Below are 144179 nucleotides of genomic sequence, written 5' to 3' on the forward strand. Positions count from 1 at the left end.
TTCTAACTAATAATTATCACAAATAATTAAATGCCAAATTAAAAGAAAATCACACAATTTGACTAAAATTACAAAAATATGTTATTATTATTTTTTTTGAATTTTTATTTTTGTAAAACACCTAATTATTAATTAATTCCAAAAAATGTAAAATCAAATCTTAAATGCCAATGCTATATTTTTGTATTTTTAATGGATTAATAAAATTAAACATGCCCATAAATATATGCAAACAATTAGAAAAATCACGCAATAATTTTTAAAAATAACAAATAATTAAAGAAAAGACATAATTTTGGGAATTCTTTTGGAGTAATTTGTGTGAGGAAAAAATCACGTGCTCACAGGTGCATTTTATGAGCTAGACATGTTTCAGCCTGAGAATCAAAAAATCTTGACAAGAAAAAGTGTAAAAACAACGTGTGTAATGAGAACAATAGTGAAATAATCACTATTATCTTTAGCTCCACGGTGGGTGCCAAACTGTTTACCTCGAAAATACGAGCTACAATTAAATTTAATTTGTGGTTTTAAAGATATGTGATTTAGTTCAATACCAATTAATAATCAAGAAGACTGAAGTAGAAATGAAAGAGACAAGTGAATCAAACCAATGTTACTCAGCAGCAGTGACCTCGAGGTAGACTTAGGATAATAAGAACAATTAAGTAATAAAAGTAAAGTAAGAACAATAGAGCTAAAGGATAATGCTGATGAACAATAGGCGAAAAGGTAGAGAGTATATTCTTTGCTCAAATGATTAGATGATCTTACAAATGATTGGGGTCCTCTTTATATAATAGGGGAACCAACAAATAAGGTATATTTCTATTTACAGTAAGGAATATTCTTGGTACATTTGTCTAACCGCCTAGTACGGAATCGTACAATCTTATTCCGAGATTTGCGCCATGACTTTGGGGACGCGGCATCTAGCTCATTCTGGTACAAATCTATAACTGCACTATTTCGGGGTCGAGCACACTTGGCCTCGGTATTCCTCGTACACCTATCTCCGAGCATTACACTCTGTCTTCGAGCTCACGTCTGGTCAGCCGATCTCGAACTCGACCTAGGACGGACCCTCGAGCCTATAAATCAGAGGCATACAATTTTGACCGTATACATCTACAATTCTATATTTCCTCCATCGATCTCCACATATAAAATGAACTATCAATATCCCTATTTATAATAGTATGAAACCTATTTCAACTAGAAACCGGAAAACCTATTTCTATATTTTTTCTAACTGCAAATCATAGGCATGAGTTAAATAAACAAAATCTCCAATAAATAAGGTTTTCCACTACAACTTTGAATTAGTTTTCTAACATTCTCCAGTAATTCAAAATACGTCTGACTTAGCTTGTTCGTTGTGCAGTTATGTTGGAGCATTTCTCTCCAACTTTCACTTTGATGAAGCACATGTCTTTATACCCCGTTGATGCACTTTGTCACCGACACCCAATTTTGTTGAAGCACTTGTCTCCAACCATTGATGCATTTTGTCACCAACATCCGATTTTGTTGAAGCGCTTGTCTCCAACTCCTGCTGATGCACTTTGTCACCAACCCAATTTTGTTGAAGCACCTGTCTCCAACTCACGTTGATGCACTTTGTCACCAACAACTAATTTTTGTTGAAGTACCTGTCTCCAACTCACGTTTATGCACTTTGTCACAAACCGTTGATGCACTTTGTCACCAACACCCAATTTTTGTTGAAGCACCTGTCTCCAACTCACGTTGATGCACTTTGTCACCAACCATTGATGCACTTTGTCACCAACAATCAATTTTGTTGAAACACGTAATCAACTTCCAACTTTTTTAAACCTCTCTTCAACTTTTAAGGAAGAGTTTCTTTATCTTGCGCCATATTGTTTGCACCTCTTTAAACTTATTTTTTTTTCTTGAATCTATCATGAAACTTTTCATCGAATAACCTAATTTTGTCAATAACTATCTATGATTTTGCCAACACATTTTTCAGACGGGCGACACGCATTTTCTAGTGCCACCCGCCGGCAGCGAAGCTACTTGATTTCCTCCCAAGATCGTAGAAGCTCTGATACCAATATAAAGAAAAATATTTTATTTATAAATTTCTAATTGATCTCTGCAATTTATTATTTCCTCCACACATTAAATAAGCTATCAATATCCCTATTTATAATAGTACGAAACATATTTCAACTAGAAATAAAAAAAGTCTATTTCTATATTTATTCTAACCGCAAATCATATTCAGGCATGAGTTAAATAAACCAAATTCCCAATAAGTAAGGTTTCCTATTACACCTTTAAATTAGTTTTCTAACATGTTAATTAGCCTAGATAACAAGTACTATGCTTTGGTGTGTGCTCCTATATATTTGTTGTACTCTCTATTTAAGAATTTAATTTATTAAGACATCAAAGCTATGTTTAGATTAAGGTTGTTATCAAGAGGATGTAAGAAATTTTTCAGCATACATGCTGTTATATTTGCTCAGTTAATACATCAAATTGGGACTAGGTGCATCAACCATCTTATTAGACCTAGCATATGTTATATGTACATGGATTTTTCTTTAATCAACTATTTACATTAGACCCTTATAGTTCATCCCTTCCCCTAATCCCGCACATAACTGGAGCTTAATGTGGACCGAACTGCCCCTACGTACATGTGGGGCTTTGGCGATATGTATCATAAGTTCATAACAACAATATGGGTTCATCAATAAAATTAAGGACTAGATTTCCATCCCATTTTCCAAATAAGAAAATAGCATCCAATTGTTCAATCATTTGATAATTAAAGTCATCTTTGATATTATATGACGATGAATTGAATTTGAAATTTATTAACATTCCCTAAAAATGTATTGTTAATCTCATAAAAGTAATGAGTTGGATAAATGTCAATTACACCTATAAATACATAACAGAATCTGAAATTCTAAGGTTATGAGCTAGCTGACCTATAAATGCTAATGTTGCACGCTTCGATGGCAACCAATAATATGAAAGACGTCATCTAAAATTAAATTGACTCATCAAACAAACGGCCCATTAGCTCAGTTGGTTAGAGCGTCGTGCTAATAACGCGAAGGTCGCAGGTTCGAGACCTGCATGGGCCAATTAAGTGTATATTTTTATTCGTTTTGGCCGAAGAGTACACAGTTCAATGGAACTTTCACAAGGAGCGGTTTTACTATGCCTGAATAAGAGTTGTACACAAGAAGCAGCCTCTTTAATTTGCTGGTTTCCTTTTGTCCTCCAATATGATAAAAATAGTGTTTAGGGCTTCTCCTCTTAAATTCCAACTTCATTCCTAGGGTTTCAGTCCTCCAGTGTTTTCTTTTCTTTGCAAACACACGACACGAGGGGCGGATACGAAGCATGAATGAAAACCTAAGCAGTTCATTTTTGACATAGAGATGGAACATATGGTTCGTAATGCTAATGGTTCGTCCATACGGCCCAAAGACAGAGATTGATACGCTGTTTCTTTAATCAGTATAATCATCTCCAAATGATTGAAATCAGAAAAGATGTGAACACGTGATTTGTTGATTAAATGGAATTGAATATATACTTCCATTCTTTTCCTGCTCTATGGCATATTTTTAAAAAAATTCAGTTGTAACCAATGGCCTCGCGAGAAATAGCATCACCATACTCCCTCAGTTTCAATTTATGCGTCTTGCTTTTTTGTCTTTGTTACATAACATAAAAGAATGGCATATTTTTATCCTTAGCTACTACCACTTTCTTATAAGAATTAATGACATGGCATGTTTTACATGATTCAAAGGGTATTTTTGATGTGTTATACACACCTTTAGTTTAAGGTCACAAAATTTAATTTTATATATATATATATAGAGAGAGAGAGTGTATTAATGTTGGTTAGCTAAGATTTGACATGTTAAAGCTAAGATTCTTCGCCGTGGATATTTTTAAAAATAAAAAAAATGCCATCATATTCAATACCCTTTGTTCAAAGAAATTCTTTGTTTCTGGCATATGTTATTCATTAAGTTTGAGTCCATATAAGAGGCAATGTACTATAAGAAAGATTCCTACTGACAATACTTGTAATCTTGGAATTACAACTTCAGAAGTGAAGTACCATGTGGTTGAATATTTTGTCCTTTTCTATACAAACATCCTGTTCTGACACAAGAAACGCTCTTCCAATTACCCAAGGCTCGAGCAACAAAATGTCTCTTTGAAAGATTTGTTTTTTCCTTCAAGTTTCAGCTTGGAAAGATGAATTTTGTAGCTTACTTATATTTTAGAATTATTATCAGTAGAAGGGAATAGTTTCAGACACTATGAAAGCACAAATATCCATAACTTTCCTCATGATCTCTTACTCATTTTTGTCACTTTCTTCGTAAAGATAATCTTTGTAATTTTGAGAAGCACACAAAAAGATGAACATCCACTTTTTTGTGTTCTCTTAAACTCCAAACACATTTGCGTCTATCTCTTTCACTCTCTCCATGAAATGAATACACATAATGTTAAGAGATTTAACTCCCGTTTGGTCATAAAATTTGGATGTTTTCTTTGTCCAAATTTTGTTTCAAATATTTGTTTGTTTATAGATTTTTATTATTTTTTGACAAATTTTGAAAACAAATTCTTCAAATCTGAAAAACAGCTTTAGAGTAGTTTTTGTACTTTTTGAAATTTTTTACAAACAAAACTTCAATTTTTTTTCAAGTAAAACGCATGTGCAAACACTACTCTCAAAAATCATTTTCATCTTATCTTCAAAATCTTATTTTTCAATTTTCAACCAAATCTATGTCCAAACGCTAGCTTGGGGCTAAAGTTCACATGGAGATATCATGAAGTAGGTGATTCTTGTTAACAAATACTATGATAACAGAAAAATACCCGAACAAATAGTACTTACTACTATATAGTAATATTACCTTGGTAAATGGTAGTAGTAGTACAAATTAAAAGACTCTCAACAAAATGCATTCTAATTAGAAACAAGTACCTCAAGATCTCACTTAGAATATAATCATGTCCCATTCATAGAGTCAGATCCAGAGTACTTGCCCCTCTTCTTGCATTTTCCTTTGTAGCATAATTAGCCTCTTCTTTCAATCTTGAACTAGCCATTGACAATGATAAAGTACTCCCATCATCATCGTCGTTGTCGTCGTGGCTGTTATTTTTTTGCTTTACTCCTAGAGATAAATTCAGGTCAATTAGGTCACAATCTATAGCCTTTCTTTTCAAAAGACTCAGTCTTGCTTTAGCTTTTGCAGCTCTCTGGAATAATGGAATCAGCTTATCAATAGGACTTTTTCTAAATAGACCTTGACCATATTTTTGTTCACGAAATAATCCCATTTCGTCTTTCATTTCATTTGTTCTCCAAGTAGATCTTTCACTAATGAAAGAAGGAATCCCAGTAATGGAATCTTGATGAATTGCCCTACTATTATTGCTGCCAAAAATCCTCTCACTGAGTTTAGTGTAAAATTCTGGTCTGACATTCATGTCAATTGTGCTTTGTGGACAATTCCTAGAAGCATCTCCATATCTGGGGAAAAGAGTAAAAATCTCTCCTATAAGTTTGGAATGAGACAAACTTAAATAGAGCGACATAGACACTGAAAATTCATATAGCCAATCGGCTACTGCTTGCTTGAAATTTAGGCGTAGTTGTTGTTATTGTGCCCATTAGAAAGCAAAAGGAAAGATAAGGAAACTTATTTACAAAAAAAAAAAAGGAAGATAAGAAGACTATAATGAGCACAATAAATTTGCATACCTAAAAGTGGAATTGAACCTTTGGATGAAGGTTGGGAGCACAGGGAGTTCACTCATGTTGTAAATGTTTGGATCTCCACCTTCCATAAAAGGCCTATAATTTGCTATACCTGTGAGGTAAGGAAATGAAATTAGTGAATTTATTAACCCTAAATTTATAAATTAAAGAGAGAAAATATAAAAGCATACCTTGAGTTAGGTCATCAATCTTCTTGCTTCTATACATCTAAAGAAACATACCAAGATAAGAAAACATACAACAAGTAATTAATCCGGAAAAAAAGGATAAGCAGTCATATAAAACTTTTTAGATTCATTGAGAATAACCTTATATTTTTTCTTGAATTTATATGAATCACGAAATTTATTAGATACTTGGTTTTGTTCTAGCTAGGCACTTAAATTTACCTGCAAATGGCTCTTGACATGAGCAATGTTGAGTCCTTTTATGTTCATCGATTGAAGAACTAATTTGGGTGTTGCTCCTGCACCAAAGAAGAAAGAAAAAAAGAAACATAAACATTTAAACAAAGGTGAATTACCCTAATAACAAACTCAAAAAGTGATCATTTTGCCGTTTTAGTGGGTGCGAATCCAAATTAGTTGGATCAGTAACAACTTAGAAGACACTGAATGAAATTCTAGGAACTTACTTTCTTGTCCACCAAGTTTTTCCACAGCCTGAACAAAACGGAGATGGAGATCAGTTGTCCATCGAAGTCTAACCATCTTGGATCGAACATAAGGCCTCACATGGAGCTTCTTCTCGCCCTCTTCAACAGTACTGTTGCTTGAACTTCCTCCATCCTTAGGTAATTTGATCGAAATGTTATCGCCCTCGTCTTCATTTTTTTCTGAATAATTAGGGCTTGTCTTGGAACATACAGTGTCATCACTATCCTCCATTAATATTCCTGGTAATAGCTCTAGCTTCTCTTTTTAGCCTTTTCCTAGAATTACAAATAGAGAAGAAAGAAAGGAAGAAGTAAATGATGCTTTTAGCATAGCCTATATATGATCAATTTTTTATGACTTAGATCCTCTTGTAAACTACAGAACTCTACTTGTTCTTCTTTCTATTTTTGAGGTGAACTGTACTATACAAGAAAAATATTCTACGTAGAAATAATTGAAAATCAAACCCTGGACTTCACCTAGAAGATGGAAGACTTCTCTCTTTCTCTCTCTCTCTCCAATTATTTATCTAACTCTTCATGCATAAAAATATATAGTAAACACAACCATTCTTGGATGATGTAATAAAGACGTTATTAGAGGTGCTTTCAGAATTTGAAGTTTATGGGTTCTGCTACGATCTCAAGTAAATATACAATAATAATTAGATCAACGGTCAAATATTTATAGATACTTAGTAAGTAATTTTTAATATATATAAATATATATTTGGAGAAAAGCTATTGAGTTCACGTAAATTCATATATATGTTGTCGCAAAATAAAAAGGGAGAGAAGGATATGAAACTGATCATGTGAGACCAGCTCTTCTTTGTACAGCTTCTGTAGAAAAGCAGATCGGCGTCTGTTTGATATGGTCCAAATGTCTTCCCTAAATCAATTTTCTATTCTGTGGTTGTTGAAAATATTTCCAACCAATGAACAAAATTAATTTACGTGAATAATTCATTTTTCAATATGACTATCTTGACTCTTACTCCACAAAACTTTTTTAAACAGACGTAAATATTATTAATGTTTAATACTAATAAATTATCACCGAAACACTATCTCCACACCACATGCCAACATATTCTACGATTAGTATAAGTAACTTACCTTAATAACTCCAGAAGCACTTTTTCGAAGAACAATCATGTTCGTACGAAAATATTTTCGGATATCATTCCATAAATTAACCTATTTATAAATATAGCAATAGTAGATACTCCTACTAGAATATAGTAGCCGGTGCATAAATTATCTCACGTTCATATAGGATTTGGGGAAGAGTCGCACCCCAAAAAAGTTTAATATAGGCAGTTACCCTAATGCAAGTATCAATGACTGATTTATACATTATGTATTTCATAAAAATTCTGAAACTAGTACTTAGTCAATTTTGTGGACTGCTTCAACACCATTGAAAACATAACTCTCCACCAATTTCTGAAGCAATACAAAGGCCAATAAAACTTTAAAATGCTCTTGTTTATTGATTAAGTCCAATCAAGTTTAGAGCGAAAATTTTATTACTCTTGTCGCTTTAGTTATAGAACAAGTCTTGGGACCACCCTAAATAATGAAGATTAGCAATTTTCGATTTTAATAACATCATTATCAAAAGATTCCAACATAAACATTGCAGCTTTTATTTATTTTCCAAAATCTCCATCTTTCACACAATCACATTGTTAGGAAGGAAATTTTCTCGTGTAAATTGTCCCATTTGGCCCATCCAATTTAGTTTAATTCTTGAGCAATCTAGCATGACAAATATATCTAATTACATATAACTACCAATATTTCCGACTTTTCCAAGTTAAAGAAAATGATTAATCGTTCAAACTGATTAAGTCAAAATATACATTTTCAGTGTAAAACGGGGATAAAAAAACAACAGATAAGTTAGCATGGGGAGTCAACTGTATCTTTTTCTGCAATGGCGAGAAATATAGTAATAGTTTTTAAAAAAGACGTTCAAATATTAGTCAAACGCTAGCATGAGAAAGAGCTGAATAAATGAGACATATTAATAAGACGTAATCCCAAAATCAATTGGTTTCAACCCTTTGGATCGGAGGATGAGGGATAAATGGAAGTAGGATTTTAATTTCTTACAATTATATAAGTAAATCTTTATAACAATTATCAACTGTAATATAACTAGTAAAAGTAGTACCCAGAGGCAGGCAGAGTCAGGATTTCAACTTTATGAGTTTTGGATTTTAGAATGGTGATTTCAAGTGTTAGTAACTAAGTTCTAAATCTAATATTTGTACATATTTAATAAATTCGAAACACCAAATACAAAGCTATAGGGTTCGGCCGAACCCGTATTTCGACTTGTGCCTCCGTCCCTGGTAGTACCAAACTAGTTATAACATGCTAAATTATACTACTAGCTTAGTAAAAAGTCGCTTAAATTCCACTAATGAGTCAACTAAGCAGAGCGCTAACAGTTGATTGTACATACTACAACTGTATGTGTGATGCCTTTGCTAGCTGTATCTGATGTTGATCTCTATAATTTTGTAAAGAAAGGAGAAAACTAATTTGTTTTTTTAGTTTTTGCATATGTTTGCAGCTTCCTTTGCGACGGGAATCACGGGCTGTTCCCAACCTATATTTGCTTAACTGCTTTTACTACCACATGATAAATACTCTTTCTCATAGGTTGTTTACATTCAGACAATTATTATTTTTTATATTATTAGGCTACATAAAAATGACTATAAGTAATTGTCATAATATAAAGCAATTAAAAATTATTTTTTTTATAAAAAAAACAACACTCTACAACATGTTAAATCATATGATAGAGTAAATATTCTTTACGCTGACTGTCAGCGTGAGCTGAATCCATTATCAAAAGCGTTCGAGAATTTAAGTGGGTATATAGGAAGGTTGAATAGGTGGTATGAGTCGGTTTGACCTAAATAATCATGATGCAGGCTAAGTTTATCTAAATTGATTAAGCTAATAGGATTTATCCAAGTAGAAGAAGAACTAATTAGTCAAGTATCAAAACAAACTATATGTAAACCAATTCAAAAACAAATTGTTCAGATTACAGAGGTCAACATTTTAAGGTTCGTCTGCGGAGAAATCGTCCACCTCCACCTGTAGGATTCCTTAACCTAGTGGTGTGTCCAGGATATTTTATAAGTGGTGTCACAATTTTTAAAAATAGACTAATGAACAAATCGCTATAACGATAAGTAGTGTCATTTTTTATATTATCCTCAATATTTTTATTTTTATTATACATATCTAGTAAAAAATTTCGACGAAGTAACACCGCATACAACCTAACCAATGAACTTTAAGAAGGGAAAAAAAGATGGAACTTGTTTAATTTCAGTCTTACACTTCTTGATTGTATAATATCGAGTACTTCTTCTTAAATTATGTTCGACTGTGTGTCTTCACATTTTTATCTGCTTAATTAAGTAAAGATTATTTCGGAAACAAACTCTCTACCTCCTCAGTGTAGGGGTAAGGTCTGGGTATACATTCCCTTGTTGTTGTTGTTTAATTAAGTAAAGATTATTGAAGCTCAGTGCACATTCAACATTGTCAAATGTGAATCTTTGAAATTTCTTTATTATTTAATGTTTGCATCACAAAACGAAAGTGATCCATTTAGTATTAGGACAAAATATAATTTTTGGAAAATGTTTTTCAAAAACGAAGTCTGAAAAAGATTCGCAGTAGCACAGCATCCAGAGAAGTCAACCCCGACACAAGTTTTGTTTTCAGTTCCATTTCGATTCTTCAATATATGGACTAATCACCACTACTATATAATAAGGCCCCATAGCTAGGAATATGAGTGCCTATTAATGCGGATCTAGCATTCTTTGAGAATGGGTATGTCTGTCGTCTTTCATCCTTTAAATATTACTAATTGATCGTCCCAATCAAGTTTTATATAATTATGATCATCATCAGCGCTGCTATCTTTTAACATGTTGCATGGATATACATTTACATGTCATGTTCCGTATACATATGCACGCACATATTGAGGGAGAACAACGTCTTTGGTGTTTACACCCAAAAAAAAATGACAATTGATGCACAAAGTATCCCACGTTTACATACGGTCTAAAGAAGAACTGCACCTCAAAGGGTGGCTTTTTTGTATTGACATCAAACCAAATAATTTAATTTTAGTCCTTATAAATTAATGTGAGAATATATATTATTTTACTATAATTAAAGGATAAATACATATGTGTGATAGACACATGTCTTGTGTTCGCTAATATGATATAAATATGGGGCCAGTGGCGCCGCATAATTGTTTATAAGCGGTATCCCATTTTAAAAAATGAACAAACAGATAAACCATTATAATTATATTTTACTAAAATAAATTCAAGTACATTAGCTACTACAACTCTCCTTGACGAGTTTTCATTTTTTGAAATGTATCCATAATAGTCTCATTAGAAACATTAGTAAATACATTTTTTTCTATATAAGGCACCAAACAACCACTCAAAGCTCATCATCCATTCGATTTCGTAAATCGGTCTTAATCAACTTCAACGCCGAGAAAGCTTTTTCAACTGTAGCAATAGCAACTAGCAAAGTAAAGCAAATTTCACTAGTTGAAATACAAGAGAATAAGTTCCATATTTCTTTGTTTCTACTAGCTTCTTGGAAAGATCACCAAGTCCATTAAGATCGAAAAACCTGTTATCATGATCCTGAATATCAACAATGTAATTTTCAAGCTGAACGAAGGTCAGCCATAGAATATCTATCAAAATCATCAGGATAAAGATTAGCCAATGTCAATATTTTTTAATGTTAAAGCTTGAAAAGGAGTCAATTAGGTTCAAACAAGCTACTCCCAGAAGCAACTCAATTGTCATCTCATCAAAGCGACTATTGAGTTCTTGAAGTTGCCCATCAATAATTTTACGAAACACTCCAACATTGTAGAGAAAGATATAACATAATCAAAGAAGAAAGGGCAGTTTTGTAATTTTTTAGTGTTAGTTAATTAGTTACTAACTACTAATCCTAGCTGTTAGAGTTAGTTAGAAAAGGAGTATAATTATACTTATATATACTCCCTCACGATGTGCAGATTAGACTAAGTGAAATAAACTCATTTCATTCTCTTCTAAACGCTTCTCTTCATCTATTTGTTCTTCCACTTCTTTCTCTTCTTCTATTCTCTTCAAACTGGGCAAGAAACCAGTAATTACTTCATGATGTCAGAGCAATTCAAGCTAATTCACAAGCTTGAAACTCGATTCTGCATTTGTTTTCGCAAAATTATTCAAATCCTTAAGTCAATTGTTGATTGTTTCAATTTCTTGAAGAAATCTTGTTTGCTATAGAACTGAATGAACAACCAACTGTTCCGCCTGGAAATCAGACTTCAAATTCCAATCTAGGAGGTTTGCATGCAACAGCTCCAGCAATTGATTACAACCATCCACAGTTTTTGAGCCAATCAGATGTAAGTGGCATACAAATTATATCATTTCAACTAACTGGCATTGAAAACTATTCTCTTTGGTTTCGATATATGAGAATGGCATTGTTAGGAAAGAATAAGTTGGGGTTAGTTGATGGAACTTATTCTAAAGAAAGTTTTCCATAAAGTTTGTGGAATCATTGGGAAAGAGTGAATGCAATTGTGCTTTCTTGGTTAATAAACTCTGTGTAACGACCCGAGCGGTCGTTTTGAGCTTTTGCACTTTGCTAGCTAGTTCTCGGGCATGACTTGCCCCGTGTGATGGTGTTATGACTTATGTAAATCGTTGGTTTTGGTTTTCAGAGTAATCGAAACGAATTTGGATGAAAACAGTTCTCAGTTGAAGCTAGAAATTTGAAAGATTTGACCAAGATTTGACTTGTTTATATTTGATCTCGGATCGGAATTTTTATGATTTGGTTAGCTCCGTTAGGTGATTTGTGACTTAGGAGCGCGATCGGAATGAGTTTTGGAATTGTAGAGAAAATTTAGGCTTGAATTGGCGAAAATGAGATCTCGGTGTTTTCCCGGTTGATAGGTGAGATTTTGATATAGAGGTCGGAATGGAATTTCGAGAGTTGCAGTAGCTTTGTTGTATCATTTGGGATGTGTGTGCAAAAGTTCAGGTCATTCGGATGAGATTTGATAGACTTTTTGATCGAAAGCATAATTTAAGAGTTCTTGGAGTTCTTAGGCTTGAATCCTATGTTAAATTGGTGATATGATGTTGTTGTGAGCGTTCCGAAGTTTGAACAAGTTTGAATGATGTCATGGGATATGTTGGTACAATTGGTTTGAAGTTCCAGGAGTTCCAGGTAGGTTCCGGGATGTTTTAGGCCGAAAATCATAGTTGTAGCAGGTCCAGAAGGGTTGCAGGCCTTAGAACTCACGCGCGCGGTCCACACAAAAAGAAGTGCATCCACGGTATGTGCTGTGCGGATCGCAGAAAATGAACTGCGGCCACGGTAGGTGTTGTGCGGACCGTACAAAATGAAGTGCGGCCGTGGTGAGGAAAAATTTCACTGGTCCTATTTCGGAAGCTCATATTTTTTGATCTACAAGGAATTTTAAGATGATTCAAAAACTAAAGTTGTAGCCCTTTGTGTTTAGTTTCCATAAAGGTAAAGATATATCAATTTAAACATCTGTAGTGAAAGTTATAGCCAAAATACTAAAGCCTACCACTGCACAGGAAAACATGTGCGGCCGCGGTCATTTTTGTGCGGACCGCACTGGTTTTGCGCGGACCACGGTCGTTTTTGTGCGGTCCGTGGAGGTGGAAATTAGTGGGGTACTCTATAAATATGAGGTTTTGGATTTTATTTGATATTTTGACCTATAGAGCTCGGATTTTGGCGATTTTTCGAAGGTTTTTCAAGAAATTCATCGGGGTAAGTGATTCTAACTCAGATTTGGCTAGAGTACATGAATCTATCATTGAATTCATCATTTAATTCGTGATTTGGGATGGAATTTGGGAAGAGAATTGTGAAATCTTTCAAAAATATAAAATGGTGATTTGAATGACCAAATGGTATCGAAATTGAATAATTTTCGTATGGTTAGACTCATGAGAGTATAAAGATTCTAGTTTTGTGAATTTTTGTCAAACTCCGAGATGTGGGTCCGGGGGTCGGGTTTGACCAATTTCGGGAATTTTACGGTAATTTGATTATTTTCGGGTGGTCTTTGTTCCCTTAGCACATTTTGATGGTTTGGTACTGATTTCAGCTAGATTTGGAGCATCCGGAGTCCGATTCGTGAGGCAAAGGCATCGCGGGCTAGAGTTCAGACCGGATAGAGGTAAGTAATGATTGTAAACACTGTCCTGAGGGTTTGAAACCCCGGATTACACATCGTTGTGCTATGTTGAGGTGACTTACACGCTAGATGACGAGCGTGGGGTAGAGCACCGCTGGGGATTGTGACTTAGTCCATTCCGAACGATTATTTTAATGCGTAATTGATAGTTAATTATTTGATATTTTTATATTTTGGGTTGTATGCTATGTTTGGGGCCTTGTGCCGACCTGCTGAGACCCTTAGGGACATTTTTACTATATTTCCTTACTCTATTTGTTTGAAAGCATATCCTCAGTCATGTTTTATCTGTTTGTTACTCAAATCTGGCTTTACCACTATATTCTTAAAAATGAGGAAACTGATTTGGGCCGAGTTCCCTGTTTTACTGATAGTCCGAGTGATCGTGAGATTTATGACTGAGGTAGACTGAGAGTCTGATGGTGAGGTTAATGACTGAGAGAGGCTGAGGGCCTAGTTGTGAGGATTATATATCTATGGATCGGGCTGCACGCCGCAGCAATGTATATATATATGTATATGGATCGGGTTGCGCACCGCAACAATATAGTGCTTGGGCTGTAGGAGCAGCGATATGTTGGATCGGGTTGCATGCCGCAGCGATATATTGCTTGGGCTATAGGAGCCCCTTCGGAGTCTGCACACCCCCAGTGAGCACTGTCGATGAGATATATGGATCGGGCTGCACGCCGCAACGATATATGGATCGGGCTGCACGCCGCAGCGGTTACTATATGGTACCTATTGAGCGTGAGTGTTGAGTGTAAGTATTGATTGGTTAGAGTTGAGCCATGAGTGATTGAGAGGCTTGCCCGAGGGGAGATAGATATAAACATGTACATGAGTGATGCTTTGCCGAGGGGCCTGTTTATGAACTTATTGATTTTCACTCCTCTTTAAAGTGAGTTTCTATCGAATATGTTGATTTATTTACTGCTTTCACTCACCTTTATACTAAGCCTCCGTCGAAAATGTTGAACAAATATTTTTAAACGACTTTCATTTAAGCTGGGGTTTATGAGATGTTCAGAATTTAATCACTGATTTGGCTTTGTTATTTCCACTGAGATTTTCATGTTATGAGGTGTTTATAATTCTTGTTTTGCCCCAAGGGCTGCTTACGAACTATGTTTTGCCCGATTGGCCGATTATGATTTTCATATCTTTTATTATAAATGGTATTGAACCCCTACTGAAACTGTCGGAAAGCATTTTTAAATGATTTTTACCAAAAGGATGGATTTTAAATGAGACGATCGACTCGTATTCTGATTTGAAAGCCCGTTGTGCTTATTGAGTTTATCAAAAATGTGGATTCATTGTTTCATACTGCTCAGTCTTTATTTACTCTTATTACTTACTAAGGTTGGAGTACTCGCATTACTCCATGCACCTCGTGTGCAGATTTAGGTATTTCGAAACCCGGTAGCGGGTGTTGATTGCTCAGACGCGGAGTCATCGGAGTTAGCAAGGTGGTTGCACGATGTTCGTAGCACTGCTTCCTTCCTCTCATTTTCATTACTGTACTTAGTACACTTTTGACTATTTTTGTTGTATTCAGACCTTGGTAGATGCTCATGACTAGTGACACCCCGATGTCGGGCTTGTATGTTATTTTCGCACTATTCATTCAGACTGATGTTATGAGATATTATTTAATTAAAGGCTTAAAAATGACTCTTAATAATTAAAGGGTTAATATGGGTGTTGTTTGGCTAGCCTTGTCTTCACAAGAGGCGTCATCACGACCGGGCCGATTGGGGTTGTGACAAGTTGGTATCAGATCCTAGGTTACATAGGTCTCACGAGTCATGAGCAGGTTTAGTAGAGTCTCACGGATCGGTACAGAGACGTCTGTATTTATCCTCGAGAGGCTGCAGAACCTTTAGGAAAACTTCACATTCTTGGAATTCTTACCGTGCGTCCTTAATTCAGCTTGAAAAGTAACTCTTTAAATTCCCTCCACGTGTTCGTGTGCACGCATGAGCGCTCAGTATCAGATGTGCATCGATGGTTTGTTATTTCCCAATCGAGGGGCGGGACGTGATCTCTGTGAGTTGATGTTGGGCCAGTATGGAGGACTTGAGGCCAGATCTTTGCCTATGGCTTGAGCACCAAGGTGCTGATCGTGTGTGCACGTGTTTTTGGAACTTATATATTCGATAGTGCCCCTATTAGTAGAAGTGATGGTTGGATGGCTCCGTGATGAGTATGTTATGACTGTGAGATGTATCCGTACGAATTGGAAGTGACGAGAGGGGTCTGCTAGAGGATAGAAGAACTATTAGGTGCTTGGATTCCATCTTGATTCGAGGTATAGCCCCGAGTTATGGGCGTGTGAAGAATCTTTTCGTGTTTTCCAGTTGTGAGTGAAGTAAATTTCATGTTTCGGTACGAGTTCAAACTCAAGAAGACTAAGTGACTGCGTAATGTTTGTGATGGTGAAAGGTATACAGAAATGATAATTAAAGGCAAAGCAGGTGGGCTATCTCCTGTGAAGTGTTCTGAGGTTGTGTGATCCTTATGTGTCTGTTAGAAGATCTTATGTACAAGTGAAATATAAGTGTGGAAATTTGAATTTTGGGTCGCTTAATAGAGTGGGCTTAGCTGTTGCGAGAGTGAATGCGAGATTTGCAGAAGATTTAAAGTACTAGATGATCTGTGTTTTTACAAGCTTATAAAAGATTTGAGTTTAATCTCACTATGGTATCATAGCATCAATAGAGTATAATCGATATGAGTTATTGAGTGTGTGTTGACCTATGGCTTCGAGCCAAGTAGGGGAGTCTGCTATTGATTAGGCGATTGCACGGTTAGGTGCTAGGTTGGTTCCAGTTTGAGGCGTGCTGGTGAATCAGTTATGGCTTGCAGAAATTGAGACCGAGGATGACTCGAGTAAAGGAAAATTTTGACAGAGGTTATATTATGCTTCATAGGGTATGAGAATCACGGAATGTCTTGAGTTGTTGTTGGTAAAGGATGCTCGGTGCATAGAGCAGGAAGTTGCTTGGTTGTAATGGAATGATGTCATTCTGCGGTGTCTGAGTGCTAATGAGGCACAAGTTGATCGGTTCGTTTGATCAGACTTATTGCAATTTGAGTAGAGTGAATAACTCGTGGGAGCGGTTCTAATGTGTTCAAGATTCTACATGTAACAATAGGGTAAGTTAAAGTTGTATATGTGGTTAGGGACTGAATTTTCATTGGAAGATGTCAAGACTTGTGGTGTTTTCTATATTAATTATGGGATTCTATGTATCAGTATTAGGAGGTAACGGATTTAGATTGGCAGGAAGTTCTTCAGAGTAAAGTATTTCGAATGTGGTGCTTTTGGGAATATTTAAGAGAGTATTCAGCGGCTTATGAGTCTTAGACAGGGTGGTTTTATGCTTAGGTCTCGTGTGGTAATCCTGGGTTGAGGAATTTTGGTGCTACAACAAGAGGGAATATCAAGTTGAAGATAAATCAAAAGGAAACTTAGATAGATGGGATAGCTTGATAGTAGACCGGACCTGTATGGTAAGGATATGATTAGTTCCTTGTGTGTGTTTGAGGTAATGAGTTCCTACAGGTATTTCGCGGCAATGCACTTAGGTTTTGATGGATTGCATAGCTTGGTCGAGTTAGAAGGATTCAGTCCTGGCAGGTCTGGTTTGTGCAAGGGGAACTCGGATAATTCTTGATGGTTTCTACTTCGGTTGGAGATGTATATTTTCTATAGGCATGAGGAGCATAGAATGCATAGTGATTTTCTTTTAGATGGGATCAATGGAAAGTTCTTGACTAGTGGAGTACGTAGATGTTTGTGGCTCGGAAGGGAGATAAAGTTTCTCATGTTATCCTAGGATGGTATGGTATATGCAGTATGTTGTGGAGGATTGAGATTTGCGTGTGTAAGGTTACGGTTCAGTTCTGAATGGAAGGCCATAAAATTCTTAGGCAGCACGGGCAGTTTCAGATGATTAGAGAAATGAGCTTCAGATGATTAGGGGGATGATCTCCAGATGATTAAGGAAATGGTATTGCTAAATAAGAGTGATTTGACGAGGGTATATGTTTCAGAAAAGGCAATGTGATTAAGTTGATGGTACTTCGATAGAATTGCGATGCCTTCTTGTTAGATCGACTGCTGATATGCGAGTTTGCTTGGTGACACGGGGTAATTTTAGAGTATCTTTCGTGGAACGATTGGGTATTCGAGGTGCGGTATGCATTCGGACGGTGGAATTGGGATCAAGTGTGTTGAGTCATTTGCCATATGGATTTGGAGGCAGGTAAGTTCTCATATTTAAGGCTATGCTGAAATTGTGTGTCTTATATATCGACACTGTTTAGTGACTATCGGGGTTTGGAGACCCAAGCAAATCTTTCGTTGCTGGGTATGTTAGATCTTGGATGTGATATTGGGTTCAGACTGGTTGTCTCTGTGTTGTGTCATTTTGGACTATTGCGCTAAGGCAGCGCTGTTGGCTATGCCGGAAATGCCACAGATTGAGTGGCGAGGTTCGACGGATTATGTCCTAGTGGAGTGGTTTTATATTTCGAGGACCCAACAGACGACTGGGAAGAATTGTCTTTCTTATGTGGGCTTTCGTGATAAATGTCAGTGCAGAGGCTTCTACCATTGATTCGGTTCCGGTGGTGAGGGACTTTTTGGATGTGTTTCTTGTGGTGGGGGATGCCGCCGGGCAAGGTTATTGATTTCGGTATTGATTTGATGCCGGACACCATATCGTATGGCACTGGCAGAGTTAGAGGAGATGAAGGAACAACCTCAGGATTTCCTTAATAAGGAGTTTGTTGGCAGGCCAATGTGGAGGCGTGTTCTAACTGGGGTCGGCTTGGTGGGCTCCGAATTGTATTGTTGAGGGATGTGTTGATTCGATTGTTATGAGCTTATTAGTAATCTGGGGAGATCTATGAGTTACCTTTCTGTGTTGCGAGGTATTGTGATTCGTTGGTTATAGGCACCTATGGTGTGGTTCGATTGGGGTTTCATAGTGGAAGTCGAGCGGGAAGAGAACTTAGGTGTTGCTCATTGGTGCACGTATTGTGCAAGTTGTGGCTTAGGTCTGTATTGATGTGTCATGTCACCAGAGTAGTATGTTGGATTAGATGAGATCGTTGGGATCATTAATGAATACAAACGGATTTGATTTCAGCATGTTGGAAGGATAATATCGAGCTTCGTCTCAGGAAAATTGCTTTGGTCTTTTCCAAAGGAGAAGTGGCTTCATGAATGGTTGATCTGAGGAATAGTTATGGTTTATTTATCATTGGCAGTATATGAAAGTGTGGGAATGAGACTTTAGTTGATAAGAGTTTTTCTATTGGTATTCGGGCATTGTGTGCAGCTGCTGTAATTAGAAGTTATCACTACGAGTGTTTGAGTCATGTGGTATATCAAGTGATTGCACCTGAGATTTGAAAGTATGGGTGATTACAGCTTGTTCAGGCTTATTCTGAATATAGATGTGAGATTCTGATTTTGTGAATGATTTCAGAAGTAGAAATGTGGTTCTAAGGCTTATGGGTTAGAATGTGTTGTAAAATTTCAGTTACTGTGTGTTATCGGACCTATGTGAGATAGGGTGATGTGGGATCACCCCCGAGTATATGCATGGTAAAGTTATTCAGCAATTGGTTGGCTTCTGGAACAACTCTAGGCATGTTCGAGGAAGAACGTGTGTTTAAGTGGGAGAGGATGTAACGACCCGACCAGTTGTTTTGAGCTTTTGCACTTTGCTAGCTAGTTCTCGGGCATGACTTGCCCCGTGTGATGTGTTATGACTTATGTAAATCATTGGTTTTGGTTTTCAGAGTAATCGGAACGAATTTGGAAGAAAACAGTTCTCAGTTGAAGCTTGAAATTTGAAAGGTTTGACCAAGATTTGACTTGTTTATATATGATCTCGGATCGGAATTTTTATGATTTGGTTAGCTCCGTTAGGTGATTTGTGACTTAGGAGCGCGATCGTAATGGGTTTTGGAGTTGTAGAGAAGATTTAGGCTTGAATTGGCGAAAATGAGATTTCGGCGTTTTCCCGGTTGATAGGTGAGATTTTGATATAGAGGTCGGAATGGAATTCCGAGAGTTGCAATAGCTTCGTTGAATCATTTGGGATCTGTGTGCAAAAGTTCAGGTCATTCGGACGAGATTTGATAGACTTTTTGATCGAAAGCATAATTTAAGAGTTCTTGGAGTTCTTAGGCTTGAATCCTATGTTAAATTGGTGATTTAAGGTTGTTGTGAGCATTCCAAAGTTTTGAACAAGTTTAAATGATGTCATGAGATGTGTTGGTACAATTGGTTTGAAGTTTCGGGAGTTCCAGGTAGGTTCCGGGATGTTTTAGGCCAAAAATGATAGTTGTAGCAGGTCCAGAAGGGTTGCAGGCCTCAGAACTCACCCGCGCAGTCCGAACAAAAAGAAGTGCGTCCGCTGTATGTGCTTTGCGAACCGCACAAAATGAAGTGCGACTGCGGTAGGTGTTGTACGGACCGCACAAAATGAAGTGCGGCCGCAGTGAGGAAACATTTCACTAGTCCTATTTCGGAAGCTCATATCTTTTGATCTACAAGGAATTTTGAGATGATTCAAAAACGAAAATTATATCCCTTTGTGTCTAGTTTCCATAAAGGTAAAGATATCGAAATTTAGACATCTATAGAGAAAGTTATGGCCAAAATACTAAAGTATGTCACTACACAGGAAAACCTGTGCGGCCGCAGTCATTTTTGTGCGGACCACACTGGTTTTGTGCGGACCGCGGTTGTTTTTGTGCGGTCCACGGAGGTGAAAATCAGTGGGGTACTCTATAAATACAAGGTTTTAGGTTTTATTTAATATTTTGACCTAGAGAGCTCGGATTTTTGCGATTTTTCGAAGGTTTTTCAAGAAATTCATTGGGGTAAGTGATTCTAACTCAGATTTGGCTAGAGTACATGAATCTATCATTGAATTCATTATTTAATTCGTGATTTGGGATGAAATTTGGGAAGAGAATTGTGAAATCTTTCAAAAATATAAAATGGTGATTTGAAGGACCAAATGGTATCGAAATTGGATAATTTTCGTATGGTTAGACTCGTGAGAGTATAAGGATTCTAGTTTTGTGAATTTTTGCCAAACTACGAGATGTGGGTCCGGGGGTCAGGTTTGACCAATTTCGGGAATTTTATGGTAATTTGATTATTTTCGAGTGGGCTTTGTTCCCTTAGCACATTTTGATGGTTTGGTACTGATTTCAGCTAGATTTGGAGCATCCGGAGTCCGATTCGAGAGGCAAAGGCATCGCGGGCTAGAGTTCGGACCGGATAGAGGTAAGTAATGATTGTAAATACTGTCCTGAGGGTTTGAAACCCCGGATTATACATCGTTGTGCTATGTTGAGGTGACTTACACGCTAGATGATGAGCGTGGGGTAGAGCACCGCTGGGGATTGTGACTTAGTCCATCCCGAATGATTATTTTAATGTGTAATTGATTGTTAATTGTTTGATGTTATTATGTTTTGGGTTGTATGCCATGTTTAGGGCCTTGTGCCGACTTGCTAAGACCCTCAGGTGCATTTTTACTATCTTTCCTCACTCTATTTGTTTGAAAGCATATCCTCAGTCATGTTTTACCTGTTTGTTACTCAAATTTGGCTTTACCACTATATTCTTAAAAATGTGGAAACTGTTTTGGGATGAGTTCCCTGTTTTACTGATAGTCCGAGTGATCGTGAGATTGATAACTGAGGTACACTGAGAGTCTGATGGTGAGGTTAATGGCTGAGAGAGGCCGAGGGCCTAGTTGTGAGGATTATATATCTATGGATCGGGTTGCACGTCGCAGCGATATAGCGCTTGGGCTGTAGGAGCCCCTCCAGAGTCTGCACACCACCTAGTGAGCGCTGCAGCGGTTACTATATGGTACCTATTGAGCGTGAGTACTAAGTGTAGGTACTGATTGGTAAGAGTTGAGTCACGAGTGATTGAGAGGCTTGCCCGATGGGCGATAGATATAAACATGTACATGAGTGATGCTTTGCCTGAGGGGTCTGTTTATGAACTTATTGATTTTCACTCCTCTTTAAAGTGAGTTTCTATCGAATATATTTATTTATTTACTGCTTTCACTCACCTTTATACTGAGCCTCCGTCGAAAATGTTGAACAAATGTTTTTAAACTACTTTCATTTAAGCTTGGGTTTATGAGATGTTCAGAATTTAATCACTGATTTGGCTTTGTTATTTTCACTGAGATTTTCATGTTATGAGGTGTTTATAATTCATGTTTTGCTAGAGGGGCTGCTTACGAACTATGTTTTGCCTGAGGGGCCGATTATGATTTTCATATCTTCTATTATAAATGGTATTGAACCCCTACTGAAACTATCGGAAAGCATTTTCAAATGATTTTTACTAAAAGGCTGGATTTTAAATGAGACGATCGACTCGTATTCTGATTTGAAAGCCCGTTGTGCTTATTGGGTTTATCAAAAATGTGGATTCATTGTTTCATACTACTCAGTCTTTATTTACTCTTATTACTTACTAGGTTGGAGTACACATATTACTCCCTGCACCTCGTGTGCAGATTCAGGTATTTCGAAACCCGGTAGCGGGTGTTGATTGCTCAGATGCGGAGTCATCGGAGTTAGCAAGGTGGCTGCACGACGTTCGTAGCACTGCTTCCTTCCTCTCATATTCATTACTGTACTTAGTACACTTTTGACTATTTGTATTCAGACCTTGGTAGATGCTCATGACTAGTGACACCCCGATGTCGCACTTGTATGTTATTTCTGCACTGTTCATTCAGACTGATGTTATGAGATATTGTTTAATTAAAGGCTTAAAAATGACTCTTAATGATTAAAGGGTTAATATGTGTGTTGTGTCGGCTGGCCTTGTCTTCACAGAGGCGCCATCACGACCGGGCCGGTTGGGGTCGTGACACTCTGTTAGTAGTGGCTTACTTTGGGGAATAATGTATGCCTCAAGTACTCAAGCCGTGTGGAGTGATTTGCATGAAAGGTTTGCTAAAGTAGATGGCTCAAGATCATACAATTTACATAAAGAAATCGTCACACTTAGCCAAGGAACGACATCTGTGTCTGCATATTTTTCAAAGCTTAAAGACTTGTGGGAGGAGTTTGAAGCACTGGTTCCTGCACCTAGGTGTGATTGTGGAAAGTCAAGAGACTTTGTATTTCATCTGCAAAAATTGAAATTGTTTCAGTTCTTGATGGGGTTGAATGATTCCTATATCAAGCTAGGAGTTAATGAGTCCAATGCCAACAGTTAACCAGGCATATGCGATGGTGATCAGTGATGAGAGTCAAAAATCAGTTGCAGCCAATGCTGGTTTACTACGATCAAATCCTACATCTGGGACTGGAGAATATGATGTGGCAACGTACACCAAGACTGGAGAAATTTTCAGAAAACCAGAAAGAATTTCAATCTATTCTATGAAGTTTGCAAAATGAAAGGTCATTCTAAAGAAAATTGCTACAAGATTATAGGCTACCCTCCAAAATGCAGACCAAGAAGGAAGAGTACAAATACTTATAGTGCATATAATGTATTGTCTGATATGTGTATCCAAAACAATCAGCTGCAAAGAGAGAATTCGAATGAAAACAATTCACAGAATTCTTAGTTGACAAGTAGTGTTGTAAGTACTAATAACTCTCAAAATATTAGGCAAGTGAACATCACTTCTTGGATGGGAATCTGCACATTCACCAAAGAGCAGTATGATCATATTGTGCAACTTCTAAGCAAAGATAATTCAAGTTTTGCTTCTGCTTCAGCAACACCATCAGCTAATGCAGCAGGTATACCTTGTGCTTTGTTAGCTTATGATAATTTACAAAAGTGGATAATAGACACAGAGGCCACAACCCATGTGGTAGCTGATTTAGAACTATTGAAGAAGGATTCATTAGTTCAAACAAGCCAACCAAAGAAAGTACATCTACCTAATAGAGAAACTACTCAAGTTACTCATATTGGGACTAGTACCTTATTAGATCAAAACACAATAACTAATGTGTTCTATATTTCTGAATTCAATTATAATCTTATGTCTGTCTCTAAAGTAACCAAGGAGCTAAAATGTTCAGTTGCTTTCGTTACTGATTTTTATGTGTTTCAGGAACTCTTGGTGAAAGCGATTGGTAGAGAAGACAATGGTTTGTACATTCTCAGTAGACAAATAATACCAGGAAATAGTGCAATTAGTCTAAACACAAAGGAGACAGAAGTCAATAAAGAGACTAGCTCAAATGATATTTATCTTTGGCATAGAAGGCTTGGACATGTGTATACTACTGTTCTCAAGAAATTACTATCAGCAAATATACAAGATATATCTGCTAGAATAAACTATGTTCCCGTGTGCAAAGCAAACAAGACACCTTTTTCCTGTCAATAGTATAAGAACAACTACTAGTTTTGAGTTGGTTCATATGGATTTATGGAGTCCTTATAAAATTTCTACTATAGATGGTAATAGGTTTTTCCTAACTGTAGTAGATGATTTTTCTAGAATGACATGGATTTTTCTACTGAAATTGAAGTATGATGTGTGTGTGATTATACAACAATTTTTTGCTTTTGTGAAAACACAGTTTAGGAAAATAGTGAAAATAGTTCAAACAGATATTGGTACAGAATTTGTTAATTCAATTTGTGGGAATCTGTTTAACAATCTAGGCATCAGAAGACATGTCCATATACTCCACAACAAAATGGAGTAGCTGAGAGAAAATATAGATATATCTTAAACCTCATTAGAGCTATCAAATTTCAAGTTGACAATCAATCAAATTGTGGGGATATTGTGTACTTGTTGCAGTCTACCTTATTAATAGACAGCCTAGTTCTGTTATTGATAATAAGAGCTCATATGAAAGACTATATAGCAGAAAACCAACATTATAACATCTCAAGGTTATAGGTTGTTTATGTTATGCAAGATAATTCATCAAAATGACAAACTAATGCCTAGAGCAAAACCTTCTGTACACATGGGGTATACTGTAGCTCAAAAAGAATATGTGCTATATGATTTGATAGATAGAATTTTTTTGTAAGCAGAGATGTTCATCCCAACATATCAGACATTTTATTCCACACCAAGGATTCAAGCACATATACTACAACACTAGAAAATCACATGCATACAATTCAAGAAGAAGTTTACACACAGCATTTTGAGCCTATTCCTACAGAAGCTACACAACCTACTACTCAACAAATATCAGTCATACAACTATTAATAGTTCAAGCACCACAGTCTGCTCCTACTAATCTCCCAAATCAATCAGATATCATAAAGTCAGGTAGAGGAAAGAAATCACCCATATGGATGAAAGATTTTGTGTCATTAACTGCTCAACATGATGAACCTTATGCAATATCAAAGTTCATAACCTATGAACACTTAACCTCCAAATATCAAGCCTACTTGACAATAACTTCAAACATCATTGAAGCAACATTCTATTCAGAAGTCGTGAAAGATCCTAAATGGGTGGATGCAATGAAGGCTAAGATTGAAGCTTTACAAAACAACCACACATGGGACATAGTAACACTACCTACTGGTAAGACTCCAATAGGGTGCAAGTGGATTTATAAAATCAAATACAAGGTATCATGTGACATAGAATGATTTAAAGCTAGGTTAGTAGCCAAAGGGTTCAACCAAAAAGAGGGAATAGACTATCAAGAAACTTTCTCTCCAGTCATAAAAATGAAAACTGTAAGGATTGTGCTAGCTATAGCTGCTACAAGACACTAGCATATACATCAAATAGATGTATATAATGCTTTCTTGTAGGGAGATTTACTGGATGAAATATACATGACTCTGCCACAAGGATTCACAAGTTAGGGGGAGAATAAAGTGTGTAGACTTGTTAAATCCTTGTATGGTTTAAACAAGCTCTACGACAATGGAATGCTAAACTGACAGAAGCATTATTGGGCTCTCAATTTCAGCAAAGTCAATATGATCATTCTCTGTTCTTTAAGAAAACTGTAGAAGGTATTACAATGGTCTTAATCTATGTAGATGACATGCTTGTCACTAGTTCTCTAGAACTAATAGAGGAAACCAAAACACATTTGCAACAGCCTTTCAAAATAAAAGACCCAGGAGAATTGAAATACTTCTTAGGTATAGAGTTTACTAGATCAAAATAAGAAATTCTTATGCACCAGAGGAAATATGCTTTGGAACTTATTTCTGAGACAGGAATTGTAGCTGCTAATCCAGCAATTACACCACTGGATGCAAATATGAAACTTACAACAACAGAATATGATATACATCTTAGGAAAACTAAGCCTACTACTTTGGTGGATGAAGAACTGTCAGACTTAACTCCTTATTAAAGGCTGATAGGTAAACTCTTGTATGTGACGACCCGACCAGTCGTCTCATGAGTTATCGCTCTGTTTTTCCCATTTCTGCTTCTTTATGCTTTGTTATCCGTGTTATGTGGTATCGTGTTGGTCGGATCTAATCCAGAATGATGTTGGCAAGGTTTGAGACACTTAGTCTCTTTTAAGGAAGTTTAAGTTGGAAAAGTCAACTGGATGTTGACTTATGTATTAGAGGGCGCGGATGTGAGTTATGATGGTTCGGTTAGCTTCGGGAGGTAATTTGGAACTTAGGAGTGCGATCGGAATGGGTTTTAGAGGTTCGGAGTAGATTTAGGCTTGAATTGGCGAAGTTGATATTTTGGCGATTTCCGGTTGGTAGGCGAGATTTTGATATAGGGGTCGAAATGAAATTCTGAGAGTTGCAATAGTTTTGTTGTGTTTTTTGGGATGTGTGTGCAAAATTTCAGGTCATTCGGGCGTGGTTTCGTTGGGGTTTTGATCAAAAGCGGAATTCGGAAGAGTTTGGAAAGTTGGCTTGAATCCGATGTGTTTTGGGTGATTTGATGTTGTTTGAGGTGTTTTGATGATTGGAACAAGTTTGAATAAGGTATTAGGATATGTTTGTGCTTTTGGTTGAGGTCCCGCGGGCTTTAGGGTGATTTGGAAGGTTAACGGGAAGTTTGGATTGTTGTTGCAGCTATTGAATTGCTGCTTTTGGTATTTTTGCACCTGCGGATTGGGGACCGCAGGTGCGGTGCCGCATATGCCAGAGAGTGGTTGCAGAAGCGACCAGAGGTATGCTTGACTGGGACCACAGAAGCAGCTAGGAGAACCGCATCTGCGATGTCGTAGATGCGGGCGAGGAATCGCAGATGCGGATGGTTGGGAACTTAAGTGATTCCGCAAAAGCAGATGTTGAACCGCAATTGTGGTACCGCAAAAGCGATGTATGGGACCGCATATGCGAAAAGGTCTGAGCATAAGGTATAAATTGTCTTCTTCGCAAAATTTTGCTAAGTTTATCATTTTTGAAGATGGGAAAGAGGCTAAGGCATAGGATTTCAAGAGGAATCCAAGGATATCAATTGGGTAAGTTCCCTAAGCTTAATTACTTGGGTTTAAGATCATTTTTCCATTGTTTAATCATGGTTTTAGTAGAGATTAAGGAAGAAAAATTGGGGATTAGGGCTTGAGTTTAAGAGGCCTCTAAATGGGGATTTGAGGGGTCATTTGGACTCCGATTTCAGTGTTCTTGATATGTATAGACTCGTGGGAGGATAAGGAATCTATTGATGTAAAAATTGTCGAATTCCAAGAAGTGGTCCTAGGGGTCGAGTTTTGGTAATTTCGGGATTTGTGTCGTATTTTGATTATTTTTGCTTGGGCTTCGTTCCCTTAGCATATTTTGATGTCCTCGTTCTGATTTTGGATAGATTTGATGCGAGTGGAGGCCGATTCGACGGGCAAAGGTGTCACGAGCTAGAGCTTTGACCGGTTCGAGGTGAGTAATGATTGTAAATGATGTTCTGAGGGTTTGAAATCCCGGATTGCACATCGTAGTGCTATATTGAGGTGAGGCACACGCTTGATGACGAGCATGGGGTCGTGCACTATTAGGGATTGTGACTTGGTCCATACCGATTGATGATTTTACCGCGTATTTGACTGAAATCTATTTGTTATCATCATTATTTGGGCTGAATGTCATATTTGGGCCTTGTGCCAACTATTTGAACCTTTCGAAGAATTTTACTGGTATTTCCTCACTGTTTTGACTTTATACTTGAACACAGTCATGTTATATTTCACTGTTTCTTTTGTACTCAGCCATGTTTACTCTGTTTTAACACTTACATGATCTTTTAAACAATATTTTTGGGCTGAGAAACATGTTTTACTACTGCCCGAGTGGCTTGTGAGGATTTTTGACTGAGTAAGGTCGAGAGCCTATGTTGTGAGGAAATATTTGATACTGATTATGAGGCCGAGGGACTAAAATATGTACGCCACAAGGTGGTTTGATTGATATGAGGCTGAGTGCCTAGTGATGATGCCACGAGGTGGCTTGATATTGCACTTGAGCCGTAAGGGGGCCCTCCAGGAGTCTGTACACCCCTAGTGAGCGCGAGTACCCATTGTGATGTGAGATTGAGCCCGAGGGGCTGATATTGTGATGTGAGATTTGAGCCCGAGGGGCTGGTACTGTTCTGAGATGTTGCCCGAGGAGCGGATTTGTTGATACTGTGCCAGAGGGGCGAGCCTTTATGTGTTTATTTTTCATAATTGACTGTCATTTACCTGCTTAAGTATGGAAAAAGGCTTTTCATGAAATTACATCTGAGATAAAGAATTTTACCTATCTTTCACTGATTTACTGGCTTTACTTGGTTTTACTGCTTCATTATAGAATGCTTTGTGCCTTGCGTGATTTTTTGCTTTCAGTCTTTATTTACATTTGTTACTCACTGAGTTGGAGTACTCACTTTACTCCCTGCACCCTGTGTGCAGATTCAGGTGTAGCTGGTTTCGCTCCCGAGTGCTGATCCCTCCAACTTCAGGCAGACATTCGGAGTTCACGAGGTAGTTGTTGGCGTCCGCAGCCCTGTGTCTCTACTCCTTTATCACTTCTATCTTTTTTCAGATAGTTGTACTGGTTTATTGACTTAGCGGATTTGTATTATGACTTATAGATGCTCATGACTAGTGACACCCCGGTTAGGGCTGTGTATGGGTGTTCTTCCGCGTATTTATGTTATCATGGTTATTTCGGATTTATTTTATCATGTTTAGATCGTTTCTTAAATGCTTAACTATTAATAATTGGAAAATGGAAAGTGTCGGTTGGCCTTGTCTTCCCGAGAGGCACCATCATGACCGGGTCCAGGTTAGGGGGGTGACATTGTATCTAACAATGACAAGGCCAGACATTTCATATAGTGTACAAACACTAAGTCAGTTTCTTCAAATACCAAAAAAATCTCACATGGAACAGCTCTAAGAATTGTAAAGCACATCAAAAATAGTCCAGGACGATGAATACTACTCTCTAGTAAAATCAACAACAATATTTCAGCATATTGTGATACAAACTGGGCTTCCTGCCCATATTCAAAGAAATTTGTTTCAGGTTATCTAGTCAAGTTTGGATACTCCTTAATATCATGGAAATCAAAGAAGCAAACTACATTTTCAAGAAGCTTAGTAGAAGCTGAGTATAGAAGTCTTGCAATAACTGTGGTAGAACTTATCTTGCTAATTAGATTACTAAAGGAAGTAGGAATTGATATCAAGCTACCAGTTGAAGTGTTCAGTGATAGCAAAGTTGCAATGCAGAATGCAGCTAATCTTGTTTATCATGAAAGAAAAAAGCACATCGAGATTGATTGTCAATTCATTAGAGAAAAAATCATGCAAGAGTTAATCAAAACAACATACATATCTACCAAAGAACAGCCTGCAGATATTTTAACCAAAGCTCTCAACAAGATGCAATATGAATATCTTTCTTCGAAGCTAGGTGTTCTCAATGTGTTTTTAGTACCTAGCTTGAGGGAGAGTGTAGAGAAAGATATAACACAATCAAAGAATAAAAGGGCAGTTTTGTAATTTTCTAGTGCTAGTTAATTAGTTACAAGCTACTAATCCTAGTTGTTAGAGTTAGTTAGAAAAGGAGTATAATTATACTTATATATACTCCCTCATGATGTATACATTAGACTAAGTGAAATAACTCATATCATTCTCTTCTAAACGCCTCTCTTTATCTCTCTTTTCTTCCACTTCTTTCTCTTCTTCTATTCTCTTCAAACTGGGCAAGAACCCAGTAATTACTTCAAATACGATAGTGATGTAACACAGTATAATCAATAACTTTACGATGAGATCTTCCAAGAATAGTATAAAGCTCATCAAATTTAGGAATCAAAATATCATTTTTGATACAAAATTTATATATTTCATCAATTAGCGAATTAGTTGCAATCGTTCCTTTGCGACTCCAACCAGTAACATGACATTTATAATGTCTTGATCCTTCTTTTGGAAGGCTACATTAAGCTCATTGGTGATTGCCAATACATTGCACATGAAATGCAATATAAAGACTACTTCAAATGTTAAATATGTTTAAAGATATTCCTTTGCATTACACTTTTTTTCAAAATGTGCATTAACAGTAAGAGCATCAAGTACATCAATGATAGGGCCAAACATAAGAATAAAATTATTAAAGGATTTGTAGTGAGAACCCCATTGAATATCACCAGCTCTAGTAAGTCCTAGTTCTTGATTCAAGCCCCTACAAGTTTCAAGCTCATCTTTACGTAATACTTCTTCAATTTCTTCTTCTTGAGACTCACGAAGTTCATCTCTAAGCTTAAAAGAAGCTCCTACCATATTCAATATATCGGAAACTAATAATAAGAGTTCTTGCACTTTATCACATCCTGTAGAAATTGCAACCAAAGTTAATTGAAGTTGATAATTGAATGAGCACCTTTACTTTCTCGTTGCATCAAGATTTTAAGTCCATTTATATCTCATTTCTATTGCTTGCTCCATTATAACATTGTCCACATATATGAAATGGACTTAAAGAATGTCGAGCAAGTAAACCAATGATTTCATTTCGTAGAGATAAAACAACAGTACCACGAACATGACCAATACCAATAAACCACACTTCCCCTTCTGTCAAAATAACGCAAAACAATAGCTATTTGCTCCTTACATGATACATCACGAGATTCATCAACTAAAATGGAAAAATAATTATCATTTAAATCCTCAACTAATAACACATTCAATTGTTCCCATTTACATGCAATGATAATATCCTTTTGAATATATGGAGAACTCAATTGATTATTCTTTGGAGATCTTTTAAGTGCATCACCAACATCTTTACATCGTTCAGTATACCATTTAACAAGTTCAATAAAGTTACCTCTATTAATAAATGATTCATCTTCACGATGTCCACGAAATGATAGTCCTTGGGTCAAAAGATATCTTATCACATCAACAGCCGCAACTTCTAAATGAGTCTGATATTCTAATTTTTGTTGATCAGATTGTTTGGCAAATGCACTTTGAATTGATTGTTTTTGTCTTAATAAATCATCAACATTCTTTCTTGACTGATTATGAATATAACTTGGTCCACCAATATGCATATCAAATATGTTCTTCTTATTCCAACTTGTAAATCCTATACTTTTCATCTACTCCCCCTTGATTGATGTATTCATCTTGAAACAAATAAAAATAAAAGCAAAAAAGCTGCATTTTTGTTACACTATACTCCAACCACTCATACTCATCAAACCATTGAGGATTAAAATGATTTTACCGTAAAGATTTCTTTGAGGAAAGTTATGATTTCAAGGTCGGAAAACACCTCTTTGAAGATATTCTCTTTTTTGGATGATATTTTCGAATAGCTAATCTTTCTCGGGGATCAGTCTCTAAGGAATTCAAATCAGCCCTTTCATTCTGACGATGTTGTTCTGGCTCATTTGCGCCTTCTTCCAAGTTAATTGAATCTTGAGATGTTGAACTTAGTTTTGGGAGCTTGGAAGACGCTTTAGGAAAATATCTCTCCATTGAAATTTATGCTAAGTTATAAATTTAAGTATCAATTTAGATAAAAAAGCTTAAATAATATCATTGTATAAAAGAATAGAAAGAAATAAATATGTGAGAAAAATTGATACATTTTTTTTTATTTTCTATTATCTTCTTTCACAAAAAATTAATTAATTAAAGATCATAATTAAACTTTTCAACATAATTAACAATAGCTCATGTCGCACTTTAATGACTTTATTATAATAATTGTAAACTAGAAGATAAATTAAAGATCTATCACTAACAATTCAAATTATAATAATCCCACAATTTAATCTCTAAAATTAATCAAACACATCAAACTAAAATAAATATAAATAAAAAAAATCATCACAATTATGATCATGAACAAATAAAGGAAATAACCCTTATTTTATGAATACCCTTTAATGACTACATCTTTATTATTACTAAGTTTGTCTATAATTATGAAGTCAATCTCTACATACTTAAAGATAACATATTGTCACACCTCCTTTTTCCGTACCCGAGAGGGTACAAGGGAGTTTTTTCCAATTAAAGGACAATCGAAACGGGATTGGTTTGTTTATTTCAGAGTCGCCACTTGGGAGTTTTAGGGTGTCCCAAGTCACCAATTTTAATCCCGAATCGAGGAAAAGAATGACTCCATATTACAGTCTGCGTACCAGAAATCCGGATAAAGAATTCTGTTAACCCGGGAGAAGGTGTTAGGCATTCCCGAATTCCGTGGTTCTAGCACGGTCGCTCAACTGTTATATTCGGCTTGATTATCTGATTTTATACAAATATGAACTTATGTGCAAATTTTAACTTTTTACCGCTTTCATAATTGTTATTATTATTTTCTACAAGGAATTGCAACGTTGTGAAAATATATCCCGAATTGCGTTACAATCAATGTACCCGTAGTCGTCGACACATTTTGACTCTATTGAGATTTGGATTTGGGTCACATCAATGTGCACCCGTGTTTAAGAAGGTTAAATTATTAAAGGTGCGCCTAAAGCAACTAGCGTATTGTTATTTTGGGAAGGCCGTAAAATTCGCTAAACGGCCTGTCCCGAATTCTAAGTATTTTAATATATACATTTAGAGGGCCCCGCAGCTTGTGCATTTTTGTTTGTCGAGGCTCGTCTCATTTTTATTTAAAAGGATAAACCTACAGTGACTATATTTTCCTATTAAGTTCGTCTCTAAAATAAAAGAAAATCTCTTAATTAATTACATGCTAAAAACGTAACTTATTAATTATTAGTTTACGGCTAATGCGAATGGAAAATTGCGACCGAGTTTGTACAAAGAAAAACTACTTTCATTCTATATTCTATTATTCAATAATACTAAAACGTGAGATTGACACACCATAATATCAAAACAGATTAACTATTCTTTGATTAATTTAAACTAACATTATTAGATGAAGAAGTTATACATATGTGACATCGTTACTAATTTAATCAATCAACTACATTTTTATACAAAGAAAAGAAAATTATATTCAACCACAAATCTAAACAGGAGGAATTCAACAGGAACAAAGCCTGATTAATATTTCATTTTTGCTTCAAGCCGAGATTGTACAAATGTGTACCTGGAAATAGCAGTACAAGAACAAAAGAAGGAGAAGTCAGCAGCAGTAATAACACAGCAACAGCAGATTCAGCAACACCGCAAACCAGTACAGTAGGAATAGCAGAAAACCCAGGAGACTATAAACGACTCCAAGTATAGAGAAGAAGTAAAAGGCAGGAAGGTTCTGACTATTTCAGATCTTAAGCGAGGCAATGAAGCAGTAACTATTCTTTTTCAACTTCAAAACTCTCCAAAATGAATTCTGCCCCTGTATATTCAGTGTATCCAGAATGTATATCGGGTATATACTTCTCACTCCGCCCCCTCTTGTTTTCTTCTCTCTATCTAGTTTTTCCTCTTTTTTTTTTTCTTTCTTCCTAAATTTTCTCTTCTATTTATAGCAAAATTTTCGAAATTTTCAGATTTGTTTTTTATTATTTTATTATTTTTTTAATTAAAAGAAATCCCACTTACAAATTCTTTTATTTTTTTAGAAAAAGAAATCTCACCTTTATTTACTTTTATTTAAAAAACAAACCACTATCTTTTCTTTTTCTTTTAAAAATGCTACTTTCAATTACTTTAAATTTTTTAAATTTTCAGATACCTTTATATTTATTTTTTAATTCCAACCTTCTTTTACTTTTAAATTTTTTTAAAAATTTCCACAAAACTTTTTATTTTTTTAAATTTTCTACATTCTTTTACTTTTTTTTAAAAAAAAAAAGAGAATTTCACCTATTTTTACTTTTATATTTTTTTTATTCAATACTTCCCTTTTTCTTATTTTTTTTTAAATCATTCCCGAAATTATTATATATTTTTTTAAAAAATAAAAATAAAAATAAAAATAAAAATAAAATAAAATAAAATATTTTCGGATTTTTTATATATAAAAAAACTATTAATAGTGATAATTCACCTTTTAGTTTTTATTTTTTTTGGTTTTGTTTTGTGTTGGACAAAAATGAAGAAGGGGTGTTGGGTTAATGGAGCCGACCGGGTCGTGGGGAAAGTTGGGTAATTATTTGGGCCTGTGGTTTGAAATTGAAGAAGTGGCCCAATCCGATTTTTCTTTGTATTTTTGTTCTCTTTTCTTCTTTTATTTTTCTAAAACTAAATTATAAAAGTACTTAAATTATTATTAAGAACTAAATTAAGTTATAAAAGCGCAAATTAACTTCCAATAACAATTAACGCACAATTAAGTAATAATTAAGCATAAAATTGTTCATTTGGACATTAAATGCTAAAAATGCAAAAGATGCCTATTTTTGTAAGTTTTAATTTTTGTAAACAAATTTAATTACTAACAATTGTAGAATTAAATCCTACATGCAAAAATGCGACATATTTTGTATTTTTTATTAATCAAATAAACATGCATAGACAAACATACAAATAGTTACACAAAATATCACAAAATATCACAAAAATTGCACACCAAGAAAAATTATTTTATTTTTGAATTTTTTGGGAGTAATTCTCATATAGGGCAAAAATCACGTGCTTACAGCTGCCCTTCTTTGCCCGGAGACATGAAGGGTTTTCGTGCAAAGATAAAGCGAGCGATTTTTGCCCATCCGAGTACTCCGTGTGAAGCATTTTTTTTTGAAAACGATTTGACCGAACATTTGCTTCAAAGGTTTACTACATATCCTGGGCTAAACAGGAATCAGGTCAATGTAGTTCGGGAAGTTTTTGGTAGCTGGGACTACTGTGGGACTGCGATGTTACTGCTGTTGCATGCTGTTATCACTGCTTACCGATCTCCTTGTTACACCGTGCTTTAAAGAAAACAAGAAGCTAGGCTAGACTAATATTTGTTCTTGTTGCCTTGCTTTCTTGTCGGCTTGTGTTTCCTTCGGTGCTTTTCTTCCTTGAATTTTGGAATGATACTGGCCCTTTGCTTTTCTGAATACCAGTTTTCATCATTTTGCTCGGTCCGCTGGGGACATGGCTTTCTTCATCAAGCTTTTCGGCGGTTCCTCTGGTGGGTACGGCTTTCTTCATCAGACTTGTTATGCTGGGCATGATTTAATGTTCACCAGCTGCTTCTTTCAAGACGCGTCCTTTCTTCCTTTTGACTCATGCGCCTGAATTTGTGCTGGGACATCTTGTTGCAACCTTCTGTTTCCCGGTGCTGGGGATTTTTATTGTTTCCTGCTGGGGATTCTTGTTGTAACCCTCTATTTTATTGTTTTCTGACTTGATCTTGAAATGTATGCCTCTATTATATGGGCGGGCTCCCAACTTCAACGCTTGTAATGAAAAAGACTGAATGTATTCCCGCATTATACTGGTGGGCGACCTAGAACATGAATGTATTCCCGCATTTTACTGGTGGGCGACCTAGAACAGAATGTATTCCCGCATTTTACTGGTGGGCGACCTAGAACAGAAAGTATTCCCGCATTTTACTGGTGGGCGACCTAGAACAGAATGAAAGGACAGAAATGTATGCCTCTGTTATATGGGCGGGCTCCCAACTTCAATACTAACTTAGGAGGAAATGCCTCTCATATGGGTAAAACTAAACTTAGGAGGAAATATCTCTCCTATGGATAAAATAAACTTTAGGAGGAAATGCATCTCCTGTGGATAAAACTAAACTTTAGGAGGAAATATGTCTCCTATGGGTAAAACTAAACTTAGGAGGAAATGCATCTCCTATGGGTAAAACTAAACTTAGGAGGAAATGCGTCTCCTATGGGTAAAAGTAAACTTAGGAGGAAATGCATCTCCTATGGGTAAAACTAAACTTAGGAGGAAATGCGTCTCCTATGGGTAAAAGTAAACTTAGGAGGAAATGCATCTCCTATGGGTAAAATGAACTTAGGAGGAAATGCGTCTCCTATTGGTAAAGGCGTGGAATGTATTCCCTTGTTATACAGGTGGGCGCCTAAAATATGAAATGGACAGACAAAAAGTATTCCTCTCGTTATACAGGTGGGCGCCTGGCTTCAACAACAATTTAGAAAATAAAATCCTATTCGAGGGCGGATGAACCCAAAATATCCTATTCGAGGGCGGATGAACCCAAAATATCCTATTCGAGGGCGGATGAACCCAAAATATCCTATTCGAGGGCAGATTAACCCAAAATATCCTATTCGAGGGCAGATTAACCCAAAATATCCTATTCGAGGGCGGATGAACCCAAAATATCCTATTTGAGGGCGGATGAACCCAAAATATCCTATACGAGGGCGGATGAACCCAAAATATCCTATTCGAGGGCGGATGAACCCAAAATATCCTATTCGATGGCGGATGAACCCAAAATATCCTATTCGAGGGCGGATGAACCCAAAATATCCTATTCGAGGGCGGATGAACCCAAAATATCCTATTCGAGGGCGGATGAACCCAAAATATCCTATTCGAGGGCGGATGAACCCAAAATATCCTATTTGAGGGCGGATGAACCCAAAATATCCTATTTGAGGGCGGATGAACCCAAAATATCAAAATATCCTATTCGAGGGCGGATGAACCCAAAAATATCCTATTCGAGGGCGGATGAACCCAAAATATCCTATTCGAGGGCGGATGAACCCAAAATATCAAAATATCCTATTCGAGGGCGGATGAACCCAAAAATATCCTATTCGAGGGCGGATGAATCCAAAATATCCTATTCGAGGGCGGATGAACCCAAAATATCCTATTCGAGGGCGGATAAACCCAAAATATCCTATTCGAGGGCGGATGAACCCAAAATATCCTATTCGAGGGCGGATGAACCCAAAATATCCTATTCGAGGGCGGATGAATCCAAAATATCCTATTCGAGGGCGGATGAACCCAAAATATCCTATTCGAGGGCGGATGAACCCAAAATATCCTATTCGAGGGCGGATGAACCCAAAATATCCTATTCGAGGGCGGATGAACCCAAAATATCCTATTCGAGGGCGGATGAACCCAAAATATCCTATTCGAGGGCTTTGAAAATAAAATCCTATTCGAGGGCGGATGAACCCAAAATATCCTATTCGAGGGCGGATGAACCCAAAATATCCTATTCGAGGGCGGATGAACCCAAAATATCCTATTCGAGGGCGGATGAACCCAAAATATCCTATTTGAGGGCGGATGAACCCAAAATATCCTATTCGAGGGCGGATGAACCCAAAATATCCTATTCGAGGGCGGATGAACCCAAAATATCAAAATATCCTATTCGAGGGCGGATGAACCCAAAAATATCCTATTCGAGGGCGGATGAATCCAAAATATCCTATTAGAGGGCGGATGAACCCAAAATATCCTATTCGAGGGCGGATGAACCCAAAATATCCTATTCGGGGGCGGATGAACCCAAAATAACCTATTCGAGGGCGGATGAACCCAAAATATCCTATTCGAGGGCGGATGAACCCAGAATATCCTATTCGGGGGCGGATGAACCCAGAATATCCTATTCGAGGGCGGATGAACCCATCTTCAAAAACTTGGAATTGTCTTACCTCTGACTGTCTTTCTTAGAATCGTATTGTCTTGCTATCTCTTAAAACTTGAATTGATTTCCTCGTTCCTTCGAGAAAATTTTCGACAAATGGCAGAAAATTTTCTGCCCCAGTGTTGGTGTTTTTCCTTGTGGCATGTTTTTTCGCCATTAACAAGATTTCCTTTTCCTGCTTCAAATCAAAGAAAATTTGTTAGTTTTAACACATGGTGAGTGGTCGTGCCACTCCTGCTGGGGATGGTTTTTCCCTTTCCCTCTTCCCCGCTCTGTGCTTCATTACGCTATCAAAACTTGCTGGGGATGAATTTTCCTTTTCTTCCTTCCCCACTCTGTGTTTGCGACCAACTTCTTTTCACTTTATCGCCTTATCTTTGGCCTATTGTATTCGCCTTTTGCTTTGCATCATTTTGGCAACTGGTAGTAAACTCTGAAAATCCTTTTCAAAAACAAACTGTTGGGGAGGTAAAATCATTAAACCAAGAAATGAAAAAGTGAAGAATTTCAAAAATAGAAAAAGAAGAAGTCTTTCTGAACAAAATGTTGGGGAAAAGGAAAGAAAAGAACTTATCTGAATGATATAACTGATCCCAATGATCATGTCACGCATTCCGGATTAATCAACCCAGTCTATTTGTATCAATCAACCCTTCGGACGGCCTCATGTTGCTGGGGATAAACAGGCACTCAACTCTTTGCCAAATGTGGATCCTTCCCGCCAATCTTGTCTTGTCGCCTCATAGTGCCCTTCGAGGGGTTTTCACTAATAAGACTCTCTCATTTCTCTCAACTCCCGTCGCCTTATGGTGCCTGTGAAGGTTTTCACCGATAAGACTCTCTCATTTTATTTTATTTTTCAGCTGGGGATTGGAGTGCTGCCGATATGACTCTCTCTGTTGGGGGATTCTTTCGGCTATCAATTCATTTCCAGCTTATGATCTTCTTCTTTGCTGGGGATCAGAGTGTTATTCCCGACTTCCATTTGCATTGACTTAGCACTTCTCAGTTACTGATCGGGAGGTCTTTTTGGACATCAATAGGGGTTTTTGTGTATGGCTGAAAGGAGAAAGGGTATCCAAAGTTCAAAAATAATTTTTAGGGGTAAGATAGTACAACTCTTGGAATCAAACTTTCTTGCCAAAATTACAAGCGCCAACTTCTGCCCCAGTTTTTCTTGCTTGGGGATTTTTATTTTGTCACACTATGTTATCTTATGCACACTATGACCGAGCCGTGAGGCGCCTACGTATCCTCTTCGAGGAATCAGGTCAAGCGTAGTTCCCAATTCCTTTGTTTTTTTTTTTTTGTTCTTATTATCATTACTTTTTTTCATTTTCATTACTGATTCCAAAAGAGGGGTATGAAAGAATAAATAAGGCTCAAAAGGGGAAGCAAAGGTTAAAGTGTTTGGATAGAAGAAAGAATTGTCTCCGTCATTTCATTCTCTGATAAATGCTAAATACAAACATACAACAATTACAATCATACATAATATCTCTTAACTGCGTCAGAATTGATAGTCATGTCGACGCATTTCCCTTAGATATTTGTTGATCACAAAGCGTCATTGGGCTTGCTCTGTTTAGATTGCAATAATCAACACACACCCGGATTTTCCATCTCCTTTTTTTTTTACACTGGCACCACATTAGCCAACCAATCAGGATATCGAGCGACCCGAATAACCTTAGCGTTCAGCTGTTTGGTTACTTCTTCCTTAATCTTCACACTTACGTCGGTTTTGGACTTCCTCAATTTTGCTTGACGGGGTGAAATGCTGGGTTAGTGGGCAATTTTTGAACCACTAAATTGGTGCTTCAACCCGGCAAGTCGTCGTATGACCATGCAAAATGTTTTGAATTCAGTAAGTGCTTTGATTAGTTCTTCCCTGATGTTTGGTTCCATATGGACGCTTATCTTAGCTTCCCTGATGTCATCCGCATCCCCTAGATTGACAGTTTCCGTGTCAGTTGGGCTCTTTTTCCAAATTGGCTCAACTTTCTGTTAATTTCTTCGAAGGCTTCATCCTTATCGTATTCCGACTTATCATCACAATCTTGTACTATAAGTTCGAAATCAAATTGATTTTTTAGACTAGGTTGAAGATCCGTCGTGCATGCCATGTCATTAGAACCAGTATAAAGAGAACTGTTCAGAAGAGAAAAATAAGAAGAAAAATTAAAACAAAATAAGGAATGAGAAAAAAAACTTTCACTTTATTAAAATACGGGATAGCAAGGTTTCACACTTTGGCGAGCACAAGAAAAATCTGGATTACAACCCTGGAATAATCCAGACAACAAAAAAGAAAATCAGAGTCCACTACCAAGACTCCCTTCGTATAGGAAGAGGAGTAGCCGTTCAATTGTTGATTTTTGCTTTCAACCCCACAAACTGCACATCTGCCTCGTTGGACCCTTTTCCAACACCATAACTGGCTTGTCATCCACCTTTTCCAACTATACTACCGCTTTTCCACTGGTTAACATTTCTTTTAAACCGATACGGATCATCATCACTGTTTGTGAGGGTTTCTTTAGCTCCCCTCCTTCGTGCACTAGATCAATCATGTGGGTTTCAAAGTGTGCCGGCAACGGGTTCTGATTGATGTTGGGCGCCTCTGGTGTCTGAACCTCAATCTTGTTGGTGTCAATAAGATTTTGTACTGCATGTTTCAACTTCCAACACTTCTCGGTATCATGTCCGGGAGCCCCCGAACAATACTCACAGCTTACCGAGTGGTCCATATTTTTGGGAAGGGGATTTGGTAATCTGGGCTCAACAGGACTCAACAAGCCTAACTGCCTTAATTTGTGGAACACGGCAGTATAGGTTTCTCCCAACTCAGTGAATGTTCTTTGTATTCTTTCATTTCTGAAAGCCTGATTTCCCCGGAAACCTGCCCCTTGAGGGTTCCTGTAAGCTCTTGGCGGTGGATAGGTGTTTTGCGATGGTGTATGTGTGTTATGGGGAGCCGGCACGTGCCATTGTGGGCGAACCGAAGGTTGAGTGTATGTTTGGGCTTGGTGCACGGAGAAGTGTGGTTCTTGAGGTGGATAGTAGTATTGTGGTGGGCTGTATGGGTAGTTTGGCCTGTGGGGTCTGGGTTGGTTGTAGTATGGTTTACCAGACCTGGACCAACTGCTTGCCTCAATCGTGGCAATTTCTTCTTTCTTCTTTCTTCCATGCGCACCTCCCGTGCCGCTCTGAATAGCCTGGGTTGTTCCCTTGAGTGCTGAGTAATTCAGGATTTTGTCAGACCTCAGACCCTCCTCTATCATGACCCTATCTTTACTACTTCATTGAAGGATTTCCCAACCGTCGTCACCAAGTGACCAAAGTAAGTTGGATCCAGTGTCTGCAAGAAGTAGTCCACCATTTCTCCCTCTCTCATGGGAGGATCAACTTTGGCTGCTTGCTCTCTCCAGCGGAACCCGAACTTGCGAAAACTTTCCCCGGGCTTCTTCCCGGTCCTCAACAATGTGAGACGGTCAGGGACTATCTCGAGATTGTATTGGAAATGACCTGCGAAAGCCTGCGCCAGATCATCCCAAGTGTACCATCTGCTGGAATCCTGCCTGGTATACCATTCGAGTGCCGATCCGCTCAGACTTTGGCCAAAATAGGCTATCAGCAGTTCATCTTTACCGCCTGCCCCTCTCATTTTGCTACAGAAACCCCGCAAATGTGCCATGGGGTCACCGTGCCCTTCATATAAATCAAACTTAGGCATCTTGAACCCAGCCGGGAGTTGGACGTCCGGGAAAGGGCATAGATCTTTGTAGGCCACACTGACCTGGTTGCCCAATCCGTGCAGGTTCCTGAAGGACTGCTCCAGGCTTTTGAACTTCCTCAATACCTCCTCTTGTTCTGGGACTTTAACCGGCTTTTCAATCTCTGCCGGTACCTCCAAGTGTGGATTGTAGGCATGTGGTTCGGGGGCATGGAATGTGGGCTCAGGGGGATAGTATTGCGTATCGTGAGCCTGAAACAATGGCTCGTTGGAGGATCTTTGCAACGTGGCTGGCGGAGGTGCCCCGACGACGGGGACGATTGACGGAGGAGGGTTTTGTTTGGGTGGTGGAGCTTGTGGATTATAGGAAGTATCCCCTTGGTAGTATTGGGCAACGGGGAAGCTCGTTGAAGGGCCGGGTAAAGGGTATTTCGGTGTGTGTCCCGGTGGGGAAGTAGGAGTGACGAGTGGTTCGGGCCCCTTTTGCGCCTTAGCCATGGCTAGCTGCATTTCATGCATTTCCAATCTCATTTTTTCTATATTGGCCATCGCCTCTTTCAGCATCTGATGTGCCGCCCCTTCCGACTCAACACTATTTTCTGAGCCAGTCATGCTTTCTGGTATAATCCCTTTTGATCTTGTTTGATAATGGTATGGTGCCAGTACGCTTTAACAACTAACTGTTTGGATTTGGACAAACAACAAACTTGTTAGCGTTAAAGTTTTAACAGATATTGCAATTGCATGTTGGGGAACGCAATTTTCTTAGGCAGTTAACCATTTCTAACATGTTTTTTTTCTACCGCGTGCATCCTCCCGCGTGAAACCCTTCATTCCACCCTTTTTTATTTATTCTTTGTGCCTTTTTTATTTATTCACTTTCTTTTTTTCTTTTTTTTTGTTGTGGTCGAATCTTATGGAGATTGCCTACGTATCATGCCCCCGCATGAATCAGACCTTGCGTAGTTCGGACCAATAATAGATAAACAATAATGAACATTTTTTTTTCAATTTTCATATTAAAACAAACTGAGTTTCAAAGGTTTGAAGATGACCTACAAACTCGAAAATCAAACAACCCACATATTCTAATCAAAAGATTTACAAACTCAAAAACAAACGGCCAGCTTCCTTTCCCCGTTTGTCAAATGCAACCAAACGGCTATTTTTGCAAATGTTGCCCCTTCCAAATCTCACATGAATTTTGAGGCTGGGGAGGATTATTTTGACACTTTACAAACTTTTCCATTCTTTTACGAAAATAACCTTTCGACAACTGAAAGATACTCTAAGGCTATTTCGGCGAGAACGATTTAAGACACGGCCGAAGTTGGCTCGGCTTATTATGACAAAATTCAAACGGTATTCACCTGACCGTTGACTCTTTGTTTTTTTTTCTTTTCAAAATTACGAAAAAACTGGTGTTGCAAACACGGCCCTTCAGCGCCTCGGGGACGAAGATTTCTAAGGCTGTGTGGGTCCACTGGACAAAAAATCCTAAACATGACCCAAAAGGTGGTTGTTTATGCAAAGTCAGCCTTTCGGCGTCCCTTTAGGGAACATTCGGCTATTTATGACAAAACAGCATCACCTGACTTATTTATGACTCTTTTTATCGATTTTCAAATTAGAAAACTCAATATTGCAAGCACGGTCTTTCAACATCTCGGGGACGAAGATTTTTAAGGCTGAGTGGGTCAACTGGATCAAAATCCTAAAATGACCCAAAGGTGGCTGTTTATGCAAAGTCAGCCTTCCGGCGTCCCTTTCGGGAACATTCGGCTATTTATGACAAAACAACATCACCTGACTTATTCATGACTCTTTTTATCGTTTTCAAATTAGCAAACTCAATATTGCAAACACGGCCTTTCAACATCTCGGGGACGAAGATTTTTAAGGCTGAGTGGGTCAACTGGATCAAAATCCTAAAATGACCCAAAGGTGGCTGTTTATGCAAAGGCAGCCTTCCGGCGTCCCTTTCGGGAACATTCGGCTATTTATGACAAAACAACATCACCTGACTTCTTTATGACATATTATTTTTATTATTATTTATTTGTTTTTGGTTATTTTAGCAAAAATGGGGGTTGGACCCGATGAGGATTGCCTACGTATCTCACATCCGGTGAGAATCAAACCCGCGTAGTTCGGGCCTCGTGAATAAGTAAATGAACTAATATTTTTTTTTATTGGAACTGTGAAAGAACTGCTCAAAGGAAGTATATATATTTTTTTGATTGATTTCTTTTTGAAAGAAAAACTTGTAAAAATTCCTTTTCTTTTGATTTGAACTTTGAGAATTTCAAAAGTAAAAGGAAGTTTTTTTTTCGAATTTCCATTTGTTTTTTTTTATTCTAAAGAAAAAAAAATATTTTTGGAATTTTACTTTTGATAAAAGAAATGCTTCTAAAAAATATTTTTTGAATTTTGAATTTTCTTTTCAATTTTGAAAGAAGAATCAAAATATTTTCGGATTTTTTTTTCTTAAAAGAAAACATTTTTATTATTTTTGTTTTATCAACAATGGAAAATAAAGATATTTATATTATTTTTTGCAAGACATATCTTTTTGGAATTTTATTTTGAATTTTCTTGGCAAGACAAATACTTCTTGCAACAAATAAAGATATATATATCTTTTGGAAATAAAAAAAACTTTTTGGATTTATATATATATATATATATATATAAATTTATATATATATATTTGCGACAAATAATGAAAGACTTTTTTTTATTTTTTTTTATTTTTTGCATTTTCATAAGCAAATAAATAAAAAAAACCATTTTAAAAATAAGACTCTTTTTTATTTTCATTTTCATGGCAAGACAAACTATATATTTTTTCTATTTTTTATTTTTGAAAAACAAAAACAGAACAACGACTTTTTTTTTCTTTTCTTAGCTTTTAATAAAACAAACTAATAAGACATTTTTTTTCATTTTCTTAAAATTTCGGCAGAGTTTTGACAGTATTTGGGCATTTGTTTTCTTTTCAAAAATAAACAATCAATTCCCTAACCGCTATTTCGTTTTTTTTTCAATTTCAAAATATTATTCCTGATATTCACAAGTCATTCAACACACAAGTCCGAATCAAATAAATGCGCAAGTAGTAGCAAATAAGATGCATCAGGATGGTCATTTTCATTTTTTGTACACCTGTCCTAGACAGACCCAACCCCTGTGTTGGGCCTCCAAAGTCAAATGCACGTGATGCAAACAAACGTTCCTACTAGGGATCTGGCATGTGGCTTTGTTATACTAGGTTCAGAACCTGGGTGTTTGTTCTAGACCTGGCTTACCCGAGCGGACAGCTCGAGCCAAGGAGGAGGAGGCAGTCCGGGAATACAGAAGCTTCACCGGCTTTGCGACTTATCCAAACCTCGTTCTAAATTGGGACTTGACACTATACAGAAAAGAAGTCGTACAAAGTACACTCTTCTTCATGATTCAGAAGACTCAGAGAGAAGATGGGTTTCGGCACAATTTATATACAACTCACATAATATCAAAGCGGTAAAAGCATCATTTAGCACATTAGGCTCAAACACATGTAAAAATCAGATAAAGCCAAATATAACAATTTATCTAAGCTCGAATTTCTAACCCTGAACCAGTGGTTCTGGGTGTTTGTCCCCAGCAGAGTCGCCAGAGCTGTCACACCTCCTTTTTCCGTACCCGAGAGGGTACAAGGGAGTTTTTTCCAATTAAAGGACAATCGAAACGGGATTGGTTTGTTTATTTCAGAGTCGCCACTTGGGAGTTTTAGGGTGTCCCAAGTCACCAATTTTATTCCCGAATCGAGGAAAAGAATGACTCCATATTACAGTCTGCGTACCAGAAATCCGGATAAGGAATTCTGTTAACCCGGGAGAAGGTGTTAGGCATTCCCGAATTCCGTGGTTCTAGCACGGTCGCTCAACTGTTATATTCGGCTTGATTATCTGATTTTATACAAATATGAACTTATGTGCAAATTTTAACTTTTTACCGCTTTCATAATTGTTATTATTATTTTCTACAAGGAATTGCAACGTTGTGAAAATATATCCCGAACTGCGTTACAATCAATGTACCCGTAGTCGTCGACACATTTTGACTCTATTGAGATTTGGATTTGGGTCACATCAATGTGCACCCGTGTTTAAGAAGGTTAAATTATTAAAGGTGCGCCTAAAGCAACTAGCGTATTGTTATTTTGGGAAGGCCGTAAAATTCGCTAAACGGCCTGTCCCGAATTCTAAGTATTTTAATATATACATTTAGAGGGCCCCGCAGCTTGTGCATTTTTGTTTGTCGAGGCTCGTCTCATTTTTATTTAAAAGGATAAACCTACAGTGACTATATTTTCCTATTAAGTTCGTCTCTAAAATAAAAGAAAATCTCTTAATTAATTACATGCTAAAAACGTAACTTATTAATTATTAGTTTACGGCTAATGCGAATGGAAAATTGCGACCGAGTTTGTACAAAGAAAAACTACTTTCATTCTATATTCTATTATTCAATAATACTAAAACGTGAGATTGACACACCATAATATCAAAACAGATTAACTATTCTTTGATTAATTTAAACTAACATTATTAGATGAAGAAGTTATACATATGTGACATCGTTACTAATTTAATCAATCAACTACATTTTTATACAAAGAAAAGAAAATTATATTCAACCACAAATCTAAACAGGAGGAATTCAACAGGAACAAAACCTAATTAATATTTCATTTTTGCTTCAAGCCGAGATTGTACAAATGTGTACCTGGAAATAGCAGTACAAGAACAAAAGAAGGAGAAGTCAACAACAGTAATAACACAGCAACAGCAGATTCAGCAACACCGCAAACCAGTACAGTAGGAATAGCAGAAAACCCAGGAGACTATAAACGACTCCAAGTATAGAGAAGAAGTAAAAGGCAGGAAGGTTCTGACTATTTCAGATCTTAAGCGAGGCAATGAAGCAGTAACTTCAAAACTCTCCAAAATGAATTATGCCCCTGTATATTCAGTGTATCCAGAATGTATATCGGGTGTATACTTCTCACTCCGCCCCCTCTTGTTTTCTTCTCTCTATCTAGTTTTTCCTCTCTTTTTTTTCCTTCTTCCTAAATTTTCTCTTCTATTTATAGCAAAATTTTCGAAATTTTCAGATTTGTTTTTTATTATTTTATTATTTTTTTAATTAAAAGAAATCCCACTTACAAATTCTTTTATTTTTTTAGAAAAAGAAATCTCACCTTTATTTACTTTTATTTAAAAAACAAACCACTATCTTTTCTTTTTCTTTTAAAAATGCTACTTTCAATTACTTTAAATTTTTTAAATTTTCAGATACCTTTATATTTATTTTTTAATTCCAACCTTCTTTTACTTTTAAAATTTTTTAAAAATTTCCACAAAACTTTTTATTTTTTTAAATTTTCTACATTCTTTTACTTTTTTTTTTTAAAAAAAGAAGAGAATTTCACCTATTTTTACTTTTATATTTTTTTTATTCAATACTTCCCTTTTTCTTATTTTTTTTAAATCATTCCCGAAATTATTATATATTTTTTTAAAAAAATAAAAATAAAAATAAAAATAAAAATAAAAATAAAATAAAATAAAATATTTTCGGATTTTTTATATATAAAAAAACTATTAATAGTGATAATTCACCTTTTATTTTTTATTTTTTTGGTTTTGTTTTGTGTTGGACAAAAATGAAGAAGGGGTGTTAGGTTAATGGAGTCGACCGGGTCGTGGGGAAAGTTGGGTAATTATTTGGGCCTGTGGTTTGAAATTGAAGAAGTGGCCCAATCCGATTTTTCTTTGTATTTTTGTTCTCTTTTCTTCTTTTATTTTTCTAAAACTAAATTATAAAAGTACTTAAATTATTATTAAGAACTAAATTAAGTTATAAAAGCGCAAATTAACTTCCAATAACAATTAACGCACAATTAAGTAATAATTAAGCATAAAATTGTTCATTTGGACATTAAATGCTAAAAATGCAAAAGAGGCCTATTTTTGTAAGTTTTAATTTTTGTAAACAAATTTAATTACTAACAATTGTAGAATTAAATCGTACATGCAAAAATGCGACATATTTTGTATTTTTTATTAATCAAATAAACATGCATAGACAAACATACAAATAGTTACACAAATATCACAAAAATTGCACACCAAGAAAAATTATTTTATTTTTGAATTTTTTGGGAATAATTCTCATATAGGGCAAAAATCACGTACTTACATAGATAAGCAATTTTTGTGTCCTTATTGTTCAAGGTTTCTATCCATTGGCATGTCTCCACTTATAGAAATGTTTTACTCGTAATTCAATAATTTCTCCGAGGAAACCAACCAAGACAAAGAGCCAATAAAGAGCACAACTCCAGTGCATTCAGAAATTTGAAAGAAAAATAAGCTCTATAAAAAATAAATTGCACAAAAGAACTGGATAGGCAAAAAAGAGGAATAAATCTGAAGTAATAACGATAATAGACTTGCTTCAGGAATAGTGAGTTGTTTGAAAAATATACACTCACAACCTCGTTATTCTATTAGCTCTATCTCCCAAAAAAAAAAACTTAGGGTTTTAAATAGTCTCCACTAATCCTATGTCAGAACGTACAAAGTTTAAAACATTTGTTTTATAAAGGTTGTGTTACCTCAAACCCATGACCTATTACAAGTAACAAGTAGCATCCAGCCAACAAGCTACTGGACTGCTTTGTTCAAAATGGTGTCCTCTTTATTATTTGTACTAATACTTCCTCTTGAATTATATAGTAAAAAATTTCGACCGCTGACACCGTTTGGATCAACGTAAATCCGCCCCTGTATGGGGCACAAGTAAGATTTTTCTCATATTTGAATTTCATACCTAATTATTGAGATATTTACTTGTATGTCCTTCTTAAAGAATTATTAAAATAAATAACACGACTTCTTCATATATCAAAGATAATTTAAATAACATGCATGCATTTATAGCAGACTAATTGAAATTTCGTAATTTAGGAGTTAATTCCCCTTTTCTCTCCCCGCAACCTAATTTCTCTCTCTTTTTCTTTCAACCTTCCTTCCTCTCTTCATCTCATCTCCGGGTAAATTTCATAAATGGTCATATAACTATGACATTTTTTCACTAAAGTCATATAACTTTCTTATCTCACACAAAAATAATTCTCCGGTTGTTTTTTTAGTATTCTGCCTTTTTTTTTCTTTAAATTTAGTCTAATAAATTATGAATCAATTAAAATATCCATGACGCGACGCGACATCCATATCCACAAATTAAAATATCCCCCAAATTCGATATTCTCAGCTGTTTCTCAAAGTGTTTTTTAAGGCTCTCAAGCAAGGATCATCAAAATACATACTACTATCTCAATTCTCTTCTCAAGCAACGTTGTTTCAAGGCTCTCAATCAGCAGTCTTTCAGGGCTCTCAAGCCAAAAAGATGGCTTCTCCTCCATCTCAGAGGAGTACTTTAAGGGACAACCATAATACTTTTGCTGAACTTAGTGACCACACAAATGCTTTTGCTGCACTAGGAATGACTCCAAAAGAGGTAAAAATTATTATTTTTTGTTTGTGTTGCCTTTGTTAGTTTGAATTTTAGTTGGCGACACTGATTATGGTGTAGGATTTTTGCTTTATTTTAGAATTTTTGTATATTGTGACAATGAGTGTGGGCTAGAGTTTATCTTTATTTTAGTATTATTTTGTATATTTGGATACTAATTATGGGGGTTAGGATTTTTTGATATTATCGATTTTTATTTTTGTGCTTTTAAATTGCATGTATGTCTCGGGTTCAAGTATCAATTTGGGTCTCCCGTTCAATGAAAGCTCTGAGGCTGCTGTGTTGAATTTTGAAATTTTTTTGAGTAGAATTCAAGATGGTAAGAGTGTTGGGGATGGTAGTTATGATGACGACTTTAGTGACCCCGACTATAATTTGGAAGATAGTGATGATGACTTTGAGGATGTAATGGCTGAGCAAGTAACAACTCAAAAATTAAGTAAGAAAGGGATGGGAAGACCTAAGAAAGGATCAAGTAGTGTTCTATCAACTTTTAGCATCCTTATACCAGTAGAGAATGACAAATATGACTCGGATGTTGTTGAATCAGAGGAATTATCAGACGGGAGGATATCTGATAAGGAAGGTGATAAAAAGGAGGCAGTTCACTATGAAGAATACGATGAGCAGAAACATAAATATAATCCAAGTTTGGAACTTGGAATGAAATTTAGTAGCTTAAAGCAGTTTAAAGATGCTTGTAGAAATTATGGTATTAAAAGCAGGTTTTAGCTTAAATTCTCTAATAACAACCAGGAGATAGTGATATGTAAATGCAAACATAATGGGTGTCCTTTTAGAGTGTATGCTACTGCCGTGAGTAAGACTGATCCAACTATTCAGATCAAGTCTTGTAATTTGGAGCACATAGGTGGAAATGTGTTTGACAACTTCCATATGAATACTGCGTGGCTTGCTAATAGGTATTTTAGTGCATTTAGAGCTAGTCCATCATGGAGCGTGAATGGTTTAATTGAAGCTGTTAGAAATGACTATAGCTATACAATTAGTTATATGAAAGCTTGGAGGGCCAGAAATATGGCACAAAAATTGGTTTATGGAGATGAGGGAACCCAATATGCAAAGCTGTTGCCATATAGAGAGGAATTATTAAAAAGCAATCCAGGCTCTACTGTAATTTTGTGGAGGGACGAAGGCAGATTTCTTGGGTTTTATGTTTGTCTTGGAACACTTAAGAATGCTTTTAAATCTGGTTGTAGATCATTCATTAGCTTGGATGGTTGTTGGTTAAAGGGAAATTATGGAGGGAACTTGTTGAGTGCAGTGGTTATTGACCCAAATGATTGCATTTTTTCCAATAGCATATGCAGTCATAGCTAAAGCTGAAAGTAGAGAAACTCGGAGCTGGTTTCTTATTAACCTGGGAGAGGATTTGGAGATTCAGAACAGCCATCACATTTCATTTATGTCAGACAGACAGAAGGTAATATTATTTCTTTAGTATTTTACTCTGTTTCTTTATATTTTATTTATTGTTCTTTTTTTTTCATATTTCATAATATTCTTAAAGGGGCTGATTGGAGCTGCGAAGGATTTATACCCTAATGCTGAACACCGTAATTGTGTTAGGCATATGTATCCGAATTTCAGACAAAAACACAAAGGTAAGAATTTGAAAGACTTAGTTTGGAGTGCGGCAAGAGCGAGTAATGAAGTCTTGTTTAAGAAGTTTCTAGATGAACTGGAAAATGAGGACAAAGAGGCCAGAGAATGGTTCAATCACCCTGAAAGGCCATTCAATACTTGGACTCGAGCATTATTTAAATGTCATACCAAATGTGACATGTTGTTGAACAATTTATGTGAAAGCTTCAACAGGTAATTAAGAATTTGCATTTCCTTATGCACTTTTATTTTTAATAATATACTAAGTTATACATATATTTTTTTAGATATATACTTGATGCTAGGGACAAGGCCATAATAACAGTGCTAGAAATGATCAAGAACAAGTTGATGAGGAGGTTGTTAAAAAAAAAAAGAGTGGATTGAGAGATACCAAGGGCCAATATGCCCTAAGATAGAAAAAAAGCTGTTGAAAATTAGGATGGAGGCAACAAAGTTTCAACCTGATTTTTCAGGAGGCCCTAGGGTCTTAGTTGAAGGTCCTGGAGGGCCATATATTGTTGATATGTCTGCCAAGACTTGTACTTGTAGAAGGTGGGATTTGACTGGATTGCCTTGTCATCATGGTGTGGTTAGTATTCTTGGCAACAATTGAGTTAATAGAAGATTATGTCATGGACTATTACAAAGTGGAAAACTACAAGAAAGTATACTCTTATTATATAAATCCTACTGGCTCTGAAGATCACTTGCTTGAGGTTGTAGGAGGTGGTGACATTCTCCCACCTAAGGTAGTCAAGAAAAAGATAGGGAGGAAGCATAAGGCTAGGAGAAAGGAGGCTGAAGAACTAGAAAAATAAAGAGAAGTTGCTGCTCAAAGTGCAAAGGAGAAGAGGGCTGAAAAGAAGAAACCTCAACGAATATCTAAGAAGGGTACTGTACAAGTTAGCTGCTCTATTTGCAAAGTGGTTGGGCATAATGCTAGAGGCCATAGTAAATATGCAAAAACAACTTCCTCTAGTTTTCCAAACCAACAACCACCTTCTCCAAATTCAAGTCAAGACCCTGCTCCAACCCAAAACGAAGACCCTGCTCCAAACCAAAACCAAGAAGAAAGAATAGACGTGGACCTCATCTTAACAAATCAATCAACTATAGAGGTAAATTAGTTTCAAACCTTTCATGGTCCTTTTTATGTGCTAGTTTTATTTTTTCTCAGGTGTTGTATTGTTTTATAGGATGTTGCTGAACAAGATGTTGTTGGGAGAGTTGTACATGGTCAAAAAATTGTGCAAGGTGACACTGACACTATTAAAGTATCCAAAAGAGGCGGGGTCAAGAAGAAAGTTATGCAAGATTATATGCAAGTTATGGTGAAGAAAAAGTGGAGACTCTCGAAGACAAAATAGGGATGTTTGTCTAAAATTTCTTGTCTTTTGTAAATGGCATACACTTAAATTGGCACAATATATTGTGTCTGCTTTTGTCTTTTGGTTGATGCACATTTTATTTGCTGTATTGCTTAGTAAGCAATATTTTGTTTAGTGGTGTTGCTCGTTGCTCGTTCTCCTACAAAAACAATTCTATTTTTCCATAAAAGTTTTTTCTAATTCCCAGGAATATTTTAATTTAAGATATTCACTGTTAGGTACTTCATTAGAATTAAATAATTGGTCATGGGATCTCTAAAGCACCTACCCATTATCACAAATAAGATACTTACCCAAGGAGAGAGGTCCCGGAATAACCGAATAACTGAAAAGAAAATAACATGATAATTTTTCCGCATTCATGAAGTTGTATAGTTTGTCGGTAAGCAGAATTATGAGAAGTATCGAATTTGGGGATGTTTTAATTTGTGGATATGGATATCGGGTCGAGTCATGAATATTTTTAATTGATTCATAATTTATTAGACTGAATTTAAAAAAAAATGGCAGAATACTAAAAACAACGGATAATCGTCTTTGCCGATGATTATGACTTTTTGAGTAGAGTAGTAAAAATTTTATGACTTTTGTATCAGAAAAAAAAGTTATATGACTTTGAAAAAATATCATAGTTATATAAAAATTGCCATTTCAACTAACAAGTTTTGTGGGCCGTTGGTTTAGGGCCATAGATAATTGTATATCATAACTTGTTATATAACCTTGGGAGAAATTCAAAAATAGCCAGATTTATAACTGGTCGTTCAAAAATAGTCCAGTTTCAAACGTAATCGAAATTTAGCCACTTTTCATATAAAGATAAATCTGAGCGAAAATACTGTTCAAAACCCGGAAAATATGCTAGTATATTATACTGGAGTTCCATCATAAGTATGCTTCAACTCCAGCATATTATACTGGAGTTGCAGGATAAGTATGCTGGAACTCCAACATAATATGATGGAGTTCCAGCATAAGTACGCTAGAACTCCAACATAATATACTGGAGTTCCAGCAAGTATAATTGTCCAATATAATATACTGGAGTTTGGAGCACCGGTGCTCCAGTCTCCAGTATATTATACTGGAGTCAGCAAAGTATATCGGTCCAGCATAATATGCTGGAGTTCATACACAGGTGCACCGAACTCCAGTATATTATGTTGGACCGGTCTCTGTTGCAGCAAAATAGTGGCTATTTTTCATTGACTTCGTAACCATTTGCTATTTTTAAATGACCAGTCCGAAAACTGACTATATCGTGCTATTTTTACTATAACCTTTGATTGTTGAAATTTTACAAATTAGGAAATCGTTACCAATAGTTATTTAGAATGGTCAAATGCTATCTAGACTGATTAGACTTTCTTCTGAAAGTATACTATTTGTGAAGGTATGGCATCTTGAAAGGTTAGATGGTGTTGTGTTTTCCAATTTCTATTGTAAGAGATATTAATTTGGATATTTTTTCTTGAGAAAATGATATTGTATAGATGCTCTTAAAATAATAATCGAAAATATATATATATATATATATATATATATATATATATATATATATATATATATATATATATTCTGCATAATCCCTCTTGTATACAAATTATATACACATTTTCAGCTACAAGATATAAATAGTTTTTGGCACGTGCTAAAAATGAAAAAAGCCCATATTTTCTTGCTATGTAGTAGTAATCAGGGATAAATTTAAAAATAGCCGGATTTACAAGTGGTAATTAAAAAATAGTCACAGTTTCAAAAATAATCGAAATTTTGCCACTTTGCATGTAAAGATAAATCTGAACGAAAACACTGTTCAAAATCCGAAAAATATTTCAGCATAATATGTTGGAGTTCCAGTATAATATACTGGTCCAACATAATATGCTGGAAGTTCATACACAGGGGCTCCAATCTCTAGTATATTATGCTGGAACTTTCCGTGTGTTGGAGTTCCAGCATAATATACTGAAAGTTCATACATAGGTGCACAAATCTCCAATATATTATGCTCGAACTTTTCTGTTGCAACAAAATAGTGGCTATTTTTCAGTAATTTTGCAAATGCTAGCTATTTTTCAATTACCAATCCGAAAACTGGCTAGCCCATGCTATTTTCACTAGTAACCAGGCCTATCCAGTAAGGAGTGGTTTTACACCATTCTTCCTTTATCATCAAACTACATTTCATCCCAATTATCCAGATAACTTTTTTCTGATAAAGTTTTGCAAAATAGCTAGCAGATTTTTTTCAAGATAAACCAACACAACTAGCACCTAAAATATTAAATTCATGCAATCCAGAACAAGCCTTATACTGTTACTATTAGTAAAAACAAAAGATTGGGTGTTAACTGGACCTCTAGGAGCCCCATTTGATTAGTAATAATTTTATGGGAGAAATTTAATAATAGCCAAATTTACAAGTGATCATTTAAAATAGCTATAATTTTAAAAGTAATCGAAATTTAGTCACTTTTTATATAAAGATAAATCTGAACGAAAATACTATTCAAAATCTGGAAAATACTCCAGCATAATATACTGGAGTTTGGAGCACTAGTGCTCCAGTCTTCATTATACTGCAACCAGCAAAGCATACCGGTCCAGCATAATATGCTGGAAGTTCATATACAGGTGCACCGAACTCTAATATATTATGCTGGACCTGTCTCTATTGCAGCAAAGTAGTGACTATTTTTAATAATTTGGCAAACGCTGGGTGTTAACTGGACCTCCAGGAGCCCCCTTTGATTAGTAACAATTTTAAGACATATAGGTCAATTTCACGATAAGAAAATTATTTTGTACAACAAACTGACTTATGTCTCCCTTGATTTTTTGGCTTATAACACATATATCCTTGTAATTTCAAATGTTACAAAAATCGTTCTCTAAAGTTTTATATAATAGTCTATAATCAATTTATGAGTGGACACATAATTTACACCATAATATATCATTTACAGTGCGGCAAATACACGAGTAAACTTATCTTTGTTCCATTGTAAGATACATTACTAATTGAGGAGTTCAACACCGTTCTTTGTTTGGTACAGTATTTTAAATTTTTTAAAATTATTTCTAACAATAAAATATTGTAACTTAAGAGTACCTACTGTGTAGATAAATTCTATCTACAAAAAAAAAAGGAAACAGATGCTCGATTTCAACTAAAACTTAGCCGTTTTATCTCGTAATTCCTCAATCTTTTTTTCCTTAAAAAATGGAGTAAATAGAAGAATTAATCTAAATAGCCGCCCATCTAATCGCCTAAACTAAAAATAATTGACGGATACATAATATATATTGCAAAATGTTTTTAGATACACTGCAAATGTTTTTAGATAGGAATTTTTGCATTCCTATACACTATATGAAACTATATTACCCTCACTACTCATGTTTTACTATAATTACATTTTATATACCTAATTATCATTTATGTACATTTTAAGGGAATTAGTGATAATAATTATTGTCCTAAAATTACTCTAACGTATTTTACACACCCCACGTTTCTCTCTCCACATCCCCTCCCCCACGTACCACCCTCTCCCACGTATCACTCTAAATCTTTCTTTACTTTCAAATATAGTCGTCGTAAGAAAAAAAACATTTCATAATTCTCCATTAGTTTTAGCTCCTTTTTTCGTTTGTCTCATAACAGTTGTGAACTTTAGAATTTCGATAAAGGTCCTCTGACCTCTGGTATAAGGAGACTGTTATTTAAAACTACTATTTTTGTTTGTTTTTCTTTTTTACCGTTTTCTAGTTTAAGCACAAACAAACAAACATTAAAAATTATAGATACAACCTTAGTAATTTTTTCTTTAATTAGTTCATTCCGGCATGAATGACACCTTTTTAATTTAAAAATAACATAACTTGAACTTTTCATCTTATTATATAATTCACCCTAAAAAAATTATTTGTTTGAATTAGGTATTATTGCAAAGAATTGAGAATTCTCTATATGTCTCTCTCTATCTCTTAATTCCTAATTTCAGTAATGTAAAGCAAAGAAAAGAGAGTAGCAATTCCATCATTGACATCAATTAAAAAGCTCTGAAGCTTTGACTTCGAATTTGGGTTTTGAAAAATTTATTTGTTTGGATTGGGTGTTGTTACAAACAATTGGGAATATGGTTTGGAGTTTATATCTCAATTTTGAGGGTGTTTCGGTGAAGATTACACTTGATTTTGGCTGAATTTAATATTGAGAAGAAGAAGAAGAAGAAGAAGAAGACATGACATACATTATATTTACGAAATTGTAGTAACATTGTAGAAAAATTATATTTTGTTGTTTATATATATATATATTATTTAACTATTGTATGAAAGTTGAACAATATTGTATAAAAATTATATTTAAGTTGTATGATATTGTAGTTGTATATAACTGAGTAGAAATAACAAAAGACATATTGTATAAATTTTGTATAAAATCAAACAAACATTAAAATTATAGATACAACCTTAGTTTTTTTCTTTAATTAGTTCATTCCGACATGAATGACACCTTTCTAATTTAAAAATAACATAACTTGAACTTTTCATCTTATTATATAATTCACCCAAAAAAAATTATTTGTTTGAATTATGTGTTATAGCAAATAATTGGGAATTCTCTCTACTTCTCTCTCTATCTCTTAACCTCTAATTTCAGTAATCTAACGCAAAGAAAGAGAGAGCACCAATTCCACCATTGACAGCCATTAAAAAGCTTTGAAGCTTTGAATTTGAGTTTTGAAAAATCATTATTTGTTTGGATTGGATGTTGTTGCAAACAATTAGGAATATAGTTTGGAGTTTATATCTCAATTTTGAGGGTGTTTCGGTGAAGATTACGATTTTGGCTAAATTTCATATTGAAACTCGAAGAAGAAGAAGAAGAAGAAGAAGAAGAAGAAGAAGAAGAAGAAGAAGAAGAAGAAGAAGACATGATATACATTATATTTACGAAATTGTAGTAAAATTGTAGGAAAATTGTAGAAAAATTATATTTAAAGTTGAACAATGTTGTATAAAAATTATATTTAAGTTGTATGATATTGTAGTTGTATATAACTGAGTAGAAATAATGTAAGAAAATTGTAGATAACTTGTAGATAAATTATATAATATATAATTAGTTGTATGAAATTTATTTTTGCCATGTATAAATCAGATACAAAATATACAAAAGACATATTGTATAAATTTTGTATTTAAGTTGTACGATTTTGTAGTTGTATATAACTGAGTAGAAATAATATTTGAAAATTGTAGATAAGTTATAAGTAAATTGTATAATATATAATTAGTTGTATGAATTTGTTTTTACTATGTATAAATCAGATACAAAATATACAAATGACATATTGTATAAATTTTGTATTTAAGTTCAAACAGGATGATAGTTTTGTTTTCTTAGTACTGCCTAATATCCACTAAGCTGGATTCATGATTTGACCAGTTTAATCACCAAACAGCGTAAAAATTCAATATTGGTGTTTATAGTGTAAAACACAAGCGAATTAAGGGTCCTCGGTAACAATAATCTGTTCAATTCTACTGATCTCATGGCCTTATACAAATGAGACTTAAATTTAGGGGTGTGTATCATCCAGATAAAATCGAAAAGCAAAATTGAATGGAAACAATTAATTGGTTTATTGTTTGATTTCGGATAACTTTAATTTTTTTTCATTTTTTGGAGTTTTTGGTTTGTATATTTGGATCTTCGAAAAATCAAATTACTCATAATATAAGTTTGCTATTGTTCTTTAGCATTTAAATATCTTATGTCGTTAGAACGTTAGTGTTTCACAACTTTATATGGTCCTAAATATGTCTTTCTGCAGTATTTCTCTGTCTTCAAATCTTTTCATTTGCAAAATCTAACATGTACTAAGATTTTATTTGTTGTATATATATATATATATTACTTTAAAAATCATATATGGCTGAAAGAATGATAGTAGAAGGAGCTCCATTTCTCAGACTAATTCTTTCTTTACTTGAGTTATTTTCTAAAATTTACGATTTTCGTTGTCAAATTGCTACTATAATAATTATTGTGGAGAAAAAAAGAATGCATGAGATCAAACCTAGAGACTGTTTGGGCAGATAACCTCGACGCCCAATTAGAATAGTTATTAAGTGAGCTAATTAATTAATGTTAATAAGAAAAAGTCGAGATTCGAAAGGATATTCCAGCGTAAGATTGCGTCCAAACTGATAAAAGATTTAAAGTATAGTTTAGTAGTTGGCAGAAAAAGACTTTGTAAACCTAAAACTAAGAGATGTTTATCCACACACTGTAATGTTAAGATAAGGAAAACATATTGAAGATATATTTATTAAAAGTCACGCAAAAAATTATTTGGAGTGTGGGTGGAAGATCAAGAGAGAAAAGGGGGGAGAGATGAGAGAAAAAAGGAAAAAGGTTTAACTATCCCTTGATTGGAGGCACAAATAATGGATTGAGAGCCTTTTAAGGTGGATTGTATATATTTTGTAAACAAAACTTGTTTATGCCGGGTAATTAACTAAACATAAACATTAAGGGTAATAAAGTTTCAAAAAGTGTATAAGAATGAAAAAATCCCTTTTAGATACACTACAAATTAGTTATGTCGAAGTTTCAAGCCCAATTGAGGAGGCCCATCAGTTGGACAAACTTCAGGGCAAGTGCACATATAGCCATTCTCAAAAATGTTATTTAAAGATTAGACAATATTTATTTTTTATAATATTTTAAACTAAAAATCTTAACCTTCAGAACAATTCATGATATTTTTGTTTTGAAAATTGAACTGAAATATTGAAATTCAAAATATACTAAATAGTAGTCATTTAAAATGGCTAGCTAATGTCATTTCTACACAAACTTCACATAACAGCTCCTCAAAAGCCGAGCCCAACTACATAACACGTGTGACATAAAGATAACATCGTCGCACGTGCGAGATTTCAAAAAAGTAGCTAGGGTTAAGGACGGCGTTCTCGGGCAGGGCAGCACTGGGATTTTCCTGCCCGTTGGTTTCGTTCCCCTCTACAAAAACAAAATAAGCTCGACTTATACCATCCCGCTTCTTCCCATCATTCGAAATACACCGCCCACCCCCACCCCTCATCTCTCTCGCTATCTCTCTCTCTCTATATAAATATAATATATACATACACAACATTTTTGTGATTGAGTGATTCACCAGTGTTGTGCTCTTCAATTTCTTCACTCGAAGAAAAGGATAGAGTGAGTGAAGACCGAGAGAGGAATAAAAACCCTAGCTCGTGGGTTTTAGTTTCGTCTATCGAAATCGAGGCATTTGAATACTGGGTCAGTATTATTAAGAATAGTTATGTGTTATTTTTCTTTTAGATTGTATAGTATGTACATTGATAGATCGATTCGATTTAATTTTCTTGTTAGGGTTTAAGGTTATTTAATTTCATTTTCCTGCTGTGGCTTAATGTTTGCTTTAGTATATATCGTTAATCTATTTATTTTGCTTCTTTTTAGCTTCCTAGTTGATTATAGATGTAATTGTTATGCTTTTTAAAACTGTGTTATAACTGGTGCTTAAATTCTTAGTATTGGAATAAAAGGTGCCCGCGATAGAGTGGAATTGATATATAGAGGATTCATACAGACATACCCGACACAGTTCAAAAATAAACTTAAGGAAAGGCTTATATAAAATAAAGAGGTTCAAAACAAGTTACATGCTCGTGATGCACAACAACTAATAAGAAAACCTGATGGATTGATGTTTTGTTTAAGCTATGTTTACTGTTCAATGTTAAGTTGAATGGCTAAAGAAAAATGTATATGTTCACAAAGACTGTTAAAATGTCAAGTCCTAAACAGATAACTGATAGGTAGAAAAAAGTAGTTGAATTATATGATTTGGGAGTAGTTGTTTTTGTTTGAAGTACTTGAGTGGGGGAGGGAGGTGGGGGTGTGTATGAATATATGTTATGGTTTTTCAGTTTATTGTGCACCTGATGTGTTTCGTTTGAAGCACATGTGAAATCACTGGGATGCTTTGGAAGCAAAGAAGTTCTGTGTTCCATTAAAGGACACTTTTTGATGCCAAGCATACACAAATTGTTCCTTGGTCTGCTTAATTTTGCGTTAAAGCTTCTTGAATTCGTCTGAAGTTCATGTCTGTGTTAAGGCTGCTTGACACATGTGGAATAAAATAGAAATAACAAAGTTCTGTGTTCAATCAAGGGATACCTTTCCTTTGAATTCATTTTGTTATGGATTAAGGGATCATTTGATTTGAAACAAGGTTATCCTGGGAATATTAACCCGTATCCAATATGGGATATCTAATATGAAGTTTGGCTATAAAATTTATACAGGTATTAGTTAATACCCGCAAATAAACATGGGATATATATAATCCGAAGTTCTATATCAGAATTAGTATCCTTATCCTGGTAACCAAACGACCCCTAACAGAATATTGAATTGATCCATTACTGTTGCCAAGCACTTCAAAATGTTGTCCACAATTTTGTTATTTAAATGGAAATGCAACTTAACTAGCTTTTGATTTACCTCTCTCCTTGCTCTTATGTCCTAGAAGGAGTGTTCTACTTCTCTGTAATACGTACCTAATTTTTAGATTATCCATAAATTCTAGAATTTTCCATTGTGCCTAATTGGGACCTGTAATAGTTGTTAGCCCTAAAGAAAAGGGAAGAAGAAGAAGAAAGAGAGAAGTATTTGGATTTTCAGATTTGGGAGTAGTTTCTGTTTGAAGTATGAAGTATCTGAGTAGGAAGTTCTGTACCAATATCAATTATGAGTCTTCGGTTTCTTGTGCGCCTGAAATGTTTTGTCTAAAATTCATGCATGGGAAATGGTTGGGATGCTTCGGAATAGAAGAAGTCTTAATGTGCTCAATCAAAGACTCCTTTGGCGCTAAGCATCCATACATTGAGCACCTGGTTTACTTAGTTTTGTGTAAAGGCTGCTTGATGTCATGTTTTTTATGAGGGACTTATAGAATACGAGAATAGTGAATAGCTCTGTTTTGCTGATGCCAGTACTTCAAATTTACAATTGATTTCTTTAACTGTTAAAACGGAAATGCAATTTAACTAGCTTTCTGATCTTACCACTCTCCTTGCCTCCTATGTCCTAGGAGAACTCTTTTTCTCTTTGAATGACTTGCTAATTTTTAAATATGTGGATTCTAGAATTTCCACAGCACCTCATGTTTTCTTTTGGGTTTAATATGTAGGAGAAATGGCTCTCGACATCACTCAGTTTCTATTGGCTGCTCAATCAGCAGATGCTAAGATTCGGTCTGAGGCAGAGACTGGTCTTGGTCAGTTCCGAGAACAAAACCTACCAGGCTTTCTTCTGTCATTGGCTGTTGAGCTCTCCAATGATGGAAAACCCACTGAATCTCGAAGACTGGCTGGTATTGTGCTTAAGAACTCACTAGATGCAAAAGAATCTGCTAGGAAAGAACAGCTTGTTCAACAATGGCAGGCAATTGATGCTCAATGTAAATCTCAAATTAAAAGCTTGCTCTTGAGCACCCTAGGTTCGTCTGTGCGTGAGGCAAGTCATACTGCTGCCCAAGTAATTGCAAAGGTGGCTTCGATTGAAATTCCCCAGAAACAGTGGCCAGAGCTCATTGGGTTGTTGCTTGTTAACATGACCAAACAAGGCAGGCCTCCGTCCCTGAAACAGTCAACACTTGAAACACTTGGCTATGTGTGTGAGGAGATATCGCACCAAGATCTTGTCCAAGATGAAGTAAACTCTGTTCTCACTGCTGTTGTGCAAGGTATGAATGTTGAGGAGCAAAGCCCTGAAGTACGTCTTGCTGCTACTAGGGCTTTATATAATGCTCTTGATTTTGCTCAGACAAACTTTGGTAACGAGATGGAGAGGAATTTTATCATGAAGGTCGTCTGTGAGGCAGCCATTGCAAAGGAGACAGAGATTAGACAGGCTGCATACGAGTGTCTTGTTTCTATTGCATCAACATACTATGAGTTGCTTGAACCTTACATGCAGGCTGTCTTTGAGTTGACAGCAAAAGCAGTCAGAGAAGATCAGGAGGCTGTTGCTCTTCAAGCAATTGAGTTCTGGAGTTCTATCTGTGACGAAGAGATAGAATTGCAAGACTATGAGGTTCCTGACAGTGGGGATTCTAGTGTGCAACACTCTCGCTTCATTGAGAAGGCCCTCCCAACACTTGTTCCAATGCTGCTGGAAACATTATTGAAGCAGGATGAGGAACAGGACCAGGATGATGATATTTGGAATCTGGCAATGGCTGGTGGAACATGTCTTGGTCTTGTTGCCAGGACTGTTGGAGATGCTGTTGTTCCCCTGGTAATGCCTTTTGTTGAGGCTAATATATTGAAGCCTGATTGGCGCTCACGTGAGGCTGCAACATATGCATTTGGCTCAATTCTTGAAGGCCCAAGCATTGAGAAGCTCTCTCCCATGGTCCATGCTGGATTAGATTTTCTTCTTAAGGCGATGAAGGATGAAAACAGCCATGTAAGAGATACCACTGCATGGACACTTAGCCGTATTTTTGAGTTTCTGCACACACCATCTTCTGGGTTCTCAGTGATTTCGCCAGCCAACCTCCAGCAGATTGTCGGAGTGTTGTTAGAGAGTTTAAAAGATGCCTCCCATGTTGCCGAGAAAGTTTGTGGGGCTATCTATTTTCTTGCACAGGGATATGAGGATGGTGGGCCAAGCTCGTCTTTGCTCACACCATATATTCCTGAGATTATCACCTCTCTTATTTCCACAGCTGACCGGACTGACAGCAGTGATTCTAAGCTCAGAACTAACGCATATGAAACATTGAATGAAGTTGTTAGGTGCTCTAACCTTGTTGAAACATCTGATATCATTGCGAAGCTTTGCCCGGTTATCATGGCTAAGTTGGCACAAACAGTAGAGCTTCAGATTGTATCCTCTGATGATAGGGAAAAGCAGGGAGATTTGCAGGCTTCCCTTTGTGGTGTACTCCAGGTTATCATTCAGAAGCTTAGCAATGCTGATGAAACTAAGCCCATTCTACTTCAGGTTGCCGACCAGATCATGATGTTGTTCCTAAAGGTATTTGCTTGTCGTAGCTCGACGGTGCATGAAGAGGCCATGCTTGCCATTGGCGCTCTGGCCTATGCAACTGGACAGGAGTTCTTGAAGTATATGCCAGAATTCTACAAATATCTGGAGATGGGGCTGCAAAATTTTGAAGAGTACCAGGTGTGTTCCATCTCGGTGGGGGTTGTTGGTGACATTTCCCGTGCCTTGGATGACAAGATCTTACCATATTGTGATGGGATGATGGCACTTCTTCTGAAGGATCTGTCTAGCGGCGAACTTAACCGATCTGTAAAGCCTCCGATATTTTCCTGCTTTGGGGATATTGCTCTTGCCATTGGTGAACACTTTGAGAAATACCTCCAATATGCATTGCCTATGATGCAAGGTGCTTCCGAATTATGTGCACAGTTAGACAACAGTGATGAGGAAATGCTAGAGTATGGCAACCAGCTCAGGCGCAGTATTTTTGAAGCATATTCAGGGATTCTTCAAGGATTTAAGAATTCCAAGGCTGACTTGATGTTACCCCATGCTCCTCATCTCCTGCAGTTCATTGAACTGGTTGCTAAGGACAAACCAAGGTAATTTAGTTCGATCTTAGTGACGTCTTCTTATTATGTCTCTGCAGCTTATTAATTCTAACAAGTGTATTGATTTTTTGCAGAGATGAAAGCGTGACCAAAGCAGCGGTTGCTGTGTTGGGAGATTTAGCTGATGCACTTGGTCCAAATATAACCACCCTTTTCAAAGATCGAGTTTTCTGCGCCGAGTTGTTGGGCGAGTGTCTTCAATCTGATGATGAACAGCTCAAAGAAACAGCAACTTGGACCCAAGGGATGATTGGGCGTGCCTTCTCTGTTTGTGGGTGAAGAAAGAGCTGCTTCAAAGTATCAGTTTGTAAGGGAGTCATGTATTTTCCTTCGTCTCAACAGGGGCAAACGTGTCTGGTCATCGTGTCGTAGATTTTTATGACGATGAAATTCTTTTCATTGTTGGGGTATATACCCAAAGGGGGTCAGTTCTTTTCTCTGTAGTTTCAAGGATTAAGACCACCTACTTGTGGTAGCCTGCTGTCATTTTGGACGTTGTCTAGTTCTATACATTACATATAATGGAGGTTTAGTTAGGTAATCTTCTTGTAACTTAATTCTCACTCCATCACAAGGCTCTTTCCGAAATACCAAAAAATCGTATTTGGAATCGTTTCCATCTTTTACAAATCATGCTTATTCTTCGTCTAAAACGATTATCGTATAGTGTTGGAATCTGTTGTGCATTTCTTCTTTCTAATATAGACCACTGAACTAGCTTTCATTGATTGATGCAGTGAATGAAATAGCTTCTGAAAAGAAAAGAAAAAGAAACATCTAAAACTTTGGAGCGTAACCTGAAGCAATTGCTGACAACACAGTTCTAGCTTCATATGAAAAATTAGCTGTAAACTTCTAGCTATTTCTTTTGCTCAACACCCAGCCTTTTTGGGGCTACTAATGTCAGTGGATTAGTTAACAAGACTTAATTTAGTTCTTAATTTCAAGGTGTATCGCTAACCAAGTACTGATAATTATAGATTTCACTACGCGAAGAATCGCAGACTTAACAAGAATTCCACATCACAGCTTCTAAATTCCTGCCATTTAAAAACAGACAGACAAAAAAGTTGCTCTTCTCCACCACCACCACGGCACAAATTGTGGAATCCCAAATTAAAGTTGCCTCTGATTCGTCACAGAAAAATGGTGAAATGGCCCTTTATAAGCTGCTCTTCTCCACTGAGGCACAATCTGCTACTGATTGAAATCCTAGAAAGCTGGCAATCAGTTCTTAGATTTCAGTAACTAGAAGCTTTTGTCTTTATATATTTGCTTCAGCCTAAAGTAACAAAATTTAGTAAATGAGAATAATGAATAGATATATGTACCAGAGAAAGGGGAGCCTTGAAGCAACGGCAAAGTTGTCTTCTTGTGATCAACAGGTCACCGATTGGAGCCGTGGAACCAGTCACTAATGCATACGTTAGGGTAGATTATCTCTATCGATGCGGCCATTCCCGAACCCTGCGTTAACACGGGATGCTTTGTGCGCCGACTATGCTTGCGTAGGATAGACTGTCTATATCACACCCTTTAGGGTGAGACCCTTTCCACACCCTGCGTGAGCGCGTGATGCTTTGTGCACCGGGCTACACTTTTGTTAGCGGAAACGTAAAAGAAAGAACAGAAGATTTAACGTGGTTCGGATCAAAATAATCCTACATCCACCAGAGAACAATTGCCTTTTTAATATTAACAAAGGAAGGGGAGAGTTCCCAATTACACTTAAGAGAATTTCTCTCTTAACTCTCTACTCACTGCAATGTGTTGTATTATTTTTGGGATGGTTTCTACAAATGAAGGAGTGCATCTATTTATAGAGGTAAAGACCTCCTTTTGATGTCATTGATGACATCAAAGGAGGAAGCTTCCTCCTAGCATCCATACCAACTCTTTCCACCAACTCTTCCAATTGGCATGCCATTGTTGACTAAACATAAACTAACACCTTCAATCTCCACCTTGGTTTGCGTTTCGAGCGTGCGCGTGAACTACTCTGGCCAAAACTTCTAAGCTTACTGGGCAACCCCGTTGTAAGAAACAAGAAGAATCAAACCATTGTTGAACATACCACCTCCACCTAACAACTGTTCTCTTCGGAGTTGCATTAGTTGATGCACACCTTCGCCAAGTCCTTGCAGTGTGCAAACTTAGCGAGTGAGACTATCTTGGTCAACATATCTGTAGCATTATCGTCTGTGATAACCTTCACGACCTTGATAGTTCCCTCTTCAACAACATCTCGAATAAAATAAAATCTGACATCAATGTGTTTAGTGCGCTCATGAAATCTCTGATTTTTCATTAGATGAATAGCACTCTGACTATCACATCTAAGAGTTGATTCCAGCTGAACCAAACTCAATTCCGCTACTAAACCTTTCAACCAGATAGCTTCCTTCACCGCCTCCGCTGCTGCCATGTATTCTGCTTCTGTCGTAGACAAAGCGGCAATCGACTGCAGAGTCGACTTCCAACTAACGGCACTGCCAACGAGGGTAAAAATGTATCCAGTTGTGGACCTTCTTCTGTCAAGATCTCATGCATAGTCAGAATCTACATAACCGAGAATTGAAATACCTCCACCACTTTTTCGAAAGGTCAGACCAACACCAGAAGCTCCTTTGAGATATCTCAATATCCACTTGACAGCTTCCCAATGCCTCTTTCCTGGGCTGGATATGTATCTACTAGATTGAGAAATATCTGGACGTGTGCATACCATAACATACATAATGCTACCAACTGCACTGGCATAAGGAATCTTTGACATATGCTCCACCTTATCCTCGGACTGAGGCATTTGTAACTCTGAAAGTTTAAAATGAGGAGCTAATAGTGTACTTACAGGCTTGCACGTATGCATATTGAATCTCTTGAGAACCCTTTCAATATACCTCTTCTGAGAAAGATGTACAACACCGTCTTCTCTTGAAATCTCCATACCAAGGATTTTCTTTGCAGCTCCTAAATCCTTCATGTCAAATTCCTTACTCAACAGTTTCTTCAAAGCATTTATCTCTGTAATGTTGTTAGCAGCAATACGCATATCATCAACATACAACAATAAATAAATCGTTGAGTTACCAAACATCTTCTTGTGATACACACAACTATCAAATGCACTCCTTGAGAATTCACGTGTAGTCATGAATGCATCAAACCTCTTGTACCACTGTCTAGGGGATTGCTTCATACCATACAAAGACTTCTTTAGCTGGCATACGTGATATTCTTTTCCCTCAGCTAGGAAACCTTCAGGCTCATCCATATAGATTGTCTCTTCTAGATCACCGTGTAAGAAAGCAGTTTTGACATCAAGCTGTTGAAGCTCCAAGTCAAATTGGGCAACCAATGCTAGTAGCATGCGAATTGAGCTATGCTTCACGACTGGAGAGAAAATCTCATTGTAGTCAATTCCCTCCTTCTGATTGAATCCTTTTGCAACCAATCTCGCCTTGAACCTAGCATCTTCCACTTCAGGAATTCCCTCTTACTTTCGGTAGACCCACTTGCATCCAACTGTCCTCTTCCCCTTTTGTCTTTTCACTAAGACCTTTGTCTGATTCTTGTGAAGAGACTCCATCTCTTCAGTCATGGCTAACCGCCATTGTACAACATCCTTGCAAGAAGTTGCTTAAATATACGAGGAGGGCTCCAGATCCTTAATCTCTTCTTGTGCAGCTACGAACGCATATGCAATCAAGTTTGCTTGATCTATAAGGCGTTCCGGTTATCGTGTTTGCCTCTTCTCCCTCCCCTTTGCAATTGTGTATGGTTCACTGACAACAAGTTCTTCAAGGTCTACATCTTCTGACTCATCTTTAATCTCTTGATCCTTTTCCTTGGCAAGCTCCACCTGCTCGTCGTTCTTATTTCCTGAAAACTCCACGGAAACTTTACGGGGATCAAGTATAGAAGATTCATCAAAGGTGACATCTCTACTAACTATAAATTTGAGTAAAGACAAACACCAAAGTTTGTACCCTTTTACTCCATCCACATACCCTACGAATATGGCCTTCTTAGCCCTTGGTTCAAGCTTTCCTTCATTAATGTGATACTAAGCTAGACACCCAAATACTCGTAAGTATGAATAGTTAGAGGGTTCACCTGACCATACCTTATTCAGAGTCTTAAAGTCAATTGCTGATGCTGGAGATCGATTGACAATATGAGCAGCAGTGTGAACTGCTTCAGCCCAAAATACTTTGGACATTTTGGCTTGTAGGAGTATACAACAAGCCTTTTCAAGAAGAGTTCTGTTCATTCTCTCGGCAACTCCATTCTGCTGTGGGGTATGCCTGACAGTCCTATGTATTGAGATCCCATGAACCTTGCAGAATTCATTAAACTCTTCATTGCAAAACTCCAAGCCATTGTCTGTGCGAAGATACTTGATTTTCCGCTCCATTTGATTTTCAACCAAAATCTTCCACTCTTTAAATGCTTCAAAAACATCACTTTTTGCCTTCAAAAAATGCACCCAAACCTTTCGTGAGAAATCATCAATAAAAGTGAGAAGATACCTCTTTTTGCCCTTCGATGGAAGTTTAGAAGGACCTCATAAATCTGAATGGATGTAGTCTAGCACTCCTCTTGTCTTGTGTTTGTTAGTGCTGAAGCTGACCTTCTTTTGCTTCCCTAGAACGCAGTGCTCACAGAAGTCAAGTGTGCTGATCTTCTCACCTTCCAAAAGGTTACGATTGCTCAACATCTCCAGTCCACGTGCGCTCATATGACCAAGTCTCATGTGCCATAGTCTTGCCTTGTCATCATTAGATAACTGCACTGTAGATGCATTTGCAGAGCCAACAATAGTGCTTCCGGCCAATGTGTAAAGGCCGTCTCCAGCTTGCCTTTCAGCATGACTAAAGAACCTTTAGTCACCTTTATAGTTCCTGCTTCGCTCATGTACCTGTAGCCTTGTTCATCTAGAGTACTCAGGGAGATCAAATTCTTCTTCAGATCAGGAACATGACGGACTTGTGTAATAGTCCTCACGACTCCATCATGGCAGCGAACCTGAACTGAGCCAATGCCAACTATTGCACAAGTTGCATTATTGCCCATTACTACGGTTCCTCCACTTTTCTCATAGCTGCTAAACCAGTCTTTTCGGAACGTCATATGCAGAGTGCATGCAGAGTCTAACACCCATTTGTTTCCATAACTACTATTATTATTACACAATGTTGTTAGTACATAATCATTATCAAAATCATGTACCTGTTCAACTGTGGATGCACTCGCCTTTTCCTTGGACTTTGACATTGGACAGTCTCGTTCAAAGTTCCCTTTCTTGCCACAACCCCAACACTCTGTATTCTTCTTATTCACACGAGACTTTGATCTGTGCTTTGATTTGCTCTTTCCCTGTTGGCTAGTCCGGCTTCTCACAAAGAACCCACTTGCCTGATCATCTCTATCTCCTTCAATGTGCCTCCGCACATCACTAAAGTTAAGTGCCTGCCGCACTTGCTCAAGCTTGATAGACTCCTTGCTATACATCATTGAATTCTCAATATCACGATATCCTGAAGTCAATGAAAATAGCAAAGCACATAAAAGCGTCTCCTCCTCCTTTTTAATTCTTGCAATCTGTAAGTCCATGACAAGTTTATTGAACGCATCTAAATGATCTTGTAACGAAGTACCTGACTCCATCTTAAATGTGTGAAGACGTCGTTGTAACAACATCCTTGTTGTCACTGATCGGTCTTGGTATAACCCTTCTAGCTTTTCCCATAATTGTTTGGTCGTTTCTTCGGTACCCGTACTCACTTCACAAAGCACGTTAGGTGCAAGGGATAGTTGGATTGCACTCAATGCATCCCCTTCAATCTTCTCCTTGTCGGGAGTTGATATATCCTTAGGATACTTTTCGTCAATAATATGGATTGAACCTTCCCTCCGCAGTAACGCCATCATCTGGATCTTCCAGCTATTGAAATTGTTGCGTCCACTGAATCTATCAATTTCAAACTTCATGGAACTCATCTTTGCTTGTTCTTCCTCTTTGGATCGTTAAAGAATCCTGTTGCTCTGATACCAATTGTTAGCGGAAACGTAAAAGAAAGAACACAAGATTTAACGTGGTTTAGATCAAAATAATCCTACGTCCACCAGAGAACAGTTGCCTTTTTAATATTAACAAAGGAAGGGGAGAGTTCCCAATTACACTTAAGAGAATTTCTCTCTTAACTCTCTACTCACTACAATGTGTTGTATTATTTTTGGGATGGTTTCTACAAATGAAGGAGTGCATCTATTTATAGAGGTAAAGACCTCCTCTTGATGTCATTGGTGACATCAAACTACCTCCTCTTGATGTCATGGGTGACATCAAAGGAGGAAGCTTCCTCCTAACATCCACACCAACTCTTTCCACCAACTCTTCCAATTGACATGCCATTGTTGACTAAATATAAACCAACACCTTCAACTTTAGATATATATACCTGAGGTTTGAATATACAATTAGGTGGGGTTTCGGACAAAAGGAAGGAGGACATTCTTGTATCGAGGATGGTCCCATTCCAAAGTTTCCCATTATTCTTGATTGATTCTGATAATTTCAAGAGCTGGAGGAGCTGATGGCTGCTCGTTTCGAAGAGGAAGAGTAAATGGAAGTTTCTTCAACCTCGGACAATCATCAACTTGTATACGCCGAATAGAACCACAAGTCATTCTTCCCTTGTATAGGCTCTTGAGTTTTGGTAATTCGTATAAACAAAGAATTTGCAAATTTGGTAGAATAACCTCATCATCATTGATGCTTCTGCTTTGATTTGAAGGAACAACTGAGCTTGTGCACAACTGGTTGACTTGTTCTTCTTCATCCTCTGTTATTATCTCTTCCATTTCTGAGCAGAAGTATGCATTAATTTCCGTCAGATTTAGGAGGTATTGCAGCAACCACCTAGGGATTAGCTTCTTCATTTTATTACAGTTTACAACTTCAAGGCAGCGGAGATGAGAAAAGGTTCCAACTGGAGGCAAAGCTTCTCCTAACCTAAATAAGAACTCTATATTGTTGCATAGTGTAATCTGAATATGTCTCAAGTCTTTGAAATGAATAAGAGATGGAATAGCATCTAACAAGCTATTGTCCAAGCTGCCAAAATCACAGCACCAAATTAGTAACTCACTACGAGATAATATATTTATAGCTACGAAATCTCAGCTATGAATTTAAAAATCATGGCTAATACCTAACAATAGCCACAAAAATTAAAATTTTCTAGCTATTTATAAATTCGTAAAATTTGCTAGCCACAAAAATTAAATTGGTAAAGCTAATTCCTTATTTTTGCTATAATTTCTAAAAATCGTAGCAATAATTGCTTAAATAGCTACAAATTTATTGCCACAATAAACTGCGAAGCTAATTCATAAGTTTTAGCCACGCATTAAAAGCTATTATAGCAATAGTAACCTTTTAGCCACAATAAATTATTTGAAATAAAATATTGTAGCTAAAGAAATACATTTGCTTCAAGTTATAAAAACTATGGCAATAGGTAAATGATATAGCTACCGATTTATTGTTATGACATAATATTGTAGCTAATTATTAGTTTTTGCTACGAACGGAAAATTACTGTAACAAAAGTAACATTTTAACCATAATAAAATATTTAAAATAAAAAATTATAGCTAGATAAATATTTTTTTGCTTCAAGTTCTAAAATATCATGGCAATAGTTGTCATTACAGAAGGCCACAAATTTATTGGTCTGATAAAATTTCGTAATTAATTATTAATTTTTTGCCACAAGTTGAAACTCAATATAGTAATAATAACCTTTTAGGCCAATGAAATTATTCGAAACAAAATCTAGTAGCTAAATAAATATTTATGCTTCAAATTATAAAGAAAATAAAAATAATTTGATTAAAAAACAAAAATGGATGCCATGACAAATGACGAATGTTTTTGGTCGATTATGAAAATCATGACAAGAGTCGTCTAATACTATTATGTAATGAAAAATAGTAATTGTATATGATTAAGGAAGAGAATAGTAATTGTATATGATAATAATTATTTAAAATGCACAATCAATCTTCATTCTCAAACAATATTTACCTACTTATAGCAGCAAAACTTATCAATTGACTTTTTAGACTTATCAAACTCATATTTTATTTTATTGTAGTTGTTGTTAATTATATGATTTTGTATTTAAAATTTAAATAGTTATTAATAGTTGTAGGTATTTAAGAAGTCATTTTTAAATAATTGTTCATGTATTGAAGAGCTTTGTTGTGGGGAGGCTTGGTACATTTAGTTTTAATAATGACCAAAGGCTTCAATTATATAAAAGAAACATATTTAACACTATAAGAAAATAATAATAACCATCTTAATGAAATGACATTTTGTAGCTACGTAATCACAGATTTATGATGAATTTATGGTTGCATCATTAATTAAGAAAACTATATTAAATAATAAGATTTGCAATGGAAAAAAATTATTGCTAATTTTAGCCCTAATATATCATTAAAAAAATTTAAAGATAGGATCTCTATGAATAACATTATTATTTATATTAATTTTATATAATTCTCTTATATCTAGTTACACTAAGATATCCAAATCCCTACAAAAATTAATTATATTGTTATTCTTGTTAAACCAGTATTAGTAGTAAGTTCCAATTTTATTAAAAACATGGAACTATATTTAACTAATGTGTGAATAACTAATTATTGAGAATTAAACAGCAATAATATTATACCAATTACATTGTATAACAAATTATATGTATATATTTATTATAGACGATAAAATATGTTATAATGATATGTTATTTACCATCTTAATAATGATCTAAAATCAAATTACCGAATCTGAAAATTAAAAATTTAATATCGTTCTTATACATGAAGGAGGTATTGTCTCTCTTGTTAGTATTATTTGTATTTAAGAATAGTTACATATTTTCACTATTTTTATGCTTAGTAGTGTTAGAACCCGCATGATGTGTGGATAATTTTATATTATACTGCTCAAAATTCTTCAGTTACCTAAATTTATCAATAAATTTTTTGAGTGTTATTTATTTATCTTTAAAAAAAAAAATTAATTCGAAGTAAAAATATCCTACATTATTTTTATCCCCCTTATTCGTACAATTTTTTCTACTATGATAATTGATTCATTTTCTCATTTAAAGTTTACTTGAAATTTAAATAATATAATATTTATTAATTAAATTATAATTTTAAATTCATCAAAAGTGTAAGGAGATAAGCCTTTTATTATTTTATAAGAATCTACCAATGTTTATATATATATAACATTTCCTTGTCTAATGTATAAATATCTTAATATTGTCCTTATAATTTTGCATTTTCTCAATAGGAAATTATGAGTTCTATTTATTTACTAAGATTTTTCTATATGAGAAATTTTATTAATATATACATTTTTTACACTATCGCTTGGAATGTTTCTTTTTATCCTTTATAACTCTTTTTTATTATGATTTTAGTTACGTGTATGTAACGATCCGACTGGTTGTTTTGAGCTTTTGCACCTTGCTCGTCAGTTCCCGGGCATGTCTTGCCCCGTGTGATGTATTATGACTTATGTAAATCGTTGGTTTGGGTTTTCAGGGTAATCAGAATGAATTTGGAAGAACAGTTCTCAGTTTGAAGCTTGAAATTTGAAAAGTTTGTCCAAGATTTGACTTGTTGGTATATGATCTCGGATCGGAATTTTTATGATTTGATTAGCTCCGTTAAATGATTTGGGACTTAGGAGCGTGATCGGAATGCATTTTGAATGTCCGTGGAAGGTTTAGGCTTGAATTGGCGAAAATGAGATTTTGGCGCTTTCCGGTTGATAGGTGAGATTTTGATATAGAGGTCGGAATGGAATTCTGGAAGTTTCAGTAGCTTCGTTATGTCATTTGTGACGTGTGTGCAAAATTTCAGGTCATTCGGACGTGGTTTGGTTGGGTTTTTATTTATCAAAAGCGTAATTTGGAAGTTCTTGAAATTTATAAGCTTGAATCTGATGCAAATTTGGTGTTTTAAGGTTGTTTTGAGCGTTCCGAAGGTTGGAACAAGTTTGAATGATGTTATGGGATATGTTGGCATATTTGGTTAAGGTCCCGAGGGCCTCAGGTGAGTTTCGGGTGGTCAATCGGACCATTTCATGTTATGAAAAATTACAGAATTGTTGTTGTTGGTGTTGCAGGTTTTTGACCTTCGCGTTCGCGAAGGGTTAAGGTGCGAGGCTGTGGAGTTGGCCTTCGCGAAGATGGTTCCGCAATCGCGAAGGTGTGAGGTTTTTGGTCATCGCGTTCGCGAAGTTCAGGTCGCGTTCGCATAGAGGAAGAATGGTAGGTGGGTCCTCAGTACATTTGTTCTACGCGTTTGCGTAGTTGGGGTCGCGATCGCGAGGTGTTGAGTGTGTTATGCATCGCGTTCGCATAGAAGAGATTCCGGTCAGTGAAGCAGTGTGCTTCGCGAACGCGAGGGCAATATCGCGTTCGCGATGAAGAAATGTCTGGGCAGACAGTTTATATTTTTAAATCGAGGGTTTAAGTCCAATTTCATAAAAACCATTGGAGAGCTCGGGAGAAGGTGGAATTTGAGGAGATTTTCAGTGGAGCTATTGGGGTAAGAATTCTTCACTCATATTTGGTTTAATTACATGATTTGGTCTTGAATTTCATCATTTAATTTGAGAAATTAGAGTGAAAATTGGGGGAAAATGGAAGAAAAGTTTGAGATTTCTTTTGGGGATTTGAATGGGCAATTGAGATCGGATTTTGACGAATTTGATATGGGTAGACTCGTGAGTAAACAAGAATTTTATTGATGTGATTTTTATCGGATTCTGAGACGTGGGCCTGGGGGTCGGGTTTGAGCAATTTTATGGTTTTTGATGTAAATTAGATATTTTCGAGTGAGCTTTGTTCCCTTAGCATGTTTTAATAGTTATGCACTGATTGTGGCTAGATTTAGATCATCCGGAGGTCGATTCGTGAGGGCAAAGGCATGGCGGGTTAGAGTTTGGACCGGATCGGGGTAAGTAATGATTGTAAATGCTGTCCTGAGGGTTTGAAATCCTAGATTTCACATCGTTGTGCTACTTTGAGGTGACACACACGCTAGATGACAAGCGTGGAGTCGTGCACCGTTGGGAATTGTGACTTGGTCCGTCCCGTACGACTGTTATGTCGCGTATTTGATTTGAAATCTTATGATATTTCATATTTTTGAGATTGATATTATATTTTAGGCTGTATGCCATGTTTGGGGCCTTGTGCCAACGTGTTGAGACCTTTAGGGACATTTTTACTATTTTTCCTCGCTCTATTTATTTTGAAAGCATATCCTCAGTCATGATTTACCTGTTTATTGTTTAAACCTGGTTTTATCACTTAACTCTTAAAATGTGAAAACTGTTTGGGCTGAGTTCCCTATTTTACTGATGGTCCGAGTGATTGTGAGGTTGATGATTGAGATAGACCGATGGTCTGATTGTGAGGTTAATGACTGAGATAGACCGATGGTCTGGTGTCCAGGTTAATGATTGAGAGAGGCCGAGGGCCTGGCTATGAGGATTATATATTTATGGATCGGGCTGCACGCTGCAGCAATATATATAGTCGACTATATATATGGATCGGGCTGCACGCCGCAGCGATATATGGATCGGGTTGCACGCCGCAATAGTTACTATATGGTACCTATTGAGTGTGAGTGCTGAGTGTGAGCGCTGATTGGTTAGAGTTGAGTCACGAGTGACTGAGAGGCTTGCTCGAGGGGATATATATATACATGCACATGAGTGATGCTTTGCCTGAGGAGCTAGTTTATGAACTTACTATTTTCACTCCTCTTTAAAGTGAGTTTCTATTGAACATGTTGATTTAATTACTGCTTTCACTCATCTTTAGACCGAGCCTCTATTGAAAATGTTGAACAAATGTGGATTTATCGTTTCCTACTGCTCACTCTTTATTTACTCTTATTACTTTCTAGGTTGGAGTACTCACATTACTTCCTGCACCTCGTGTGAAGATTCTGGTATTTCGAAACCTGGCAGCGGGTGTTGATTGCTCGGAGGCGGAGTCGTCGGAGTTAGCAAGGTGACTGCACGATGTTCGCAACACTGCTTTCCTTTCTCTCATTTTCATTACTGTATTTAGTATATTTTTATACTCTGGTTGTATTCGGACATTGGTAGATGCTTATGACTAGTGACACCCCGATGTCAGACTGTATTTATTTCTGCACTTCTTTTATTTCGCTAAATCTATACTTGTTGGGGATTTATCCTTATAAATGACTTAAATGGACATACTGTGAAAACTGAATTTGGGATTTGTGTCGGCTGGCCTTGTCTTCACGAGAGGCGCCATCACGACCGGGTTCGGTTTGGGGTTGTGATAAGTTGGTATCACAGCCTAGGTTACATAGGTCTTACGAGTCATGAGCAGGTTTAGTAGAGTCTCACGGATCGGTACGGAGACGTCTGTATTTATCCTCGGGAGGCTGCAGAACCTTTAGGAAAAGCTTCACATTCTTGAATTCTTATCGTGCGTCCTTGATTCAGCTTTAAAAGTAACTCTTTGAACTCCTTCCCCGCGTTCGTATATGCGCATGAGCGCTCGGTATCAGATATGCATCGATGGCTTGTGATTCCTTGATCGAGGGGCGAGATGTGATCTCTGTGTGTTGATGTTGGGCCAGTCTGGAGGACTCGAGGCCGAATTTTGCTTATAGCTTGAGCATCGAGGTGCTGATTGTGTGAGCAAGTATTTTTGAACTTATACATTCGGTAGTGCCCTATTAGAAGAAGTAATGACTGGATAGTTACGTGATGAGTGTGATGTAACTGTGAGATGTATTCATATGATTTGGAAGCGACGAGAAGGGTCTGCTGGAGGATAGAAGGACTATTAGGTGCTTGATTTCCATCTTGATTCAAGGTTTAGCCCCGAGTTATCGGCGTGTGAAGAATCTTTTCATATGTCCTCATTGGGAATGAAGTAAATTTCATGTTGCGATATGAGTTCAGACTCGGGAAGATTAAGTGACTGCGTAATGTTTATGACAGTGGAAGGTATACATGAATGTATTTTCGAGTGGACTTTATTCACTTAGCATATTTTAATAGTTATGCACTGATTGTGACTAGATTTGGAGCAGCCGGAGGTCGATTCGTGAGGGCAAAGGCATTGCGGGCTAGAGTTTGGACCGGATCGAGGTAAGTAATGATTGTAAATGTTGTCCTGAGGGTTTGAAACCCCGTATTTCACATCGTTGTGCTATTTTGAGGTGACGCACACGCTAGATGACGAGCGTGGAGTCGTGCACTATTGGGGATTGTGACTTGGTCCGTCCCGTACGACTGTTAAGTCGCGTATTTGATTTGAAATCTTATGATGTTCCATATATCAAATCAACCAAAACACATCGGATTCAAGCCAAATTTCCTAAAATCTTCCAGATTACGCGTTCGATCAAAAACCCAACCAAACCACGTTTGAATGATCTGAAATTTTGCACACACATTCCAAATCACACCACAGAACCACTACAACTCTCGAATTTCCATTCCGACCCTTATATCAAAATCTCACCTACCAACCGGAAATCGCCAAAATATCAACTTCGCCAATTCAAGGCTAAATTTACTCCGAACCTCCAAAACTCATTCCGATCACACTCCTAAGTCCCAAATCACCTCCCGAAGCTAACCGAACCATCAGAACTCATATCCAAGACCTCTAACACATAAGTCAACATCCGGTTGACTTTTCCAACTTAAACTTCCTTAAAAGAGACTAAGTGTCTCAAACCTTACCAAATCCTTTCCGAATTCGATCCGACCAACCCGATTCCACATCACACGGATAAATAAATCATAACAAAGCAGAAATAGGAAAAATTGAGTGGTAACTCATGAGACGACTGTCCGGGTCATCACAGGAGGGGGGAGGGGGTAAAGCGCTCCCTAACAAAGGCGACTCCATACCTAGGGCTCGAATTCGAGACCTCTGGTTAAGGATGAATGAGTACTTACCACTCCACCACAACCCATGTTGGTTGCTTGTATCTATCTACATTGATTACTAGTTATATTCAATTTAGATAAGTGTAAAAGTTATTGATTTAATAATCTAATATTGTTTTAATAACTTAATAATTATCAAACACTAAAAATTAAGAAGCTAATATTATTGAAATATGAACATATAACAAAACTAACAATATTATATAGGATGAAAAAAGCTATAAAGAAAAATATATTTTAGAATATCTTTATTTCATGCAAATAGCTGATTTTTTTTATTTTAGTTAAATGTATTATATTTATATATGTATTTTTGGTTTACTATAGGTATATTTCTTACTTTTATTTGCATTTATGGTATTTGTATTTTTTCTTGTATGTTATATATATGGCATTTGTATTAGAAGTAAACTAAGGCAACATATATAAGAAGTAGACGACGTAAATCTAAAACCTAAACCTAAACTTCCTACTTCCTCCCTCAGCCGCACTCTCCCTCCCCATTTTCTTATGTCTTTCTTCCACCTTCAGTAGTCGGCCTTAATTAAGGCCGCAAGAAAGATAAATAGGAACAAGATGGTATCCCTACTGGTTCTCTATTTATAGACAAAAATTTAACGTGTTGGTTTGTCTCTTTCCGGGTAAGCTCATGTCTCTATATCGTAGAGTTTCTGAATCTTCTTACATTTACTTGGATTTAGATTTTTAACTTCAATTTACGAGTTATTCCAGCAATTTAAGAGATATTATGCCTTATATTTTATAAGGAGTGCGATTTTGAAGATTTGATAGGTTTTGTGTCTTACAAGCAATTAACTTGGGTTTCTGCTTCAATTATTTGTTTTTGATTTACAGGGTACTCAAGAAAAATGTGCCTTTGAGAAATTTCAATCTCTTTTTATGCCAAATTGTAAGTTTTACTTCTTTTTTCCATCTCCTTATATTTATGATGTTTATTTAAATGCTTTCTCATTTGTCTTCTGTGTTTGAAAAAACTATAAATCTTTTTTCACCTATTTCATGGCTAAGTATTTTTTCTTATTCCATGATTTATTGAATATTTTTAATTAGTAACTGTATATGCATCTTTATATGTTTTGAGAATTCAAATATAAGTTTCTCACAAGATCATGTTATTTCATTATTTCAGTCTAGTGAGTGTGCTTCATATATTCTTAGATGCATGAAGATCAAGGGGGTGCGATGAAGGTGGCAACATGAATCATCAAGCAAATACTTATGTTCACTGCAAAATTTTGTACATTATTTCTGATCTATATTATAATCAAGCCTCACATTGGCAAGTTTTTCCTTCAATTTTTGATTATTGTACAAGGCTTATGTATTGCAGATGCTATTAACTGATTAGTACAAATGTGTATTTGGAAATTTATTTTGTGAAACTTTTTAAATTTTAGTTTGTGCGGAATAAGTTATTTCTCATGCTTAATATGTTATTAGTTTTAATATAATATGCACGACCATAGTATAATTAGAAAATGTTAGAAAAACTCAAATATCTAAGAAACAAGAGATTTGTGAGAGAAAATTTTGTCACCATAAAAAATTAATTTTTTTGTCAAAAAATTAAAATATAATAAAAATAATATATCCCTTGTAAATCTTCTACTCGTACAACAAAAGGAACCGAAAGGGATTGAAGATTAGAGAGCCTAGCTAATATATCTACAGCTGGTGTCATAACTGGTGCCTGGGTCCATGTTGTTTCGTCTCTTCTCATGTCCAAGCTTCTTAAACCAGCATAGCCGTCTCTTCTCATGTCCAAGCTTCTTAAACTAACCAAGTTTTCTAGGCCTTGGGGCACTTCCTCGATAATTGTGCCATAAAGGTCCAATTCAATGAGGTTCTTTAGCTTGTTCAATGGCGGCACAAATCTGAGTTTCAGACAACCTCGTAGCAGCAATGCAGAGAGGCTTACCAGATTTGATACAGAACTAGGCAACTTTTCTATATCAGTGTAGCTTAAATCTAAAACACGTAGACCTGGCATCTGCGCAAAAAAAGGTTCTACAACTTGATTCAAGCTACGATTTCCTCGTAATAACAAAGTTGTGAGCCTTGGAAGTACATGAGATAAGGGCAGTGAAACTTCCTTTAAATCATTATTCATCAAAGCAACCTTGTCCAAGTCCTCTGACCATTCTTGCTCCCACGGTACTTCATGCAATTGTGCTCCCACTTTCACCATCCACTTAAATTCATCTCTTGCAATTTGCAATGCCATCTCTCTCACCAAATCATGCATCTTCAAACATTTCTTTTTTTCATTACGATTCACTACACTTTCTAATAAGCACGCCCTTTCCAATTTGTTCAACACTGCATTACCTTGGTCAAATTCTGCTCTCCTGCTGTTCCTTCTGTCTAGCAATCCTTCAACAATGAAGCGCTGAATCAATTCATCTCTCTCAATTTCGAAGTCTTCAGGATACAAACAACAATAGAGGAAACATTTTTGTAATCTTGGATCCCTCAATCTGTTATAGCTATAGCAGAGAATGGGAAACACTTTATCATTCATAGTCTCCATTTGCATACAAGATTCTTTGAATTCTTCGAATGCATCCCTCCACTCAAAAACATCATTCACTCCTCTCATACTTGCAGCCATAGTAATTAACCCTAGTGGCAATCCATCACATTTCTTTGTCATTTTCTTTGCTATTTTCTATTTCCATTGGAAGATCTCCATTGTGATCAAGAGTCTCCACAAATAATCCCCATGATTCGGTCACTGAAAGAGTTTCTACTTTTACTTTCTTTTGGCAGCCAATCCTAGTTATGATCATTTACCTCCACCAATATCCAAAGGAATTCCCGCCTTCTTTACATCAAAATGGGTCCATACATCATCCAATATGAGCACAAAGTTTATCTTCCTCTCCAAACTTTGGTACAAAATGGCTGCCCTTTTCTTATCGTCATCCTCAGTTGAATCAAGTTTCAGAGCCTTAGCAATCTCACTTTGCAGTTTAGTAATGCTAAAATCTTGTGATACAGTGACCCAATAAACGTTACCTGAGAATCTTGAATCTTTGAGGAGATGGTTATGAATATGCTCCGCAAGAGTCGTTTTCCCCACACCCCTCATTCCGTAAATGCCAATACTTGAAACTCCATTCAAAGACAATAGCACCTGCCTCATACTCTGGTAAAATATTTGGCCTTTCACGTTTGTTGTCACCAAAGGTTGTATCTTTTCTTCATTCACATTGAGCAAAATCCCTTCAGAAAATTTACCTTGGTCTAGGAGATTTTCCACTTCTTTATGAATTTTATCAGCATCATTTGACAACCCAATGCGCGAAATGTTGGAACTCTGTTATATTTTTAGCTCAAAGCATTTGAGGTCATGCTCTAGTTTTTGTATGCTGCTCTGCCAATTGTCAACCTCTGTCTTCCGTTTCTTACTTGAATGGAGTTCTCCGTCTTTTGCTTGAACCATGACATCATCCCTTCGACTGATCAATGCTTCCATCTTTCTTTTAAGGGTTTCCATTTTTTCCTCGAGTCCCATGTATGGTTCCCATACTTTTTCTTTGAGGAATGATAATGCCTCCATCACTAGTACTAACAAAACAAAGCCAGCAGCAAAAGAGAATACTTATTAGTACTTCAACCTTCAGGTGCTGGAAAAGTTTTTCATCTTGAGCAAACTCAGTAGCACGTGAAGTTTGACATTTGAATCATCGCTTCAACAATATATGATGATTCCTCTTAATGTATACAATTGCTAGCCAGAGGCGAATCCAAGATTTAAATTCTATGGGTTCAACAGTTAAGGTTCTTACCATGAACTCATTTTATTTATAAAATTATGGTTCATATCTACTATTTGTTACAATTTTAGTGAATTTTTCATATAAATTATGTTCCACATCAAAAATTATGTGTTCAATTGAACACGGTGTCAGTAAGCTGGATACGCCCCTGTTGACAGTAACTTAGTCAGATAAAATAATTCAACTAATTTCTTGTTACTTGAAAGGAAATTACTGCAGGAAATATCAGGCAATTACTCAAGGAGTTTTGAACTATTAATCTTCTGTTCACTAAAGCTTCTACTTCTAGAAACAATCAGTATCTTCTAGCTCATTTATCCATAATTGTGAGACGAATATGCGACTAAAATTGGCAGATCTAGTGATTTATGGTAATATCAATATACGATTGTAGTAAATTCACTCGAACACAAACTATACAGGAAACAGTACATATAGGAAAATAAATGAACTGAAAGAAGTAATACCTTCTCGTCGTTGAAAGGCTGAGCTGCTATCTGGTCAGATTTGATGGAAAAAAGAAGAGCTGAGCTGCTATCTGTTCAGATTTGATAGAAAAAAGAAGAAAAAATAAATTGAGTGAATCTTACGCTTGCATGAACAAGCATAGTTACCAATTAGTAATATGCCAAAGCATTTACCAGCCGAGTAGAAAAACTTTGGTAGAGTTTAATTGGGTTAAATTTTTATAGCAAGGAAGAAGGAAAGCTCAAACTAAATGTGACTATTGCTTTATTTACATATGGAAATTTTGGTTCCTATACTATATAGGAAACTATATTACCAAATATGTTCATAGTTGCATATTACCGCCATGCTAATAGTATTTCTACAAAATATAAACAATTTATTAAATAAAGAATCATTGTAGCTGTATGCTTCCTTATTTAGGCGCGCTAATATTGGAGAATTAAATATTCTTCCAGATATTTTACAACGCAAATCACGTGACAAGTGAACGTCAATTTCAAACATCTCATCTTCTGCAGTTTTCTGCCTTTGGGCTTTGATTTCTTCACTACTATTACTTGGTGAAGATACATTCTCTTCCTCCCTTTTCCTCTTCTTAATTTTCAGAACTGACGCAAACTCATCCATCAAATCTTGATTTTCATCACCAAACCAAGAACTTAATAGCATGTACTGACTCCCAAACTTTTATAGTATGGCTAAGCATCATGATACTTCAATAATTATTGCAATTTTGGATATCACCATGTTCTTGTATACAGGAATCATCTTGCTCCACCTCCACTCTTCGGGCATCTTCTGCGTTCTAAAAATGACATTAAATAACCTAGTGAGCCACTCCAATCCCACCTTGCCCGCGCTCTTCCAAAACTCCACCGGAATTTTATTCGGCCCGGTCGCTTTGCCCTTGTTCATCTTACGCATAGCCCCCTCAACTTCATCAACTCTAATCTGCCTACAATACCCAAAGTCATAACGACTCCGGAAGAGTTCCAAGTCACCCAGTACAATGCTCTTGCCCCCCTCCCCCCGCGTCGTTTAAGCGACTATGGAAGTAGGTCTGCTATCTCCAACGGATAAGCCCCTCATCCAACAAAACTTCACCTTTTTCCTTCATGATGCGCTTCACTTGGTCCAAGTCACGGGCCTTCCTTTTCCGCGCCTTGGCTAATGTGCACAACCTCTTATCCCCACCTCGGCCCTCGAGTTCCTCATATAAACGACTAAAAGATGCAGTCTTGGCCGCCATAACTGCTAGCTTTGCCTCTTCCTTAGCCAACTTATATTGCTTCCTATTCGCCCTCTTCTTCTCCCCATCTACACTTTCCACTAGTTTCAGATATGCTGTTTTCTTGGTTTTCACTTTTCCTTGCACCTATCCATTCCACCACCAGTCTCCATTGTGACCGCCAGACTAACCCTTTGAGACCCCTAATACCTCTCTCGCAGATTCCCTAATCCACTGCACAGTTGTGGTCCACATAGCGCTTGCGTCCCCACTACTCCTCCAAGCTCCTATAGTCCGCGCTATACGTCCCCAACACCGATTCAATTGTTCTAAAAAATGAGGCTTTTCGTTGTTCCGGAACAATGAATTTAACAATACAGTACAATCCATTTTAAATAAACAATCAAAACAAACATTGTATGAGATAACAATAAGATACGATACAATGAGTAACAACCATCCAAACAAGTTGTGAGCCTGTTTGGAAAGCCACATAGAAATAGGATTTGGGTGTAATTGGGTACAATTATACAGTTTGGCATGTTTGTCTGGCCAGGTAATTAGTTGGCCAACATGGTAATTGAGTATAATTGGAGAGGTGTAATTACACTCTCCAATTCTCAAGGGGGAGGTGAGAATTGGTGGTAATTATACTGTGTAATTACAAGGTTACTTTTTAATCTTTTTCCTTTTTGTTTTTGTTTTAATTTATTTTCTTTATAATTTTTATTTCCATTATTTTAATTTCTTAATTTTTACTTTTTAATTTCTTTTTTAATTTTAAAATATTTTTTTATATATTATTTATCTTTTATTTCTCTACATTTACTTCTTGTGATTCTACGTAATCGCTCGTATATTTTATTTTGTTTTATTTTCTTTATTTAGCGTAACTGCACTATTGTTATAGTTTTTGCAACTACACCTCCTAATATTAGAAATAATGAATCATTAACAAACTTGGCATATAATGAGTGATGTCATTTAAGTAGAATTTCGTTTTTGAATGATGTTAAAAACTTATTATATTTTCTATTAAGTTTTATTGGAACTTATTTTTATTATGTTAGAATTTGACATATGTTAAATTTATTTTTGAAATTTTGAAGTTGTGTTATATTTATGGTTCCAATATACGTATTTTAGTCGTATCAGCTTGTTATTTCACATTGCATGTTGTTCATTTTTTAGTTAGAATTGATAGATTAGTTTTGTCAAATATTTGAATAATCTTATGAAAGTATATTTCTAAATATTAATTTTTTTTATCAAACATGCATTCCAAGATGTTATTACAAAACGTATGTTTTTTTTTGTTTTTATAACTAATTAAACTAAATATTATTAATTTAGAAAATATTCATCAATTTTTTATACTATTAGTTATAAATATATGATTACTAATTAGTTTATATTCAAAAAAAAAAATGTGCATCTTAACTACCAAATCTAATATCATTTATACTTATAATAAATCTTTTATAAGTATATATTTATTATATTAACTTTTAAAGTTTTGATAATTTCTTCATTTTAAATTTAATCTAATTGTGTAATTATACTTGTGCAACCAAACTGTATGCTTGTAATTACACTGTAATTATATTATGACGAACAAATATGCCATCGTAATTACTAGGCTGTGTAATTAATAGGTTGTGTAGTTACTGCCCTTGTAATTACGTACACCAATTCTAATTACCGGGTCACTTTTCAAACATAATACTAATTGTATTCTAATGACAGGTCACCTCTACCTATGTTGGGTGATTTATGTTAACTAAAGTTTAATCTTCTGTATGTCAATTCGTTGCAAGTAAAGTTGATATATTACATAAAGAATGCCACGAGCAACCAACTTTAATATAGAAAACTAAGATCAATATTGTCATCAATGAATAGTTTATTTGGCTCTAGAGATAGCCACTAATGAGTTACACAAAATATTTTTTTTTTAAATATGACTATATTTTTGAAGATAGTAACATTTTGGTATTGAAGTTTTATTACTAAATGATAATGAACTTATTGGAAGGCGTTCAACCAAAAAATAGTATTGTAGTAAAAGTAATTAAATAAATATTTTGGGTTACTAACAACGGCTATTATTCACTTTTTCAAATATAAATGATACAAATAACAAACAAATAACAAGGAAATACATTGAAAGAATAAAGGAAATAAAATCTTATTAATAGTTGTAGCCTTTTTTCATATGAAAGTAATATTTGTTTAATAATAGAGAACTGTAATTGAACAATCTAATTGAGAGAATATCTTAGTAATTTTACGACGGAATACAAGGTATGGGAATGAGGGGTTTAAATAGTTACTAAAATTTATTTCATTAATGATGCGTTTCACAATTGGTTTTAGGGATGGTAATGGGGGAGGGGAGGGGGTGCGGGGCGGGTTTGGCAAAATCCACAAAAATTTTAACCCGCCTCGTACCGCTTTGACCCGCCCCGCTTAACTTTTTTTTTTTCTTTTTTCTCTAGTTATAGAAAAAAATTGCTCTCAGAAGCGTGGATTTTTTTATTTATCATTTTCTATTACAATATGATAAAAAATTGATACTTTTTTTAATCATTTTTTCTCTAATAAAATGATATTACATAAGTCTCATGAATACTATTTTGAAATGATAAGAAAAACAAATATTTACAATATAGGAATGGATTTAGGAGAAAAACAGTAAGAAAAAATGCAATAAACCCCACGTTGACACTGCTATTATAATTTCAGCCTCATTGACTAGCTCTGTCTTTTACTATCATTTCCTATTACAATACTATATCTTCCAAAATAAATGGGTTACTATCATTTCTTATTACAATATGATAACTTGACTTATGTAATATCATCTCGGTGAGACTTATGCAAATATTCATGCTAGTGAAGAAGAATGTGAAATTGTAGTTGAAATGATTGTTTTATTTAAAAAAAAAAAAAAATTCAAAGTTGCCCCGAATTAAACCCGCAACTCGCCCCGCATCCGCATAAGAGTAAACCCGCCCGGCCTCATTGCATCCCTAATTATAGAGAAATAGCCTAGAGTCATTAATATAGATATTAATAAGGCAGAATACATAGTTTACTCATTGATCTTGTACCAAAATCCCTCTTACACACCTCTTCACCACAGGGACTGTCGCACCCCATTTTTTCCCTTTTGCGGGGAAGATCGGGTTTCAACATTCATGGAGGAACAACTCGTTTCCTATTGGGAATTGGGTGTTTTGAAGAGTCGCCACCTAACGGGTTATGGTGTGTTAGGGTACCTAGAACGATTAACTCATGAACTAGTTTGCATCACCAGAGATTAGGGTAAGGGCTCGAAATAACCTTGAGGGGAAGGTGTTAGGCACCCCTCGCGGTCCACAACAGTGGGTCCCGGCTGAACTTAAACTATATGAATTAGTCAATTAACAAGCAAGCAAGTATTTGCAAATAAAGTGGCTTTCCCCATCTAAATGCATATATGATCAAGGAAGTTTAAATAATGAAGGTAAAGAGATTTGGACAGCTTATGTATACGTAAAGAAAAGGGAAGTTTAGAGACTTTAAACACATATGGAATTGGTAAAGGGAAGACCTAGATTGATTAGCCTACATGATTATACCCATGCAATGCCCGGTAATCACTCCTCAATGAGAGGGGCTACACGTCACATTAACGCGCAGGTCATCATATCCTTTTACTACCCATTACCCTCCCCTTAGTGGTTATATGAGCGAGTTTAATTAACGACCTCTAAGCGTGCTGCTACCCGTCCCTTCCTTATGGTCCTGGAGGAATTTGGGACCTCTAAATATGGACAGTTCTAGACAGCCAAAGGTTTGTAAAAGGTAAAAATCTAGGCGACATGCAAATAACATATAGGACAAGCAAATAAGGACAGGCAGTTAGAAGGCTCACATTTACCTCCGCATGTATATAGGTAAACAAACAGCACGTCTAAAACACAATTTTTGGAGAAGGTTCAGAAATCCTAAGAACAAGGTATCTAGATGAATGTTACAAATTCAAGACATGCATAAGGAAAGTGGTAGAATCCTAACCAGTTTTCCTACTGGTTTTATAGCTTGTTAAGCTTGGATGATTTCACACATAAACAGAACTGGTTTCAATTTCAAAGCCTTAAGGCTTGCCTAAGTGTGTATATACAGTCACAATTCTGGAAAAACATTTTGAAGTTCTTTATCCTATAAGCATGCTTTCTAGTGACATTAATTAACACAGCGTTGAAGACCATTAAAGAAACGAGTAGGATAATTAATTAATTGATTCAGAACCTATAAGCATGAGTTCCAATTAAAACTGATTTTAGATCCTAAGGGCATGATTTCTAATTAGAACTGACTTTAGATCCTATAGGCATGATTTCTAAAGAGACAGATTTGAATATATGCCGTAATGGAAACTGAACCTTAGTTATTTTATTCCCTATAGGCATGGTGTCTAATCATATAAAGTAAAGCAGGCAGAATTTAATTGAACCAAAGCAACACCCTGTATGCATATTATCTAACAAAACACATTTGGACCAAAATGAATCCTATAGGCATGTTATCTAACAAAACACATTTGAACCAAAGTAAAACCTATAGGCATGTTATCTACCCAACTTTATCCACAGTATACAACTACCTTCCCTTTTCACTAGTCATCCTAATATATGTTTACAATTAATTATTACAAACCAATGATCGAATAAAAATTACATAGACAGAATATAAATTAAGCTATAGGGAGCCTGAAGTAGGCCCAAATCAAATCTTGGTGTACCAGGACTTCACTAGTCTCAAATGCCCAAGATTCATTGCCACATTTGTGTCCAGGTTAGTCAGAGTTCCCTAAGGACCTCAAGGATCCCGGGCAGTGATCACACCTAGACTTTCTCAAATAAAGACTGATTATGTGCAGTGTGGAAGAGCCAGCCCTGATATGCCAGAGTTCAGAGAGATCTCAGGGACCTCTAAGCAGTACACATACCAGAGGGGCATGACTTAATGACCTAAGAATAAGTGAGTTCTTGGCGTGATATGAAAGAGTTTTGGTAAACAATATTAAGAAGATTCTTAGAAGTAAATAGATTTTCTGAAAACTAGTACTAATTTGGAGGTAAAAACAGTTTGAGAAAAGTATGAAAAACACTTTTAACACAAATCACAGAACAATCATTATTTAGAAACACTTGGCAAGCAGGTTCCACACAAGGAAAGAGGGGTTGGGGACACATAAAATACACCTTAGTGGAGCACATAAACAACAGGGTGCCTAGAATTCTCAAGGGGTTCTACAGAACTAATAGGTTAGATATAATGTAGGTCATTAAAACATGAAGCAAAGATCACAACAGAAACATGTTGAGGACACATAAACAGCACAACTAGAGTTACCCTAGAGAGACTAGATAACTTAGCAGGAGTAAGGCAGAACAGGCAAGAACTTAAATGGGCAGGCTAGGCCAGTATGAACAAGTGTAGACATGCTAATTACACACTTACAAAATAAAGTTTAGGCATGCTAGATAAACAGTAGTCAGACAAACAGGCTAGTCACATGTGGAATAAGATAGTGTAAGACATGTTAAACAAGATATTAAACAGGCAAGTAAAGTGGAGACATACTAATCACATATTTGAACAAGGCAGTATTTAGGCATGTTAGATAAATAGTAGACATGCAAGTAAGTTGAGACATGCTAATCACATATTGAACAAGCTATATTAGACATGCTAGACAAGCAGTAAACAGAAGCAGGAATGAACTCAGGACTGATGAACTAAGGCAGTAAATAAACACATAGGTTTAGATTCTAAAATTTAATCAGAGGCATACCAGTTAGGGAAAGAGAACACAAGATATAAGACATTTCTTGTGCAATTCTTGGCTTACAATCGGCTAGACTGTTAAAGATCACAAGTAGCATGAAGAACATAGAACTTTTTTAGAGTGTAAGAGTAGTTGATGAACTAATGTTCATGTCTAAGAAGTTAAAATAAAGAGTTTATATAGTAGTTCAAGAGTGGGGAACTAAGGTAAAGTAATCAATAATCAACAATTAAGAGATCTCAGAATCAATCACACAAAGGTTCAGCATAGTCTTCTCCTTTAATTAAGGAAAATTAGCCAACGATAATGACGTAAACTAATTAAGGCAAGAGGTTCAATCAGACTGAGTAAAGAAGTAAGAATCAAAGGCCTTATTAAGGAAAAGAGTTCAAATCAAACCAAAATAAAGAACTTCTAAATAAAATAGTCAAGGGTTTAATTAAGGAAAGAATCAGTAAATATACAACGGTCATATAAGGCAAGAACGACTAGTTAAGGTCATAAACATAGAAATAACCAAGAATCATGCACACAAATTATTAACGGAGCAAATCACTCAACAATTCTGAAAGAACGTATCAATTCCCATAAACAAATAGGTTGAGTAAAACTTTTAGGAACACAGAGAAATTAGACGGAAAATAATTCGAAACCCTAATTTGAAATCTTAACGAAGAAAAACTTTAAAGCATGTCAACACACAGAGATTCGAACAAACAACAATCATAGAAATCAAAACCTGAAGTATCGTAGTGTTTAAAAAAGACGGCTAGTAGTAGAGGAGTAAAAGAACCTAAAAGAATAGCCATGAAAGTTTGAAAATACTTCAGATACCCAGAGGTTCGACCAACAGACGACAAGAAAACAAACCCTAATATAACAAAATGTTCAAAAAGCGATTAATCAGTAAAGAAATGAAGGATCCTTAAGGAAAGGGCAATGACAAACTCAAATCACTCCAGATCTACAAGGATCTGGATGGATTCAAGTCCAAATGCTAAGTTTCAAAGAAAAGAGAGGGTAAAGAGAATCTGGCCTTTGAATCAAAGATTTGAGCCGTGAAACTTTGATAGAAAGCACTCACAGACCATAGACATGCTCTTTGAAGAGTTTTGAATGAGATCTGGACCAGATCTCTTCGAGGTCCTTCCACGAAACCACACAATCGAGCAACCATAGGAGATAAGAGACAAGTAGAGGCCTTGTACAGCCATGGAAAGCCATAGATCGGGTAGGAATCAAGGGGGTTAAGGCTGATTTTGGGGGGCGGCGGATAGGGTTAGATTTGGTTTCAGAGAGAATTATAGAGGAGAGCGTTTCAGGGCGACTGTTTGGTGAGAATGGCTAGGTTTGGGGGGGGGGGTTTCGTTTGGTTAAATTTGGTAAGAAGTGATGGTGACCGTTGATCTCTATGATCAACGGCCAAGATTTAGAAGGTTTGGGGCCGGGTAGGATTTGGTTTGGGCCTGGTATTGGTGGGCTAGAGATTTGAATTGTTTGATTTAGGCTACATCCGAAAAAATAAGAAGGCCATTTATTAAATGCCCATTTAATTGATAAAACAATTTTTTAAAACAACTAGTAGGTTGTGAAAAATGATTTTCATGTCTGGAAATATTTTTAAAATAATTACTCAATATTTTAAAAATATAAGAGGATATTTTCTGGTAAAATAATGTAATAATGCATGCATAGGCTATAATTGCAAAGTAATTGCAATATCATCATAAAAATACAAATGTGGCTATTTGTGAAATAATTGAAACTTAGTACAAATGCAAATGATAAAATTAAGCCACAAAAAATTATTATAAAACTATTTGAGATGCAGTCAGTGATTATTTTATACATAATAAATTAATTTAAATACTTTAAAAATGCAAAAATTGTATGAAAATACTAATTAATGCCAAGGTATAGTTTTGAAAGTGTTATAGGAAAAAATTGGGTATCAACAGCTACCCCTCTTTACCCGGGAAGGATGAAAGAGTTTTCGGGTAAAGAAATGATGGCCAATTTTGACCGGATGAGATGTTTTAAAAGATAGAGGCCGGACTCTGGTCATTGAGCTGCCTACATATACCTAGCAGAATCGCATGCTGTCGCGCCCCATTTTTTCCTTTTGCGGGGAAGTCCGGGTTTCGGCATTCATGGGGGAACAACTCGTTTCCTTTTGAGAATTTGGTGTTTTGAAGAGTCGTCACCTAACGGATTATGGTGCGTTAGGGTACCTAGAGCGATTAACTCATGAACTAGTTTGCATCACCAGAGATTAAGGTAAAGGATCAAAATAACCTTAAGGGGAAGGTGTTAGGCACCCCTCGCGGTCCACAACGGTGGGTCCCGGCCAAACTTAAACTATATGAATTAGTCAATTAACAAGCACACAAGTATTTGCAATTAAAGTGGCTTTCCCCATCTAAATGCATATATGATCAAGGAAGTTTTAATAATGAAGGTAAAGAGATTTGGACAACTTATGTATACGTAAAGAAAAGGGAAGTTTAGAGAATTTAAACACATATGGAATTGGAAAAGGGAAGTCCTAGGTTGATTAGCCTACATGATCATACCCAAGCGATACCCGGTAATCACTCCTCAATGAGAGGGGTTACACGTGACATTAACGTGCAGGTCTTCATATCCTTTTACTACCAATTACCCTCCCCTTAGTGGTTATATGAGCAAGTTTAATTAACGATCTCTAAGTGTGCTACTACCCGTCCGTTCCTTATGGTCCTGGAGGAATTTGGGACCTCTAAATCTGGACAGTTCTAGACAGCCTAAGTATTGTAAAAGGTAAAAATCTAGGCGACAGGCAAATAACATATATGACAAGCAACTAAGTACAGGCAGTTAGAAGGCTCACATTTACCTCCACATGTATATAAGAAAATAAATAGCACGTCTAAAATACAGTTTTTGAAGAAAGTTCAGAAATCCTAAGAACATGGTATCTAGATGAGTATTACAAATTCAAGACATGCATAAGGAAAGTGGCAAAATCCTAACCAGTTTGACTACTGGTTTTATAGCTTGTTAAGCCTGGATAATTTTACACATAAACAGAACTGGTTTCACTTTCAAAGCCCTAAGGCTTGCTTAAGTATGTATATGCAGTCACAATTCTGGGAAAACATTTTGAAGTTCTTTATCCTATAAGCATGCTTTCTAGTGACATTAATTAACACAACGTTGAAGACCATTAAAGAAACGAGTAGGATAATTAATTAATTGATTCAGAACCTATAAGCATGAGTTCTAATTAAAACTGATTTTAGATTCTAAGGGCATGATTTCTAATTAGAACTGACTTTAGATCCTATAGGCATGATTTCTAAAGAAACAGATTTGAATATATGCCGTAATGGAAACTGAACCTTAGTTATTTTATTCCCTATAAGCATGGTGTCTAATCATGTAAAGTAAAGCAGGCAGGATTTAATTGAACCAAAGCAACACCCTGTAGGCATATTATCTAACAAAACACATTTGGACCAAAATGAACTCTATAGGCATGTTATCTAACAAAACACATTTGAACCAAAGTAAAACATATAGGCATGTTATCTACCCAACTTTATCCACAGTATACAACTACCTTCCCTTTACACTAGTCACCCTAATATATGTATTAATTATTACAAACCAATGATCGAATAAAAATTACATAGACAGAATATAAATTAAGCTATAGGGAGCCTGAAGTAGACCCAAAGCAAATCCCGGTGTACCAAGACTTCACTAGTCTCAAATGTCCAAGATTCATTGCCACATTTGTGTCCAGGTGTGTCAGAGTTCCCTAAGGACCTCAAGGATCCCGGGCAGTGCTCACACCTAGACTTTCTCAAATAAAGACTTATTATGTGCAGTGTGGAAGAGCCAACCCTGATATGTCAGAGTTCAGAGAGATCTCAGGGACCTCTAAGTAGTACACATACCAGAGAGGCAAGACTTAATGACCTAAGAATAAGTGAGAGTGCTTGACGTGATTTGAAAGAGTTTTGGTAAACAGTATGGAGAAGATTCTTAGAAGTAAACAGATTTTCAGCGTAATACATACGAAGACACCTAAAGTTGACACGATCTTTCACTTAGACACTTAAACTAGGCCTCTTTCCAATTAGACACGTTTCTTAGGCAATTCTCATACCAATTAGACACGTTTTTTGCTGGTGGCATATATTGTGACTTCAAACCTATTTAGGCGCGTGAAGGATTCCAATAAGTGATTTTTCCTTTCCCAATTAAACACATAATGGTAACATGGATTGTCAATTATTATTTAAACCCTAATCCCTTTCCCAATTCTTAAATAACCTATTTGTTCGCTTCTCTTCTTCTCAGATTTATTCAGGCAATTCTACTTCTATTCTTGTCAATTCTGGTCTTTTCTTCTCTTCTTTCTCTCGTTTCTGTTCTCTTCTTGGTATCAATTAATTTCTTCTCTTCTCTTCTTCCTCTCATTTCTGTTGTTGTCGTGTTTATTAATCTCGAACTTCTCGGAATCGACGAACTCATCAATGTCACCTTGCGCTGCTATTCGAATCTGTAAGTGTGGTGTTTCTCCAAAGTTGAATACTTCTTGGACCCAATTAAACCTAGGTCGTAGGTTTTTTGCTTGCAAAATCGGAAAGGTAAATTGTTTGTTCATAATTTGTAAATTCTGTTTTATGAATTATTTTCTTTGATTAAAATTGATTAAAAGTGTTTTGTGATATTTGTAGAAAAAGGGTGGATATGATTATTTCTGTTGGTATGACGATGAAATGCCTACTCAAGCGAAGAATACAATTTGGGGTTTATTTAATAGAGTCAAAGCTTTTGAAAAGGAGAAAGTTCGAGCAAAAAGAAGACAGATCCTTTTGACGATTGTTGTTGTATTGTTGGTCATTTTATGGAAACTGTATGACTGATGTACTTTGGTTGTTTTAGGTGTTGTTGATTAATATGTAATGTTGGTGATGTTGCTTTAAACTTCTGTTTTGAAATTGTTGTTGTAATATTTAGCTGTTGTTGCTATAAACTTTTATACAACTGAATTTTGTTATAAACTTCTGAATTTTGTTATAAACTTCTGAATTTTGAAACCGTTGTTGTAATATACAGCTGCTAAATTTTGAAAGTGCTGTAATACACAACTTCTGTACAAGGCATAGAACCATAAGATGCAGTTTCAAAATGCAGAACATATAGACTGAAGTTGTTGCTCTATAGACTAATTATTCAGAACATAGAGTAACTATTCTGCCAAAACAAACAAAATAAGGATGAAGTTGCTGCTGCATAACATATATCCAAAACAGAACAGTAAGATTACACGACTGAATACAACCATTAAAGTTTAGTTCTTTCAAAAATTAGATCCCAAAATATAATAGGTTGCTGCTACATAACATATAGACAAAATAAGTTCCTAAGATACTACTTCTTGCTGAAGTTTGCCTTTATCTGCTGCAACTGGGAAGTTGTGACAGCATCTTGACCCTTCCACCTCAAGCCTCTAGCCTTAAAACCAAGGTCAATTCCTGTTGGAGCTGCACTCTTATAAGTTGAACCACTTGCCATAACTCGTTGGCTTGATGTTCCGGGCTGTAGTTTTCCAAATAATGAACCTCAATCAGTAAGTTATTTCTAAGTCATATTATAGATGAAATATGTATGAATATATACATTTAGTATTTGAGTTCCACTTGCAGCTATGTAGATGACAAAACCAACATTTTTGGACCTTTTTTGTGCTCCTTTTTCAGCATCTTATTTACTTTCACCACTTCCTCTATTTTGGCTGGTAGTTGCTTTACCCTTTGGAGGAAGTTGACTACCTAATCCTCTTCTAGCAGGCCTGCTCGAATCTGCTGAACTTGATGTTGGTTGGCTTGAGCTTCTAGCTTCATTAACCCTTCTAACTCTTGTTGTATCAAAACACACAGAGTTTGTAGGTTGGCTTGAGCTTCCAGCTGCATCAGGTTGGCTAGCACCTTGTGAGCTTTGGCTACCTTGCTGTGAAGGCATCCAATTTTCAGCCTATATAACATTGAGCAACAAATTACATAACAGTGATGGAAATAGATTACTAGATTCATATGAACAACAGGAAACAAGTGATGGCAACGAAAAATATTTGACAAGAAACATTTACCGTACAATATCTTTTGTTATGTCCTTATTGATGGCACTTGGAACATGTCATTTTCACTCCACACTTGGACAACTTTCCATATTTCTTTTTTGGTTCATCTTTGCCTTTTCTTCTATTCCTCTGAGGTCTACCAGGCATGGGTTTAGGTTTGGGAGGCTCTATCTTAGGATTGTTGGTTTCAGGCCACATCTTCATATTTGTCATAGGCTGGATGAAATACTTGTATGCTTTTAAGCTGAGAACACGCAGCTTAGCCCTATAACAAATTGTCTTGCCAACATACAATCCTAGCTTGTCCCTACACAACTCCTATATTTCCCATATCCTTATATAGGGCTGCTTAGTTATTTCATCTATGAATTTCTTTGCAACAAACTTTGAAGTGCATAACTTATTCTTGTTTGAAGTATCACATTTGTGTATTGGGTAGTAGTTCTTTACTTTAAAATCACCAGAATCTCTATCAATACAAGCAAAACACACCCATTTGCATCTCTTTGATTTACACTTAGCCCTCACCCTATGTGGTTCATTTGGTCTCAATTTAATCTGCACCTTGTACTCAATTGCATAATTTGCTAATGCTTTCCGAAACTCTATAGCATTCTCAAAAATCATCCCAAGTTCAAATATAGCAACTTCACAATCAGGATCATACCTGATTTTTGTACTCCTCCTTCTTGCTGGTATATCAACACCAGGAATATCTTCAGGATCTAACTCTTCTGTGCTATCTTCACTATCAGCCTCTGAACTATCAATAAACTGCTCATCACCACCTAATTTACCAACATATCTTGAAGTCTTGTTTCTTCCAATATCCTCAAATCCTCTGTCAATGCCTACTTCTCCTAGTGGTATCTCATCTGTTGCAATTGGTTTTTTCCTCTGCTTACCCTGCCTCTTGCTCCTCCTTTCAGCCCTTAGAGATCTCAATTCATCATCAACATCTGAATCATCTTCTTTAAGAAGAACATCTTCTTCTGATTCACTACTCTCAACATCTGATTGCACTCCATCTTCATTAACATTATGGTCTGGTGGTTCATCTCTATCAGTAGCATTTATAGTTGGTTCAAAAGAATTGTGAGTTGGTTCAGTATCATTCAAAGTTGGTTCAATAGGAGGCTCAATAGGTGGTTCAGAAGCATTGTGAGTTAGTTCAGTAGGAAGATCAATAGGTTCTTCAGTATTTCTATTACTCCCAGGTATTGCCCTAGATTTAAATTGGTCATTACCACCCCCACCTACTTCTGCCCCACATAAAAGACCAACATTTTCTTCGACTACTTCAGGCTGACTCACTTCATGACGCAAATAAACATCCAAAATATCACCATGTTTTAAATCTTTCACAAATTCATATAACTGAAAATCAGAAAAGTCTTTGATAAAATCACCATCTTTTTCCTTTCGACAACTGCATACCCAAGGTCTTTAGCATAAGCAGACAACTCGACAACACTAAAATGGTCTTTATAGATAGCAATAGCAAAAACATCTAATTCCCCTTTATATATTGGGACAGGTTGCTCGATAAATGTACCCTTGTGGTGAAAGCGAGTTAAAATATAGTCATCCTCCATAATATTCCCTTACATAAGACGACAAGGGACCAGCACAAAGAAACCCCCCCCAAAAAACCCTAGCTTTATCAAAAACTTACAAATAAAAAGCCCTAGTTATAGCAATAGAATATAAGGAGAGATTGGACCTTGAAGCATTGTAAATACGGTGAGAAATCAGTGGAAATACTAGATTCCAACACTATTGACCAAAAGAAGAAGAAGCTTAACCGTGGTAGGACCTTTCTTCGGTTTCATCAATGGTAAAAGGAACAATGGTAATATGTTTAGATCATTTGTTTAGGGCTAGTTATTTGTATTTTAGTGGAAATAACACTATATAGCTGAGGTGGACAGTGAGGTGGACAAAAAAATGATGTGGCACGATTTATAATGGTTACTTTTGCCACGTAGATGGAGATTGCAGAACACGCACTTGGTTAATTAATAAGCCAACAAAAAACGTGTCTAATTGGTATGAGAATTGCCTAAGAAACATGTCTAATTAGAAAGAGGCCTAGTTTAAGTGTCTAAGTGAATGATCGTGCCAACTTTAGGTGTCTCTGTATGTATTACGCCTAGATTTTTTGAAAACCAGTACTAATTTGGAGGTAAAAACAGTTTGAGAAAAGTATGAAAAACACTTTTAACACAAAATCACAGAACAACCATTATTCAAAAACACTTGGCAAGCAGGTTCTATACAAGGAAAGAGGGGTTGGAGACACATAGAATACACCTTAGTGGAGCACATAAACAACACAATGCTTAGTGTAAGCACGTGATTTTTGTCCAATATGAGAATTACTCCCAAAAAATTCAAAAATAAAATGATTTTTCTTTGGTGTGCAATTTTGTGATATTTTGAATAATTATTTGTATTTGTCTGTGCGTGTTTATTTGCTAAATTAATAAAAAATACAAAAATATGTGACATTTTGCATGTAGGATTTAATTCTATAATTGTTACTAATTAAATTTGTTTACAAAAAATAAAAATTACAAAAATAGGCATCTTTTGCATTTTTAGCATTTAATGTCCAAATATACAATTTTATGCTTAATTATTACTTAATTGTGCGTTAATTGTTATTTGGAGTTAATTTGCACTTTTATAACTTAATTTAGTTCTTAATAATAGTTTAAGTATTTTTATAATTTAGTTTTAGAGAAATAAAAGAAGAAAAGAGAGCGAAAATATAAAGAAAGTCGGAATTGGGCCTCTTCTTCGATTTCAAGCCATAGGCCCAAAAAATGGCCCAATCTTCCCTACGACCCAGTCCATTTCGAACTGGGTCGACCCAGTCCATAACCCAACATCCTATTATCTTACAAACAACACAAAACAAAAAAAAAGAGAAGAAAACCCTAAAAAAACCTAACCAATCCGCCACCCCCCTTCCCTATCTTCTTCTTCTTCTCCAAGTTTCTCAAGCTCCCATGGCTGCCCCCCCCACAAACCCCAGCCTGAAACATTGACCAGCCTCCCCCACGAACGCCCCCTCACCCCGTCACTCACGCACACACGCACCAACAACTCCATAGTTGCCCTCCTCCGTCAAGCTTCGTCATCGTCGAGTTTGAGCTCATCCATGGCTTCCCCTACTGCGTTCAACTGCTTCTCCTTCTTGCTGCGTTCAGCTGCTTCTTCTTCTTCGTGTTTTCATCGTCATCCATGTCGCTGCTGCTTCTGTTTTAACCAAACATGACCGAACTGCTGCTGCTCGCGCAGCTGCGTTTCAGCAAACACGCCGTCATCCAAACACGCCTATCGCCGTTGCTTCTCCTCCTTCCTCCGCCGTTGCTTCTGCTTCCTACGTAGTGCTGCTGCTGCTCGTTACAGCAGGTGTTGGACGGACTGCTGCTGCTGCTCGTCGCGGCAGTAGTTACATGACTACTTCTACTTCTTCTTCGTCTTCGTCGTCCTTCGTTCGAGCTTTGGTCGAGGCTTGGACAGATTTGTTTACAATCGAAGTTCGTCGTTGATTTCATTTCCGGTTAGTTGGTTTTTGAATCTCATTTATTGTCCGTAATTTTTGTTCGTTATTTTCGGATCCAAAATCGTTAAATGATTTAATCCTTGTTTTGTTCGTTGTTCATCGTTGAAATAATTTTCTAGTGTGTTCATGTTGTTTGTTAAATTAATTTTCAGATTTCAAAATAGAAGTTTAATTAGTTGTTTTCATATTCATTTCATGTTTGTATTATTGTTTAAATGAATATTTGTTAGTTTGATGTTTGTTAGATTCAAATTGAAATTTAATTAACTATTTCTTCAATTTGTTTCATGTGTTTATGTATTGTTAGAAATTATTAATATTGTTAAGTTCAAGCTTAAGTTCATAATTGTTTATTCGTCGATCTTGTTATTTGTCTAAAAAGAATTTAGTTGTGTTAAAGGAATATATTGATTTAATCGTTTAATCCGTCATGTTTGTTGTGTTAAAATAGATTCATTCATGTTCATACTTTGTTTGGATGATCTTGAATCCGAATTTTGTATAGTTTGATTTCTTGTTTACCATTTATGATTATTTTTTGAATTGTTCTCATATTCTTGTTTAAAGTTTAATATAAGAATTGTTTGTTGTAATGTTGTTAGAGTTGATTTTAAGTTCAATATGATTGAATTTAGAAATCTTCATACTTTGTTTGTTGTTGTTGTTGAATCAGAAAATAGGATTGTTTATTGCTAAAATATTGTTCAATCAAATTTTAGTTGTTCTTTGTTGTTCAATTCGTGTTCATGTGATTTGTTGTTGAAATGTTGTTAAAATCGTGTTCATGTGATATTGTTGTTATGATGTTCATCCGTGTTCATATTGTTGTTTGAACATTGTTAGAAATTGATCATATTGTCTATATTTTGGTTAAGTTTGATTAATTGATGTGTTATAGCTGATGGGTAGTTTGGTAAATTTGTAGTACGTTTAGGGGTAATTTGGTAATTTCAGTAAGGTCGGAGGGGGTAGTTTAGGAATTGTACATTTTGTAATTGTTTATTTGAAGCATGGGGGACAAAATGAAATGGGGTGGGTTGTGATATGATTATTTAATATAAAGGGGGGACAAGATTTAATTTAAAGGGGGAATCTTGCATTATTTTAAATGAAGCATGGGGGACAAAATGAAATGGGGTGGTGTGATATGTTTATTTAATGTAATGGGGATGAGTGGAAAGATAATGGGTTGGGTAGAGAAAAAGTATTGATTTTAATTAATGGAAAGATTTATGGGATGAGATTATATATATGAAGTCTTGAACACAAGACACAAGACATAGAGAATACAGAGAGAAAAAATAGAGAGAGATAGAGAAAAATACACAGATACGAGAGAGAGAAACAAATCTGAAAATAAGAGAGAGAAAAGGGCTGAACATTTAAGAGATAGAAAATTCCGAAAAATATTTAAGCTTTCAAATAAAAAAAAAAACCTAAGAAAAAACATTCTGCTTTCTTTTGTTGTTTGAAATTAGAATTAATTGTTGTTTCATCAAAGCTGGAAGCTTTTGTTTTTTTGGGATTACTACTCCACCGGTCTGTTACTGAGTTGTTACTGTTGCTGGGCTATTGTTGCTGTGTTGTATTGATTTTACTGCTGCTGCTGATTCTCATATTCATTTTCTTTTGCTTCCAATATCAGGTACACAACTGAAAAGCTGATTATTGTAATCCGAAATATGAAGCGTGAATACATATGAAGAATGAAAATTTGAAGTTTTAATTTCGTTTTTTTTCTTTGTTCCTTTTGTTGATTGTATTTAAGCTATTTCATGAATTACTAAATAATGACTGAAATAAGAAAATAATATCATAAGTTAGTCTGTAATAAATCGGTTCGGCAAAATAGGTTAATTCACTAGTTATGAAGGCTTCAAGATTATAGGTTGATCATGAACAAGTAGCTAAATTTAGCTAAGACACGAATTTAAATTAAACATCGTAAATTAGGCATTAAGGCATGACTTGAGCTTAAGCAAGATTAGAAGAACGTTTAAGTCTAATAAACTTTCTAATAAGCTTTAGTAATTATGGTTAAATTTAGTTTCAAATGATTGTGAATAATTAATCTCAATAATATTTTTTTAAAAAATAACAATGCTGAGTTTTAATCTAGCTATATTTGTTTATTTTGAATATTAGTTGTTGAATTTTTATTTAATTTATAATTTTCGAAATTAAGAATAAAATTCCTTTTTCATCAATATTTGTATGAATCAAGCAATTAGCGTGTCATGTTTTCTTAAATAATAATAATAAAAAAAAACGTAATTAATTAGAATTTTCTTTATTCATTTTAGAGACTAATTTTAAATAGCAAAATGTAGTCGCTTTAAGATTTATCCATTTAGGAAAATAAATGAGATGAGCCTCGCTTAATAAAATGTATAGATTGCGGGGCCCTCAATAAATGTACATTTAATTGCTTAGAATTAAGGAGGAGTCGTTTAGCAAATTTCACGGCCCTACCCCAAAGTAATAAATCGCTAATTGCTTTAGGCGCGATATAATAATAATACATTCTTAAACACGGGTATGCATTTATGCGACCCAAATCCAAATCCCAAAACATTGAATAAAAATACGTTCCGGATCGTGGATGCATTTTATGTGACCCAATCCAAAGACATGTTTTTAAACGATGTTCACATTCTTTAAAAAAATATAATAATGAAAGCGGTAAAAAGATAAAACTTGCACATGAGTCCATATTTGTATAAAATCAGATAATCAAGCCAAATATAACAGTTGAGCGACCGTGCTAGAACCACGGAACTCGGGAATGCCTAACACCTTCTCCCGGGTTAACAGAATTCCTTATCCGGATTTCTGGTGCGCAGACTGTAATACAGAGTCATTCTTTTCCTCGATTCGGGATTAAAATAGGTGACTTGGGACACCCTAAATCTCCCAAGTGGCGACTCTGAAATAAAGAAATAAATCCCGTTTCGACTGTCCTTTAATTGGAAAAAACTCCCTTGCACCCTCGCGGGGGCGAAAAAGGAGGTGTGACAGCTCTGGCGACTCTGCTGGGGATAAAACCCAGAACCACTGGTTCAGGGTTCAAGAATTCGAGCTTAAAATAATTGTTATAGTTGGCTTTATTTATTATCTGATTTTTTTTACATGATATATGCCCAATGTGCTAAATGACACTTTTACCGCTTTAATATTATTTGAATTATGAATATATACAACTGCTACGAAACCCCCTTCTTTCTGAGTCTTCTAAATTTATGGTGCACACGTGCGCGTGACCCACCTTTCTGTTAAAGTCATACCAAATAAGACGAAGTTGGGACAAGTAACTAGGCCGGGTAGACTTTCGTGCTCCCGGTACGTTGCCCCCGCTTCGGCTCAAACTGTCCGTTTGGGTAAGCCAGGGCTAGATCAATATGCCTCAGGTTTTTTCACTTAGAATAACTCAGCTTCATGCCGGATCCCTAGTAGGAGCGATTGTTTGCATCACGTGCATTTGACTTTGGAGACTCAACACAGGGGTTGGGTCTGTCTAGGACAGGTGTACCAAAAAAAATGACCATCCTGATGCATCTTACTTGCTGCTACTTGCGCATTTATTTGATCCGGATTTGTGTGTTGACTGACTTTTGAATATCATGAATAATATTTTAAAATTGAAAAAAAATAGCGGTTAGGGAATTGACTGTTTATTTTTGAAAAAAAAACCAATGCCCAAATAACTGTCAAAACTCTGCCGAAATTTTGAGAAAATGAAAAAAAAATGTTTTATTACTTTGTTTTATTAAAAGCAAAGGAAAAATAGAAAATGAAAATAAAAAAAGAGTCTTATTTTTAAAATGGTTTTTTTATTTTATTTGCTTATGAAAATGCAAAAAATAAAAAAAATAAAAATAATAAAAAAAGTCTTTCATTATCTTGTGCAATTATATATAAAAATAAAAAAAAAGGTCTTTCATTATTTGTCGCAAATATATATATATATATATAAATCCGAAAAGTTTTTTTTATTTCCAAAAGATATATATATCTTTATTTGTTGCAAAAAGTATTTTTCTTGCCAAGAAAATTCAAAATAAAATTCCAAAAAATATGTCTTGCAAAAAATAATATAAATATCTTTTTTTTTCCATTGTTGATAAAACAAAAATAATAAAAATGTTTTCTTTTAAGAAAAAAAAAATCCGAAAATATTTTGATTCCTCTTTCAAAATTGAAAAGAAAATTCAAAATTCAAAAAATATTTTTTAGAAGCATTTCTTTTATCAAAAGTAAAATTCCAAAAATATTTTTTTTCTTTAGAATAAAAAAAAAGGCAAATGGAAATTCAAAAAAAAAACTTCCTTTTACTTTTGAAATTCTCAATGTTCAAATCAAAAGAAAAGGAATTTTTACGAGTTTTTCTTTCAAAAGAAATCAATCAAAAAAAATATATATACTTCCTTTGAGCAGTTCTTTCACAGTTCCAATAAAAAAAAATTAGTTCATTTACTTATTCACGAGGCCCGAACTACGCGGGTTTGATTCTCACCGGATGTGAGATACGTAGGCAACCCTCATCGGGTCCAACCCCCCTTTTTGCTAAAATAAGCCAAAAACCAATAAATAAATAAATAAACGTGTCAAAATTTTTATTTTTGTCGTAAATAAGTCGGGCAGTGTCCAGCCTCCACTTTTTGCTAAAAAAATAGCCAAAAATATATGTCATATTTTAATTTTGTCATAAAGAAGTCGGGTGACGCTGTTTTATCAAGACATAGCCGAATGTTCTCGAAAGGGACGCCGGAAGGCTGACTTTGCATAAACAGCCACCTTTGGGTCATTTTTTAAAATTTGGTCCAGTTGACCCACACAGCCTTAAAAATCTTCGTCCCCGAGGCGCTGAAGGGCCGTGTTGCAACACCTGGTTTTTATTGTAATTTGAAAAAAAAAACCAAAGAGTCAACGGTCAGGTGAATACCGTTTAGATTTTTGGTCAAAATAAGCCGCGCCAGCTTCGGCCGCGTCTTAAACCGTTCTTGCCGACATAGCCTCAGAGTATCTTTCAGTTGTCGAAAGGCTATTTTCGTAAAAGATGGACAAGTGTGTAAAGTGTCATAAAATAATCCTCTCCGGCCTCAAAATTTGGAAGGAGCCACATTTGCAAAAATAACCGTTTGGTTGCATTTGTCAAAACGGGAAAAGGAAGCTGACCTTTTTGTTTTGAGGTTATAAATCTTTTGATTAGAATATGTGGGTCGTTTGATTTTCAAGTTTGTAGGTCATCTTTAAACCTTTGAAATCCAGTTGTTTTATTATGAAAATTGATAATTCCAAAGAAAAAATGTGTTTCATTGTTCTTACCCAGTCTATTGGTCCGAACTACGCAAGGTCTGATTCATGCGGGGTCATGATACGTAGGCAATCTCCATAAGATTCGACCACAACAAAAAAAAAGAAAAAAAAATGATAAAAAAAAAAGAAGAAGAAAAAAATGAAGAAAAAATCGAAAAAAGAAAGAAAAAAAAAGAGAAAAAAAAGAAAAAGAAAAAAAAGATGTTATTAATAATGGGGACCGACGGAGTCCATTCTAACCTGTTTCGCTTTGAATCACAAAGAAAGTTAAGGTGGTTGGTTTGTGGTAAGCCGTAAATACAAGACCCAGAAGCACACTTTGCGGGGATCAAGCCTAATAACAGAAGTACTCAAATCCTATTAGGCCTTGTTGACTGAGGTTGATGATATTAAAGTTGGCAATGGTCTCGACAATATTAATGCAAAGCTCAGTGGCTAAGATGCCAATTTTGATAAAGTGGGAGGACGCTCCGTTCCTTGGTTAGCAAGAGAGAAGCTTTTGGTGGCTTATTTTGTTGTCATTTCTGTTGTCCGGATTATCCTTAGGGTTGTAGTTCGAATATTGTCTTGTGTCAAACCTTCTTATCTTTCCAGTTTGTCATATCAGTTTGTTTAAGTTTTTTTAAGGGTGTGTTAAGATTTTATTCTGGTTGTTTTATTTGTTTTTCTAACCATCTCGCCGGAAGTCTAATACAAAAGCCGGTCTTGTATTATTTTCAGTCATCTTTTTATTTAGTCCTTTTGTCATTTTCGTTCAATGCCGATTCTAGGGACATGACATGCGTACACAGTTTGGGCCTAGTCTATAAAGTTAATCATAAAACCCTGGGAAGGTGATCAAAGCATTTAAAGGAAATAAGAACGGTTTGAGATTATTTGAGGCCCGAGTCATGTGGAACTGGGGCAAGTAAAACATAAAGAAAACCGTTAAATGCAAGATTCGCCAAATTGGCATGAGGGTCGTGCATGAGAGTGAGAGTGTCGCCCAGCAGTGCTTTAGAAATGACAAATGAAAAAGCAAGTGTTTAACATAATTGTCAAGTCCAGCACCATCGGAAGAGACTATAAATCTATGTTCAATTGTGTTGTTTGCACTTGGCATGTTTTGAAGACTGGAATGACGAAGGCATTTTATTCTACTACCTAAACACTTTATCCTTCGTTACCCCTTTTGAGCCTTATTTATTTTCTTTCATACCCCTCGTTCGGAATCAATAGCAATGACTAGGAAATACGAGCCTGGAAGGTAAAGAAAAAATCAAAAAAAAAAATAAAAAACGAAAAGAAAAAGAAAAATGAAAAAAACAAAAACAAAAGAAAGTCAAAAAGAGGAATTGGGAACTACGTTTGACCTGATTCCTCAAAGAGGATACGTAGGCGCTTCACGGCTCGGTCATAGGGTGCATAGTGTGCATAATGTGCATGGTATGCATGGTGTAATAAATAAATAAAAAAAAAATTTAAATAAATAATCCCCAAGCAAGAAACTGGGGCAAGGGTTGCGCTCGTGGTAAGCAAAATTGGTTCCGAATGTTGTAATTTTTAACCCCAAATTTATTTTATTTTTGAACCTTTAATACCCTTTCTTTCTAGCCTATCCAAAAACCCACATTACGGTCCAAAGAAAGACCTTCTGACCAGTCTGCAAAAGATGCCAAATCAGACAAATGAGAGTCTTACCGGTGAACATAACACTCTGTTCCATAACAGAAAAGACTCTAATCTCCAGCAGAGAGAGTCATACCGGCAACACTCCAAATCCCCAGCTGGAAAGTGATACAAATGAGAGAGTCTTATCGGTGAAAATCTTTACGGACACCATAAGGCAATGCAAGCTAAGAGAAAAACCAAAATGAGAGAGGCTTGATAGTGAAAACCCTTCGGGCACTACATGTCGAATAAGATTGAGAATCAGATGGGGAATCGCCAAGTCAAGGGAAGATCTCGAAAGATGATTGATGACGAAGGATAGGCCACATGTGCATGTCATGACCATTAGAGTCGGTGTTTTAGTTTGATAAGTTTTTATTTATAGTTTCTTTTGTTAAAGAGTCATCTTTTTCCGTTGTCTTTTATTCTGTTCCCTTTTATCTTTTCCTTTCATAGAAATTTCCCCAGTAGAGTCTGTTTGGTCAGAACCAGTGGGAAATGACTTCAAAATAGGCCATTAGCTTTCCAAGATAAGATCTGACTAATACATACAAATGGTATAGTCAGCAAGGAACAAGCGCGAGGCCAGTGTAAAAAAAAAAGATATCCCCAGCAAAAGGGAATTGACAAAAAGATCAACGAGTGTCAAGAGGGATATCCTTGCCAAAATCAGAGGTTATTAAAACCTCAAGGCCAAGGCCCGTGGACAAACAAGGAGAGCAATAAACATGACTTGGAAAATTCATGCGAGACTAAAAGGTCGGAAAATGCAAGTCTCCGAGCCATGTCACGAAAGAAGAGGGATATCCCTAGCAGAAAAGGATTATCCCCAGCAAATAATATCGTCCCTGGTGGAATGCAGAGCAAGGAAGGAGAAAGGGAAAAGTCATCCCAGTGGAGTATCACAACCAACTACCACGCTTTAAGCTAACAAATTTTGTTTGAGTTAAAACAGGTAAAGGAAATGGCATTGATGTCGGAAATGCATGCCGCAAGAAAGATTGTCAAACTGGGGCAGAAAATTTTCTTTTCAGTTAGAAAATTTTCTGGAAAATCAGGTACCCATTTGGGGAAGAATAAAGATAGCACCAAGGAAGTGGTCTTTGAACCAGGGTTTCCCCCAACATAATAAGTTTCCAATGGAGGAAATTGATCCCCAGCAGACAGAACCAAAGAGATGAAATTGGTGTATAGAAAAAGCAAAAGCCATTGTCATCCCCAACAGCTTCCAGAAGAATGAAGCATCGATTTGAAGGGATAAAATTCCCCAGCAGCGTTATCCTCAACAACGTTATCCCAAAAAGATAACACTTATATCCCCAACAGTGTTAAAAAAAAAATTGAATTTGAAGGAGGGGAAGAAAGAAGACTCCCGCAGTGGTATTATCCCCAGCAAACAAGAACAAAGCAGCGCAAAGGAAAAAGAAAAGAAAAGAAGAGATTGCAAAGGTAAGTTTCTCAAATCATTGATCTTTACATTTTTCTCCTAGGATAAAAAGTCCTAGTATGATGAATTTCCCTCCCGAGTCAAAATCTTGGTCTGATGAAATTGTTCTCCCAAGATAAAATGTTAGTCGGATGAATCTTTCTCCTAAGATCACAACAAAATGGACCTAGTCTGACGATTTATCTCCTAGAGTCAAAATCTTGGTCTGATGAAATTTTTCTCCCAAGATAAAATCTTAGTCGGATGAATCTTTCTCCTAAGATCACAACAAAATGGACCTAGTCTAACGATTTATCTCCTAGAGTCAAAATCTTGGTCTGATGAATTGTTCTCCCAAGATAAAATCTTAGTCGGATGAATCTTTCTCCTAAGATCACAACAAAATGGACCTAGTCTGACGATTTATCTCCTAGAGTCAAAATCTTGGTCTGATGAAATTGTTCTCCCAAGATAAAATCTTAGTCGGATGAATCTTTCTCCTAAGATCACAACAAAATGGACCTAGTCTAACGATTTATCTCCTAGAGTCAAAATCTTGGTCTGATGAAATTGTTCTCCCAAGATAAAATCTTAGTCGGATGAATCTTTCTCCTAAGATCACAACAAATGGACCTAGTCTGACGATTTATCTCCTAGAGTCAAAATCTTGGTCTGATGAAATTGTTCTCCCAAGATAAAATCTTAGTCGGATGAATCTTTCTCCTAAGATCACAACAAATGGACCTAGTCTGACGATTTATCTCCTAGAATCAAAATCTTGGTCTGATGAAATTGTTCTCCCAAGATAAAATCTTAGTCAGATGAATCTTTCTCCTAAGATCACAACAAAATGGACCTAGTCTGACGATTTATCTCCTAGAGTCAAAATCTTGGTCTGATGAAATTGTTCTCCCAAGATAAAATCTTAGACGGATGAATCTTTCTCCTAAGATCACAACAAAATGGACCTAGTCTGACGATTTATCTCCTAGAGTCACAATCTTAGTCTGATGAAATTTTTCTCCCAAGATAAGATATCAAATCTTAGTCCGATGAATCTTTCTCCTAAGATAAGATATCAAATCCTAGTTTGATGAATTTTCTCCTAGGATAATTTGAAAAAAAAAAGTTTGAATTTGAAAAAAAAAAAGAAGTTGTTGAAGTCAGGAGCCCCCCTGAAGAATAGAATGGCGATTTAGAGTTTGAAATCTTGCCAACCTAAAGAAAGGAATGGCGATGTATGGTTTGAAGTCAGGAGCCCGCCTGAAGAGAGGAAAGGCGTTTTTAAAAAAAAAATTGTTGAAATCTTGCCAACCTAAAGAAAGAAATGGCGATTTATTGGTTGAAGTCAGGAGCCCGCTTGAATAGAGGAATGACGATTATTTTCAAAGTTGTTGTTGAAGTCAGGAGCCCGCCTAAAGAGAGGAATGACGATTATTTTCAAAGTTGTTGTTGAAGTCAGGAGCCCGCCTGAAGAGAGGAAATGCGTTTATTTTAAAAAAAGTTGTTGAAATATTGCCAACCTAAAGAAAGGAATGACAATGTATTGGTTGAAGTCAGGAGCCCGCCTGAAGAGAGGAATGGCGTTTATTTCTAAAGTTGTTATTGATGTTGGGAGCCCGCCCAGATAACAGAGGCATACATATCAGTCTTTACATTTCAGTTGTTGAAGTTGGGAGCCCGCCCAGACAACAGAGGCATACATTTCAGTCTTTATATTTCAAGCATTGAAGTTGGGAGCCCGCCCAAATAACAGAGGCATACATTTCAAGTCTTTAATTTTCAAGTATTGAAGTTGGGAGCCCGCCCAGATAACATAGGCATACATTTCAAAATCAAGTCAGAGGACAATAAAACAGAGGGTTACAATAGGAATCCCCAGCAGGAAACAATAAAAATCCCCAGCACCGGGAAAAAGAAGGTTGCAACAAGAGGTCACAATACAAACTCAAGTACATGTGTCAAAAGAAGAACAGCACCGGAAGAAATGCAAGCAGACAAGGAAGCAAGGCAACAAAAACAAATTGTACTCTAGCCTAGATTCTTGTTTTCTTTTAAGCATGGTGTAACAAGGAGATCGGTAAGCAGTGGTAATAGCATGCAACAACAGTAACAATGCAGTTCCCCGGTAGTCCCAGCTACCAAAACTTCCCGAACTACATTGACCTGATTCCTGTTTAGCCCAGGATATGTAGGAAACCTTTGAAGCAAAGGTTCGGTCAAATCTTTTTCAAAAAATGCTTCACACGAAGTACTCGGATGGGCAAAAAATCGCTCGCTTTATCTTTGCACGAAAACCATTCGTGTCTCCGGGCAAAGAGGGGCAGCTGTAAGCACGTGATTTTTGCCCAATATGAGAATTACTCCCAAAAAATTCAAAAATAAAATGATTTTTCTTTGGTGTGCAATTTTGTGATATTTTGAATAATTATTTGTATTTGTCTGTGCGTGTTTATTTGCTAAATTAATAAAAAATACAAAATATGTCACATTTTGCATGTAGGATTTAATTCTATAATTGTTACTAATTAAATTTGTTTACAAAAAATGAAAATTACAAAAATAGGCATCTTTTGCATTTTTAGCATTTAATGTCCAAATATACAATTTTATGCTTAATTATTACTTAATTGTGTGTTAATTGTTATTTGGAGTTAATTTGCACTTTTATAACTTAATTTAGTTCTTAATAATAGTTTAAGTATTTTTATAATTTAGTTTTAGAGAAATAAAAGAAGAAAAGAGAGCGAAAATATAAAGAAAGTCGGAATTGAGCCTCTTCTTCGATTTCAAGCCATAGGCCCAAAAAATGGCCCAATCTTCCCTACGACCCAGTCCATTTCGAACTGGGTCGACCCAGTCCATAACCCAACATCCTATTATCTTACAAACAACACAAAACAATAAAAAAAAAAAAAGAAAACCCTAAAAAAACCTAACCAATACGCCACCCCCCTTTCCTATCTTCTTCTTCTTCTCCAAGTTTCTCAAGCTCCCATGGCTGCCCCCCCCCCCCACAAACCCCAGCCTGCAACATCGACCAACCTCCCCCACGAATGCCCCTCACCCCGTCACTCACGCACACACGCACCGACAACTCCATAGTTGCCCTCCTCCGTCAAGCTTCGTTATCGTCGAGTTTGAGCTTATCCATGGCTTCCCCTACTGCGTTCAGCTGCTTCTCCTTCTTGCTGCGTTCAGATGCTTCTTCTTCTTCGTGTTTTCGTCGTCATCCATGTCGCTGCTGCTTCTGTTTTAACCAAACATGACCGAACTGCTGCTGCTCGCGCAGCTGCGTTTCAGCAAACACGCCGTCATCCAAACACGCCTATCGCCGTTGCTTCTCCTCCTTCCTCCGCCGTTGCTTCTGCTTCCTACGTAGTGCTGCTGCTGCTCGTTATAGCAGGTGTTGGACGGACTGCTGCTGCTGCTCGTCGCGGCAGTAGTTGCATAACTGCTTCTACTTCTTCTTCGTCTTCGTCTTCGTCGTCCTTCGTTCGAGCTTTGGTCGAGGCTTGGACAGATTTGTTTACAATCTAAGTTCGTCGTTGATTTCATTTCCGGTTAGTTGGTTTTTGAATCTCATTTATTGTCCGTAATTTTTGTTCGTTATTTTCGGATCCAAAATCGTTAAATGATTTAATCCTTGTTTTGTTCGTTGTTCATCGTTGAAATAATTTTCTAGTGTGTTCATGTTGTTTGTTAAATTAATTTTCAGATTTCAAAATAGAAGTTTAATTAGTTGTTTTCATATTCATTTCATGTTTGTATTATTGTTTAAATGAATATTTGTTAGTTTGATGTTTGTTAGATTCAAATTGAAATTTAATTAACTATTTCTTCAATTTGTTTCATGTGTTTATGTATTGTTAGAAATTGTTAATATTGTTAAGTTCAAGCTTAAGTTCATAATTGTTTATTCGTCGATCTTGTTATTTGTCTAAAAAGAATTTAGTTGTGTTAAAGGAATATATTGATTTAATCGTTTAATCCGTCATGTTTGTTGTGTTAAAATAGATTCATTCATGTTCATACTTTGTTTGGATGATCTTGAATCCGAATTTTGTATAGTTTGATTTCTTGTTTACCATTTATGATTATTTTTTGAATTGTTCTCATATTCTTGTTTAAAGTTTAATATAAGAATTGTTTGTTGTAATGTTGTTAGAGTTGATTTTAAGTTCAATATGATTGAATTTAGAAATCTTCATACTTTGTTTGTTGTTGTTGTTGAATCAGAAAATAGGATTGTTTATTGCTAAAATATTGTTCAATCAAATTTTAGTTGTTCTTTGTTGTTCAATTCGTGTTCATGTGATTTGTTGTTGAAATGTTGTTAAAATCGTGTTCATGTGATATTGTTGTTATGATGTTCATCCGTGTTCATATTGTTGTTTGAACATTGTTAGAAATTGATCATATTGTCTATATTTTGGTTAAGTTTGATTAATTGATGTGTTATAGCTGATGGGTAGTTTGGTAAATTTGTAGTACGTTTAGGAGTAGTTTGGTAATTTCAGTAAGGTCGGAGGGGGTAATTTAGGAATTGTACATTTTGTAATTGTTTATTTGAAGCATGGGGGACAAAATGAAATGGGGTGGGTTGTGATATGATTATTTAATATAAAGGGGGGACAAGATTTAATTTAAAGGGGGAATCTTGCATTATTTTAAATGAAGCATGAGGGACAAAATGAAATGGGGTGGTGTGATATGTTTATTTAATGTAATGGGGATGAGTAGTTTTATCCTTCCTTTGTATCAAAAGACTGTTAAAACTCCATACAATGCTTCTATGAACAGCCTTCTTCTCAAAAGAAGCGAAGACGACTCGAAGAGGGAGAGGCCGAAGGGGGAAATGGAAATAAGGCGGAAGGAAATGGGGATGCTCCAGCGTTTAGAAATTGGTTAATCGCTAAAGATAGATGTACTTGATGCCCCGCCCAAGAGAGAGACCCAAGTCCTAGTAGCCCTGCCAAATGGTGATTCTGGTAGTGAAAGAAAGCCCAAGATAATGGGTTGGGTAGAGAAAAAGTATTGATTTTAATTAATGGAAAGATTTATGGGATGAGATTATATATATGAAGTCTTGAACACAAGACAAGAAGACAGAGAGAACAGAAAAGATACGAAAAAAATAGAGAGAGATAGAGAAAAATACACAGATACGAGAGAGAGAAACAAATCTGAAAATAAGAGAGAGAAAAGGACTGAACATTTAAGAGATAGAAAATTCCGAAAAATATTTAAGCTTTCAAATAAAAATAAAACCTAAGAAAAAACATTCTGCTTTCTTTTGTTGTTTGAAATTAGAATTAATTGTTGTTTCATCAAAGCTGGAAGCTTTTGTTTTTTTGGGATTACTACTCCACCGGTCTGTTACTGGGTTGTTACTGTTGCTGGGCTATTGTTGCTGTGTTGTATTGATTTTACTGCTGCTGCTGATTCTCATATTCATTTTCTTTTGCTTCCAATATCAGGTACACAACTGAAAAGCTGGTTATTGTAATCCGAAATATGAAGCGTGAATACATATGAAGAATGAAAATTTGAAGTTTTAATTTCGTTTTTTTTTCTTTGTTCCTTTTGTTGATTGTATTTAAGCTATTTCATGAATTACTAAATAATGACTGAAATAAGAAAATAATATCATAAGTTAGTCTGTAATAAATCGGTTCGGCAAAATAGGTTAATTCACTAGTTATGAAGGCTTCAAGATTATAGGTTGATCATGAACAAGTAGCTAAATTTAGCTAAGACACGAATTTAAATTAAACATCGTAAATTAGGCATTAAGGCATGACTTGAGCTTAAGCAAGATTAGAAGAACGTTTAAGTCTAATAAACTTTCTAAAAAGCTTTAGTAATTATGGTTAAATTTAGTTTCAAATGATTGTGAATAATTAATCTCAATAATATTTTTTTAAAAAAATAACAATGCTGAGTTTTAATCTAGCTATATTTGTTTATTTTGAATATTAGTTGTTGAATTTTTATTTAATTTATAATTTTCGAAATTAAGAATAAAATTCCTTTTTCATCAATATTTGTATGAATCAAGCAATTAGCGTGTCATGTTTTCTTAAATAATAATAATAATAAAAAAACGTAATTAATTAGGATTTTCTTTATTCATTTTAGAGACTAATTTTAAATAGCAAAATGTAGTCGCTTTAAGATTTATCCATTTAGGAAAATAAATGAGATGAGCCTCGCTTAATAAAATGTATAGATTGCGGGGCCCTCAATAAATGTACATTTAATTGCTTAGAATTAAGGAGGAGTCGTTTAGCAAATTTCACGGCCCTACCCCAAAGTAATAAATCGCTAATTGCTTTAGGCGCGATATAATAATAATACATTCTTAAACACGGGTATGCATTTATGCGACCCAAATCCAAATCCCAAAACATTGAATAAAAATACGTTCCGGATCGTGGATGCATTTTATGTGACCCAATCCAAAGACATGTTTTTAAACGATGTTCACATTCTTTAAAAAAATATAATAATGAAAGCGGTAAAAAGATAAAACTTGCACATGAGTCCATATTTGTATAAAATCAGATAATCAAGCCAAATATAACAGTTGAGCGACCGTGCTAGAACCACGGAACTCGGGAATGCCTAACACCTTCTCCCGGGTTAACAGAATTCCTTATCCGGATTTCTGGTGCGCAGACTGTAATACAGAGTCATTCTTTTCCTCGATTCGGGATTAAAATAGGTGACTTGGGACACCCTAAATCTCCCAAGTGGCGACTCTGAAATAAAGAAATAAATTCCGTTTCGACTGTCCTTTAATTGGAAAAAACTCCCTTACACCCTCGCGGGGGCGGAAAAAGGAGGTGTGACACTTAGAATTCTCAAGGGGTTCTATAGAACTAATAGGTTAGATATAATGTAGGTCATTGAAACATGAAGCAAAGATCATAGCAGAAACATGTTGAGGACACATAAATAGCACAACTAGAGTTACCCTAGAGAGACTAGATAACTTAGCAGGAGTAATGACCCGACCGGTCGTTTTGCATTTTAGAACCCCATTCCCCTAAATAAAACTTGCCACACTTTCTGTAACTAATTTACGACCCACGGGGATGGTTGGTTCAGGATTTGGAAGAATTTGGGTTGAAATATGTTCATTTGATTCCTTAAGATTTTCTTAAAAGGCTAAGTTTGACTTTGATCATTATTTTTTTAGCAAACAGACCTGAATTCGTATTTTGATGGTCCCGGAGGATCCGTAGGAAAATATGGGACCTGGGCGTATGCCCGAAATCGAATTCTGAGGTCCCTAGCCCGAGTAATGAATTTTTTATTAGAAATTGTTAAACTAAAATTCTACGGATTTAAAGAAACTAAATAATGATTGATCACATTGGTATCGGGCTGATATGTTAGTTTTGGAGCACAGTACAGGTCCAATATAATGTTTAAGATCTGCCCGCAAAATTTGGTATCAATCCGAGTACTATAAGTACGTTTCGGCACGTTAGAAATGAATTGAAGAACTTGAAGTTCATAAGTTTGATCCAATTGGTTTTTGGGGGTTGAATCTTAGATTTAGCATTGTTTCGGGAATTTTGAAGGTTTGAGCGGGTCCATTTCATGATTTCAAACTTGTCGGTATGTTCGTGCGGGGCTCGGGAGCCCCGAGCGTCAATCGGATGAGGCTCGAGTGAAGTTGGAAATTTTGGGAAGGAGCTTAAGCTCCAGTTATCTGTCATAACCGCACCTGCGGTTGGTCAGCCACAGGTGCGAGACTGCATAAGTGGTCGTCCTCTTGCGGATGTGGCCCAGGCAGGCCAGGCCCAAAATCACAGAAGCGGCTTCAAGACCGCAGAAGCGGTCCCAACCCACTTAGCCAATTCCACAGATGCGACCTCTTCCTCGCAGAAGCGGGACCGCAGATGTGGTTCCCTGACTGCGGATGCGGAAATCACTGAAGCAGTGAGCTTCATTTATTACGGGCTCTAAGTCATTTTGGCTATTTTTCACTCACCCATTGGGCGATTTTGGAGCTCTTGAGAGAGGACCTTCACCTAGAATCTTGAGGTAAGTTTACCCTACTTATTTCTAGTTTAATACTTGAGTCTTGGGTAGATTAACACACAAAGATTAAGGTAAAACCATGGGGTTAGAGCAAAACCTAGGGTTTTGACAACAGTTAGATTTGACCACGAAATTTGTTATGAAATGAATTAGAAATCATATATTATTGATCCTTAGGTTATAAAGAACAACTTTCTTCGAAAAATTTCGGAATTCGAGCCCGTGGTCAAATTTTAGGAAACTTGTGGTTAAGGTTGGGAAATTGCTTAAATAGTTAGAATGCGATCTTGTGAGCTTGTATTGACTAGTTCCTACCTCATTTATCTAGTTTTGGATCGTTCAGCTCCAAATTGAGAGTTTGAGCTCGTTCTTGGTATTGGAAGATATGCTTTGGAGCAATGTGAGTCTCCTATCTAACCTTGTAAGAGGGAATTATCCCCATAGGTGATGTAATCAAATAAATTGCCATTAAATGCAGGGGGGGTTGCTACATACACACTAGGTAACGAGAGTCCGTGCATAGCTACTATTATGCTAAGTCTGGGTAGTTTAGGACCCAAAAGCATGCTTTATGTTACATTCTTGCAACTCTATGTTTAATTTGGATTGTTTCAATCATGATGATTATGATAAATGAGACTAGTTAAGAGGAACATTATCTTTTTGGCCTTTTTAAAGAGAAGTTGATAATTAGTGAGTAATTGCTCCCCAGTTATATTATCCTGTCTGCTTGTTGCTGTGTTTAATTACATTTGATCGCGTCGCATGGTTGATTTGCGAGCGGGGTAATAGATGCATCTATGGTTCGTGCCGTTCGACCCTCGGTAGTGCACAATTTACTTTTATGTTGGATCGGGTCGTACGACCTCGGCACTACTTGCGCATGCTTTACTCAGTATTTTTCTATGACTTGAGTTTTATTATTTGTCCTGGAATGAAAGTTGCCAGCTGTGACATTATCTGGGAGAGGACCTATTATTTATTGCTATATACTGCTAATTATTTGTTTTATCCATGCTCAGTATAATTCATCTCTCATATTATTTGACCCTAGTAAGTGTCAAGTTAACTTCTCGTCTCTACTCTTCGAGATTAGACAGGATACTTATTGGGTATGTACTCATACTACACTTCGGTACTTAATTGTACAGGATCTGAGGCAGGTACATCTGGCTATCAGTCTGGTGCGCAACCCTGAGCATATTTCGAGACTTCCACGGTGAGCTGCTCCCTTCCTGTGCCGTTCAGCAGCTTGATGAAGTCTCTCTTTATTTATTTTTGCTGTCTATTCTATTTCAGACGGTAGGATAGAATTATTCTTTTGTATATTCTACTAGTTGCCCACAACTTGTGACACCAGGTCTTGGCACACACATTAGTAGACTATTATTTTGAGAATTGTATAATTATTTTGGTATATTACTGGTTATTACTTGTTTTAACTTTAACTTAAGGAACTACTGCAGTTATTTTTAGTAAAAGTAAAATGAGAACTTATTTATACTTCCGTGTTGGCTTGCCCGGCAATGGTGTTGGGCGCCATCATGACCTATAATAGAAATGGGTCGTGACAACATGGTATCAGAGCACTAGGTTCACGTAGGTCTCACAAGTCATGGGCAAATCTAATAGAGTTTTGCGGATCGGTACGGAGACGTCTGTATTTATCTTCGAAAGGCTATAGGGTGTTAGGAAAACTACTCTTTATTCATTTCCTATTGTGCAGTGGTTGGTATACTAAGTTTCCCTCTTATATTCTCTCACAGATGGTGAGGACACACACAGCTGATGTTCCAGACCCGGGAGGAGCTGCTCCCCCTGCTGCTAGAGGCAGAGGCAGAGGCCGGGGGATGGCACCGACCCGAGGTAGGGGACGAGGGCATCCCAGAGCTGTCCCAGTAGCATCACCAGCAGATCCTACGGGATATCCTATCGTTGAGGAGCAGGGCGAGGTGCCTGTAGCCGAGCCTACCCCGACAGACTTTATGACAACACCGGGTTTCCAGGAGGTCATGGGCCGTATGCTGTGGTTCATGGACACCATAACTCAGGCTGGTTTATTTCCAGTAGATCCAGCTACATCACAGGCAGGAGGGGAGCACAGACCCTTACTACTCAGGCTCCTGGTCACGCAACTTCAGTGTATCAAACTTCGGTTGCACTACCCACAAATGGGGCTCAGCCAGTTGCTGCAGTGGTTCCCGAGCCCAAACTAGCTGCGGATGGTGACCCGCAGAAGTTATTGGATAGATGGACTAGACTTAACCCTCCTATCTTTGGGGGTGAGTGTCATGAGAATGCTCAGGACTTCATTGATAGGTGCAGGGATAGACTGCATAACATGAGGATATTGGAGTCGCATGGAGTTGACTTCACTACTTTTCAGTTGGAGGGCAGGGCCCGTAGATGGTGGTAGTCCTATGTTCTTGGCAGGCCAGTAGGTTCTCCTCCCCTCACTTGGGGTCAGTTCACGCAGTTATTCTTGGATAGGTATATTCCACCCTCTGAGAGGGAAGAGTTGCGGTATCAGTTTGAGCATCTTGAGTAGGGTCAGATGTCCGTGACCGATTATGAGGCGAGGTTCTCTAAGTTGTCTCACCATGCACTCATGATACTTCCCATAGATGCATAGAGGCAGAGATTTGTTGCGGGGTTGCACCTCGGTATTCAAGCTAGCATGGCCCGAGAGGTAGAGATGGGTACTGAGTATCAGCTAGTAGTGGAGATTGCTCGCAAGATTGAGGGTTATCGCTAGAGGGGTAGAGAGCAGTTTCAGCAGGACAAGAGGGCCCAATTTTTTGGAGAGTTCAGAGGTGCCCCAGCTAGGGGTAGGGGCACACAGAGAGGGGTCAGCCTAGCAGGCCCCCGTATTCAGCACCACAACCACCTCCCCGAGGTGCTCTAGTGAGACCTTATTTCAGTGCGATGCCAGAGAGTTCTCACCGCCCACCAGCTATTTAGGGTTCCTCTAGCGGGTATTCTGGTCATTAGGGTTCTTCTAGTGCTTACTTCAGTGCCATGCCAGAGAGTTCATATCGCCCACCGGCCATTTAGGTTCTTCTAGTGGATATTCGGGCCAGAAGGCTCAGACTTCAGGATAGTAGGCTATAGTGCCAAGGGGTTTCTATGAGTGTGGAGATTCGGGTCATATGAAGAGGACCTACCCCAGACTTCGGGGCAAGGTAGTACAGCAGGGTCAGCAGCCTATGATTTTAACACCGGTTGCTCAGCCTCCTAGAGGCGGGGAACAGATGGGTAGAGGTCGTCCTAGAGGTGGAGGATAGGTAGGGAGAGGTCAGCCAGCTACTTCTCAGTTAGGTGGAGGCCAGCCAGCCGGTGCTCTAGCCAGATTCTATGCCGTTCCAGCTAGGCCAGATGCATTGGCCTCAAATACCTTCATCACAGGTATTATATCCGTCTATGGTAGAGATGCTTCGGTATTGTTTGATCCAGGGTCCACCTATTTATATGTATCATCTCTGTTTGCTCGTTTCCTGGTTATTCCTCCTGCACCCTTGGCCACTCTTGTTCATGTGTCTACTCTTGTGGGCAATTCTGTGGTTGTGGATCGGATCTCCGATCTTGTGTGCTCACGTTCTGTGGTTTCGAGACTAGAGCGGATCTCCTGTTGCTTGATATGATCGACTTTGAGATCATCCTGGGCATGGATTGGTTATCTCCATATCACGCCATCCTAGATTGCCATGCCAAGACTGTTACATTAGCAATTCTAGGGTTGCTAAGGTTGGAGTGGTAGGGTTCCATAGTTAATACGTCTAGCCGGGTTATCTCTTTCCTGAAGGCCCGGCATATGGTCGAGAAGGGGTGTTTGGCTTATTTAGCCTATGTTTGGGACACCACCGCATAGTCTCTAACGATTGATTCAGTTCCAGTAGTTCAAGAGTTCGCCGATGTGTTTCCTTATGATCTTCCTGGCATGCCACTGGATCGTGATATTGATTTCTGTATTGATTTGGCTCCAGGCACCCAGCCTATATCTATTCCACAGTACCATATGGCTCCGAAGGAGTTGAAGGAGAAGCTTGAGGAGTTGTTAGCAAAGGGGTTTGTTAGACCTAGTGTATATCGCCTTGGGGTGCACCAATGTTATTTGTGAAGAAGAAGGATGGGACTATGCAGATGTGCATTGATTACCGACAGTTGAACAAAGTCACCATCAAGAACAAGTATCCATTGCCTCGCATTGATGATTTGTTTGACCAGTTGCAGGGTGCTAGGGTGTTCTCTAAGATCGAGTTGAGGTCAGGCTACCATCAGTTGAAGATTCGGGACTCGAATGTTCCGAAGACTGCATTCTGGACTAGATATGGCCATTATGAGTTTCTGGTGATGTCCTTTGGCTTGACTAATGCCCCAGCGACATTTATGGACTTGATGAATAGGGTATTCAGACCTTATAATGATTCCTTTGTCATCGTCTTCATTGACACCATCTTGATATACTCACGTAGTCTGGGGGAGCACGAGCACCATTTGAGAGTAGTGCTTCAAACTTTGCGAGAGCAAAAACTATATGCTAAGTTCTCCAAGTGTGAGTTTTGGCTAGAGTTAGTGGCATTCTTGGGGCATGTTATGGCAGGAGAGGGTATTAAGGTAGATCCCAAAAAGATTGAGGCAGTTCAGAGTTGGCCACGTCCTACTTCAGTGACCAAGATCAGGAGTTTCCTAGGGTTAGCAAGTTATTATAGACGATTTGTGTAGGTCTTTTCATCTATTGCATCACCTCTAACTAGATTGACCTAGAAGGGTGCTCCATTCCGTTGGTTCGATGATTGTGAGGTGAGCTTTTAGAAGCTCAAGACAGCTTTGACTACAACACCAGTTCTTGTGTTGCCTTCCGGTTTAGGGATGTATACGGTATATTGCGACGCTTCGTGCGTTGGATTGAGATGTGTATTGATGCAGGAGGAGCGAGTTATTGTACATGCTTCACATCAGTTGAAGGTCCATGAGAAGAATTATCCTGTGCATGATTTGGAGTTGGCCGCGATTGTTCATGTTTTTAAGATATGGAGGCATTATTTGTATGGTGTATCATGTGAGGTTTATACCAATCATCATAGCTTACAGCACTTGTTTAAGCAGAGGGATCTCAATTTGAGGCAGCGTAGATGGCTTGAGTTGCTTAAGGATTATGACATCACCATTCTTTATCATCCAGGAAAGGCAAATGTGGTCGCGGATGCCTTAAGCAGGAAAGCAGAGAGTATGGGTAGCCTACCATTCATTCTAGCAGAGGAGAGACCACTAGCTTTGGACATTCAGTCCTTGGCTAACAGACTTGTGAGGTTGGATATTTCAGAGCCCAGTCGAGTTCTTGCGTGCATTGTTTCTCAGTCTTCATTATTGGGGCAGATCAAGGCCCGACAGTTTGATGATCCACATTTGGCGCTTCTTAGAGAGACAGTGGTTCAGGGCAGCGCCAAGAAGGTTTCTATTGGTGAGGATGGTGTTTTGAGACTCCAGGGTTGCCTATGTGTTCTTAGTATGGATGGCCTGAGGGAGGGGATACTAGAGAAGGCACACAGTTTGCGACATTCCATTCATCCAGGTGCTATGAAGATGTATCGAGATTGAGAGAGCATTATTAGTGTCAGAGAATGAAAAAGGACATAGTGGAGTATGTGGCTAAGTGTTTGAATTGCCAGTAGGTTAAGTATGAGCACCAGAGGCCGGGTGGCCTACTTCAGCAGATGCCTATACCAGAGTGGAAGTGGGAGCACATTACTATGGACTTCGTAGTTGGATTGCCCCAGATCTTGTAGAAGTTTGATGCAGTATGGGTCATTGTTGACAGGTTGACCGAGTCAGCGCACTTTATTCTGGTTGTGACTACTTGCACTTCAAAGAGATTGGCCTAAATTTACATTCGGGAGATAGTCAGGTTGCACGGTGTGCCTATTTCCATTGTATCGGATAGAGGCCCTCAGTTCACTTTCCATTTCTGGAGAGCCATTTAGAGTGAGTTAGGGACCCGTGTAGAGCTTAGCACAGCATTCCACCCTCAGACCGACGGGCAGTCGGAGTGGACGGTTCCAATTTTGGAGGATATGCTCAGAGCATGTGTGATTGACTTTGGAGGACAGTGAGATCAGTTCTTGCCTTTAGTAGAGTTTGCTTACAATAACAACTATCAGTCCAGCATTGAGATGGCTCCATTTGAGGCTTTATATGGTTGGCGGTGTCATTCTCCTATCGGGTGGTTTGAGCCTGGTGAGACGAAGTTATACGGTACAGATTTGGTGCAAGATGACTTGGACAAGGTAAAGTTGATTTAGGAGAGGTTTCACATAGCTCAGTCCAGACAGAAGAGTTACGCAGATCAGAAGGCGCATGATATATCATTCATGGTTGGTGAGAAGGTCTTCTTGAAAGTCTCACCAATAAAGGGTGTTATGAGGTTCTACAAGAAGGGCAAGCTGAGCCCAAGGTTTATTGGCCCATTTGAGGTGTTGAGGCGAGCTGGGGAGGTTTCTTATGAGCTTGCTTTACCCCCTAGTTTATTGGGAGTTCACCCAGTTTTTCATGTGTCTATGCTTCGGAGGTATCATGCCGACTTGTCCCGTGTGTTAGACTTTAGTACTATTCAGCTGGATGAGAGTCTGAGTTATGAGGAGGAGCCAAATGCCATTATTGATAGACAGGATCGCCAGTTAAGATCCAAGAGGATTTCAACGGTGAAGGTCCAGTGGAGGGGCCAACTAGTCGAGAAGCCGACCTGGGAGTCCGAGGAGGATATGCGGAGCAGATACCCATATTTATTCAGCACCTCAGGTACTTTTCTATGTCCGTTCGAGGACGAACGTTTGTTTAAGAGGTGGAGAATGTAACTATCCGACTGGTCGTTTTTCCTTTTAGAACCCCATTCACCTAAATAAAACTTCCCGCACTTGCTTTAACTAATTTACGACCTGCGGGGATTGTTGGTTCGGGATTTGGAAGAATTTGGGTTGAAATATGTTCATTTGATTCCTTAAGATTTTCTTAAAAGACTAAGTTTGACTTTGGTCAACATATTTTAGCAAATGGACCCGGATTTGTATTTTGACGGTCCCGAAGGGTCCGTAGGAAAATATGGGACCTGGACGTATGCCCGAAATCAAATTCTGAGGTCCCTAGCCCGAGTAATGAATTTTTTATTAGAAATTGTTAAACTGAAATTTTAAGGATTTAAAGAAACTAAATAATGATTGATCACATTGGTATCATGCTCGTATGTTAGTTCCGGAGCCCAGTACAGGTCCAATATAACATTTAAGATCTGCCCGCAAATTTTGGTGTCAATCAGAGTAGTATAAGTACGTTTCGGCACGTTAGAAGTGAATTGAAGAACTTGAAGTTCATAAGTTTGATCCAATTGGTTTTAGGGGGTGAATCTTAGATTTAGCATTGTTTCGGGCATTCCGAAGGTTCGAGGAGGTCCGTTTCATGATTTCAGACTTGTCGGTATGCTCGGGCGGGGCCCGAGAGCCTCGACCGTCAATCGGACGAGGCTTGAGTGAAGTTGGAAATTTTGGGAAGGAGCTGAAGCTTCAGTTATCTGTCGTAACCGCACCTGCGGTTGGTCAGCCATAAGTGCGAGACCGCAAAAGCGGTCGTCCTCTCGCAGATGCGGCCCAGGTAGGCCAGGCCCAAAACCGTAGAAGCGGCTTCAAGACCACAGAAGTCGTCCCAGCCCAATTAGCCAATTTCGCAAATGCGGCCTCTTTCTCGCAGAAGCGGGACCGCAGGTGCGGTCCCCTGGCCGCAAATGCGGAAATCACTGAAGCAGTGAGCTTCATTTATTACGGGCTCTAAGTCATCTTGGCCATTTTTCACTCATCCATTGGGCGATTTTGGAGCCCTTGAGAGAGGACCTTCACCTAGCATCTTGAGGTAAGTTTACCCTACCTATTTCTAGTTTAATACTTGAGTCTTGGGTAGATTAACACACAAAGATTAGGGTAAAACCATGTGGTTAGAGCAAAACCTAGGGTTTTGACAAAAGTTAGATTTGACCACGAAATTTGTTATGAAATGAATCAGAAATTATATATTATTGATCCTTGGGTTATAAAGAACAACTTTCTTCGAAAAAATTTGGAATCCGGGCACGTGGGCTCGGGGTCGTATTTAGGAAACTTGTGGTTAAGGTTGGGAAATTGCTTAAATAGTTAGAATGCGATCTTGTGAGCTTGTATTGACTAGTTCCTACCTCGTTTATCTAGTTTTAGATCATTCGGCTCCAAAATGAGAGTTTGAGATCGTTCTTGGTATTGGAAGATACGCTTTGGAGCGAGGTGAGTCTCCTATCTAACCTTGTAAGAGAGAATTATCCCCATAAGTGATGTAATAAAATAAATTGGCATTACATGCGGGGGGGCTACGTGCGCACTAGGTGACGAGAGTCCGTGCGTAGCTACTATTATGCTAAGTTCGGGTAGTTTAGGACCCAAAATCATGCTTTATGTGATATTCTCGCAACTCTATGTTTAGTATGGATTGTTTAAATCATGGTGATTGTCACGCCCCAAAATCCAAGGAGCGCGACCGACGCTCAACCGAGTAAACCCGACTGAGCAAGCCTATTAGGTCTCATACTGCCCAAATTCGTCTTTGAATAAAGAGGAAATGTACACCATTAATCAAATTCTATAAACATGTCATTAACAAGTCCATTTCATTTCCATTAACAACTTCGTTCACAATTTTGAAGATATTACAAGTTTTATACATCATTGCCAAACATCAATATTTCTACTTTAATTCCAATACCCTACACTACCCACAACCTGTCTACGGAGCCTCTAAATACAACTGAAGAATAATATGAAAATGCCGGCAACAAGGCTCCGGATATACCTCAAATACAAAGTACATGATAAACAGATGAAATAGGACACCGAAATGAAGTGGGGCTCACCAAGTCAGTTGAAAGGATGATGCGGCACTAGCTGCAACCAACGCTGCCTGCTATAGAAACACCTACATCCATTTAAAGACGTAGCGCCCCCGGCAAAAGGGATGTTAGTTCCATCGAATAGCATTAATATATATAACTAAACACCATCTCATTAGAAAGAACAACCATACAAGGACAAAGAAATCATAAGGATTCAACAAAAACTTTAAACAATCACTACATCATCAAATAAAAGGAATCACATAGCTTTCACATAATTTCCATATCTTTAGTTTGGGGCTTTTAATACTGTTCATCATCATTCACAATATCACCGCTTTCTTGAGCGGAGTCCGATCATGGCCCGATCGGCTAAGCCGTCTTACAAGACGTTACCCTTATTTCAGTCTCACTTTCAAGTTTCAATTGTCATTGTATTACCACCATGTGTGTATAACATGGCGTCCGATCACGGCCCGATCGGCTAAGCCGTCTTACAAGACGTTACCCTTTTCCGTTATCCATCTCACTTCAATATTTGATTTCACATGTAATAGTTCATCGACACTTGAGCCACAATTATCACATTATACTTTGCACTAGGCCATATTTCATAACTCTCATTCCACATTACTTTCACTTTCAACATCAAACTTGCAATTTAAGATAATGGGCACATACAAGAGCTATAAGCATAGAGAGGAATTCTCATGATTCGGCATAATAATCACAATTTAACTTGACTTGAAATCTAGGTAATTTAGCATGTAGTTCACATTCTTCACATATCCCCAATTACCAAGAATAGCACATTGAACACATTGAGACACACTTTTCACATATATTCTTGCAACACCAAATCCTTTGAAATAACAAATACTACATAATTCAAATTTCAGACTTACGACATATGTAGGGACACCATGGGAGCTCAATTTCTAAGAAGAGGGGGTTTTATCCATACATACCTTGTTTAAGCTTTCCTTAAGTTACTACGACGTTCCGGAAATTCTAGCAATCCCAATCTACTTGAGACATAACAAAATTGAACACAAATTAGGAAGGTATTCATGGTTTCTGCTCATTTGAGCATTTTATCAAATACTAGTTGAGCATCTTGATTTCAAATCTCTTTTACAAGATTTCCTTCATTCTCCAACCCAATCTTTACTTATTTATGTTCAACAATCTTCCCACAAACCTAATTTGTACATGCATGTATACATAATACTATTACACCCAAGAATCATACCTCAATAACCCATCTCACAATCTCTACAACACTAACACAACCTAGGTTAGGCACCTATAGATTCCAATCACCATCCCATGAGTTCTAACGTATATATCATACATAAATAATCACCATGGAGTAGTTATAGATGATAGACATACCTCTTGTAGTAAGAATCTTGAGAATCCCCAGTTGTAGTGTTTTTGATCAATTTAGGGATTTGAATGGGAATCTATGAATTTTCAAGATCAATCCTTGTTAATATAAGTGTTTAGGAGTAGTAATCAACTCAAAATACTCCAAAAATATTACCTTGGATCATAGGAGGGAAGTATGGAATGGATTCCCCTTGATATAGCAAGCCCTAGCTCAAAAAAATGACTTAGAGACTCTCCATACCCGGTCTTGGGGTATTTATAGTTCTGTTAGGCGTGCGACCGCGGTCAAACTGCACCCGGGATATGTTGGCCGCGCTCATACCGCGCTCGGAAGCAGAAACTTTCAGTTTTCCTGCGGTCGCGCCACGGACCCGCATCTGACACAGGTCCGGTAAAATGGTCATAACTTTCTGTATACACCCCCAAATGACAAACGATTTGATGCCTTGGAAACTAGACTCAAAGAGCTTTAATTTGATAGGTTGTGGATCATATTCATTTACAACTTTAGTCTATTATGAAATTTTTCAACTTGGCTTAGACTTAGGCCTCTCCTTAGACCCCAAATCACTTATAATATGCTTTATACGCTTATTAACATATCAAATTGATATCCATTATATCATGAATCCTCATCTACACACGAGATAAAATAATTAGCCTACCTTGGCACCACGAAATCTTAAATTACTTAGCAAAATTTTCTGGGGCTTTACATTCTCCCCCTCTTAAGATCATTCATCCTCGAATGAGGATCAAGGTTCATTCATTAGCTATCCTTATGTATCTTCATCCTTTTAACATCATGAAATATATCAACAGCCCCGAATTTAGCTAACTCCTTAAATTTCCGAAAATTTTGCCAGAGTTTCCTTTGTAACTAGGCCTATCCACCTGTCAGAGGGCCCAGATACATATCCTAACAGCATATACATGTTCCATAGACATAACAAAACTTGTACAACACCAACCATGGCCACACAGGCAACATATATAACCAAAATGGAATAGTATAACATAGATCAAATCAAAAGATAAGAGTTCATAGGAACCAAATGCATAAAAGCTATTACATGACTATTCAAACAAATATGAGTACTTCTTTCTCATTTCTTCCTCGGCTTCCCAAATGGCTTCCTCAACCTGCTGGCTCCGCCATAACACTTTTACGTAGGCAATTTCCTTATTTCTCAATTTTTGTACTTGCCTATCAAGAATGGAAATTGGAATTTCTTCATAAGATAGTTCTTCATTAACCTCAATAGATTCAATTGGCACAATAGCGGAAGGATCTCCCACTACCTTCTTCAACATAGACACATGGAAGACCGGATGTACCAACGACATCTCGGGTGTCAGCTCGAGCTTGTATGCCACCTGACCAATCCTTTGTATGATTCTATACGGTCCAACATACCTCAGACTTAATTTCTCTTTCTTCACGAATCACATGATGCCCTTCATGGGGGAAACCTTCAAAAATACCCAATCATCTTCTTTGAACTCCAAATCTCTACGACGAATGTCCGAATAAAACTTTTGGCGAATCTGAGCAGTTTTCAACCTCTCCTTAATCATTTTGACCTTCTCCATGGCCTGATGCACAAGGTCTGGCCCTATCAATTCAGCTTCTCCAACCTCGAACCACCTTATGGGAGACCTACATCTCCTACCATACAGTGCCTTGAATGGTGCCATCTGGATACTAGCATGGAAGCTGTTGTTGTAAGCAAATTCTATGAGTGGTAAATGGTCATCCCAACTACCTTTGAAATCAAGAGTACAAGCACGCAACATGTCCTCAAGAGTCTGAATAGTCCGTTTTGCTTGGTCGTCGGTTTGAGGATGGAAAGTTGTGTTGAGATTTACCTGTGTGCCCAAGCCCTGCTGAAATTTCTTCCAAAATTTGGCTGTGAACTGAGCCCCTCGATCTGAAATGATTGAAACTGGAGTGCCATGCAACCTGACTATTTCTTTGATATACAATTGAGCATACTATTTCGTTGTGTCGGTAGATTTAACTGGCAAGAAGTGCGCTGATTTTGTGAGTCGATCCACGATCACCCAAATTGAGTCGAACTTGCGCGGAGTGCACGATAACCTTATCACAAAATCCATGTTGATCATCTCCCATTTCCACATTGGAATTTCTATGCTTTGAGCCAATCCACCAGGTCTTTGATGTTCGGCCTTCACTTTCTAACAGTTCGGACATCTAGCCACAAAGTCCGCCACATCCCTTTTCATGTCATTCCACCAACAAACTTCCCTGAGATCATGATACATTTTCGTAGAACCTGGGTGCATGGAATACCTGGAAGTGTGAGCTTCTGCCATGATCCTTTCCCGAAGACCATCAATACCGGAACACATAGGCGGCCTTGGTACCATAGGGTACCATCATCCATGCCAAGGGAAAAAGCTGTGGTCTTGTGTTTATGAATCCCCTCTTTCAATTGTGCTAACAATGGATCGTTGAATTGCTTCTCTTTCACTTCCATCACAAGCAATGATTCAGCCCTATTTTGCACAAGCACTCCTCCTTCATTAGACTCCGCAAGGCGAACTCCCAAGCTAGCCAACTGGTGAACCTCCCTGGTCAACAGCCTCTGATATGCCTCCAAATGAGCCAAGCTCCCCATAGATTTTCGACTAAGAGCATCCGCTACAACATTAGCCTTTCCCGGGTGATAGAGAATATCAATGTCATAGTCTTTGAGTAACTCTAGCCATCTTATTTGTCTCAAATTCAACTCCTTCTGTTTGAAAATATATTGAAGGCTCTTGTGGTCCGTAAATATATCCACATGCACCCCATACAAATAGTGTCGCCAAATCTTTAATGTTTCTACCGCAAGCTCTAAGTCATGGGTTGGATAGATCATTTCATGATTCTTGAGTTGCCTAGAAGCATAAGCGATCACATGGCCATGTTGCATCAATAGCACACTATCTATATCACATTTCTCTTATATATGACCTCCTAGAAATTGAGTTCTTCAATAATTTCCTTGATATGGTTACAATCTTCTGTGAATACTTGCGACTTGCTCTTCCAAATTCTTAACAAAAGACATTAATGGATGAGTTTTCTTATAGGACCTTTTTATTTCAAAGGAATAACATCTTCTAGCCTGCGCACATACCTTAATATCCTCAACTTGCATGACATTGCATCAAATGTAATGTAACATTATGCTCAGACCTTCCCTAGCCAACCTCTTTCCTCCTTATGTGCCTTATAGGATTTAATAAACCACTCTACTTCCCTTTGTTCTTTGGGTAGATTGTGTTGTTTTGCCCTTTTTGTTCTCCCTTTCGGTCTAACCAATACATTGGTACTATCTCTTCTTTGTGATTGGGACATTCATTCCCATTCCATTTTGCTCATAATGCATAGTTGATAGCCTTATTGTGCCACACACTTGTCTGCCTCCCATGAACTCATAGTATCATTGTGCCTGATTTGTTGAGTTTATCACACCACCACTTTACCAGTACTAGTCTCACTTTCCATTGTAATATGTAGACATGAACTCCCTCTAAATATTTTAGTTGATATTTAGTGTCACCCAAGTCCGTTATGTTATGGTTAGTCCTTTATACCTTCTATTAACACTTGTTCTCTAGGCGAGTCCACCATTTTGATACAGACTATTTTGCGATAACCATGGATGTCTCAATTTATAGATTTTCTTCCAATTCTTCTCGCCTCATTCTTTCTAATTAGGGAATAGCTATGCAATCTTCCGTATATTATGTGGTCTTTTCTCTTAGTTAGGAATTCATCATGTTCACCTCTCGACACTTGTTGGGATATCTGGGGGAAAGTGTGTTCATCCGCGTATCACTTAACACTTCCTTGCTTGAAAGATTCTTAAGGGGATCTCCATCAAGTCCAAATGCAGTCTTGGTTTATTATAGCATCACATTTATTTCTCTTACTCGTTCTGCCTTTCTCAAAGACTTGGAACTTTAGTTGAATCGCAATTCCATGATTAACCCATTCTAAAAACTCGCAACCCTTCACTTTTGATCCATAGTACTTCCTTAGGTTCCATTGTTCCTAACCCTCTATTAAGAATAAAATCCCCTTTAGAAACACTACTCATGGTTTCTAGAACCGTTGCCCCGATCATTCACATTGCCACGTATGAAGAGTTTTCCTTCCTTAAACTTCTACCTTCCTGAGGTACTAGCGGTCTATCACTAGCATATCCTTTTAGAGAATCACGTTACCCATTATCTCTTTTTCTAGGCTACACCCATCTTCAACAAAATATTCAAACATCATGGCTACATGGTCTTACTCTTGTTTCAAGGTGTTTCAGTGGCCTCACTATGGCCTTTCCTCCCCCACTTAGGGTGAATCTCCCAGATTTCGGCACAAGTCTTGAATTTAGCAATTTCAGGAACATATGCCTCATGTCTCTAGCCCATCTATGTGTGTGTGTGTGTGTATATATATATATATATATTGGACTATTAAGTCGTTATGGTATTACCTCAGAAGTTCTCTGCTTTTATCTGGTCACGTGGTATTGGGGTTCTAGTTCCTCATGTCAAAATTCTTTACGAGTGTAATACAACTTCGTACAATTATGGATTTGTGCAAGGATGGCTCACTTGACTCTCCTTTTATAACTTCTCGGCTCCTAGGAAAGACTTACACTATCATCATAAATCTCCTGGCCATGCCTTCCATATATCACGTGCTTATATAATCAAATTTTCTTTTATACCTTAGGATCATCTACATGTTTCCCATACTACCAAATATGTTGTTCAAGCTTACGTATCATTTATCAAATCGATATCTATTTGGAGGCGAGTAATCACTTCTATCGCCTCTCTCAAGTAAAGTATGCTCATGGTATTATATACTTATCCACCCTACATGTCCATACCATTCGTTCCACAAGAAACATGTGACATCTCCTTAATACTCAAGCCTTTTCCCATTTGTCATGTCATAGGACAACATTACTTAGAATAGATGAAAGAGCATTTAAACTTACCTTGAAGCTCAACGCACGAGTTAGAAAACAATCTTATAGTCAAGCTTCATCGCATGATCTAGAGTGTTGAGGAAGGGTAACATTCCTAAAATGTCCATGTAGCCTCCAACTTATAGATGTGGTCGACAACACACCGATAAGAAGGACTCTACTAGACACGGCTCCGAGACATCCTAGGAAACTTTAAAACTATAGGCTTTGATACCAAGTTTGTCACGCCCTAAAATCCGAGGAGCGCGACCGACGCTCAACCGAGTAAACCCGACTAAGTAAGCATGTTAGGTTGCATACTACCCAAATTCGTCTTTGAATAAAGAGGAAATGTACACCATTAATCAAATTCTATAAACATGTCATTAACAAGTCCATTTCATTTCCATTAACAACTTCGTTCACAATTTTGAAGATATTACAAGTTTTATACATCATTGCCAAACATCAATATTTCTACTTTAATTTCAATACCCGACACTACCCACAACCTGTCTATGGAGCCTTTAAATACAATTGAAGAATAATATGAAAATACTGGCAACAAAGCTCTGGCTATACCTCAAATACAAAGTACATGATAAACAGATGAAACAGGACCCCGAAACGAAGTGGGGCTCACCAAGTCAGCTGAAAGGATGATGCGGCACTAGCTGCGACCAACTCTGCCTGCTATAGAAACACCTACATCCATTTAAAGATGCAGCGCCCTCAGCAAAAGGGACATTAGTGCCATCGAATAGCACTAGTATGTATAACTAAACACCATCTCATTAGAAAGAACAACCATACAAGGACAAAGAAATCATAAGGATTCAACAAAAACTTTAAACAATCACTACATCATCAAATAAAAGGAATCACATAGCTTTCACATAATTTCCATAGCTTTAGTTTGGGGCTTTTAATACTGTTCATCATCATTCACAATACCACCGCTTTCTTGAGCGGAGTCCGATCACAACCCGATCGGCTAAGCCGTCTTACAAGACGTTACCCTTATTTCAGTCTCACTTTCCAGTTTCAATTATCATTGCATTACCACCATGTGTGTATAACATGGCGTCCGATCACGGCCCGATCGGCTAAGCCGTCTTACAAGACGTTACCCTTTTCCGTTATCAATCTCACTTCAATCTTTGATTTCATAGGTAATAGTTCATCGGCACTTGAGGCCACAATTATCACATCATACTTTGCACTAGGCCATATTTCATAACTCTCATTCCACATCACTTTCACTTTCAACATCAAACTTGTAATTTAAGATAATGGCAACATACAAGAGCTATAAGCATAGAGAGGAATTCTCATTATTCGGCATAATAATCACAATTTAACTTGACTTTAAATCTAGGTAATTTAGCATATAGTTCACATTCTTTACATATCCCCAATTACCAATAATAGCACATTGAACACATTGAGACACACCTTTCACATATATTCTTGCAACACCAAATCCTTTGAAATAACAAATACTACATAATTCAAATTCCGGACTTACGACATATGCAGGGACACCATGGGAGCTCAATTTCTAAGAAGAGGGGGTTTTAGCCATACATACCTTGTTTAAGATTTCCTTAAGTTACTACGGCATTCCGGAAATTCTAGCAATCCCAATCTACTTGAGACATAACAAAATTGAACACAAATTAGGAAGGTATTCATGGTTTCTGCTCATTTGAGCATTTTATCAAATACTAGTTGAGCATCTTGATTTCAAATCTCTTTTACAAGATTTCCTTCATTCTCCAACCCAATCTTTACTTATTTATGTTCAACAATCTTCCCACAAACCTAATTTGTACATGCATGTATACATAATACTATTACACCCAAGAATCATACCTCAATAACCCATCTCACAATCTCTACAACACCAACACAACCTAGGTTAGGGACCTATAGATTCCAATCACCATCCCATGAGTTCTAACGTATATATCATACATACCTCTTGTAGTTAGAGATGATAGAGTAGTTAGAGATGATAGACATACCTCTTGTAGTAAGAATCTTGAGAATCCCCACTTGTAGTATTTTTGATCAATTTAGGGATTTGAATGGGAATTTATAGATTTTCAAGATCAGTCCTTGTTAATATAAGTATTTAGGAGTAGTAATCAACTCAAAATACTCCAAAAACATTACCTTGGATCATAGGAGGGAAGTATGGGACAAATTCCACTTGATAGAGCAAGCCCTAGCTCAAAAAAATGACTTAGACACTCACCATACCCGGTCTTGGGGTATTTATAGGGCTGCTAGGTGCGTGACCGAAGTCAAAATGCGCCCGGGACGCAGTGGCCGCGCTCGGAGGCAGAAACTTTCAGTTTTCCCGCGGCCGCGCCGTGGACGCGCGTTTGACACAGGTATGGTAAAATGGCCATAACTTTCTGTATATACCTCCAAATGACAAACAGTGATGCATTGGAAACTAGACTCAAAGAGATTTAATTTGATAGGTTGTGCATTGCACAACACTATATATAAATGGAGATATTCTTGTCCAAAGTGAGCTCTTGTGCGTACTCATTTACAACTTTGGTCTATTATGAAATTTTCCAACTTGGCTTAGACTTAGGCCTCTCCATAGACCCTAAATCACTTATAATATGACTTATACGCTTATTAACATATCTAACTGATATCCATTATATCATGAATCCTCATCTACACGCGAGATAAAATAATTAGCCTACCTTGGCACCACGAAATCTTAAATTACTTAGCAAAATTTTCTGGGGCTTTACAGTGGGCGATTGTACGTTTGAGTTTGTGTGTGGTGGTGAATTTCACATGGTTGATTACCGTATCATCGCTGCCGCCAATGATCATTTGTATGCTTGTTGCTGTGTTTAATTACATTTGACCGCGTCACACGGTTGATTTGCGAGCGGGGTAAAAGATACATCTATGGTTCATGCCATTCAACCCTCGGCAGTGCAAAATTTACTTTTATGTTGGATCGGGACGTACGACCTAGGCACTACTTGCGCATGTTGTACTCAGTATTTTTCTATGACTTGAGTTTTATTATTTGTCCTGGAATGGAAGTTGCCAGCTGTGACATTATCTAGGAGAGGACCTGTTAGTTCTTGCTATACACTGCTAATTATTTGTTCTATCCATGCTCAGTATAATTCATTTCTCATATTATTGACCCTAGTAAGTGTCAAGTCGACTTCTCGTCTCTACTTCTTCGAGATTAGACAGGATACTTATTGGGTACATATTGTTTATATATTCATACTACACTTCTGTACTTAATTGTACAGGATCAAAGGCAGGTACATCTAGCTATCAGTCTGGTGCGCATTCTTGAGCACATTCCGATACCTCCACGGTGAGCTGCTCCCTTCCTGTGTCGTTCAACAGCTTGATGGAGTCTCTCTTTATTTATTTTTGTTGTCTATTCTATTTCGGACAATAGGATAGAATTATTCTTTTGTATATTCTACTTGTTGCCCACAGCTTGTGACACCAGGTCTTGGCACACACATTAGTAGACTATTCTTTTGGGAATTGTATAATTATTTTGGTACATTACTGGTTATTACTTGTTTAAACTTTAACTTAAGGAACTACTGCAGTTATTTTTGGTAAACGTAAAATGAGAACTTATTAATACTTCCGCATTGGCTTGCCCGGCAATGGTGTTGGGCGTCATCATTACCTATAATGGAAATGGGTCGTGATAGCAGGAGTAAGGCAGAACAGGCAAGAACTTAAATGGGCAGGCTTTGCCAGTATTAACAAGTGTAGACATGCTAATTACACACTTACAAAATAATGTTTAGGCATGCTAGATAAACAGTAGTCAGGCAAATATGCTAACCCCATATGGAATAAAACAGTGCAAGACATGTTAAACAAGATATTAAACAGGCAAGTAAAGTGGAGACATACTAATCACATATTTGAACAAGGCAGTATTTAGGCATGTTAGATAAATAGTAGACATGCAAGTCAGTTGAGACATGATAATCACATATTGAACAAGGTGTATTAGACATGCTAGATAAACAGCAAACAAAAGCAGAAATCAACTCAGGACTGATGAACTAAGGTAGTAAATAAACACATAGGTTTGGATTCTAAAATTTAATCAGAGGCATACCAGTTAGGGAAAGAGAACACAAAATGTAAGACATGTGTCATGCAATTTCTAGCCTTGGCTTTCAGCTAGCTAGACTGGTGAAGATCACAAGTAGCAGGAAGAACAGGGAACTTTTTTAGAGTGTAAGAGTAGTTGATGAACTAATGTTCGTGTCTAAGAAGTTAAAATAAAGAGTTTATATAGTAGTTCAAGAGTGGGGCAACTAAGGTAAAGTAATCAATAATCAACAATTAAGGGATCTCAGAATCAATCATACAAAGGTTCATCATAGTCTTCTCCTTTAATTAAGGAAAATTATCCAACGGTAAAGACATGAACTAATAAGGCAAAAGTCAATCAGACTGAGTAAAGAAGTGAGAATTAGAGGCCATATTAAGGAAAGGAGTTCAAATCAAACCAAAATAAAGAACTTCCGAATAAAATAGTCAAGGGTTTAATTAAGGAAAGAATCATGTAAAGAATCAGTAAATATACAACGGTCAAATAAGGCAAGAACAACTAGTTAAGGTCATAAACATGGAAATAAACAAGAATCATGCACACGAATTTTTAACGGAGCAAATCACTCAACAATTTTGGAAAGAACGTATCAATTCCCATAAACAAATAGGTTGAGTAAAACTTTTAGGAACACAGAGAAATTAGACGAAAAATAATTCAAAACCCTAATTTGAAAACATTAAAAGAAGAAAAACTTTAAAGCATGTCAACACACAGAGATTCGAACAAACAGAAATCATAGAAATCAAAACCTGAAGTGTCGCAGCGTTTAAAAATCGGTTAGTAGTAGAGGAGTAAAAAAACCTAAAAGAATAGCCATGGAAGTTTGAAAATACTTCAGATACCCAGAGGTTCGACCAACAGACAACAAGAAAATAAACCCTAATATATCAAAATGTTCAAAAATCTATTAATCAGTAAAGAAATGAAGGAACCTTAAGGAAGGAGCAATGACGAACTCAGATCACTCCAGATCTACAAGGATCTGGATAGATTCAAGTCCAAATGCTAAAGTTTCAAAGAAAAGAGAGGGTAAAGAGAATCTGGCCCTTGAATAAGAGATTTGAGCCGTGAAACTTTGATAGAAAGCACTCACAGATCATAGACATGCTCTTTGAAGAGTCTTGAATGAGATATGGACCAGATCTCTTCGAGGTCCTTCCACAAAACCACACAATCGAGCAACCATGGGAGATAGGAGACAAGCAGAGGCCTTGTACAACCATGGGAAGCCATAGATCGGGTAGGAATCAAGGGGGTTAGGGCTGATTTTGGGGGGGGGGAGGCGGATAGGGTTAGGTTTGGTTTCAGAAAGAATTAAAGAGGAGAGGGTTTCAGAGCGGTTGTTTGGTGAGAATGGCTAGGTTTATGGGGGTCGTTTGGTTAAATTTGGTAAAAAGTGATGGTGGCTATAAATCTCTATGATCAACGACTAGGATTTAGAGGGTTTGGGGCCGGGTAGGATTTGGTTTCGGCCTGGTATTTGAGGGCTAGGGATTTGAATTGTTTAATTTAGGCTAAATCCGAAAAATAAGAAGGCCATTTATTAAATGGCCATTTAAGTGATAAAACAATTTTAAAAATAACTAATAGGTTGTAAAAAATGATTTTCATGCCTGAAAATATTTTAAAATAATTACTTAATATTTTAAAAATATAAGAGGATATTTTCTGGTAAAATAATGTAATAATGCATGCATAGGCTATAATTGCAAAGTAATTACAATTGCATCCTAAAAATATAAATATGGCTATTTGTGCAACAATTGAAACTTAGTACACATGCAAATAATAAAATCAAGCCACAAAAATTATTATAAAACTATTTGTGATGCAATCAATGATAGTTTTATAAATAAAATGGTGGGATAAATTAATTAAAATATTTTAAAAATGCAGAAATTCTATGAAAAATACTAATTAATGCCAAGGCATAGTTTTGAAAGGGTTATAGGGAAAAATTGGGTACCAACAGCTACCCCTCTTTACCTGGGAATGATGAAAGAATTTTCGGGTAAAGAAATAATGGTCAATTTTGACTGGATGGGATGTTTTGAAAGATAGAGACCGGACTCCGGTCTTTGAGCTGCCTACATATCCATGGTTTTACAAGAATCAGGACATGTATAGTTCTGGATCTATCGGCGAAATATACCGATGAAGTCTTTACAAGAACGGACATGAGATTTCGAAATAGGTTAACATATCGGCGAAATAGATTTCGAACAGACATGATGAATGTTCAATTTTGAGATAGTTGAAGGAACTGGAGCAAGGTAACTCCTACTGGGGTAGTGGTTTCTTACCGATCTCCTACAGATAAAGAGGCTCTACAAACATGTATTTGTGCGAAAATTTAAACATGATGCAGATTCCCGTTGGACCATAAAAGTTGTTTTCGTATAGTTAAGGATGATGTCCTCAGACCATGATACCTTGGGCCATGAATTTTTCAATGAGGGATTCGCAGGCCATGAAATGATATTCTTGGGCCATGAAGATGGTGCCCTCGAACCATGACTCCTTTGAATAATGATATGTAAATTTGAGAGATCCTCAGGCCGGCATGGTGTCTTCCAGCTATGAGGATGATGCCTTTAGACTATGATGTCTTTGGATAGATTGGCGATATTTCAGCCCATGAGATGCTTAGTCTTGTGAAATAAAGGGTAGAGCTTAGCCCGATAGAAAAGCAAATATATAGTACCGGAATAGAGCAATATTTATGCAAGGAGGGACAGTGCTTAGTCCCATGCAAATGTGGAGGCAAGAATTAGCCCCATGCAAATATGGAGGCAAGTATTAGCCTCGTGCAAATATGGAGGCAGGGATTAGCCTCATGCAAGTATGGAGGCAGGGATTAGCCTCATGCAAGTATGGAGGCAGGGACTAGCCTCATGCAAGTATGGAGGTAGGGATTAGCCTCATACAAGTGCGGAGGCAGGGATTAGCCTCATGCAAGTGTGGAGGCAGGGATTAGCCTCATACAAGTATGGAGGTAGGGATTAACCTCATGCAAATATGGAGGCAGGGATTAGCCTCTTGCAAATATGTAGGCAGGGATTAGCCTCATGCAAATATGGAGGCAGGGATTAGCCTCATGCAATATGGAGGCAGGGATTAGCCTCATGCAAAGATGGAGGCAGAGATTAGCCTCATGTAAATATGAAGGCAGGGATTAGCCTCATGCAAATATGGAGGTACGGATTAGCCTCATGCAATATGGAGGCAGGGATTAGCCTCATGCAACTATGGAGGCACGGGTTAGTCTCATGTAAATATGGAGGCAAGGATTCACCTCATGCAGATATGGAGGCAAGGATTAGTCTCATGTAGGATGGAGGCAGGGATTAGCCTCATGCAGATACAGAGACAGGAATTAGCCTCATGCAGATATGGAGGCAGGGATTAGCCTCATGCAAATATGCGGGATATGGCTTAGTCCCATGAAAAGAATGAGTAGCAAATAAGAGTGGCATATTTCTTAGCTGGAGATATATTTGGTATCTGGTGGCCCGATTGATAGTGATCTTGTTACGTGTATTTATTTGCGGATGTTAGATGTGCCTGCGATCAACGAAAAATTGTAAGTTTTGTGAGGGGGAGGTTGGTTCGTGTCTTTGTCCGCTGGCCATGCTTTGTTTGAGTTTCCCCCGGTAACACCTAGTTGTTACGAAAATAGAGTTTTCGAAAATATGCAATTATTGATAAAAATAGAGTCATTTTTGGAAACGTAGCAAAATATCAAGTAGTTTTTAGATGAACTAGTGACTGTAACACATTTCAGAGACATTGGAGCTTCTCATGTTGGATCCTTCGGCCGTTTGTGAGCGTTGTTGAACCTTTTTCGGAATTTTGAGAAGGATTCTCAAAATTCTGCCCTAGTTTCTTAACCGATTTCTGACCATCTGGCATATGTCGGCATTGCCTGGACTTGCTCCGGAATTTTGAAGGTCCTCCTCAAAATTCTGCCCCAGTTTCGGATCTTGGGTAAAAATGGAAATTTTATTATGATATGACCGAACCCACAGGGCTGCCTACGTATTCCCTCTTAAACGGGAATCAAGTCAAGCGCAGTTCAATTACATCAGATGAGGAAATATAAATGGTCTAAGCATAATATCTTTTGACTACGTCTGAATTGATTGATTTTGGCCAAATTTCTCTGTCCATTTCTGCAAGTATGAGTGCTCCTCCTGTTAGCACCTTGTGAACCATGTAAGGACCTTGCTAGTTGGGAGAGAATTTCGCTTTGGCTTCATCTTGATGTGGGAAGATCTTCTTCAGCACCAGCCGTCCTGGTGCGAATTACCTCGATTTGACTCTTTTGTTGAAAGCTCTAGCCATTCTATTCTGGTAAAGCTGATCGTGACATACTGTGTTCATCCTTTTTCCATCTATAAGGGCCAATTGTTCATATATGCTCCTTATCCATTCTGCATCGCTGAGTTCAGCTTCCTGTATGATTCTTAAAGAAGGAATCTCTACCTTAGCTGGGATAACAACTTCGGTACCATAAACTAGCATGTAGGGAGTTGCCCCGGTTGACGTACCAACAAAGCAAAGGGTAGTTTCTCGTGCCATTACTTGTGGTTTTCTACCACCTTCCTTAGTATTTTCTTGATGTTTTTGTTGGCGGCTTCTACGGCTCCATTCATCTGAGGTCTATAGGCTGTGGAATTCTTGTGCTTGATTTTGAAAGTTTCACAAATGGCTTTCATCAGATAACTATTGAGATTGGCTGCATTATCAGTGACAATAGACTCGGGAACTCCGAATCGGTAAACAATATGATCTTTGACAAAGTCTGCAATGACTTTCTTGGTTACAGCTTTGTAAGATGCAGTCTCTACCCATTTTGTGAAGTAATCAATGGTTATCAAAATAAACCTATGCCCGTTTGAAGCAGTGGGCTCAATCAGACCGATGACATCCATTCCCCAAGCGGCAAATGGCCAAGATGAGCTTGTTGCATTGAGCTCATTTGGCGGCACTTTTATCATATCGGCATGCACTTGGCATTGGTAGAATTTGCGGACATACTGGACGCAATCTATCTCCATGGTCATCCAAAAGTAACCGGCCCTAAGTATCTTCTTGGCCAAGACAAAACCATTCACATACTGGCCGCAGGTCCCAACATGTATATCCTCAAGTAGTTTAGGATCTTCTTTTGCATCGGCACATCTTAGCAATCCCAAATTAGGAGTTCTTCTGTACAAATTTCCCCCGATGTGGAAGAAGTGATTGGAATCTTCGGAGTGTGCATTTTTGGATGTGGTTTGCATGCTCCGGATATTCTCCTTTCACCAAATACTCCTTGATGTCATGGAACCAAGGTTTTCCATCTATTTCTTCTTCAACATGGGCACAATATGCCAACTGATTATGAATTCTCACTAGGATAAGATCAATGAAATTCTTATCTGGATGTTGTATCATGGATGACAAAGTGGTCAATGCATCAACAAACTCATTCTGAATTCTGGGCACGTGCTGGAACTCTATCTTCGTGAACCTCCTTCTCAATTCCTATACATGGTGTAGATATGACAATATCTTGGAATTCTTGGTGGCCCACTCTCCTTGTACCTGGTGCACAAGCAAATCTGAATCATCGATTACTAGCAGCTCCTGAATATTCATGTCGATTGTTATATTGAGTTCTAATATGCGGGCTTCATATTCTGCCATGTTGTTGGTGCAGGGAAATCTGAGTTTGGCAGATACCGAATAATGTTGACCTATTTCTGATACCAAAACCGCTCCAATGCCCACTCCTTTGAAATTTGCAGCTCCGTCGAAGAACATCCTCTAACTGTCGTGTGCTTTGGTAATGTCCTCTCCTACGAATGACACATCTTCATTAGGAAAATACATTTTCAAGGGTTCGTATTCTCCTCCCACCGGATTTTCAGCAAGAAGATCTACCAATGCTTGTCCTTTGACCGCCTTTTGGGTGATGACGAACTCACTTAACAGTATCTGCCATTTGGCTAACTTCTCAGTTGGCATGGGTTTCTGAAATATGTACTTCAGATGGTCCATCCTGGATATGAGGTATATAGTATAGGCACAGAAGTAATGCCTCAACTTCTGGGTCGTCCAGGTCAAAGCACAACAAGTGTGTTCTAGTAGAGAGTAACGTGCTTCGTAAGGTGTGAACTTCTTACTCAAGTAATATATGGCTTGCTCCTTTCTCCCTGTCTCGTCATGTTGACATAGAACACATCCGAAGGCTCCATCCAATATAGATAGATAGAGTAGCAAAGGTCATCCTGGTTCTGGCGGGATCAGAACTGGTGGTGTGGACAAGTACCCCTTGATTTTGTCGAAAGCTTTTTGACAATCCTCGGTCCAGCTTGTCTCGGCGTCTTTCCTCAGCATCTTGAAGATGGGTTCACATATAACTGTAGACTGTTCTATGAAGCGACCAATATAGTTGAGATGTCTTAGGAAGCTCATCGCGCCCTTTTTGCTCCTAGGCAGCGGTAACTCCTAAATAGCCTTGACTTTAGACGGGTCCAGCTTGATCCCTCGACGACTGGAAATGAATCCCAATAACTTTCCAGCAGGAACCCCGAATGCACACTTTGCAAGGTTTAGTTTTAATTTGTACCTTCTTAACCTATCGAAGAACTTTCTCAAGTCCTCTATGTGATCCGCGGCCCTCTTGGATTTGATAATGACGTCGTCCACATATACCTCTATTTCTTTTTGTATCATATCATGAAAGATAGTCATCATGGCTCTCATGTAAGTAGCCGCAACATTCTTTAGATCAAATGGCATCATCTTGTAGCAGTACACCCCCCATAGTATAATAAAAGCTATTTTCTCTGCATTTTCTTCATCCATCCAGATCTGGTGATAACCTGCGAAGCAATCTACAAAGGATTAGAGTTCATGCTTGGCGCCATTGTCGAACAAGATGTGTATATTTGGGAGTGGAAAGTCATCCTTGGGACTTGCTCTGTTTAAGTTTCGATAGTCAACACATACTCTGACTTTCCCATCTTTCTTCGGAACTGGCACAATGTTGGCTAACTAAGTTGGGTATTCAACCACCCTGAGAACTTTGACTTTGATCTGCTTAGTAACTTTCTCCTTGATTTTCAGGCTCACATCTGGTTTGAACTTTCTGAGTTTCTGCTTTACTGGCGGACACATGGGATTAGTAGGCAACTTGTGAGCCACTATGGACATGCTCATACCAGTCAGGCTTTGATATTCTTAGTAACTTCCTCCTTTATTTTCAGGATCATATCTAGTTTGAACTTTCTGAGTTTATGCTTTACTGGCGGACACATGGGATTAGTAGGCAACTTGTGAGCCACTATGGACGTGCTCATACCATTCATGTCATCATATGACCACGTGAAGATGTCCTCATATTCCTTTAAGAAACAAATGTATTCTTCTTTCTCTGTCGGTGATTAGTGAATGCTGATATGAGTCTCCTTGACGGTTTCGGCGTTCTCCAAATTTACTGCTTCGGTTTCGTCCAAGTTGGACTTAGGCTTATTCTCAAAGTTTTCAACCTCCCTAACAACTTCCTCATGTATCTTATCTTCTTCATCTGAATCACTATCCTCGTGTTGCATTACCTCATTACATGTCACAGTCACCGGTTCATCAGGAAAAGTAACAATAATGCTTAGGGGATGGGAATAAAGAATAAAGAAAAATAAAAAGGTAAACAAGTCAGTAAGGATTCTGAAATATTTGCAGTATTTAAACACATATTACGGGAATATCAATTCGCGCCCTAATTTGGGAGCCTCGTTGTGCCCGAGGTAGGCTTAGCGACAAATAAATTTGGAGAAATTTGGTGCCAATAATTACCTCATTTCATTAATGTAAAATAAACGACCCAAAACGAAACTAAATAAGATAATATTGCTAATGGCACTTGGCCTTATTACATTTGAAAGGAAAGCAAGTAAACTAATCTACTTGGTCCCAGAAGGACCTTCTCTAGACCGAATGCTGTTGTCGATCAACTCTCTCAACTCGCGTAGGTTCAGCAGTAGGAATGCCCTTTCCAAATGCCCTCCTTCATTTCCTTCAGCGTTCTGGTAGTCGGTGACCCTCTTCCTTATCTTCCCCTCCAATTCCATCAAACTATACTCCAGATATTCCAGCCTCTCACTGGATTTAACAGCTCTTTCTTTCCACTCGTTAATCATTTCCATGTCAGCCTTATGATGCGGCATATGCTCAGCTTCAGACTGTCGAACTCTTTTTCGTAGCTTGTTGTACTTCACCTCTGCTTCGGCAAACTCATCTATGACCTTATTTCCCGGACCAACCCTTGGCTCAAAGACTCCTGACAGATTATCATCCAACCATGAGGGGTAAAGGAATGAGTGGCCCGCATGGTATATATCCGGCTCGATGGTATCCTTCTCCACAATGATCTTCAAAATCCACATATGTTGCGCTTCATTCTTATATGGGATGGCGTCACCCTGGAAGCTGGCTCTGAAGTGGCTCATCTTAGCAAACTGTGGTATGACTTGTTCCTACCTGCCTGTCTCATAACTCTAAGGGGAGCATAAGGGTATATCCCTCTTAATCCGATCAGCACCAAATGTAGGACATCTCCGGATCTTATGATGAACTCATCGGTGGGGAACCACTCGAACATCTACTGAACCTGATCATCGGTCAGCTTGTTGAAAAACTGCACCCATCCCACAACATCCTTAGGTTGATCAAACATGTACGACATGTAAGTCATTCTTTTAGGGTGATGGAAGGTTATGTGGTCATTCCACGGCCTTCGTGGAAACTCTTGGCAATATTGGCCCCTTTGGATATGTTCTAACAGGCAGACATTAACAGCAAGTTGCAACCCTCAAAGAATTTGGACCCTTTCTGACAGCGTTCTAAGGCCCAGTACATATCTGCAATGATCATAGGGACAATAGTATATATCTGTCCCTCTATCTCGTCCATTAAAGTTTTGGCCACCAAGGCCAACCTAGTATAGATTCTATCCCCTTGGATTGAGAATACCAGCATGCCCAAGAAGCACACAATGAACACGAAGACCCTGAGATGAACCCAGCCTAAAGAAGCAATTGAGAACTCATTATCAAAAATACGGTAAGAGCTACTATGACTGTATCTTTCATAAAGGAAGTCAAAAGGTATGTAGGAGTTTTTCAGGCACTCCAAATCATCATTTTTCTTCAACTCCATCATCTTAAGGAACGCTCTAGTGGTGCGATTTTTAGGTGCTAGCAGACCAGGGCTATCCCAAGGCAACCCAACAAATCCCCCTATTTTTTCTAGGACGGGAGTCATTTCTATGTCTCCTAAATGGAACACAGCCCTTTCCTTATCCCAAAACAGAGTGGCAGCCTT

General features: G+C 37.0%; 5 protein-coding genes, 1 long non-coding RNA gene and 1 other non-coding gene across 7 annotated transcripts; 4 read left to right on the forward strand and 3 right to left on the reverse strand.

Annotated features, from left to right (window-relative positions):
• Nucleotides 1–3054: 3054 nt before the first annotated feature.
• TRNAI-AAU (transfer RNA isoleucine (anticodon AAU)) lies at nucleotides 3055–3128 on the forward strand. Its single transcript has one exon. It is a non-coding gene; the product is annotated as a tRNA-Ile (tRNA).
• Nucleotides 3129–4896: 1768 nt separating this feature from the next.
• Nucleotides 4897–7001, reverse strand: LOC107805305 (uncharacterized). The gene is made up of 5 exons (XM_016629314.2): nucleotides 6444–7001; nucleotides 6199–6275; nucleotides 5980–6016; nucleotides 5792–5900; nucleotides 4897–5560 (listed from the first exon to the last, which is right to left on the reverse strand). The coding sequence occupies exons 1-5, from the start codon at nucleotides 6694–6696 to the stop codon at nucleotides 5044–5046; spliced, it is 993 nt and encodes a 330-aa protein (XP_016484800.1). The 5' UTR covers nucleotides 6697–7001; the 3' UTR covers nucleotides 4897–5043.
• A 23294-nt stretch (nucleotides 7002–30295) lies between these two features.
• On the reverse strand, nucleotides 30296–31392 carry LOC107805304 (uncharacterized). The gene is made up of 2 exons (XM_075253140.1): nucleotides 30852–31392; nucleotides 30296–30615 (listed from the first exon to the last, which is right to left on the reverse strand). Exons 1-2 carry the CDS (start codon nucleotides 31390–31392, stop codon nucleotides 30296–30298), a joined length of 861 nt encoding a protein of 286 aa, XP_075109241.1.
• Nucleotides 31393–50291: 18899 nt separating this feature from the next.
• On the forward strand, nucleotides 50292–52268 carry LOC107798937 (uncharacterized). The gene is made up of 5 exons (XM_016621962.2): nucleotides 50292–50581; nucleotides 50669–50762; nucleotides 50835–50976; nucleotides 51051–51884; nucleotides 51963–52268. The coding sequence occupies exons 1-4, from the start codon at nucleotides 50438–50440 to the stop codon at nucleotides 51148–51150; spliced, it is 480 nt and encodes a 159-aa protein (XP_016477448.1). The 5' UTR covers nucleotides 50292–50437; the 3' UTR covers nucleotides 51151–51884; nucleotides 51963–52268.
• A 6881-nt stretch (nucleotides 52269–59149) lies between these two features.
• On the forward strand, nucleotides 59150–64443 carry LOC107798936 (importin subunit beta-1-like). Its single transcript, XM_016621961.2, has 3 exons — nucleotides 59150–59481; nucleotides 61400–63824; nucleotides 63908–64443. Exons 2-3 carry the CDS (start codon nucleotides 61405–61407, stop codon nucleotides 64110–64112), a joined length of 2625 nt encoding a protein of 874 aa, XP_016477447.2. The 5' UTR covers nucleotides 59150–59481; nucleotides 61400–61404; the 3' UTR covers nucleotides 64113–64443.
• A 13866-nt stretch (nucleotides 64444–78309) lies between these two features.
• LOC107816160 (uncharacterized) lies at nucleotides 78310–79300 on the forward strand. Its single transcript, XR_001654868.2, has 3 exons — nucleotides 78310–78524; nucleotides 78739–78793; nucleotides 79034–79300. It is a non-coding gene; the product is annotated as an uncharacterized LOC107816160 (long non-coding RNA).
• A 142-nt stretch (nucleotides 79301–79442) lies between these two features.
• On the reverse strand, nucleotides 79443–81230 carry LOC107816159 (putative disease resistance protein At4g10780). Its single transcript, XM_075253141.1, has 2 exons — nucleotides 80698–81230; nucleotides 79443–80565 (listed from the first exon to the last, which is right to left on the reverse strand). The coding sequence occupies exons 1-2, from the start codon at nucleotides 81047–81049 to the stop codon at nucleotides 79463–79465; spliced, it is 1455 nt and encodes a 484-aa protein (XP_075109242.1). The 5' UTR covers nucleotides 81050–81230; the 3' UTR covers nucleotides 79443–79462.
• Between the last annotated feature and the right edge of the window lie 62949 nt (nucleotides 81231–144179).

Source organism: Nicotiana tabacum, chromosome 5 (genome assembly GCF_000715075.1).
Source record: "Nicotiana tabacum cultivar K326 chromosome 5, ASM71507v2, whole genome shotgun sequence".
Taxonomy (NCBI): domain Eukaryota; kingdom Viridiplantae; phylum Streptophyta; class Magnoliopsida; order Solanales; family Solanaceae; genus Nicotiana; species Nicotiana tabacum.

What these genes read in the sequence shown, in the direction of transcription:
- LOC107805305 (XM_016629314.2), bottom strand. Translation starts at nt 6,696, where the DNA reads ATGGAGGATAGTGATGACACTGTATGTTCCAAGACAAGCCCTAATTAT. An exon ending in AAAACTTGGTGGACAAGAAA is followed by an intron (nt 6,276 to 6,443) that starts GTAAGTTCCTAG and finishes TCTTTGGTGCAG; the next exon opens with GAGCAACACCCAAATTAGTT. An exon ending in ATGTCAAGAGCCATTTGCAG is followed by an intron (nt 6,017 to 6,198) that starts GTAAATTTAAGT and finishes ATGTTTCTTTAG; the next exon opens with ATGTATAGAAGCAAGAAGAT.
- LOC107816159 (XM_075253141.1), bottom strand. Translation starts at nt 81,049, where the DNA reads ATGAGGCAGGTGCTATTGTCTTTGAATGGAGTTTCAAGTATTGGCATT. An exon ending in TCCTTTGGATATTGGTGGAG is followed by an intron (nt 80,566 to 80,697) that starts GTAAATGATCAT and finishes AATAGAAAATAG; the next exon opens with CAAAGAAAATGACAAAGAAA.
- LOC107798937 (XM_016621962.2), top strand. Translation starts at nt 50,438, where the DNA reads ATGATTGCATTTTTTCCAATAGCATATGCAGTCATAGCTAAAGCTGAA. An exon ending in TTATGTCAGACAGACAGAAG is followed by an intron (nt 50,582 to 50,668) that starts GTAATATTATTT and finishes ATATTCTTAAAG; the next exon opens with GGGCTGATTGGAGCTGCGAA. An exon ending in TTATGTGAAAGCTTCAACAG is followed by an intron (nt 50,977 to 51,050) that starts GTAATTAAGAAT and finishes ATATTTTTTTAG; the next exon opens with ATATATACTTGATGCTAGGG.
- LOC107798936 (XM_016621961.2), top strand. Translation starts at nt 61,405, where the DNA reads ATGGCTCTCGACATCACTCAGTTTCTATTGGCTGCTCAATCAGCAGAT. An exon ending in GTTGCTAAGGACAAACCAAG is followed by an intron (nt 63,825 to 63,907) that starts GTAATTTAGTTC and finishes GATTTTTTGCAG; the next exon opens with AGATGAAAGCGTGACCAAAG.
- LOC107805304 (XM_075253140.1), bottom strand. Translation starts at nt 31,392, where the DNA reads ATGAAAAGTATAGGATTTACAAGTTGGAATAAGAAGAACATATTTGAT. An exon ending in TTATTTTGACAGAAGGGGAA is followed by an intron (nt 30,616 to 30,851) that starts GTGTGGTTTATT and finishes CAATTTCTACAG; the next exon opens with GATGTGATAAAGTGCAAGAA.